Below are 144,179 nucleotides of genomic sequence, written 5' to 3'. Positions count from 1 at the left end.
ATAGGAAATGGAATTCAATTCAGAAAATAATTAGACATGATGTACTTGGGGAAGATTTACACGATGAAAAGTAGGACCATGGAAAGTATTGAAGATTATTGTGAAGTGAATTGGTACATAATCCTGAAAGTAGTAGGGCAGATATATGCTTAAGAAGCTAGATGGGATACTTGTTCTTATTTGCAAAGGCAAAGAATTAAAGAGCATGGACGTTACGCTGGAATTTTATGAATTGTTGTTTAAGCTGCACCTGGGGCAGTTGGCAGCACATGATCAGAAAAACGTGAGTGGACGAGAAATGGTGAAGAGGAGATTTGCCAGGACACTGCGTCAACTGGACGTTCTGAGCCATGAGGAAATAGCCAACTACTTATAAACTCTGCCAGAAGCTTCTTTTGGCAGAAGATAAAAAAGTTTTTTATACACGTAACTACAAATTCAATAACAGTTTATTTCTCGCTGTTATATTTTTGAATTGACCTCTAATTCTAAAAATTAATATCACTGTTGTGGTTCTGTTCGCCGAACTGGGAATTTGTGTTGCAGACGTTTCGTCCCCTGTCTAGGTGACATCCTCAGTGCTTGGGAGTCTCCTGTGAAGCGCTTCGATGATGTTTCCTGCAGCATTTGTAGTCATTTGTACCTGCTGCTTCCGGTTGTCAGTTCCAGCTATCAGCTGCAGTGGCCGGAATATTGGGTCCAGGTCGATGTGCTTATTGATTGAATCTGTGGATGAGTGCCATGCCTCTAGGAATTCTCTGGCTATCCTCTGTTTGGCTTGTCCTATAATAGTAGTGTTGTTCCAGTCGAACTCATGTTGCTTGTCATCTGGATGTGTCGTCATGTTTCGTGGCTAGTTGGTGTTCATGGATGCGGACCATCAGCTGTCTTCCTCTTTGTCCTATGTAATGTTTTGTGCAGTCCTTGCATGGGATTTTGTACACTACATTGGTTTTGCTCATCGGGTCCTTCGTCCTGGTGAGTTGTTGTCTGAGAGTGGCTGTTGGTTTGTGTGCTGTTATGAGACCTAGTGGTCGCAGTAGTCTGGCTGGCTGTTCAGAAATGTTTTTGATGTATGGTAGTGTGGCTAGTCCTTTGGGTTGTGGCATGTCCGAGAGGCATGGTGCTCATCCACAGATTTAATCAATAAGCACATCGACCTGGACCTAATATACCGGCCACTGCAGCGGACAGCTGGAACTGAGAACCGGAAGAAGCAAGTACAAATTGCTATAAATGCCGGAGGAAACGTCACAAAAGCGCTTCACACGAGGGTCCCAAGCACTGAGGTTGTCACCTAGAAAGGGGACAAAACGTCTGCAACACAAATTCCCAGCTCGGCGAACAGAACCACAACAACTAGCAGCCGAGCTACAAATCTTCTACAAAACTTTGAATTAATATCGTTGTTGCTCTCTGTCCATCTTCTCTGCAGTCGTAACGTTGTAAGGTTTGCTCTGTTCTGTTACGCTAATGCACTATGTATGGTATGATCTGCCACGCAAAACAAAAATTTTGCAGTTTACCTAAGTACTTGTGACAATAATAAGTCAAATCAATATCGGATTGAAGCAATGAAGCAACAGTGGGGATTTTTAAGCGTTTTATAAGATTCTCAGATTCATTGATGGGATGCATTAAAGACATTTCATCTCCATCAGTACATATATCAATTTCCAGGGGCACAGATTTATATTAAATGGGAGGAGGCTAAGACAATAGTTTAGGAGAATGCATGCCATTCAGGGGGTTGTTGAAATATGGAACCTACTGCCTAATGATGTGTTTGATAATCTAGCGCTTTTAATCCAAAGTGGAAAATAGATTTATTGCACAAAGAACATAGATCCGTATAGCACAGTACAGGCCTTTCAGTCCTCGATGTTGTGCCGACTTTTTATGCTCCTCTAAGATCAAAGTAACTTGCATACCCTTCATGTTACTATTATCCATTTGCCAATCCAAAAGTTGCTTAAATGTATGTGACGCTGCTACCACTGCAGGCAATGCATTCCAAGTAACCACCCCTCTCTGTGTTAAGAACCAGGCTTTGACATCTCCCTACAACCTTTCTCCAGTCAGCAAAAATTATGCACTCCGTGATAGTCATTTCCACCTTCGAAAAAAGTCTCTTGCTAGCCACTCTATCTATGACTCTCTTCATCTTGTACAGACCTATAAAATCAATTCTCATTATTCTTCGCTCCAACGAGAGAAGCCCTAACTCCCTGAAACTTTCATAATAGGATATGCCCTCCAGTCCAGGTAGCATTCTGGTAATTCTCCTCTGCACCCTCTCTAAAGCTTCCACATTCTTCCTATAGCGAGGCGACCAGAACTGAATGCAATATTTCAAGTGGGTTCTAACAAGCGGTCTTCAGAGCTGCAGCGCAACATTGCGTATCTGAAACTGAATGTACCTGCATATGAAAGCCAGCACATCATACGTCTTCTTTACAAATCTCTCAACTTGTTTGACAACTTTTAGGGATGCATGGACGTGGACTCCAAGATCACTCTATTCTTGCACACTGTCAAAAATTCGGCCTTTAATGCTGTCATCTGCATTTAGATTTGACCTTACAAAGTGAATTATTTCACACTTATCTAGGTTGAACTGCATCTGCGAATTATCAGCCCTGCTCTCCATTCTTTAAATATCGCATTGCAACTTACAGTAGCCCTCCACACTATCCACAACTCCAAGAAGCTTCGTGTCACAGGCAAATTTGCTAAGCCACTCTTCCACTTCCACATCATTGTCATTCACGCAGTGCCACCACCGGTCACTGAGCTTCAGTCTGAATACTTTCCATCTACTATTACACTCTTTCATTCAATGACCTAGGAAATTCTGTGTCCATATAGCCAGATTTCCCTGTATCCCATCCCTCCCCCCCCCCCCCCCCCCCCCACTTACTTTCTGAACTTCCTTGGTAATATCAATATACATAATATGCACTGCTCGAACTTCATTAATGTGTTTGTCATATCCTCAAAAAATTCAATAAACCTTGTGAGGCATGACCAGCCCCTCACGAAGTCATGCTGACTAACTCTATTCAAGCCTATCTTTCCTAAATAATAAGAAATCCAGTTTCTCATATTCCTCTGCAATAATATGTCCATCATTGAGGTAACATTGTCTGTTCTGTAATGAGTAGTATTAAACCTACTTCCTTTTATGTTCAAGGCAATAACACTTGACATCCTCCAATTATCTGGTACTACTCCAGTGGACAGTGAAGATGCAAAGACCATCGCCAAAGGAGCAGCAATGTCTTCCCTCGCTTCCCGTAGTAAAGTTGGATATATACCATTTGGACCAGGGGAATTATCTAACCACATGCTGCCAAACTTTCCAGCATATTCCCGTTCTTAACATCAACCTGTTCAAGCATAACAGCCTGTTTCACGCTATCGTCACAAACGTCAATGTCCTCCCCACTGGTGAATACTGAAGGAAAGCATTCATTAAGGAAATCGCTGAACTTATTCGACTCCAGGCAGCAATTCCCTCCACTATCCCTGATCGGCACTGTCCTCACTCGGCCATCTTCCTTTTCTTCACAAACTTTTTTCATTATCCTTCTTGCTTTCGTAAGTCCATTCTTCAGTGCTTTCGTGGTTACCTTTTATCCTTCTAGAGCCGTGTCAGATCCTTGCTTCCTCAGCCTTATGTTATCTTCCTTCTTCTAATTGATGAGATGTTCCACATCTCTATCATCCATGATTCTTTCACCCGATCATTCCTTCCTTGTCTCATTGGGACAAATCTATGCAAACACACAGCAAGTTCTCCAAGAACACCCTTCACATTTATGTCGTAAATTTCTCTGAGAATACAAGCTGCCAATTTGTGCTCGAATGTTCCTGCCGAATAGAATCATAGTTTCCCCGCCTGAAATGATTTTTTTCCCATACTGTCTGGTCATATCCCTTTCCATAACTATAGTAATGTTCAGAGAGTTGTGATCACTTTCGCCAAAATGCTCTCCCACCGAGAGGTATGAAACCTGACCTGGTTCATTACAAAGCACGAAATCCAATATGCACCTCGCCCCCCTTCCCCAGTCGACCTTTCTACATACACCTGACAAAATATAATCCATGTTATGGAAGTTGGAGTTGCCCTTGACAAAAGCCCCTTTACTTCTGCACCTTTGCACAACTTGCTCCTCCGTGACACTGTTGCTGTTGGGGGCTGTATGTAAAACACCCAGTAACGTGATTGCTCCTTTCATGTATCTGACTCAAACTCATACTGACTCAGTAGACAAACTATTCGCGATGACCTCCCTTTCTGCAGCACTGACACTATCACTGCATGTCAATGCCACTCCCCCACCTGTGGAGAAAAATCAGAGTGAATGTTTCAGGTCCAGTTACCCTCACCAGCAGAAACCAACAATTTCAGATTTTGTTTCGTATTGCCAGCATCTCCAATTCTTCAACCTTTTTGAATCTCTCCCACTGTTCCTGGTCTGACGGGGGTGGGGGTGGTTGGTGATTTCTGATTACATAAAGCAGTCGTTGCACTGCCAATCTGAGTGATTGCAAGTGCCGATGTCATAGTTTGACTGCTCTGACTGCCTGAAAGAATTTGAGCGAAAGCGTGTTGTGACGTGATTATCGGATTGGTTAACATAGCTATCCGTCATGCTTGGTTTGATTTGTTGCTACAGGTATCAGTAACGAGTCACCCCTCCCTAGAAGGTTGTGCCGTCGTGCAGACGAAAGGCAGAGCTTTCTCAATGGTTCAGCTAGCCATTGCATGTCGGCAAATCTCACTGATAGTCTACCACGGTCCTCTGGGTGAGTGAAAAATGAAAAACAACCTGCAGAAGTGACAAACTTCACTTAATTTGGAGAATTGTGAAGTGATGTTTTTGGGAAGGGAACAGGCAATCATAGTTATAAATCACAAACAAAAACAGAAATTGCTGTTAAAGCTCAGAAGTTCTGGCACCACCTGTGGAGAGAAATCAGTGCTATCCTTTCGGGTCGAAAGACCATTCCTCTGAACTCGAAATTAACAACTCATCTGAGAAAAGTCAAAGTGACAAGTTGTCTCGAAAGTAAAGGCTGAGGCAGAAGACAATGGGTGAAAGAAGTTTTGTGTTTGGAAATTTGTTTCCAAAGCGTCTTCTCAGAGGTTGGTAGTGGTTCCTGTTTTTCCTGTTATAACAACAGACGCAATTAACACATGACATAAAAATTAGCCAGATCTCTGATAGCGAGGATCAATTTCAATCTTGGGCGCCATTCTGTGGAGAATTTGAACACTTTTCTCGTGTCTGGGTTGGTTTTGCCCAGTTGCTGCGGTTTTCTGCTACAGTTCAAAGTTGTGCATGCTAGATTGATTGGCCATGCTAGATAATCTTGGGAATTACAGGCAAAGTAGATTAGTCATGGTAAATGCAAGGTTATGTGGATTGGGTGAGTCGGTGGTCGGATGGTCGGTGTTGTTCAGTAGGTAGAATGGCATAGTTCCACACTAAAATAATTCGATGATTCTGTGCAATGGTCACTGATACAGAGAAGAGGCAAATACAACTCTGTCTGGAGCTGTTTGAAGTCATGTGTTTGGGAAGAGAAAAAAAAACAACACGTATTGTGGCTATGCAAGAATGGAGAAGCACAAATGTTGGGCAGTGCGTAATTATTTTGGGCAGACAGAGTGCAAAATAGAAATAGACAGAAATAAGAGGTAACGTCAAGTACACGGATTACAAGACAGATATATAGGATATGCTTGCACAGTGTTAGAGGAAGAGGAACGAAAGATAAAGACAGAAAGAAACACAGTGAGAGGTGGCTGGGGGCACAAAAGGAGAGAAAGCTGCTTGACTGCTCTGTGAGGCCACTTTCCGAACTTTGTCATAAACTCTAGGAAGACATTGCAGATTCAACAGGTCTGCTTCTTGCTTTGTCTTCTCTGGCTTTGTCTTTTCTGTTGCCTAGGTCATGCTCAGCTGTCGGTGACATTTCATTTGTTTTTTGAGACATTGTAGCGATTGATAGAACTGACTGCCTTGCTCTTTCAGAGGGCAGTTAAGCATCTACCAACTTGCGTTGAGACTGGATTCAAATGTAGGCAGACCCGGTGAGCATGGCAGATTTCCTTCTCGGAAGGACATCTCTGAGCCATTTGGATATTTCTGGCAACCAACAATAGTTTCACAGTGATCAGTGTATTCTTAATTCCAAGAATTTCTGTGTGAAAGATTCTGCAATCTGCCATGGTGGGATTCGCATCTGAGCATTACTTGAGTTCCTGGATTAATCTGCAAATTAATCCAGACCAAATCAGCCCTTTAACCCGTCATTCACACCTCTTTGACTTCTGACACCAGCTAAACACCTCCTCATCTGTTTGACCCTCTCCAGCCCAGACACCCGTCCCCCCCACCTCTTTGATTGCTCACCCACCAGTTATACCTTTCCATATCGCTGTAACTTTCCACAGCTCCGAGACCCCTATCACCTCTATAACATCAGCTACGCCCCTCCACATCTCTGTAACCCTCTCTAGCCCCAACACCTCTCCACTACCAACACTATGACCTCCAACACTAGCTGTATCTCTGCATATCTCTGTAATGTTCACCAGGGCCTAAACCCCGCCCCGCAGTGCCATGGCCTCTGACACCAGTTTAACCCCTCAATATCTCTGTAACCCGCTCAAGACTTTACACACTGTCCCCTCGCACATCGATTGCCTCTAACACCAGCCACACCTCTGCATATCTCGGTAACCCTCGACAGATCCTCTTTCCCTCCCTCTCAACTCTATGATCCCTGACACCAGCTGCACCCCTCCATATCTCTTCAACCATGCCCATTCCCCACCCCACCATTCCTGCCTCTATGATCTCTAATACAAGCTATACCTCTCCATATATCTGTAACCTTCTCCAGATACTACACCGCTACCCCCTCACTTCTACAACGTCTTAGACCGTCTGCACCCCCAGTATCGTTAAAACAACTCTCCAGCCACTACACCCACCTCCACCAACTTTTATGACATCTCAAACCAGTTGCACATCTTCATATCTCTATAGATCTCTCCTGCTTTCTCCCCTACCCTCCTAACTCTTTCATCTCTGATAACAGCTACACCCCATCGATACCTCTGCAACCTTCTCCAGGCTCTACACCACTCTCATCCCACCTTATGAACTCTGACACGAGCTACACAGCTCTATATCTGTATAACCTTCACCAGCCTCTCCCACTCTCGCTTCCTACCTCCATGACCTCTGACCCCAGCTACACCACTCCATCTCGCTGTAACCTTGTCCAGTGCCTACACCCCCTCCCCTCCCACCACTATGACCTACGTGCCCTCTCACACCAGCTACACCCATCAAAACCTCTGCACCCCTGTCCAGCCCCGATACCTCTGACCTCCTACATCTTTGATCTCCAAAACCAGCTACACCCCTGCATATGTCTGCAACTTTCTCCAACCCTTTCATCACTCCACTACTCCCCCTTGACCTCTCAGACCAGCTACACCCCTCCATATCTTGGTAACCATCTCCAGCCGCTACACACCTCCCTATCTCTGCAGCCCCCAATTACTTCAGCTCTCTACGTCTGTACAGTCCTCCAGCATCTACATGCTTCCTTATATTTGTAACAACTCCAGCGTAACATGCATCCTTGTCTCTGCCAACTCCTTCAGCACTTACTTGCCTCCATCTGTCTGTAACGTTCTCCAATGCTTATAACTTGCCTCCTCTCTCTAAACTCGACCTACCCGGACACGTTTCCCTTTCTTGAAACTCACTAACCCTTACACACATCCCTATCGCTGTAAAATCTTAACACCTTCATTTATCTATGACTTCATCTACATCAGAGGAGAGGAGGTTGAGAGTGTTGAGAACAACAAGTTCCTCAGACCAACGATAACCAACATCCTGTCCTGGACGGCTCTTGTTGATACAATGGTTAAGAAGGCACATCAACACCACTTCTTCCTCAGGGTGCTTAGGAAGTTCGCCATGTCCATAAGAATCTCCAAATCATTTGTAGATCCACCATGGAAAGCATAGTATCATGGCGCATAATGGCTTCAGCTGGCAATTGTTCAGCCAAGGACTGTCAGATACTACAGAAGGTTGTGTGCAGATCCGAGCTCATCACGAAAGTCACGGTTTCATCCATGGACTCCATTTACACAGCTCATTACTACTTGAAAGACTGCCAACAAAATCATGTTTCCCCCAACCTCGGTAATATTCTCCAGCAACATCTTCTGTCAACCAGAAGATACGGAAGCATGATCAGGTACCATCAGTTTCAAGAGCGGCTTCTTCTCTCCCATTATTAGAATATTGGATGGACTCCCTAACTTCAAATTGTGCTCAGCTTGTTTAAATTGATTTTGCTTCATGCGTCGCTTATGCAATGAAAACATTGTGCCTCACTTTATCGAAGCACTCTATGATGTGTATGCACGCTTATTATGATCCAACAAATGCTGCTCGCAAACAAAGCACTGTACGTAGGTATACCTGACTACAGTAAATCAAATTAAATCAGTCAGGCCCAAGGCGCCACCTGATCTCTGTAACACTTGCGAGCACAAACACCCAGCTGATCTCTGTTAACTCCGAGATCACCTGCATCCTTCCCTATTTCCGTAACTTCTTCCAGCATTTACATCTCTCTCTATCTCTGGAAACCACATACGCCCTGACATTTTTCCTTATCTCAATCATGATCTCCAGCAGCTACACTCCTCCATATATAGGGAACTGACTCCACAATCTACGTCATTCTCTATCTCAGTGATATACTCTAACCCAACAAAGCTTCGTTTTTTTCATCATCTGCTCAAGTCCATTCACCACTTCTGTTACATCCTCTGTAAGGTCCTCCAACCCAAGAGCCTCCCTTATTGTATAATTCCATGCAGCAGTAATGTCCATCTATGGAACTTGCGCCAACACCGACAAACGTCGAAATCTCTGAAAACTCCTCCAGCTGTCACACATCTCCCTATCGCTGTCATCTCCTTCAGATACTCGGGCCCTCTCTATCTCTGCAAACTCCTCTCATCCTTGCCACTCCTGTCATCGCTAGAACCTCATACAGTCCCTATTCCCTTGAATATTACTGTTATCTGCTCCAATCCCCGTAAATCTACCTCTGACTGCATCATCGTCCAGCGTGTGTAACGTTAGTTATCGTTGTATCCTCTTCCAGCAACGACATACCTTCCTGTTAAATGCATAATCGTAGGCTGATCAATACGACAGGCGATGGCTAGGTCCATGTGCCTGTTCTGGTGGTTGCAAACGCGCTTATGGAGAAAAGATTTAAACTTTAATGTCCGGATGTTCCCCCCCACCCCCATCTCGCCAACTCCCACCCCTACCCCCCCCCCGCCCCCCCCCCCCTCCACTCCACACACACACCTTTGGCTATGTTATCTGTAATGTTGCTTTTTTAAAATTCTGCTTTTGTAACCAAGTTTGTACCTGCGAATGGGGACATTGTCCACTGTTTACTGTTCTCACATGTTCATATTCATCAAGATACGTGACAATACAGCCTAATTCTGGTTCTAATTCTAGCATCAAATCTCCAGAGAGCCAAATGTGTTAACATGATTTGTAGTCTTTAAACAAGTATTATTAGTTTGTTTTATATGCTTCACTTTGAAAGAAAGTGTTGACGATATCATTACGTAATTCACTAAGAAAGTGACATTTTGAAGTACGGGCAGTGAACCTATCTCCAAAGTACGAGCGATGGGAACTCTTCTCAGACATATTGACTTGAATCAGCTATTGACTAAAGTTTCGTTTCCTATCTCCTTCATAAAACTGTAGAATTCCTACAGTGTAGAAGCAGGCCTTTTATTCCCCAAGACGTACACACCAACCGTCTGAAGGGTAACACTACCAGACCCATTCCCTGACATTTACCCCTGACTATAGCACTTCACCTGTACATATTTGGATTGTGGGAGGAAACCGGTGCACCTGAAATAAACACGTACAGGCACGGGGAGAACGTGAAAACTTCACACTGACAGTCACGCGATGGTGAAATCGATACTGAGGCCCTGACATGTGAGGCAGCAGTGCTTACCACTAAGCCATCATATCCTTGGACTAACAGTAATCGTTCAATGTTGGCTTGAATATAAAACCCCTCATTGGAAAATTTACTCTTCTCTCCCGATACTTGTGTCACCCAACATAGATAACAATACTTTTCTAATCCAACTGCAGCGTAAATGCTGATTACAGAACTTCATCATGACAATAACAATACGCAATTTGACATGGACACTATGTTTTATTACTCTCGAGCACAAACACTGACCAATCTTGGATCATGAGAACGATATTTTCATCTGAGACACAAGGACTGCGCAAACATCAGAAGATTATTTTGGATTATAAGGAGCTATTTCTGCGATTAGAAGCAGGAATTTTCTGTTACATGTACTAACCACTTTCAGACAGTCATGACTGAAATGCTTCAAAGTGTCAAAAACTTTCAAAAAAAAATTCAGTCAGCAGAGATCTTTGCTCAATGTATTTCATCATAGTCAAAATGACATTGAACTGAGTTCAGCAATTGACATGCCATTTCTCCTTCGCACTATCTCTCGTACACTCTCACGCATATTCTCTTATTCAGTCTTCACCCGAAAAGAATCTGCCAAATGTTTACATATCCAACGATTTTACTTGTACATTAATTTGAATTTTCTGGTAGTCATAATTATGGCTATCAAAATGATTTGTTCAGACATGTTTCATCAGTTAATTCAGCGGGATTGTTTTTTTTTTAATGTATGGACCAAAATTTATTTTCCTTCAGTATTTTATTTTAGCTGCTTTCCTGTGCCACTACAGTCGCGACAGTGTCGGAAAAAATAATCGAAGGTGTGAAGGGGACAGGAGGGAGGGAATGTCCAGGATTTTGACAATGGGACACCGAAGGAATAGTCTTAGATACGGAGGGCTGTTCCGTAAGACAGTGAGATAACTGGCAGCGATATTGAACAGAGGATTACCTCACCTCTCTGTGCCTCACAGCAGCTATCCAACCAGCTGTGCTAACTGAACTCCTGCAGCTTTGCGAGCTGGACGGCTGTTTTTGCGATGTAGAGTGGGACCAACAGTGTGGGTCACTTCCCACACTGGCTGATATCACCATGAAGTTCCAAAATACCCACCATCACCACTCACCTGGGACATGGTAACCCTCAGGTTGAACTCACAACCAGTCGTTTAACATTAATAAGAGAGCTGCTTTATTGTCCATTGGGGTGACGACAATTTTTTTGAATGAAGATACATTAAAGTCAGGATTGTGAGTGGCTTAGTAGGAAACATGCAGCTAGAGGTGTTCCCATGCATCTACTGCCTTTGTCTTTGGAAATGTGTCAGTCGCTATTTGGAAGATGCTGCTGAAGGAACATCAGCGAATCTTTGCAATGTGTATTGTCAATCATGCATAATGCTTCCACTGAAGATTCGGTGGTGGATGTAATGCATGTATGTAGATATTTTACCAAATATGGCACCAATCAAATTGATGTGTGCCTTGCACAGTAGATGGTGGCGAGGCTTTCGGAGTTATGTGATGCATAAGCCATGGCAGTGTTCTTTCCCTCTGACCTGCTCTTGGAGCCACAGTATTCAATCTGTGAGTCAAGTTCATTTTCTGCTCAATAGTAACTCCAGGTTGTTGATCACAATGGTTCACAATCAGCAAAGCCTCTGAATGTCAAGAGATGGAACTTTAATGATCTCGTATTCGAGGTGGTAATTGTTTGCCATTTGTGTGGTACGCATTTTAATTGGCACTGATCAGCTTGGCCTTAGATGTTTCTGAGATTTTGCATCATTGCGGCATGGAGTGCTGCAGTATCCAGGAATACTGCTGAGGATTGTGCAATTATTCGCAAACAGTCTAACTTATGGCACTTTTAATTGACAAGAGGTAAGTTGTACAGTTACAAAAGACAGTTAGGTCAAGAACACAATCCTGAGGAACTCATGCAGTGTGGGCCTTGAGCTTATATGACTAACCTCCGAAAACAACATCAATTTCTGTGAGCATGGAGACACGTGGAGCCCAGTTTGACTGAGGACAGCAGTTTTCTTTCCCTAAAGGACATTTATGAATTCGATGGGTTGTTCCTTCAATTGACCATAGCTTTATGTCAATATTAAAAGTCATAAAATGAATGGATTTAAAGCTGGCTTCCTGCCTGAATTTGAGACCAACTTGAAAGTTTTGTGCCAATTACTCAATAAACATATAAGTTTTATTAATATTTAGCGAATTATTAACTTGCTTCTATTTGATCCCGAGAAAATGTGAATGCAGTCAAAATAAGACCAGGTAATGGCATTACCATTGACTGCGAACAATTAAGAGAAAATCAAAATGGCTTAGTGTATTTGCTCAGTAAGGAAGAAGCAACTGTTGATGATCAGAGAATTGTTTCCCCATGCAAAGGAAAGCGTTAAGTAGTAAAAGAAGAAAGTAAAAATATATTTCATGTGGGGTGTGTGTGTGCGTGTGTGTGTATGTTTGCGAGAGAGAGAGAGAGAGGGAGAGAGAGAGTGTGTTTAAAACACCTAAATTATTCTTCTGAATTATGACTGCTATATGCAGTGGTTTAGTGGTTAGCACTTCTGCTTCATAGCACCAGGGACTAGGTTTATTTCCACCCTCTGCGACTGTTTGTGTGGATTTCGCATGTTCCCCCAGTCTCTGTCTGGAATTTGGATGATCCAGTTTCCTCCCAGAGTCCAGGGAAGTGCAGATTGAATGGACGACCCGTTCTATACTGCCCATAGTGTCCAGTGATGTGCAGGATAACTGGATGAGACAAGGGAAATGAGACGTTACAACGATAGGGTAAAAGGTGGGTCAAGTGTGATGCTGTACAGTGAGTCGGTGTGGAATCGTTTTACAAATGACCTACTTCCACAGTGTACAATCCTCTTGTTCTAAAATCGGCTTTTACTTATCTGAAAGGACTTTGCAATGTGTTTATTCAAAAAAATAGAATTCGGAATTCAAGGTTCTTGGAACACATTTTGTCCTCCATTTTTATGGTTGGGAAACCAAATGGGAAGTGAAAGAGTTAAGAAAAACGAAATTCACTCAATTTCTCACCATATATATGATGCGAGCAGATATTGCAGGTTTCGGAGATATTAATTTGTGTAAAAATTCTGGTATGCGGAGGATATATAACCAAGGGAACAATGGAAAAAATTACAGGGATTCTGACTGAAACATTCAATTCCTCCTCAGCCACGGTGGGGTGGGGACGCGGGGGTGGGGGGGGGGGGTGCCAGAGGACTGGAGGACTGCTGGTGTGTTTCCATTTTTCATGAAGGGAGGTGGAGATCAAACAGGAATAACAGGCTACTGAGTTTCACATCAGTGTTCAGGACACGATTGGAGAATAAAAAAACCAAAAGATAGAATTCATCTGCATTTAGTGCGGAAACTTTTCAGCATGGATAGTCAGGACGGTTTCATCAGAGGGGCTCATGCCTCATAAATCTGGTGAAGCTTTTCGATGAGGTGGCCAGATCTATCGATAAGGGTAGGGCAGTTGAAGTATTTCATAGGAATTGAGCAAAGCCTTTGACAAGTTCGCACATGGGGGACTGAGAATGTGTGTGTGTTTTTTACGCATTGGGTGTGGCTGGGGAATGGGGAGATGCAGTTGATGAGATTGGAAATTTGAAATAGAATATTTGATGATACTAGCATTGTCTGGGTCGTTGTCAGAGAGGTATATATTCTTAGGTGACAGATAGAAATAGATAGGTTGGTCACATGGGCAGATGAGTGGTTGATGTAATGTAATCCTTCTGAAATGGTAGATGATGCACTTTAAAAGAAACAGTCATCAGAAAAGGGTTACTCAATGAATAGTCCGACATTAGGAAGATCAGAGGATCCGAAAGGACTTGAGGTGCTGTTGACAGATCCCTGCAGGTGGAATGACAGGAAACTTGGGTAGTTTAGAATGCGTATAGGACACTCGCCTTTTTCAGTCGATGCATAGATTATAAGGAGAAAGTGAGGACTGCAGAAGCGGGAGATCAGAGTCAAACAGTGTGGCGCAGGGAGAGCACAGCAGATCAGACGGTATCTGAAGACTTGGAAAGTCGAGTTCTCGGGCATAATGCCTTCGTCAGGAGGATTATAAAAAGAGAGGGCATGTTGAAGCTGTACAGAACATTGTTTATTCCACAGTTGGAGTATTGTGTGCAGTTCTGGAGATTGCACCATAGGAAGGGTGTGATTGCACTGGAAGAAGTGCAAAGGAGATTCACCAGAATGGTGCTCAGTTTGCAACAATTTCGCTGTGCAGAGGGAGGGTGGATAATTTCGGAGTGACTTATCTAGAGCAGGTGTATAACTTATAAGGGGCATGGTCAGTGTGAATACAAAGCAGCTGTTTCTCTCAGTCCAAGTGTCAGGAACAAGGTTGCATCATTCTAAGCTAAAGGCAGGAGGTTTAGAGTGGACATGAGGGAAATTCGTTTCGTCCAGAGGATGGTATTTATCTGAAATGCACTGTCTGGGATGCGTTTGAGATGGGAAAACATACACTTTTAAAATTACTTGGATGAACGTTTGAAATGTCATAACATGCAAGTCAATAGGCCAAGTGGTGTAAAGTGGGATTAATGTAGATTTATATTCATTTTGGTGGAATGAACACGACGGGTCGAAGGGTCACTTGCATTATCTATCATTCTGTCATTCTGGATTCAGAAGTCAAAGATCTAAATCTTTTCTGTTTAGATTTTGCATTTGTTTTGCGAACTATATCACTTAGGACACTTTCCAGCATTTGTGGTTTCTATCAGCTTCAGGTTCTGATTGAGAGTCCTCATTCACAGATAGAATTTCACAAATTTGTTGTAAAATTGGATTAACAAGGAAAATAGAGATACAACAATATGCAGTAGAACTGCTCCTAAAAAGGTCCACCGCGCAAACTATTGAATGACTATAAAACCTGATCAAAATGAATGCAGTCACTGAAAAAAATATCGAAAAATATTTTGGTATTGATGGGACGAACTATATTTGATTTTGTACAAGCATTAAAGTTTGAAGGAGATTTACAATTAATATTAGAGATCTAACAGGATCAGATTAATCTCGTCTTTGAGGTATTTCAATTACAGGCTTAAATCTCAATGACATCACAAATTTAAAATAAACCTTCTGTCATAAGCTGCTTGTTAAAAATGTTGCAAAAAGATTCAATGTTTCCCAGTGGAGCACCACATGATATAAAATAATATCTTTTGAACTGTGTCAGCGCCAGGTAATTCTCCAATTCAGACAGACTGTCAACAGCAGGATATCAGAGCCTATTTCACAAACAGCAAAATGTATGTTCCAAGGATAATGATCGAAACACTATACTATACCATCTTTGACATTTTTGGCATTCCTGGTAAGTCTTGAAACAGTTCAGTTTTACAAGTCTCTGCATTAAATCATACTTACTTCCACTCAATGATTAATAGTAATTTCCTTTCCATTTAGCATGGCAAATACCGATGGCAGATGACAATGTCCCCACTTACTGATTTTAATGTGAATAGTTTATTGATTCGGAGGATCCTCATGAATGTGCATCATTGCCTGTTTCTCTATGCCGCGCAGAATGGGTTGGCACTGAGGCCACACTGATGGAGTTTGAATGAGCACTGGCCCTGGCTGGTTGAGAGAATGTTGAGGAAGACCGATCTCTCTCCGTGGTAGCTCAAACCCTACTATCAGTCAGATGGTTTTTGTAACGACCAACATCTTAGTAACCTCTGAGTAAGGTGTTTCGAATTCCTTGATGCAAAGGTATTTTGTTGGTGGATCTCTCTCAGGTATCTTGTTCCAAATGGGAGACCAGATACCAGGTGGGCAATGTTTGGTTTGAGTAGGTCATTCCGGAGTGATAAGTGAGTGTCAGCACAGATGGCTTTGAACATCTTGTGTGTTTTCGTCAGTGGGTGTGTGGGGCCATGATAGATGTGAGGACAGATTGCTGGGAGGGAGTTTTAGCACAGGGTTCCAAATATGATGTGTATTTCTGGATTGTTTGTTTTCACAATAGACATGTGAGTAGTGCCATTTGTAAAAGGGTGCACAGTACTTTAGGGCGGAGTCGAATATGAAAAATAATGTGATCTTGAATTTTGTGGCAGCAGCAATCCAACAGTGGTGAAACAGGTTTTTCAAACAAGATATTTCCCGATTTTCCCTTTGTTGTGTTATATGTCGATGTTCCCCAAATGATACTGGTCGATATGAATGGTATATTAGGGCATTAGATTGGGATTGTTCCTTCGTATTTGGATCTGAATTTACGTTTATATTTATTGTTACTTTTATTATTGTCGCTGTTATTTTTCCGGTTCTGACATTTTGGAGAGGAACATCCTGGATATAATTTAGGCCAATTCACTACTAAACCGTCGTGTTATACGTTGGACTGCAGGTCTCTGTGTATTTTGAGAAATTCCTGTTATTCAACCCCATCCAGAGGACTCAGAACTTTGGAGATTGTGTGGTAGAACAGATTTTCCCCAAAGGAAGAGAAGTCGGTTTGGGGTGACTGAAGTACAATTTAAGATATTTCAGATTATTTTACTGCTCCAAGCTTCCAATAAGGCTCAAGAATATCTGGCAAAACGGAGTAAAATGTAGCCCTGCTGCGAGTACTGATGTTCAGAATTGAGGGGATTGGTGAGTTGGACAACTTATCAGGGTCACCAACAGATTTCTAATCCATCAGAAGCGCACTGATAAAGTAATTTGTCGACCCAGCTTTGAATGACGCTCTTTGCCACATGATGTGGGGTATCAATGCAGTTTTCATGCGGCGTGTCTGTCCAAGCAGTGATTTTGATTAACACCACACAGACAAATTTATATAAAGATATAAATGCCAACTGGTATAATTGCTTTGCTATATCGATTTCGTCCAAGATCTTCTTGGCCCATTTGAGCCAATCTTCTTCTTAATAACGTCACATGTTCCTTGTTTTCTGAATGATCGGAAAGCAGAATTGAGTGGGAATGACTACTCACCTGTGTTTACTATGTGGGAACTTGTTTATGACTAAACCTGTGCTTGGTGAAGATGACCATTCTGGGCATTGACCCCACGCAGGGGAGTTAGAACATAGAACATAGAACAATACAGCACAGAACAGGCCCTTCGGCCCACGATGTTGTGCCGAACTTCTAACCTAGATTAAGCACCCATCCATGTACCTATCCAAATGCCGCTTAAAGGTCGCCAATGATTCTGACTCTACCACTCCCATGGGCAGCGCATTCCATGCCCCCACCACTCTCTGGGTAAAGAACCCACCCCTGACATCTCCCCTGTACCTTCCACACTTCACCTTAAATTTATGTCACCTTGTAACACTGTTGTACCCGGGGAAAAAGTTTCTGACTATGTACTCTATCTATTCCTCTGATCATCTTATAAACCTCTATCAAGTCACCCCTCATCCTTCGCCGTTCCAAGGAGAAAAGGCCGAGAACTCTCAACCTATCCTCGTACGACCTACTCTCCATTCCAGGCAACATCCTGGTAAATCTTCTCTGCACCCTCTCCAAAGCTTCCACATCTTTCCTAAAGTGAGGCGACCAGAACTGCACACAGTACTCCAACTGTGGCCTAACCAAAGTCCTGTACAGCTGCAACATCACTTCACGACTCTTGAATTCAATCCCTCTGCTAATGAACGATAATACTCCATCGGCCTTCTTACAAACTCTATCCACCTGAGTGGCAACCTTCAAAGATCTATGTACATAGACCCCAAGATCCCTCTGCTCCTCCACCTGACTAAGAGCCCTACCATTAACCCTGTATTCCGCATTCTTATTTGTTCTTCCAATATGGACAACCTCACACTTGGCAGGGTTGAACTCCATCTGCCACTCCTCAGCCCAGCTCTGCATCATATCTAAGTCCCTCTGCAGCCGACAACAGCCCTCCTCACTGTCCACAACTCCACCTATCTTCGTATCATCTGCAAATTTACTGACCCACCCTTCGACTCCCTCATCTAAGTCATTAATAAAATTTACAAACAGCAGAGGACCCAGAACCGATCCCTGCGGAACTCCACTTGTAACTGGGCTCCAGGCTGAATATTTACCATCTACCACCACTCTGTCTTCGACCGGTTAGCCAGTTTTCTATCCAATTGGCCAAATTTCCCTCTATCCCATGCCTCCTGACTTTCCGCATAAGCCTACCATGGGGAACCTTATCAAATGCCTTACTAAAATCCATGTACACTACATCCACTGCTCTACCCTCATCCACATGCTTGGTCACCTCCTCGAAGAATTCAATAAGACTTGTAAGGCAAGACCTACCCTTCACAAATCCGTGCTGGCTGTCCCTAATCAAGCAGTGTCTTTCCAGATATTCGTAAATCCTATCCCTCAGTACCCTTTCCATTACTTTGCCTACCACTAACTGGCCTGTAATTCCCGGGGTTATCCCTATTCCCTTTTTTGACCAGGGGCACAACATTCGCTACTCTCCAGTCCCCTGGTACCACCCCCGTTGCCAGTGAAGACGAGAAGATCATTGCCAACGGTACTGCAATTTCCTCTCTTGCTTCCCACATAATCCTAGGATATATCCCGTCAGGCCCGGGGGACTTGTCTATCCTCAAGTTGTTCAAAATGTCCAACACATCTTCCTTCCTAACAGGTATCTCTTCTAGCTTATCAGTCCGTTTCACACTCTCCTCTTCAACAATACGGTCCCTCTCGTTCGTAAATACTGAAGAGAAGTACTTGTTCAAGACCTCTCCTATCTCTTCCGACTCAATATACAGTCTCCCACTACTGTCCTTGATCGGACCTACCCTTGTTCTCGTCATTCTCAGGTTTCTCACATACACATAGAATGCCTTGGGGTTATCCTTGATCCTATCCGCCAAGGATTTTTCATGCCCTCTCTTAGCTCTCCTCATCCCTTTCTTCAGGTCCCTTCTGGCTATCCTGTATCCCTCCACTGCTCTGTCTGAACCCCGTTTCCTCAACCTTATGTAAGCCTCCTTCTTCCTCTTTACTAGACATTCAACCTCCCTCGTCAACCAAGGCTCCCTCACACGACCATTTCTTTCTGCCTGATCGGTACATACATATCAAGGACACGTCGTATCTGATCCTTGAAAAAGTTCCACATTTCCACCACATCCTTCCCTGACAGCCTATGCTCCCAACGTATGCTCCTCAAATCCTGTCTTACAACATCGTAATTTCCCTTCCCCCAATTGTAAAATCTTCCTTGTTGTGCGCACCTATCTCTCTCCATAACCAAGGTGAAAGTCACAGAATTGTGGTCACCATCACCAAAATGTTCACACACTAACAAGCCCACCACTTGTCCCGGTTCATTACCGAGTACCAAATCCAATATGGCCTCCCCTCTGGTTGGACACTCTACATACTGCGTTAGAAAAGCTTCCTGGACACACTGCACAAACACCGCCCCATCCAATCTACTTGATCTAAAGAGCTTCCAATCAATATTTGGGAAGTTGAAGTCGCCCATGACTACGACCCTGTGGCTTCTGCACCTTTCCAAAATCTGTTTCCCAATCTGTTTCTCCACATCTCTGCTGCTATTGGGGGGCCTATAATAAACACTCAACAAGGTGACTGCACCTTTCCTATTTCTGACTTCAGTCCATACTACCTCCAGAGGCAGATCCCCCTCAAACTTCCTTTCTGCAGCCGTTATACCATTTCTAATTAGCAATGCCACCCCCCCTTCTTTTTTACCACCCTCCCTAATCTTACTGAAACGTCTGTAACCAGGAACCTCCAACAGCCATTCCTGTCCCTCATCTATACATGTTTCCGTGATGGCCACAACATCGTAGTCCCAGGTCCCGATCCATGCCTTAAGTTCACCCACCTTATTTCTGATACTCCTTACGTTGAAGTATACGCACTTGAGCCCATCTCTGTGTCTGCAAGTAGTCCCTGTCAATGCTACCTTCTCCACAGCCTCCCTACAGTCTTGGGCATCCTGACACACAGCTAGCTTACTTGCTGGACTACAAGTCCGGGTCCCATCCCCCTGCCAAATTAGTTTAAACCCCCCCGAAGAGTGCTAGCAAACCTACCCCCCAGGATATTGGTGCCCTTCTGGTTCAGGTGCAACCCGTCCTGTTTATACAGGTCCCACCTTCCCCAGAATGCAGTCCAATTGTCCAAATATCTGAAGCCGTCCCTCCTTCACCATCCTTGCAGCCACATGTTCAACTGCACTCTCTCCCTATTCTTTGCCTCTCTGTCACGTGGCACCGGCAACAACCCAGAGATGACGACTCTGTCTGTCCTAGCTTTTAGCTTCCAGCCTAACTCCTTGAGCTCTTGAATGACCTCCCCACCCCTCTTCCTACCTATGTCGTTGGTGCCAATGTGTACCACGACTTCTGGCTGCACACCCTCCCCCTTAAGGATTCTGAAGACACGGTCCGAGACGTCTCGGACCCTAGCACCCGGGAGGCAACAAACCATCCGAGAGTCTCGCCCATGTCCACAGAACCGCCTGTCCGTCCCTCTAAGTAGAGAGTCCCCTATAACTAGCGCTCTCCCCCTTTCCCTTCTGAGTCTCAGAGCCACAGACCCCTTCACTGCAGCTACACACCCACTCAAATACTAATCACTTACCTTCCCTCCCAGCTATGCGCTCCAACCTCACTTCCGCTGCCCGCTACAGGTAAGTAATTTTGAAACAAACTGTCTTACCTTAGCTGTAGTCTCCCGGGTTCGCTTTTCCTCGGCCGCTGCTCCCACTCAAGTGACTGTTGGTGATTAAAGGGTGAGTATTTATACTCACCATTCTCCTTCCCGGCTGCCCCTCTGTTTGCCGTCACTTCCTCTGCTGCTCCCGCTCTTTTTGTGAAGAGAGAAAAAAAAACACCGCTGCCCGCTACAGGTAAGTAATTTTGAAACAAACTGTCTTACCTTAGCTGTAGTCTACCGGGTTCGCTTTTCCTCGGCCGCTGCTCCCACTCAAGTTCAAAATGTTCAGCTCCTTCTGCTTCGATGAAATGTTTCATATTTTTCGAATCACTGTTTAAAGTGAGGTGATTTATTGAAGATCACATTTAGGTGCTAAGCTATCCCAAGATGTTTTGAGGCAATTGAGGGGTAGAGGCTATCTTGATGATGAGAGTGAAGTAAGAATTAAGGGATGGCTTGGCTCCAGTGGCCTCATGGAACTAGGAGGATATTTCATATTCCAATTGCACTGAGTGTGGGTAACTGCTCAAATAGAAACTTATGACGCAGAATTCTTGCGTTTCTGTGGAGACCTGTACATGCAGCATTTTCGTAAGTGTGGAGCACTGAGAGGAGACTACCTGCGACTCCAATTGTACGTTTTGCTAAAAGTATCTTTTACTGTAGATCTATATTGCATGTGGGTCAATAAATTGACACCCAATTCCAGTGACAGAGTGATTCAGTGAGCATCTTCAAATACAATTTTACCGAAAGTGGTTTCCTAACCAATGAGGGACAAACGACCGGAGTGTGAAAGCGTAACTGGGAGCATCACTCAAAGGAAAATTATGCTGAGTGGGAATTATTAACTGGAGGGAAATAAATTACCCCAGCGTTCTTCAGCATGCAGAAGTATCTCTGACTGCGAATGTAGCTGTTTGTGGGGAAAAGAATGATTTATAATGTCTGACTGCAAAGGTTATTATGACCATAAGAATATGAAATAGCGAGTGCTTCGTTTGGATGACCGTCCTCATTTCTGTACTGTCCAGTGACGAAGTTCTCAATGCAGTTTGTAAATATCCAATGGTTTGCTACTCGGAAAATATTCGCAACTGGTTGATTATGTTTGATGCTAAGTTTACAAAGTGAAAGGTCCCATTGAAGATAAACAGATTCAATATCTTCTGAGAGCAATAACGGTAATTCCACAAAATACCATGAAGACATATCATATTGATTCAAGCAATGTTTTTGATGCTGATTAATCTTCTAGCAACGTTAGGACAAGTTGTGAAACAATGGCTACACTAATGTCTTATCTGAACATTAATAAGTATGTATATAGAGTTGGAAATGTTGTCACGGCTTGCCATCTCTATCTGGTTAGAATAAGATAATCAATTGTTAAATCTGCAATTCATAATCTGCCCTACAGTAAATTGTTCAGAGATCGCTGCCCTGCACTTTGTAATGTGTGGCTTCATTCGGAGGAAGAGCTCTCGATGAGAACTGTGCATCAATCAGTTTTAAGGCAACATATAAAAATAAAAATAGGAATAGCAATAGGAAAAATAAGTCTATTTCAACAAATAACTAAATTCAGTAATTACATCACAAAACGCTGCGTATTCTTTACCCATCTACCATTTTATAATTTATTCATGGAAATTGGCATTTCTGGCTGTCTGCTGGCTTTTGTTCCTTATACGTAACAGGGCTGGAGGAAACGGTGGGGAGTTGCCTTCTTGAACGGCTGGATTCAGAAGTTGTTTTGTATGGAATTTCTGCTGTGTATCTAGTCTATGGTACGTACTGCTATTACTGGAGGTGTAGACAGGGAATTTGTTGTTGTGATGCTGAGCAAGCTGCACTACAAGTTTATTCTCCCTAAATATTGAGCTAACATATGCTCCATGTGGTTACTTTTTTCCTGTTTGGCAATTTTATTTTAGTTCAGATTGTTTACTTTCTTGCAGGCTTTTCTTTTAAAAATAAACACAAAGCTGTGGATAACCTCAGCTGGATAGAGAGAACAGATGAAGGAAAACAGCAGGAGTCATTCCTTGCCCATTAGAAATGGAGTACTGTGTTTCTACTCCTTTTTATCCTTTCAGTCATTTCCTCACGTGGACTTCTCGTTCCATTATTTGCTGCATCTAATTTTGTTGCTCAATTACTTGCATTTATTCATAAATTGATTTATTTTTATAACTGGATATTTAGCAGCATATTTTATCTGGTCTCTGAACTTTTTCTGTGTCACCACATAAATAAATGCATTTGTGCAGCAGCTTAAGATCCGCAGCATAAATACAATTAGTTCAAACAGATGATAAACAGCATAATCAAATGAATAACCAGTAGTAAAATAATATAAAATACAGCCCAACTAGAGGCGTATGAAGCTGGCAGATATGGCAAAGAGTAAAATCACAGACTTCTTTCTGCTCTCTACCTCTGGATCGTTCTCCATTTTTCTCTGATTCCCCAATCCCTCACGCACCTTAATAGCCTGGAAGATGTATCTGGCAGTCAGAACATTGAGAAAGAAAATAAAAATGAATGGGAACAGTGGTGTTAAAAATTGTTCAAAATATCTGAAACTTATCCACCGATGGTCGTAATAATAACTGGACCAGACATGACAGTACCATTGAATGTTGTTGATAATCGTTCCAGGTTTAAATCGAAAGTATGTCGGTATGTTCTTTAATGAAAAGAAAATACAGATGATTGCGACAAACCTCATTGCAGTTTTCTTTGTGCAAAACGTAGTTTTCATCTGATGAAAACAAATGGCAACAAATCGATCGAAAGAAAAGGAAACAGTGACCCAGACATAACAGTCAATGGTCAGGTGGCAGAGGACATTGATAAATCTGCAAGCCGGAGTGATGCTCAGGAAAGACCATGGATAATAAAATTGTTGAAATCTGATAAGTACGACATAAAAAACAATGAAAAGTAGATCAGACATTGCCATGGCCACCAGGTAGATAGTGCTGCATGTGGAAAGACCACATTTGCCCAAGCTAAAATTGAAATCGCCACGAGACTAACTGTAAGAGAAAGGACAAGAAGAGATTTCAAGTTGCTGATGGAGCATTATTCATGCAGACTGTACGTAATGACACAAAGATAATTGTTGTACTCTGTAATATAAAGTTTAAAGGATCTGAACCATATAACAGAAAACACATTCTAAATGGATCTTTTGAACTTGTAAAAGACATAGGGAAGAACATGATCAGCGGATTGCTCATGAAAACACGATCATGTATTCTTTTTTTGTTGTCGGCAGTAGTTGATTTCATGTGCTTCATAGACTAAACAGACTGGCTAAGGTTTCCGATATGAACACAACATCCACCACAAAGACACTTTTGATCTGTTAAGCAAAGAATACGAGACACCCTACATACATATGGGATTGCAAAATTTCTGCATTTAGTTTTGAAGCCAACGCTTCTCACTTACCAGAACCTTTTTTCCGCTAATGAAGTCAGCTGTTACCAGGGGACACAGCTTTAAATTAAGGGGTGGTAGGTATAAAACAGATGTTAGGGGTAGATTTTTTACTCAGCTGGTTGTGAGTTCATGGAATGCCCTGCCAGTAGCAGTGGTGGACTCTCCCTCTTTATGGTCATTTAAGCGGGCATTGGACAAGCATATGGAGGTTATTGGGCTAGTGTAGGTTAGGTAGGCTTTGGTCGGTGCAACATCGAGGGCCGAAGGGCCTGTACTGCACTGTATTTTTCTATGTTCTATGTTCTAATAAATGATATTTTATCTTATTCTATATTGGCACAGACCTCTTCCTCACCTAATGCTGCATGCATGGTGCTAACCATTGTGCAATCACAAGAAAATATATTTTATTTGGAAATGATGGTGGAGGGAAAGGAATTTCTGAGGCAGATACATATTTTGGGGCGTAGTATATGACCCTGAATAGTTGTTGCAGCGACGTTCGACAGTTGAGATGATTGCGTTCCAACAGCCAAAACCATTTTCACCTGTGGTCAGGATGAAACCAGGTAGAATGAGATTACCAGAATGTAATCTCATTGAGTTTTTTTTTGAGGGCTGCTTTATTGTGAATCACTATTTGTGATTTGTATGTGAAAGAATTGAATCTTTTTACAGGAATTAAAATTTAACTGTAAAAATAGGCACAATTGATTGATAAACAGACAGCCAATCCTACTGAAAATGCAAGGCAAACAGTCCGAAGTGTGGCGCACGACAGATTTAACATATGAATATTGGGAATGTCAGATTTCATCGTACAAAATACAACAAGCAAGTGACAGTGTTTGAGCCCCAGAAAGTCAGAACGTTTGTCATTATGACGCTAAAAGAAGAGAATTGTTTATAAATCAGGAAATTGGATTTGTAAGCTGTGAAGTGGCATGGTGTATGGCAGATGGGTATAGAATACACAACGCTTTGTGATGTAATTACGTAAATGATGTTTCCACTAATGATGGAGACTGTAACTGAGGTTCATTAATGTGGAATGCTCTTTCAGGGTTAGAACACTTCTTAAAAGGAAAGGCTTAATTCGATGTGATGCACTTAAAGTCATTTATTAGATATAGCTGTAATATTGCAGCTACTGACTTTAGTTATTTGTTGAAACAGACGTTTTTTTCATATTTCTATTCGGATTTTTATTTCTATATGTTACCTTAAAACCAATCGATGAACAGTTCTTATTGAGAGCTCTTTCTCCTAATGAAGCGACACATCACAAAGTGCAGGGCAGTGATCTCTGAACAATTAACTGTGGGCAGATTATGAATTGCAGATTTAACAGTTGTTAATCTTATTCTAACCAGATACAGATGGCATGTCGTGACAAAATTTCCAACTCTATATCCATGCTTATTAATGCTCAGATAAATCATTAGAGTAGCCATGGATCACAACTTGTCCTAACCTTGCTAGAAGATTAATCAGCATCAAAAACATTGCTTGAATCAACATGGTATGTCTTCATGGCATTTTGTTGAATGACTCTTATTGCTCTCGGAAAATATTGCATCTGTTTATCTTCAATGGGACATTTCACTCTGTAAACTTAGCATCAAACATACTCAACTATTTGCGATTATTTTCCTAGCAGCAAACCATTGTATATTTACAAACTGTATTGAGAACTTCATCACTCGACAGTACAGAAATGAGGAAGGTCATCCAAACGAAGCACTCACTCTTTCATGTTCATATGGTCATAATTAACTTTGCAGTCAGATATTATAAATCATTCTGTTCCCCACAAACAGCAAAATTCGCCGTCAGAGATACTTCTGCATGCTGATGAACGCTGGGGTAAGTTATTCCGCTCCAGTTAATAATTCCCACTCAGCATAATATTCCTTTCAGTGATGCTCCCGGTTACACTTTCACACTCCCGTCATTTGTTCCTCTTTGGCTAGGAAATCACTTTCAGTAAGATTCTATTTGAAGATGCTCACTGCATCACTCTGTCACTGGACTTGGGTGCCAATTTTTTGACCCACATGCAATATAGACCTACAGTAAAAGATACTCTTCGCAAAACTTACAATTGGAGTCACAGATCGTCTCCTCTCTGTGCTCCACACTTACGACAATGCTACATTTACAGGTCTCCACAAAAAAGTAAGAATACTGTGTCATTAGTTTCTATTTCAGCAGATAACCACACTCAGTGCAATTCGACAATGGAATATGCTCCTAGTACCATGTGGCCACTGGAGCCAGAGGATCTGGGCTGAAGTTCGTGGTCCTTGTTCAGTACAATTACACAATCAGAAAGCACTTCAAACAGAGTCATTCCTGGAGATTTAGATCAAGTGAACACAACATTCCAGTCGATCGCAGGAATTTATAGAGTGCCTGAAAGCTGCAGACAAAAGGTTTTCTTTATTTCTGTTGAGACATTATACGACAGAGATCGTTTGGAAATATTAACCGCAAACATCAATATCACACATGAGGAACTCCTACTGCCCCAGTCCAGTGCCCATTATGTGAAGGGATAAATATAACCATTACGCATGTCGATGGATCAGCATTCAGACAGCACTCCATATCAGAGTGTAAGATGCTCTAGGGAAGGAAAGACCAAACTTCAAGACACGATTATACTCCAAGAGCCCATCGCATAATGCTTTTTCCCCGGAACTCTCAGTCTACTGTGTTGTACTAACCTCTGGCATTATGATATTAATCTGTGTTGTCTGAAACTTACAGAGGCTTATTGCATAAGAAACAAAACTTATTTGACTAACAAGTCTCCATTTTCCTTCAAGTGAACCATTTTGGAATGGAAGAAGACAGGCCATTATTGCATCAAATTGCCTGATCCACTCCCGTGAGGTAACAAACGCTGTGCCAGATATATCCCAGCAAGCAGTGTAGATGTGGCAACCCTGACAATTGGACAAAACAGCAGGTCCCTGTATTCTTACTTCACTCTCACCATCAAGATAATCTCTACCCCTCAATTGCCTCAAAATATTCTGGGATAGCTCAGCACCTAAATGTGATCTTCAATAAATCACCTCACTTTCAACAGGTATTCGAAAAATATGAAACATTTCATCGAAGCAGTAGGAGCTGAACATGCTGAACTGCCCTGCGTGGGGTCAATGCCCAGAATGGTCATCAACAACCAGCACAGATTTAGTCATAAACAAGTTCCCATATAGTAAACACAGCTGAGTAGTCATTCCTACTCACCTCTGCTTTCCAATCATTCAGAGAACAAGGAACATGTTACGTTATTAAGAAGTAGATTGGCTCAAATCGGCCAATGAAATCTTGAACTACATCGATATAGCGTCGATATAGCAAGGCAATTATAACTGTTGGCATTTATATCTCTATATAAATTTGTCTGTGAGGTGTTAATCAAAATAATGCTTGGACACATACGTCGCATGAAAATCGCATTGATGCCTCATAACATGTGGCAAAGAGCGTCATTGAAAGCTGGGTCGACAAATGGTACATATTATTTTAGCAGTGCGCTGATGATGGATTCGAAATCAATTGGTGACCCTGATACGTTGTCCAACTCAGCAATACCCTCAATTCTAAACATTAGCACACGCAGCAGGGCTAAATTCAACTCCGTTTTGCCAGAAATTCTTGAGCCTCATTGGAACCTTGGAGCAGTAAAATAATATGAAATATCTAAATTGTACTCCAGTCACCCCAAACCGACTTCTCTTCCATCAGGGAAAATCTGTTGTACCACACAATCTCCAATGTTCTGAGTCCTCTGGATGGGGTACAATAACAGGAATTTCTCAAAATTGACGGGGACCTGCAGTCCAACGTATAACACGACGGTTTCACAGTGAATTGATCTAAATTATATCCAGGACGTTCGTCTCCAAAATGTCAGAACCAGAAAAATAACAGCGACGGTAATAAAAATGACAATAAATATAAACGTAAATTCAGATCCAATTACGGAGTAACAATCCCAAACAAATGCCCTTATATACCATTCAGAAAGACCAGTATCGTTTGGGGAACATTAAAATATAACACAACAAAGGGAAAGTCGGGAAATATCTTGTTTGACAAACTTGTTTCACCACTCTTGGATTGCTGCTGCCACAAAATTTAATATCACATTATTTTTCATATTCGACTCTGTCCTACAGTACTGTGCATCTTTTTACAAATGTCACTAATCACATGTCTTTTGTGGAAACAAAAAATCCAGAAATACACATAATATTTTGAACCCTGTCCTCAAATCCCCTCCCAGAAATCTGTCCACACATATATCGTGGCCCCACACACCCACTGATTGACGAAAACACACAAGATGTTCAAAGCCATCTGTGCTGACACTCACTTATCACTCCGTAATGACCAACTCAAACCAAACATTGCCCACATGGTATCTGCTCTCCCATTTGGAACAAGATACCTGAGAGAGATCCACCAACAAAATACCTTTGCATCAAGGAATTCGAAACAACTGACTCAGAGGTTGCTAAGATGTCGGTCGTTACAAAAACCATCTGACTGATAGTAGGGTTTGAGCTACCACAGAGAGAGAGATCGGTCTTCCTCAACACTCACTCGACCAGCCAGGGCCAGTGCTCATTCAAACTCCATCAGTGTGGCCTCAGTGCCAACCGATTCTGCGCGGTATTGAGAAACAGGCAATGCTGTATATTACAGAGGAGCCTCCTAATCAATAAAATAATCACTTTAAAATCAGTAAGTGGGGACATTGTCATCTGCCATCGGTATTTGCCATGCTAATTGGAAAGGAAACAACTATTAATCATAGAGTGGAAATAGTATGATTTAATGCAGAGATTTGTAAAATTGAATTGTTTCAAGACTTACCAGGAATACCAAAAATGGCAAAGATAGTATAGTATAGTTTTTCGATCATTATCCTTGGAACATACATTTTGCTGTTTGTGAAATAGCCTCTGATGTCCTGTTGCTGACAGTCTGTCTGAATTGGAGAATTACCTGGCGCTGACACAGTTCAAAAGATATTATTTTATATCATGTGGTGCTCCACTGGGAAACATTGAATTGTTATCCAACTTTTTTTAACAAGCAGTTTATAACAGAAGGTTTATTTTAAATATGTGATGTCATTGAGATTTAAGCCTTTAATTGAAATGCCCCAAATACAAGATTAATCTGATCCTGTTAGATCTCAAATATTAATTGTAAGTTTTCTTCAAACTTCAATGCTTGTATAAAATAATATACAGTTCGTCCCATCAATACCAAAATATTTTTCTATATTCTTTTCAGTGACCACATTCATTTTGATCAGGCTTGACAGTCATTCAATACTTTGTGCGGTGGAACTTTTTAAGAGCTGTTCTACTGAATATTATTGTATCCCTATTTTCCTTGTTAATCCAAAACCTGAAGCTGATAGAATCCACAACAGCTGGAAAGTGGACTAAGTGATATAGTTCGCAAAACAAATGCAAAAACGAAACAGAAAATAATTTAGACTGTTGACTTCAGAATCCAGAATGACAGAATGATAGATAATGCAAGTGACCCTTCGACACGTCATGCTCATTCCATCAAAATGAATCTAAATCTACATTAATCCCACTTTCCACCACTTGGCCTATAGACTTGCATGTTATGACATTTCAAACGCTCATCCAAGTAATTTTAAAAGTGTGTAAGTTTTCCCATCTCAAACACCCTCCCAGACAGTGCATTTCAGGTAAGTACCATCCTCTGGACGAAATGAATTTCCCTCATGTCCACTCTAAACCTCCTGCCTTTAGCTTAGAGTTATGCAAACGTCTTCCTGACACTTGGACTGAGAGAAATAACAGCTTTGGATTCACACTGTCCATGCCCCTTATAAGTTAGACACCTGCTCTAGATAAGTCACGCCGAACTTATCCACTCTCCCTCTGCACAGCTAAATTGTTGCAAACTGAGCACCATTCTGGTGAATCTCCTTTGCACTTCTTCCAGTGCAATCACACCCTTCCTATGGTGCAGTGTCCACAACTACACACAATTCTCCAACGGTAATTAAACAAAGTTCTGTACAGCTTCAACATGTCCTCTCCTTTTCTAATCCTCCCATACGTCTGATGAAGGTATTATGCCCGAAAAGTCGACTTTGCAGTTCCTCGGATACCGTCTGATCTGCTGTGCTCTCCCAGCGCCACACTGTTTGACTCTGATCTCCAGCATCTGCAGTCCTCACTTTCTCCTTATAATCGAAGCATCGACTGAAAAAGGCGAGTGTCCTATACGCATTCTAAACTACCCAAGTATCCTGGCATTCCACCTGCAGGGATCTGTCAACAGCACCTCAAGTCCTTTCGGATCCTCTGATTTTCCTAATGTCGGACTATTCATTGAGTACTCCCTTTTCTGGTGACTGTGTTTCTTTTAAAGTGTATCATCTACCATTTCAGAAGGATTACATTACATCAACCACTCATCTGCCCATCTGACCAATCTACCTCTTTGTATCTGTCACCTAAGAATATATACCTCCCTGACAACGACTGAGACAATGCTAGTATCATCAAAAATCGTATTTCTCATTCCCAATCTCGTCAACTGCATCTCCACATTCCCCAGCCACACCCACTCCGTAAAACATACGCACACACACATTGTCAGTCCCCGATGTGCGAATTTGTCAAAGGCTTTGCTCAATTCCTATGAAGTACTTCAACTGCCCTACCTTTATCGACAGATCTGGCCACCTCATCGAAAAGCTTCACCAGATTTATGAGGCATGACCCCCTCTGACGAAACCATCCTGACTATCCATACTGAAAACATTCCACTCTAAATGGAGATTAATTCTATCCTTTGGTTTTTTTCTCCAATCGTGTCCTGAACACTGATGTGAAACTCTGTAGCCTCTCCACCTCCCTTCTTGAAAAATGGAAACACACCAGCTATCCTCCAGTCCTCTGGCAGCCCCCAGCCCAGACCCTCCTCCCCACCCCACCATGGCAGATGAGGAATTGAATGTTTCAGTCAGAGTCCCTGTAATTTTTTTCCGTTGTTCCCTTGATTATATATCCTACACATATCAGAATTTTTACACATTTACGGTCTCCAAAATCTACAATATCTGCTCGCATCATATAAATGGTGAGAGATTGAGCGAGTTTCATTTTTTAACTCTCTCACTTCCCATTCGGATTCCCAACCATACAAAGGGAGGACAAAATGTGTTCCAAGAACCTTGATTTCCGAATTCTATTCTTTTGAATAAACACTTTATGAAGTCCTTTCAGAGTAAGTAAAAGCCGATTTCCGAAAAAGAGAAATGTAAACTGTGGAAGCAGGCCATTTGTATGAACGATTCCACACCGACTCACTGTCCAGCATGAAACATTTTTTTTTAGAAATTTAGATTAGATTAGATTACTTGCAGTGTCGCAGACACGGGGAGAATGTGTTTGACCCACCTTTTGCCCTATCATTGAAACCTCTCATTTCCCTTGTCTGATCCAGCCATCCTACACATTGCTGGACACTATGGGCAGTATAGAACGTCTCGTCATTTCAATCTACACTTCCTTGGACTCTGGGAGAAAACTGGTTCACCCAAAACCCAGACAGGGACTGGGGGAACATGCGGAATCCACACAAACAGTCGCAGACGGTGGAAATAAACCCGGTGACTGGTGCTGTGAGGCAGAAGTACTAACCATTAAGCCACTGCATATAACACTCATAATTCATAAGAATGATTTCGGTGATATACGGACTCTCTCTCTCTCTCTCTCTCTCTCTCACACACACACACACACACACACACACACACACTCACGAATTGTATTTTTGCATTCTTCTTTTACTACTTATCACTTTCCTCTGCATGGGAAAGCAATTCCTCTGAATATCAATAATTGCTTCTTACTCACTGAGCAAATACACGAAGCCATATTGATTTTCTCTTAATTGTTCGCAGTTACTGATAATGTCATTGTCTTGTCTTATTTTGACTGCATTCACATTTTCTCGGGATCAAGTAGAAGCAAGTTAGTAATTCGCTAAATAATAATAAAACTTAAATCTTTATTGAGTTATTGGCACAAAACTTTCAAGTTGGTCTCAAATTCAGGCAGGAAGCCAGCTTTTAATGCGTTCATTTTGTGACTTTTAATATTGACATAAAGCTATGGTTAATTGAAGTATCAACCCATTGAATTCATAAATGTCCTTTAGGAAAAAAAAACTGCTGTCCTCAGTCAAACTAGGCTCCATGTGCCTCCATGCTCACAGAAATTGATGTTGTTTTCGGAGTTTAGTCATATAAGCTCAAGGCCCACACTGCATGAGTTCCTCAGGATTGTGTCCTAGACGTAACTGTGTTTTGTGACTGTAAAACTGACCTCTTGTAAATTAAAAGTGCCATAAGTTCGACTGTTTGCGAATAATTGCACAATCTTCAGCAGTATTCATAGATACTGCAGCACTCCATGCCGCAGTGAACCAAAATCTCAGAAACATTCAAGGCTGTGCTGATCAGTGCCAATTAAAATGCGTACCACACAAATGCCAAACAATTACCACCTCGAATACGAGATCATTCAAGTTCCACCTCTTGACATTCAGAGGCTTTGCTGATTGTGAAACATTGTGATCAACAACCTGGAGTTAATATTTAACAGAAAATGAATTGGACTCACGGAATGAATACTGTGGCTCCAAGAGCAGGTCAGAGGGAAAGAACACTGCCATGGGTAATGCATTACATAACTCCGAAAGCCTCTCTACCGTCTACTGTGCAAGGCACACCTCAATTTTATTGGTGCCATATTTGGTAAAATATCTGCATACATGCATTCCATCCACCACAGATGTTCAGTGAAAGCATTATGCATGATGGAAAATACACATCCTCTGATGTTCCTTCACCAGCATCTTCCAAATTGCGACTGGCACATTTCCAAAGACAAAGGCAGCAGATTAATGGGAACACCTCTAGCTGCATGTTTCCTACCAAACCACTCACCATCCTGAATTCAAAACAATTGCCATTACCCCAATGGACATTAAAACTGCTCTCTTATTAGTGAGAAGCGACTGGTTGTGAGTTTAACCTGAGGGTTAACATGTCCCAGGTGAGTGGTGAGGATGAGAGGACAAAATGTGTTCCAAGAACCTTGATTTCCGAATTCTATTCTTTTGAATAAACACTTTATGAAGTCCTTTCAGAGTAAGTAAAAGCCGATTTCCGAAAAAGAGAAATGTAAACTGTGGAAGCAGGCCATTTGTATGAACGATTCCACACCGACTCACTGTCCAGCATGAATCTTTTTTTTTCGAAATTTAGATTAGATTAGATTACTTGCAGTGTCGCAGACACGGGGAGAATGTGTTTGACCCACCTTTTGCCCTATCATTGAAACCTCTCATTTCCCTTGTCTGATCCAGCTATCCTACACATTGCTGGACACTATGGGCAGTATAGAACGTCTCGTCATTTCAATCTACACTTCCTTGGACTCTGGGAGAAAACTGGTTCACCCAAAACCCAGACAGGGACTGGGGGAACATGCGGAATCCACACAAACAGTCGCAGACGGTGGAAATAAACCCGGTGACTGGTGCTGTGAGGCAGAAGTACTAACCATTAAGCCACTGCATATAACACTCATAATTCATAAGAATGATTTCGGTGATATACGGACTCTCTCTCTCTCACACACACACACACACACACTCACGAATTGTATTTTTGCATTCTTCTTTTACTACTTATCACTTTCCTCTGCATGGGAAAGCAATTCCTCTGAATATCAATAATTGCTTCTTATTCACTGAGCAAATACACGAAGCCATATTGATTTTCTCTTAATTGTTCGCAGTTACTGATAATGTCATTGTCTTGTCTTATTTTGACTGCATTCACATTTTCTCGGGATCAAGTAGAAGCAAGTTAGTAATTCGCTAAATAATAATAAAACTTAAATCTTTATTGAGTTATTGGCACAAAACTTTCAAGTTGGTCTCAAATTCAGGCAGGAAGCCAGCTTTTAATGCGTTCATTTTGTGACTTTTAATATTGACATAAAGCTATGGTTAATTGAAGTATCAACCCATTGAATTCATAAATGTCCTTTAGGAAAAAAAAACTGCTGTCCTTAGTCAAACTAGGCTCCATGTGCCTCCATGCTCACAGAAATTGATGTTGTTTTCGGAGTTTAGTCATATAAGCTCAAGGCCCACACTGCATGAGTTCCTCAGGATTGTGTCCTAGACGTAACTGTGTTTTGTGACTGTAAAACTGACCTCTTGTAAATTAAAAGTGCCATAAGTTCGACTGTTTGCGAATAATTGCACAATCTTCAGCAGTATTCATAGATACTGCAGCACTCCATGCCGCAGTGAACCAAAATCTCAGAAACATTCAAGGCTGTGCTGATCAGTGCCAATTAAAATGCGTACCACACAAATGCCAAACAATTACCACCTCGAATACGAGATCATTCAAGTTCCACCTCTTGACATTCAGAGGCTTTGCTGATTGTGAAACATTGTGATCAACAACCTGGAGTTAATATTTAACAGAAAATGAATTGGACTCACGGAATGAATACTGTGGCTCCAAGAGCAGGTCAGAGGGAAAGAACACTGCCATGGGTAATGCATTACATAACTCCGAAAGCCTCTCTACCGTCTACTGTGCAAGGCACACCTCAATTTTATTGGTGCCATATTTGGTAAAATATCTGCATACATGCATTCCATCCACCACAGATGTTCAGTGAAAGCATTATGCATGATGGAAAATACACATCCTCTGATGTTCCTTCAACAGCATCTTCCAAATTGCGACTGACACATTTCCAAAGTCAAAGGCAGTAGATTAATGGGAACACCTCTAGCTGCATGTTTCCTACCAAACCACTCACCATCCTGAATTTAATGGATCTTCTTTCAAAACAATTGCCATTACCCCAATGGACATTAAAACTGCTCTCTTATTAGTGAGAAGCGACTGGTTGTGAGTTTAACCTGAGGGTTAACATGTCCCAGGTGAGTGGTGAGGATGAGAATTTAGGAACTTCATGGTTGTATCAGCCAGTGTCGGAAGTGACCCACACTGTTGGTGCCACTCGACATCTCGAAAACAGCCATCCATCCAGCAATGCTGCAGGAGTTCAGTTAGCATAGTTGGTTTGACAGCTTCTGTGAGATACCGAGAGGTGAGGTAATCCTCTGTTCAATATCACTGCCAGTTATCTCACTGTCTGACAGAACAGCCCTCCGTATCTAAGACGATTCCTTCGGTGTCACACTGTCAAAATCCTGGACATTCCTTCTCTCCTGTCCCCTTCACACCTTCGACTATTTTATCTCACATTGTCACGACTGTAGTGGCACATGAAAGCAGCTACAACAACATGCTGAAGGGAAAAAAATTTTGGTCCATCCATTAAAAACCAATACCGCTGAATTAATTGATGAAACATGCCTGAACAAACCATTTTGACAGACATGTTTATGACTACCAGAAAATTCAGATAAATGTACAAGTAAAATCGTTGGATATGTAAACATTTGGCAGAATTTTTCAGGTGGGGAGAGAGTAAGGTAATATGCATGAGAGCATAAGAGAGATAGTGCGAGAGAGAAATGACATGTCAATTGCTGAACTCAGTTCAATGTCATTTTTACCATGATGAAATACATTGTGCAAAGATCACTGCTGGCTGAATTTTCTTTGAAAGTTTTCGACACTTTCAAGCATTTTCAGACATGACTGTCTGAAAGTGGTTAGTACATGTCACACGTCAGCATGTTACTGTTTCTAATAGCAGAAATAGCTTCTTATAGTCCTAAATAATCATCTGATGTTTGCGCAGTCCTTGTGTCTCAGATGAAAATATCGTTCACATGATCCAAGATTGGTCAGTGTTTGCGCTCGAGAGTAATAAAACATCGTGTCCATGCCAAATTGCTTATTGTTATTTAAATGATGATATCAGTAATCAGCATTTACGCTGCAGTAGGTTTAGAAAAGTACTGTTATCTCTGTTGGGTGACACAAGTATCAGGAGAGAAGATTAAATTTTCCAGCGAGGAGTTTTACATTCAAACCGAAATTGAACGATTACTGTTAGTGCAAGGATATGATGACTCAGTGGTAAGCACTGCTGTTCGCATGTCAGGGCCTCAGTAGCGATTTCACCATCGCGCAATTGTCTGTGTGGAGTTTTCACATTCTCCCCGTGCCTGTACGTGTTTCTTTCAGGTGCACCGGTTTCCTCCCACAATCCAAAGATGTACAGGTGAGGTACTATAGTCAGGGGTAAATATCGGGGAATGGATCTGGTAGGGTTACCCTTCAGACGGTTGGTGTGTACATCTTGGGGAATAACAGGCCTGTTTCTACACTGTAGGAATTCTCAGGTTTTATGAAGGAGAAACGGAAAGAATTCTTGGTCAATAGTTGATTCAAGTCAGTATGTCTGAGAAGAGTTCCCATCGCTCGTACTTTGGAGATAGGTTCACTGCCCGTACTTCAAAATCTCACTTTCCAATTGTAAGTATTGCCTTACTGAGTTATGTAATGACATTGTCAACACTTTCTTTCAATGTGAAGTATATAAAACAAATTAATAACACTTGTTAAGTGACTACAAACAATGGAACCATTTAGTTTACACAATTGGCTCCCTGGAGATTTGATGTTCGAATTAAAACCTGAATTAGGCTGTATTGTCATGCATCCTGAAGAATAAGAATACATTAGAAAAGTAAACAGTGTACAATGCCCCCATTCTCTGGTATCCAATTGGTTACAAAACCAGAAATTTAAAAATGCAACTTTACAAATAACATAGGCAAAGATGGGGCGGGGAGAGTGGTGGGGATACATCCGGACATTAAAGTTTAAATCTTTTCTCCTTAAGCGTGTTTGCAACCAAAACAGGTACATGGACCCATCCATGGCCTGGAGTATTTGTCAGCCTATGATTCTGCATTTAATAGGAAGGTCGTTGCTGTAAGAGGTTACAACGGTTAGGAACGTTGTGCAGGCTGGAAGATGAGGCAGTGAGAGGTAGATTTACGGGCATTGGAGGAGATAACAGTAATATTGAAGGGTACAGAGACTGCAGGAAGTTCTAGCGATGACCGGAGTGGCAAGGATGAGAGGAGTTTGCAGAGATAGAGAGGGCAGGAGTGTCTGAGGGAGATGACAGCGATAGGCAGATGTGTGACCGCTGGAGGAGTTTTCAGAAATGTCAGCGTTTGTAGGTGTTGCCAGAAGTTCCAAAGATGGACATTGCTGCTGCATGGAATTACAAAATAAGGGAGGCTCTTGTGTTGGAGGACGTGACAGAGAGTGGAAGAGAAGGTGTGTATGGACTTGAGCAGATGATGAAAAAACGAAGCGTTGTGGGGTTGGAGCATGATAGAGATAGAGAATGATGTAGGTTGTGGAGCTGGTTCTCTATATCCGGAGGAATGTTGCTGCTGGAGCTCATTACTGAGATAAGGAAAAATGTCAGGGAAATCGTGGTTCCAGAGATAGAGATAGATGTAAATGCTGGAAGAAGTTACAGAAATAGGGAAGGATGTAGGTGTTCTCAGAGGTCACAGAGATCGTCTGGGTGTCTGTGTTCGTGGTGTTACAGAGATCAGGTGTTGACATGGGCCTGACTGACTTAATTTGAGTTACTGTAGTCAGGTGAACCTAAGTACAGTGAAAAACTTTGTTTGCGAGCAGCATTTGGTGGATCATGTTAATCGAGAATACACTTCATAGGCTTCATCGATAAAGTGAGGCACAATATTTTCATTGCACAAGCGATGCATGTATCAAAATCAATATTAACAAGATGAGCATAATTTGAAGTTAGGGGGTCCATGCAACATTCTAATAAAGGGAGGGAAGAAGCCGCTCTTGAAACTGATGGTGCCTGATCATGCTTCTGTATCTTCTGGTTGACGGAAGATGTTGCAGGAAAATATTACCGAGGTCGGAGGCAGCATGATTTTGTTGGCAGTCTTTCAAATGGTAATGAGCAGTGTAAATGGAGTCCATGGATGAAACCTTGGCTTACGTGATGAGCTCGGTTCTGCATGTATACTTCTGTAGTTTCTGACTGTCCTCGGCTGAACAGATGCCGGCCGAAGCCGTTATGTGCCATGATACTATGCTTTCCATGGTGCATCTGCAAAAGATTTGGAGATTCTTATGTGCATGGCGAACTTCCTAAACTGCCTGAGGAAGATATGGTGTTGATGTGCCTTCTTAACCATTGCATCAACAAGAGCCGTCCAGGACAAGATGTTGGTTATCGTTGGTCTGAGGAACTTGTTGTTCTCCACCCTCTCAAAATCCTCTCATCTGATGTAGATGAAGTCATAGATAAATGAAGGTGTGAAAATGTTACAGCGATAGGGATGTGTGTAAGGGTTAGTGAGGTTCAAGAAAGGGTATGTGTCCGGGCTGGTTGAGTTCAGAGAGAGGGGGCAAGTTATAGGCATTGGAGAACGTTACAGACAAACGGAGGCAAGTAAGTGCTGAAGGAGGTGGCAGAGACAAGGATGCATGTTAGGCTGGAGGTTGTTACAAAAATAACGAAGCATATAGATGCTGGAGGATTGTACAGACGTAGAGAGCTGGAGTAATTGGGGGGTTGCAGAGATAGGGAGGTGTGTAGGGACTGGAGATTGTTACCGAGATATGGAGGGGTGTAGCTGGTGTCAAAGGTCATGGGATAGTAGTGGAGTGATGAAAGGGCTGGAGAAATTTACAGACTTATGCAGGAGTGTAGCTGTTGTTGGAGGTCAAAGACGTGAGAGGTCAGAGGTATTGGAGCTGGACAGGGGTGCAGAGTATGTAGGGGTGTAGCTGGTGTGAGAGGGCACGAAGATAGGAGCAGAGGTGTGTAGGGTCTGGAGAAGGTTATAGAGAAAAGGAGAGGTGTTGTTGGTGTTCAATATCAGAGACGTGGGAGGGCAGAGGTGTAAGGACTGGAGAGGGTTGCAGAGGTATGGAGGGATGTAGCTGGTGCCAGAGGTCATACAGGGTGGAGGGGAGGCGTGTACGGTTGGAGAGTGTTACAAAGACATGGAGAAGTGCACCTGGTGTTCCACATCATATTTGTGGGAGCTGAGGGTTGTGGGGTCTGGAGAGTGTTAACGGGATATGGATGGCTGTAGTTGGTGTCAGAGGTCATGGCGATAGGAGAGGAGGGATTTAGGGGCGAGAAGATCTTACAAATATATGGAGAAGTGTACCTGGTGTCGAAGGTCGGGAAGTGGGAGGGGGAGTGGTGTCGGGGATGGAGAACTTTACAGGGATATGAGCGGAGTGCAGATAGTGTCCGAGGTCGTGTTTGTGGAAGGGGAGGGGTGGGACGGATGGAGATGGTTACAGAGATATAGAAGCGTGTAGTTGATGTCAGATGTTACACGTTTCGGAGAGTAGGGGTTTAGGGGCATGAGAGGGTTAGAGTGATATGAAGAGGTGTAGCTGGTGTCAGAGGTCATAGAGGTGAGGGAGTAGGGTTGTAGGAGCTAGAGAAGGTTATAGAGATATGGAGAGGTACAACTGGTGCCAGAGATCATAGAGGTGGGAGGGAAGATATGGAGGTAAAAGGCTGCAGAGATATGGAGAGCTGTAGCTAGTGTCAGAGGTCATAGTGGTGGGAGAGGAGGGGTGTAGGGGCTGGAGAAGGTGATAGCTATATGGAGTGGTGTAGCTGGGGTCAGAGGTCATGGGGGTAGGAAGCGAGAGTGGGAGAGGCTGGTGAAAGTTATACAGATATGGAGGTGTGTAGCTGGTGTCAGAGGTCATAAGGTGGGAGGGGAGTGGTGTAGGGGCTGTAAAGTTTGCAGAGATATCCATGGGGTGTAGCTGGTGTCAGAGATCAAGGAGTTAGGAGGGTTGGGAAAAAGCATGAGAGAGCTATAGAGATGTGCAGCTGGTGTGAGATGTCATAAAAATTTGTGGAGTTGGGTGTAGTGGCTGGAGAGTGTTTCAGCGAGATGGGGGTAAAGACGGTTTAAGACGTCATAGAAGAGATGGGGTGGGGGTGTAGGAGCTGGAGAAGGTTACAGAGATATGGAGAGGTATAGCTTGTGTTAGAGATCATAGAGGCAGGAGTGGTGGGTGGGGGGATGGAGACGGTTGAACACATATGGAGGGGTGCAGATGGTGTCAGAGATCATAGAGGTGAGACGGAGCGCAAGAGGATCTGTCGAGGGTTACAGAGATGTGAAGAAGTGTGGCTGGTGTTAGAGGTCATAGAAGTGTGAGGGGACAGGGTGTAGGGTCTTCAACGGGTTGCAGAGATATTGCGGGTTTAACTGGTGTCAGAGGCCATGGAACTGGGGGGCGGGGTTGAGGAGCTGGTGAAGATTACAGAGATATGCAGAGATACAGCTGGTGTTGGCGGTCATAGTGTTGGTAGTGGAGACGTGTTGGGGTTAGAGAGGGTTACAGAGATATGTAGGGGTGTAGCTGAGGTCATAGAGGTGAGAGGGGTCGAGGAGCTGTGGAAGATTACAGAAATATGGAAAGGTATATCTGGTGGGAGGGCAATCAAAGACGTGGGAAGGGACGGGTGTCTGGGTTGGAGAGGGTTAAACAGACAAGGAGGAGGTTAGCTGGTGACAGAAGTCAGAGAGGTGTGAGTGAAGGGTTAGCGGGCAGTTTTGGTCTGGATTAATTTGCAGATTAATCCAGAAACTCAAGTAATGCTCAGATTCGAATCCGACCACCTCACATTGCAGAATCTTTCATACAGAAATTCTTGGAATTAATAATGCACTGATTACTGTGAAACCATTGCCGGATGCCAAAAATATCCAACTGGCTCACAGATGTCCTTCAGAGAAGGAAATCTGCCTTGCTCACCAGGTCTGCCTACATTTGAATCCAGTCTCAACGCAAGTTAGTAGACGCTTAACTGCCCTCTGAAAGAGCAAGGCAGTCAGTTCAATCAATCGCTACAATGTCTCAAAAACAAATGAAATGGTACCAATAGCTGAGCATGACCGAGGCAACAGAAAAGACAAAGCCAGAAAAGACAAAGCAAGAAATACACCTGTTGAACCTGCAATGTCTTCCTAGAGTTAATGACAAAGTTTGGAAAGTGGCCTCACAGAGCAGTCAAGCATCTCTCTCTCCTTACGTGCCCGCACCCTCCTCTAACGGTATTTCTTTCTGTTCTTTCGTTCCTCTTCCTCTAACTCTGTGCAAGCATATCCTATATGTCCGTCTCCTATTCCGTGTACTTGACGTTACCTCTTATTTCTATCTATTTCTATCTATTTTGCACTCTGTCTGCCCAAAATAATTATGCACTGCCCCACATTTTTGCTTCCCCATTCTTGCATAGCTGCAGTACATATTGTTTTGTTTTCTCTTCCCAAACACATCACTTCACACGGCTCCAGACAGAGTTGTATTTGCCTGTTCTCTGTATGAGTGACCATTGCAGAGAATCATCGAATTATTTTAGTGTGGAACATGCCATTCTACCTACCAAACAACACAGACCATCCGACGAGCAACCCACCCAATCTACAAACCTTGCATTTACCATGACTAATCTACCTTGCTTGTAATTCCCGAGACGCTATGGGTTATCTAGCATAGCCAATCCACCGAGCATGCACAACTTTGACCTGTTGCAGAAAACCACAGCAACCCTACAAAACCAACACAGACATGAGAAGAGTGTACAAATTCTCCACAGAATGTCGCCCAAGCTTGAAATTGATCCTCGCTATCAGTGATCTGGCTAATTTTTATGTCATGTGTCAATTGCATCAGTTGTGATAATAGGAAAAACAGGAACCACTACTAACCTCTGAGAAAATGCTTTGGAAACAAACTTCCAAACACAAAACTTCCTTCACCCATTGCCTTCTGCCTCAGCCTTTATTTTCGAGACAACCTGTCATTTTGCCTTTTCTCAAATGAGTTACTAATTTCGAGTTCAGAGGAATGGTCTTTTGACCCGAAAGGATAGCACTGCTTTCTCGCCACAGAGCCGTCAAACTATGAAATCGGCACTTGCAATCAATCAGATTGGCAGTGTAACAGCTGCTTTATCCAATCAGAAATCACTAACTACCCTCGACTCCCGTCGGACCAGGAACAGTGGGAGAGATTCAAAAAAAGTTGAAGAATTGGAGATGCTGGTAATACGAAAGGAAATCTGAAATTGTTGGTTACTGCTGCTGAGGGTCACTGAACCTGAAATGTTAACTCTGATTTTTCTCCACTGATGCTACCGAATCTACTGCGTTTTTACACCACTTTCTGCATTTGTTTGTCACATTGAGAAGCATGTTTCACACATTGACACAGAAACATAAACTGAACAGCTGGGATAGATTCGGAATAACTCGCCCATGCCAGTCATAAATATACAAAGAGGTGGGGGAGTGACATTGCCATGCAGGGATAGTGTCAGAGCTGCAGAAAAGGAGGTCAAGGCGAATAGTTTGTCTACTGAGTCAGTATGAGTTTGAGTCAGATACATGAAAGGAGCAATCACGTTACTGGGTGTTTTCCACACAGCCCCGAACAGCAACAGTGACACGGAGGAGCATGTTTTGTAAAGGTGCAGAAGTAAAGGGGCTATTGTCAAGGGTAACTCCAACTTCCATAACATGGATTATGTTTTGTCAGGTGTGCCCAGGAAGGATTCCAGGCTCAATATAATGATAGGTCGGCTGGGGAAGGCGGGGGGGGAGGTGCATATTGGATGTGGTGCTTTGTAATGAACCAGGTCAGGTGTCATAACTCTCGGTGGGAGAGCATTTTAACGAAAGTTATCATAACTCTCTGAAGATTACGATAGTTATGGAAAGAGATAAGACCAGACGGTATGGGGGAAAAAAAATCATTGTGGGCGAGGGAATTATGATGCTATTAAGCAGGAACATTCGAGCATAAATTGAGAGCTTGTATTCTCAGAGAATGATGCAGATATGATGCAGAGCTGGGCTGAGGAGTGGCAGATGGAGTTCAACCCTGCCAAGTCCATTTTGTCCATTTTGGAAGAACAAATAAGAATGTGGAATACAGGGTTAATGGTAGGGTTCTTGGTCAGGTGGAGGAACAGAGGGATCTTGAGGTCTATGTACATAGATCTTTGAAGGTTGCCACTCAGGTGGATAGAGTTTGTAAGAAGGCCTATGGAGTATTATCGTTCATTAGCAGAGGGATTGAATTCAAGAGTCGTGAAGTGATGTTGCAGCTGTACAGGACTTTGGTTAGGGCACAGTTGGAGTACTGTGTGCAGTTCTGGTCGCCTCACTTTAGGAAAGATGTGGAAGCTTTGGAGAGGGTGCAGAGAAGATTTACCAGGATGTTGCCTGGAATGGAGAGTAGGTCGTACGAGGATAGGTTGAGAGTTCTCGGCCTTTTCTTGTTGGAACGGCGAAGGATGAGGGGTGATTGATAGAGGTTTATAAGATGATCAGAGGAATAGATAGAGTAGACAGTCAGAAACTTTTTCCCGGGGTACAACAGAGTGTTACAAGGGGTCATAAATTTAAGGTGAAGGGTGGAAGGTATAGGGGAGATGTCAGGGGTGGGTTCTTTACCCAGAGAGTGGTGGGGGCATGGAATGCGCTGCCCATGGGAGTGGTAGAGTCAGAATCATTGGCCACCTTTAAGCGGCATTTGGATAGGTACATGGATGGGTGCTTAATCTAGGTTAGAAGTTCGGCACAACATCGTGGGCCGAAGGGCCTGTTCTGTGCTGTATTGTTCTATGTTCTATGTTCTATGTTCTAGAAAGTCACGACATAAATGAGAAGGGTGTTCTTGTCGAACTTGCTGTGTGTTTGCATAGATTTGTCCCAATGAGACAAGGAAGGAATGACCTTGTGAAAGAATCTTGGATGATAGAAATGTGGAACATTTCATCAAGAAGAAGAAGGAACATTGCATAAGGTTGAGGCAGCAAGGATCAGACACGGCTGTAGACGGATAAAGGGTAACCACGAAAGCACTGAAGAATGGACATAGGAAATCAAGAAGGGGGTCATGAAAACGGTTTTTCCATTCGGACTAAGCGAAACCCCAAGGCATTCCACATTTACGTGAGGAAAAGGAAGATGGCCGATTGAGGACAGTGCCGATCAGGGATAGTCGAGGGAATTGGTGCCTGGATTCGGATAAGTTCAGCGATTTTCTTAATGAATGCTTTCCTTCAGTATTAACTGGTGAGGAGGACCTTGACGTTTGTGATGATAGCGAGAAAAAAGGCTGTTATGCTTGAACAGGTTGATGTTAAGAACTGGTTTATGCTGGAAGGTTTGGCAAGCATGTGTTTGGATAATTCCCCTGGTCCAAATTGTATATCCAACTTTACTACGGGAAGCGAGGGAAGACATTGCTGCTCCTTTGGCGATGGTCTTTGCATCTTCACTGTCCACTTGAGTAGTAACCGATTATTAGAGGATGGCAAATGATATTGCCTTGAACATGAAAGGTGTAATGCTAATCATTACAGAACAGACAATTTTACTTAAATGTTGGGCATAGTCTTGGAAAGGAATCTGAGAGGCAGGATTTCTTATTATTTGGGAAAGATTGGCTTGATTAGAGTTAGTCAGCATGGCTTCGTGAGGGGCAGGTCATGCCTCACAAGATTTACTGCATTCTTTGATATATGACAAACACATTAATGAAGGTCGAGAAGTGCACTTATGTAAATGGATATTACCAAGGAAGTTCAGAAAGTAAGGGGGAATTGGATACAGGGAAATCTAGCTATATGGTCACAGAATTTCCTTGGTCATTGAATGAAAGAGAGTGATGGCAGATGGCAAGTATTCAGACTGGAGATCATTGACCAGTGGTGGCTCTACGTGAATGACATGGATGTAGAAGTGGAAGAGTGGCTTAGTACATTTGCCTGTGACAAAAAGGTTTTGGTGTGGAGGGCTACTGTAAGTTGCAATGCGATATTTACAGAATGGAGAGCAAGGCTGAGAATTCGCAGATGCAGTTCAACCTAGATAAGTGTGAAATAATTCACTTTGGAAGGTCGAATCTGAACGCAGATGACAGCATTAAAGGCAGAATTTTTGACAGTGTGCAAGAATACAGTGATCTTGGAGTCCACGTCCATGCATCCGTAAAAGTTGTCAAACAAGTTGAGAGAGTTGTAAAGAAGACGTATGATGTGCTGGCTCTCAAATGCAGATACATTCAGTTTCAGATACGCAAAGTTGTGCCGCATCTCTGTCAACCTCTTGTTAGAACTCACTTGAAATATTGTATTCAGTTTTGGTCGCCTCGTTATAGGAAGAATGTAGAAGTTTTAGAGAGGGTGCAGGGGAGAATTACCAGGATGCTACCTGGACTGGAGGGCAGAACCTTTAATGAAAGGTTCATGGAGTTCGGGCTTTTCAAATTGAAGCGAAGAATAATGAGAGGTGATTTTATAGTTGTGTACAAGGTGATAAGAGTCATAGATAGAGTGGCTAGCAAGAGACTTTTTCCTGAGGTGGAAATGACTATCACGGAGTGCATAATGTTTGCTGATTGGAGGAGTGGTTGCCTGGAATGCATTACCTGCAGTGACAGTAGAGTCACATACTTTGAAGTCATTTAAGCAACTTTTGGATTGGCACAAGGGTGAGAGTAACATGAAGGGTATGCAAGTTACTTTGATCTTAGAGGATCATGAAAAATCAGCACAACATCAATGACTGAAAGGCCTGTACTGTGCTATGTTCTTTGTTCAATAAATCTATTTTCCACTTTGGATTAAAAGCGCTGGATTCTCAAACACATCATTAGGCAGTAGGTTCCATATTTCAACAGCACCCTGAATGGCAAACCTTCTCCTAAATTATTGTCTTAGCCTCGTCCCTTTTAACGTAAATCAATGCCCCGGAAATTGATACATGTACTAATGGAAATGAAACGTCTTTGATGGATCCCATCATTGCTTCTGAGAGTCTTATAAAACTCTAAATATCCCCATTGTTGCTTCTTTCCATCAATCCGATATTAATTTATTTATTTATTATTGTCACATGTACTTAGGTAAACTGCAAAGTTTTGTTTTGCGTGGCAGATCATACCATATATAGTGCATTAGTGTAACAGAACAGAGCGAACCTTTCAACATTACGTCTGCAGACAAGACGGACAGAGAGCAACTGCGATATTAATTCAAAGTTTGGGAGAAGATTTGTAGCTTGGATGCTCGTTGTTGTGGTTCTGTTCGCCGAACTGGGAATTTGTGTTGCAGACATTTCGTCCCCTGTCTAGGTGACATCCTCAGTGCCTGGAAACCTCCGGTGAAGCACTTCTATGATGTTTCCTCCAGCATTTATAGTGATTTATACCTGCTGCTTCCTATTGTCAGTTCCAGTTGTCCCCTGCAGTGGCCGGTATATTGGGTCCAGGTCGATGTGTTTATTGATTGAATTTGTGGATGACTGCCATGCCTCTCGAACATGCCACAACCCAAAGGACTAGCCACACTACCATACATCAAAAACATTTCTAAACTGCCAGCCAGACTACTGCGACCACTAGGACTCATAACAGCACACAAACCAACAGCCACTCTCAGACAACAACTCGCCAGGACGATGGACCCGATACCCAGCATGAGCAAAACCAATGTAGTGTACAAAATCCCATGCAAGGACTGCACAAAACATTACATAGGACAAACAGGAAGACAGCTAATGATCCGCATTCTTGAACACCAATTAGAAACGAAATGACATGACCAGCTATCCTTAGTCGCCACACACTCAGATGACAAGCAACATGAGTTCGACTGGGGCAACACTACTATTATAGGACAAGCCAAACAGAGAATAGCCATGGAATTCCTAGATGCATGGCACTCATCCACAGATTCAATCAATCAGCACATCGACCTCGACCCAATGTACCAGCCACTGCAGCAGACAGCTGGAACTGACAACCGGAAGCAGCAGGTACAATGACTACAAATGCTGCAGGAAACAACATAGAAGCGCTTCACAGCAGGCTCCCGAGCATGAGGATGTCACCTAGACAGGGGACGAAAAGTCTGCAACACAAATTCCCAGCTCAGTGAACAGAACCATAACAGCAATATTAACTTTTAGAATTAGAGGTCAATTGAAAAATGCATTAACAGCGGGAAAGAAACTGTTATTGAATTTGTAGGTACATGCATAAAAAAAGTTTTTATCTTCTGCCCAAAAGAGGTTGCTGGTAGAGTTTATAAGTTGTGGGATATTTCCTCATGGCTCAGAACGTCCATTTGACGCAGTCTCCTGGTAAATCTCCTCTTCACCATTTCATTCCACTCACGTTTTTCCGATCATGTGGTGACAACCGCCCTCGTTGTAGCTTAAACAATAATTTATAAAATTCTAGCTCTTTCATTCTTTGCCTTTGCAAATAAGCACAGATATCCCCTCTAGCTTCTTGAGCATATATCTGCCCTACTCCTTTCAAGATTATGTATCAATTCACTTCACAATAATCTTCACTACTTTCCATGGTCCTACTTTTCATCGTGTAATTCTTCCCCAAGTACATCATGTCTCATTATTTCCTGAACTGAATTCCATTTCATATTGCTCTGCACATCTGACTAATCTATTGACTTTCCCCACCAGTTTACGCTCTCTCCCTTCCTATTGACTATGCGATGAATTTCGTATGATTTGCAAACTTCTTGATTATGTAACAGATGTTCGAGATTTCAGTGGGATGGACAGCATCACAGAAGAGAGACTGAGTGAACGTTTCAAGTCGCGATCACTTTTCATCAGCACTGGAAAGAAGAGTGGAGGGGGCAGCATTTATATGATATTTTGGGGGTGGTTCGTGGGTCCCGCGTGTGCTGGTAGAGAAAATGTGCTGATTGCTCAGATTAAGCGATCAGTATGCGAGAAAGACAGAGCAATGCTATGTTTTACTGTCAGACCTGAAAGGACAGACACTGGGATAAGGGGCAGGGAGAGAGAGCATATCACAAGCAAAATGAAAGTGAAGAAATGGTTTACAATTTGAACACCTTATTACATTCACAAACCTGGAAAGTGCCTCGTCTGAAGATGAGTTTTCTTCCTTCAGTTTATGCTGTGATTCACAGGAGCATTGCAGAATGCCGAGGACAGACACGGGCATACGTGCAGGATCCTGCATAAAAATGATTGTTTATGGGAAGGCTGGAATAATGCTTGTGCATAGATCAGAAGTGTGCAACAAGGCGGTCACCCAATCTGAATTTGGAATCTCCGAGGAGGAGTACGCCACATTGGGTGCAGCGAATACAACACACAAGATTGGAGAAGGTACAGGTGAAATGCTGCTTCATTGGAAAGAGTGTTTAGACATTTGGATTGTGAGCAGGTAAGAGGTGAAGGGGCAGGTGTCATACCTTCTGCAGTTACATCGGATGGTGCCATGGAGAGGTGGATGGATTTAGAGGTTGTGGAATGGTCTTGAGAGTTTCAGAGGGAATGAACCCTTGAGAAATGCAAACCGTGGGAGTGAGGGAAAGCCATGCTTGGTGCTGGCAATCTGCTGGCGTTTTCTGAAATGATCGGGAATGATCTTTTGAATGCAGAAGCCTGTGGGATGAAACGTGAGGGCAAGGGGTACTTGATCACGCTGAACTGAGTGACGGGAAGGGACAAGGGGTTAAATACGAGTGTTAGGTCGAATGCAGGTTAGTCAATCACAGTGGGTTGGAAACCACGGTCATGGAATAAAGTAAGCAATGCCAGCAGCAATGCTAGTGGAAGGAGGCATCATTCAACAGATGCTTTCTGGTTGGAAGGACTGGGAGGATGTGATGGTGTTCTTGCAGGCCAGGGGGAATATGGAGCTCAGGGAATTTAACCGTGAGCATCAGTGGCTATCCTGTAGACAACAGTGGGCACTTTATTCCCCGTCTGCCTCTCTCTCCATTTCAGGTGGACACTAAGGATCTCACAGGCATTGTCCTTCTCACTGCCACCCAAAGAAAGTCTTAATGTTTGTTTTATTGACAGCATGCTCAAGGAACCACTTGAAAAGATACGTCCTTTCATTTTCTGGCAGTGTCTCGACGACACTACATGCTGACCAATTCCTTATCCACTAGTAGTCAGAGACACACAGATACTCACCTCGCTCAGTCCACCTGCCAAATGAGTTGTGGATAACAGAGTCTGTCACTCAAAACCCATCTTCTCCCACATCCCAGTTCATCCACTCTGGTCCTAGCACCCTCTATTGGAACACACCTCCCACAGGTATGAAACACCACAGCAATCAATTTAGTGGGATGAGACTGAGTGTGGGAGAAAGCAGCAAACAAATTTTTTTAGCTCAGGTCTGTACCTGTGCATGCTCCATCCACACTGGAATACACACGGACACAATGCTGCAGTTTCATACCCAGAGAGACCACACATATGGTTACAATACTAATCAACTGAAGTTTTTATTTTGCATAAATGAACACAAGTTTATTCCAAAAATGGACACTAGCTAATTGTATAAATGAACATAAGTTTAGTGCATAAATTAACATGAAGTTTTTAAGTAAGTGAGGACAAGGTTTTTCGACAAATTTAATGAAACTAAAACAAACAAGTTATGTCAGCAAGCTGGATAAGTCTGGAAGTTCTGAGGAATGCTCATTGGCCCTAAAATTTTAATTTTGAATTCTCTTCACAATGTCGCCAGAACTGCTAGTCTATGTCAGCAAGCTTAATGAGTTTGAGATTTATTCAAATGATAAGAAACCATCATAAACCTGAAAATATCATATTTACAGTTTAACATTGAGCAATTATAAGAATGGACACATTTTAAAAAATGCATAGCATGCAAATGTCAGAATTGAAGACAAGATTGTTAAACAAATGAACTTCATTCTTGGGAATAAGTCAAGGGAATGTGACCTTCACTACATCTGTGAGACCAAATGTAAACTAGGGGAACTTTCCACTGGGCAACTCAGTCGGGCCTAGAAGGTAAAAACAATGACTGCAGATGCTGAAAATCAAATACTGGATTAGTGGTGCTGGAAGAGCACAGCAGTTCAGGCAGCATCCAACGAGCAGCGAAATCAACGTTTCGGGCAGAAGGGCCGACCTGACCTCTTGTCACTGCCTACTTCAACTTCCGTTTCCACTCATTCTCCAACATGACCATCATTGGCCTCTTTCTTTGCCAGAGTGAGTCAGACCATAAATTGGAGGAACAACATGTCATCTTCGGGATGACTCAACATTGATATGTTCAATTTCAAATAACCTTCCTTCTCATACCCTGATTCCGTTTCCAGCCCCTCCCGCTCCCTTCCATTCCTGTGACGGACCCTTCCTTCCAGCTGTTGTCTGGATTCATTCTTCCCATTGACTATACAGGCCGCACCCGGTACCTGTGGTTTCTTATCACCACTTCATCACTCCACCCATCTCCGCACAGATAACACTCCCACACCACCTACCATGTAACTCGCCTTGCTTCCACCCCCAGTCCTGAAGAGGGGTTGTACTCAAAACGTTGACTCCTCCACCTCCTGATGCTGCCTGGCTTGCTGTGTTCTTCCAGCAATCACTTTTGTGGGATGAGACTGAGTGTAGGACAAAGCAGCAAGCCAATGTTTTTGCTCAGGTCTGTTCCTGTCCCTGCCCCATCCACACTGGAGTCAGACTTGGAATACATACGGACACAACGCTGCAGTATCATACCCAGAGAGACAAAACACGTGGTTACAATACTAATCAACTGAAGGTTTTTTTGCATAAATGAACACAAGTTTATTCCAAAAATGGACACTAGCTCTTTGTATAAATGAACATAAGTTGAGTACACAAATTACTAAATTGTATTGGTGCATCTGCAGTTTTATTTTGTGTCTGACTATGGCATATTAAACGGTTATTCCACTTTATCAGCTCTCGTTAAAGCTGGGAAGTAGATGTTGACACAAAATGTGTTCAAGTTGTTTACACTCAGCAGTGTCAATTACAGCACACATACCAACAACAGCAATCTCCCTCTGTGGACAACGTGAGTATCACTCTCTCACATACCGGTCATCACACCACCATCCCTCTCTGCTGGCGACTGTTCATCTCCCCCCAAGAAACATGTGATCCGAATATAGTCATGGCAACACGATGCCTGGAAGAATAGCGCCTCATCTTCTACCTAGGACACCTCCAACCACAAGGGATAAATGCAAATTTCTCCAGCTGCCTCATTTCCCCTCCCCCCACCTTATCTCAGTCCCAAACCTAGGACTCAACACCGCCTTCTTGACCTGAAATCTTCTTCCCGACATCTCCGCTCCCACCACCTCTCCAGCCTATCACCCTCACCTTAACCTCCTTCCACCTATCGCATTCCCAACGCCCCTCCCCAAGTCCCTCCTCCCTTGCCTTTATCTTAGCCTGCTTGTCACACCCTCCTCGTTCCTGAAGAAGGGCTTATGCCCGAAACGTCGATTCTCCTGCACCTTGAATGCTGCCTGACCGGCTGTGCTTTTCCAGCAACACATTTTTCAACTCTGATCTCCAGCATATGCAGTCCTCACTTTCTCCTGACCGAAATCTGCCCGGTCTATTGCCCTTCTGTCAAAAAAAAAATAAAGGACAGAGTGTCTGTAAGTCAGGAACAGCTTTTTTGTTGAGGAAAAAGAGACTAGCTTTGTGTCTCCTACCCCCGTAAAAGATGAACTACCAATGCCAAAAGATAGTCGTTTTAAAACCTTCAAACCCATTTCGTCGTCTAAACACACACATACATTGTACTAACTATAAACATGCAAACATGCAAACATGTACATTCATGTTGAAAGTCAAGGCACGGCACACCCACTCTATGACTCATTTGCGTTTCGATAACGCATCAGCGATTACATTTCTGCGACTTGTCACATGAACAATTGTGAAATTGAATGGTTGCAACAACAACAAATTCATCGAATCTTTGTCCTTAAATTTTTTCGAAAATATCAATGAGTTGTGATCAGTTGCATTGTTGATAAAATAAACACTGAAATCTTGTAATGCCAACAACTTACCTTAAAGTCTCTTTTTTCACCGTTGCATGTTTCTGTTGATGAAGTTTCTACTTCCTGGAAAACCAGGCGATGGGTCTTTTTATTCCCTTGTGATCCCCCTACAGGAGCACAGCACCAACACCCACATTACTGTCATCGATAGCCACTTTGAAAGGCTTTGAGTGATCCGGTGTGGCTAATAATTGGGCAGTGGTTAACACAGACGTTTGGCTATCAAATTACTTGTGGCAGTCCGCTGTTCACTGCAAGGTCTTGCCCTTTTAAAAACATTTTGATGAGAGGAATAGCCACACTGTTCAATTTCGGCATAAACTTTCGGTAAAATCCATTCAATCCAGGGAACTGTAGTACCTCTTTTTTGTCGACGGTGTGGGAAATTCCCAAATTACTTTTGTTTTTGTGTGTCGTGCGTCCACTTGTCCATGTCTGGTAACATGGCACAGGAAGATGAATTGAACTTTGTCAAATTCACTTTTAGCTAGGTTTACCTAACCAAGCCTACCTTCCCAAGGCGAATGAAAAAGTCTGACAGATGATATAAATATTCATTCCATGAAGGACTAAAAATCACCACTTCATCAATGTTCACCACACAGTTGGGTAATTTCGCAGTGAGCTTATTACTCACTCTCTGAAATATGGCTGGAGCGTTTTACAAACCAAACCTTGATTTGATATCATCTATTTGGCATTACGAAAGCCAAAACTGCCTTTGTTCTCGCTGAAAGTGGTAGCTGCCAGTAGCCTCTGAGCAATCCAAATTAGAAATGTAAGTTGCTTTACACGTTTCTTTGACATAGTCCTCCAACCATGGAAATGGATATGCATCAGTTTTTGTAACGGTGTTGACTTTGTGATAGTTCACATATTACCGTTGGGTTGCATCTGGCTTTGGCACCATGACTGTGGCTGAACTCGAGTAACTATAACTCACGTCGATTATGACATCCTGGAGCATGCGCTCTATCTCCTTCTGAACCTGTGCTAATTTTAGAGGGATATACCTCTCAGCATGTTGTTTAATTGTAACAGCATCTCCTATAGCTACATCATGTATAAGTAAATTAGTACTTCCCAGTTTATTTCCACATGTCTCCCCATGTGATAGTACTAAGTCTTTGAGGAAATTTTGATTTCCTCATGGAACGCAAGTGAATAATGTATCCCAATTTTTGGTAACGTCCTCATGTCCAATATGATTTGAGGAATGTCAATTCAGAATCCTCTGAACATGTTTCTTCCTTATGTGCTGTAATCAATAACACCTTCCCCTCTTGTTTTCCTTCCCGATCAAAATGTCATTTGTGCAAATTCACATGGCACACCCTGTGAGATTTCTTCCTGTCTGGAGTCCTTATCAAGTAGTTCACCCCCTTCAATTTCTTATCAATTTAATAAGGTGCACAAAATATTGATTTTAAAGCTGACTTGTTACTGGAAATAACACAAATACCTAATCCCCAATTGCAATATCGAGCATTTGTGATTACTCATCATCATCTTGTTTCATTGTTTGCCGTGGTACTTTCTTATGCTGTCTAACCAACTCTCTATTTTATCTTTCTCTTCACATAGTCCAAATGGGTGGTCTCTGAATCCTGATTTATTAATTTCGCCTGAATCAATTTTAATAGTTCAATTCCTGCTCAAACATTAATTCAAATGGACTAAATTTGTTCGATTCCTTCGGTGCATCACTGATCCCAAAAAGTACAAACGGAACTCCGAGGGAAATCTGATGGACAGAGATGTGGGTGTTCAGGTCCATTGTTCCCTGAAGGTGGCAAAGCAGACCAGTAATCAAGAAGGCATAAAATATCCTTTCCTTCATTGGACGGGTATTGAGTAGAAGAGTTGGCATGTCACATTACAGATGCATGACTTTGGTTCCGGCACAGTTGGAATATTGCTTAACTTTCGCTTCACGCATCACCAAAAGGATGCAGATGCTTTGGCAAGGATGCCGAGGAGTTTCACTAATGCGTTATCTAGTATGGAGGGCGCAAGCTATAAAGAAGGTTTGAGTAGATTAGGACTCCTTTCATTGGAAAGACGGAGGTTGTGGCGGGACCTAATTGAGGTCGACCAAACCATGAAAGGCATAGACAGTTTGGATATAAGAGCTTTTCCCCTGAGGGGTGAGTCAATTATTCGTGGTCACGAGATCAAAGTCAGCGTGTAACTGGTAAGTGGAGATATCATTGTAAAGTTCTTTACATAGTGGTTGGTGGGTGCCTGGAGCACGGTGGCAGCGGAAGTGGTCGAGGCAGGCACCTTTGCATCACTTAAGATTTATCTCGACAGATACATGAATGGGCACGGAGCAAAGAATATAGCCCTTGAGAAAATATGTGACAGGTTTAGGTAGAGGTACTGGTTCAGTGCAGACTTGGAGGGGAGAATATTGCAGACTGTTCCTATGCTTAATTTTCCTTTATTCTTTGTTCTTTCACCCCGTAGACTTATATGTCAATGTGCGTGAATGAGAGAGAGGTCAAGTGTTGCATGTGTGTGTGAAAATGCGAGTGCGAGTGAGACAGTGCGTGTTCCCATGTGTGTATGCTTGGTAAAGTGCGTGTGTGTGTGTGCATGTGATGGAGTATATGCCTGTGAGAATGTGTGCACGTGTCAGAGTATGGTGGTTTATGTATGTGTGTGGGAGACAGCGTGTGTAAGAGAGATGATCTGCGTGACTGTGAGCGTATGTATGTGTGTGCTTGTGTGTGTGTGTGTGTGAGAGAGAGAGAGAGAGAGAGAGAGAGAGAGAGAGAAATAATTTAGTTGGTTCACCCAGAATGTGACATGAACCCAAGTTCCCTGTTGAGGCCATCCTCATTGATTTTGAACTTGGCTGCCAGCCTCTGCTCGGTCCCTGTCATTTTTGCATCTTCCGAAGTCCACCCTAGAGGATGTTCCGAACCGCTGAAGTGTTCACTGACGGGGAAGAAACGCTCCGTCACACGTTTGTTTCGTAGTTTCCTGTCATTCATTGTCATAACGTCTGCTTGACCTCGCTACAGAATCCTTGCCAGTTGCGTATCCATTCTTCACAATCTCATACGTTCTTTATTAAGCATGTGCACACACAAACACACACTCTCTCATGTGCACTCGTACTCACGTGCACACACATACGTGCATACACAAACTCTCTGTCTTGCATGCACTTGTACATGCACATTGGAGCATGGGGCGAATTTGTATTTGCAGAATTATATTTGCATACACTTTCTAATTTGCTCAAAAATTCACAAACTGCAGGCAGTCAATGTATGTAATATTTGTGAATTCCACATTGGATGTGGAAACAGTCTGACTCTATGTTGGAATACAAACAGTTCTGAACCTCACATCTTTAATGCATAGTCTGACCTGAGAAATCACCTTTTTTGTGAGTAAAACATTATATTATATCGAGAATGTCACTTAAAAGACTCTCAAATTTACCTGTTAATGAAACAAAACCTCAAACCCATTCTAAAAGATGAAGGACATGACAACAGTTGAGGTTTATTTTAAGTACAATTGCAGTTGTGTGACACTGTAATCCTTCGCAATAACTTCTGCATTTCAAAATCTAGTGCTTCCAAATTACTTGTTGGATTTTAATATGGTATTGTGTGATTTGCAGTTATTATTTCTGACACTTTCACAAAGACCTGGGTGGCGCCAAGCGGGCAAGGTCTAATCGGTGACGTCGTCCCAAGATGCCCGCCCCAGTGTGGCAATGCTGAACAAGGAGGAAGCGAAAGGACAAACGTAATGGGCCAGGGCTGTGAGGCAGGGAATATCCATGCCTCAGGTGGCGATGAGGAGCAATCAGCAGCCTCGATCGGAATGTTCTTTTCCACACAAATAACCAACTTGTCCTCTATTCTCCTTTAATCATCCTTTCAGAATCTTCCCACGAAAATATCAGCATGAATTACTTCAATGTTATAACACAAGGCATGTGCCACTGTTCGGCCCGACAGAAGTATGAAAACATTCAAAATTGTTGATCATATTGTTCAACGACGTGCAGTTTCTGTGGGTTAGCAATGGGAAACGGGGTGTTACAGGGATCATGTGAGAAGGTGTCTGGTCGGATGCTTTTCAAAAGGTTGGTGTGGATTCAATGGACCAAATGTCATCTATCTGCTCTACAACAAGTGTATGATTCACAGTTTGCTGTTTGGCTGCTTTGTGATGCAGAGCGATGTTATCAGTCAGTGCTGATGATCTCGACCAGCTGAGGTCACTCTGCACGCAATGCCCAATCAACCCCAAGTTAAAATCACTACGTTTTGAAATGAGATGGTGACCCTCCAGGGCAATCGCGAATTTGTCAGTGACAGAGTCAGAATAGGTTCACTTTCTTCTCCATGCGTCAGTGATTGAAACACACTGGGGTTTGTCTGTTCTCCCCTGGGTTAGTGACAGACACACCTTGGAGTCCGACTGTTCTTTATTGAGTCATTGACAGAGACACAGCGTTGCCGGTTTGCTCTTGCCTGGGTTAGTGACCGAGATTCAGTATGGTCAGCCTGCTCTCCACACGCTCCCCTCCCTGTGCACAGGAATGCTGATGCCTTTCCTCATGTTTTCGGACATGCTGCCAGGCAGAGTGATGCGCTGGTGTACCATGGACGGTTTCATGGCTTATCAAGTTGAATGCAGGCGAATACAAATCATTGAGTCATTGCTTCTGGGAGACTAACTCTTCTTAAAAGACTCTCTAGGATTTGTTCAGACCCTCCAAAAGACATTGGCTGTGGTCTCCATTTTGCAGATAGGGAGCGGATCAGAGACTGTGCTGTATGTAGCCCTCACATCACACAGTCTGACATTTAAGCAATTCACATGAACTTCAAAAAGGTCAGACTATGTGAAGGCCAGGGGAGAATGCTCGGTCTCTTGCTGAGATATTTGTGTCATAGAGGGACATGGTAACGTTCCGTAGGACTGGAGGATTGCTGATGTTCTGGTATCACTTATAAAAGATGTTAAGGAAATGCCATTTAACTTTACACCCGTGAGACTGACATAAATTGTGGGTAAGTTTTGACAAAAGGAATTATGTAAAAAAGATGCAAGTAATGAGAATTGCGTTTTACATATAGACCTTAAATTGTGGATTGGCCGACAGACGGACTACTGTGGAGGAATTCTATTTTGATCGGAGTTTGAAGAATGAATGGTGGATTTTTTTAGATGAAGTCTTTTTTTCGTTTGTTCAAATTTGTCTGATTTTTTTCACGATTTGTAAGTTTATTTTTATTGAGTTTTCACATTCTTCATGTTACATCTGTTGGAAAGGAATGGAAATTTATTTTCTTAAGAAAGTTGATATTGACAGCTTTTGTTTAGCCTTGTGTCACTGAGGGCATATGAGAGGCAGTGAGTGTTAGCATTGCGTAGTTGAGTGAGTGAACAAGACAACGGTTATGGGCATCAGTTGGCCTTTCAGCCCCTTGAGACTGCTGCACCACACAGTATGTTCATAACTCATCTGATTGCATCTAAATGCAACTGGCTTATTTATTGCTAGTAACCATCGAGTCAGATATCCATCAATGGTCAGTCGAACTCATCCTTGAAGGTCTTCGATGGCTCAGTTGTCACTGCTCCGTGGAATGAGGAGACCACAGATAGCACACCCTGAAGGAGAAAGGGACATCTTACTCAATGCTATATAATTTTATTATCAAAGCACAGCAAACTGATACCGAATCAGATGTTACTGCTCCTCGGATGCAGCTTGAACTGCTGTGCTTTTCCAGCACCATTCTAATCTAGACTCTGGTTTCCAGCATCTGCAGTCATTGTTTTTACCTCGTCTGAGATACAAGGACAACAGTTACGAACAGACATGGATTATTCAGCCCCTCAAATTTGTCCCACATTAACAAAGGCACTCCAATCTAATCTGTGGGCGGCACGGTGGCACAGTGGTTAGCACTGCTGCCTCACAGCGCCTGAGACCCGGGTTCAATTCCCGCCTCAGGCGACTGACTGTGTGGAGTTTGCACGTTCTCCCCGTGTCTGCGTGGGTTTCCTCCGGGTGCTCCGGTTTCCTCCCACAGTCCAAAGATGTGCAGGCCAGGTGAATTGGCCATGCTAAATTGCTCATAGTGTTAGGTAAGGGGTAAATGTAGATGTAGGGGTATGGGTGGGTTGCGCTTCGGCGGGGCGGTGTGGACTTGTTGGGCGGAAGGGCCTGTTTCCACACTGTAAAGTAATCTAATCTAATCTAATCTAATAATTAGCAATGAAATGTCACATTTGATTCTCAGCACAGATTTCAAGATAAATGAACAACATAAGAGCATTAAAAATTTCGAACATTTGGCCTGACAAGTTTGCTGTGCTAATTAATTATGGCTGATGTTTCTCAAAATCAATCTGCTTTCTGCCTGGAACACCTGACCCCCCAGCCAGTCAATAACTTCTCAATGTCTGTCGTAAAAACAACGTTTCCTCTGAGTGTCTGTGCATATGGGTCCATCCACGTGTTTTATGGTTGTGTGTGTGTGTGTGTGTGTGTGTGTGTGTGTGTGTGTGTGTGTGTGTGTGTGTATTTCTCTTTTACCTCTATGCGTCTGTACATGCCTTTGTGTCCCTCTATGTTGATTGATTGATCGATCGATCGATTGATTTTCATGCGTACCTCAGCAAAGTTAAAAGCTGTGATTATGAGCAGTACAGACGAATCATAGGAAGCAAGAATGAACCGAAAGAGAAAGGGAGGACTGCAGATGCTGCAGATCAGAGTCGAGAGTGTGGTTCTGGAAGTGCACAGCAGGGCAGGAACCATTCGAGGAGCAAGAGCATTAACTTTTAAGACATAAGCTCTTCATCAGGAATTGGTTTTTGAGCTGGGGGCTGCAAGAAAAAAGTGAGGAGGTGAGGCTGTGGGAAAAGTAGCTGTGGTTGTGCTCAGTAGATGAATGTGGGGTGGAAGGTGTTTGTTGGAGTTAGGGAGAGCGGATAGATGGGAAAGAGGATGGACCGATCAAGATGGCTGTGCCAAGCTGAGGCTTGGGATTGGGTACATATGGTGGCGATTGGAATGATGAAAATGGTGAACTCCAAGTTGGTCCTGTGTGGTTGCAGAGTTACATTTCAGAATATGATGCGTTATTCCTCCAGGTGTCAGGTGGTAAGTGCTTTGGACTGGAGGAGGCCCAGGACCTGTTTGTGTGGGTGGAGTGGGAGAGGGAGTAGAATTGTTCAGTCATGGGGCGGTGGGGTTGGTTGGTGCAGTTGTCCCAGAGATGTTCTCAGAAATGATCCGCAAGTTGGTGCCCTGCCTCCCTAATTTGGAGGAGATTACATTGGGTACGACAGATAGTGTGCGTGTCATTGGTAGGAGTACAGGTATAATTCTGTTCAATGTGGAAGGATATGCGGGCCCTTGGACGGAAGTTAATGGAGAGGTGTGAGCGCAGGTTTTCCACTTCCAGCGGTGGCAGGTGAAGTTATCGGGAGTGGGGTATAGGGTGGTGGTGCGTATGGATCTTATGAGGGAGTCACGGAGAGAGTGGTCTCTTCGGACCACTGTGAGGGTTGAGGTGATCCGGTTGTACGTGGTGGAAGTATTGGAGGATGACGAAATGTATACAGAGGTTGCTGAGGGCGGATGATGAGGACCAGACGATATGCCCTGGTTGCTTTGGGATTAGTGTGCTTCAAGGGCAGAGGTAAAGGATATGCTCTGGAGGGCATCGGCGATGACATGAGAAGGAAAATTCAGATCTTGCAAGAGGGAAACCTAGGATTTTCTATGTTGCTATTGGTCATCCTGGGAACAGGTGCGGCAGAGGCAGCGGAATTGGGAATGCGGGATGGCAGTTTAACAGACATCGGATGCAAGGAGGTGTAGCTCTGGGAGTCGGAGGGTTTGTTGTCGCTGTCTGCGATTAGTCGGTCGTCGGATATAGAAATGGAGAAATCTCGGAAGGGTGGGGAAGTGACCAAGATGTTCCAGGTGAATTTGAGGTCTACATGAAAGCTGTTCGTGAAGTTGATGAATTGATCAGCCTCCTCGTGGGAGCACGAGTTAGTTCCGATACCTTCATCAATCAAGTGGAATAACAGGTGGGGGCTGTGCCGGTGTATCTGTGATCAATCAAGCGAAGGATATAGCTGAATCCAATGCAGCTGTCCATGGATACTTAATTGTTTTGAAGGAAATCAATGCATTGGAAGGGGAAGTTGTTAAGAGTGAGGATGAGTTCAGCCAGGCAGATGAGTATGTCAGTGAAAGGGCATTGTTTGAGGCAGCGTGGCAGTAAGAAAAGGAGTGTGAGGAGGCATTCATCCTGGCAGATAGATATTTACAGGAATTGGATGTCGATGATGAAGCTCAGGAGTCAGAGACCAGGGAAATCAATTTCTTGGAGGAGGTGAAGAATGTAGCCGGTGTCCCAAAAGTAGGCAGTGAACACCTGGATTAAGGGGGACAGGAAAGTGTCAGGGAATACAGAGGTGAGTTCAGTGGGACAGGAAGTCTGAAACAATGGGTCGATCAGGGAAGTCAGGCTTGTTAACCTTCAGTAGGAGGTTGAATCTAGCAGAGAGGGATGCATGGACGATCAGATTGGACGCTTTTGTTGCGGGATTTCCACAGATAATGAGATTGTGAATGGTCACGGAAATGATGTTTTGGTGATGGTAGGTGAGGTTGAGCTCAACGGGGCAGTGGGAGGATATCTTGGCGCCTGACATCAGTGGTGTAGACGTCACTTAGCCAAACTAACAGTGCGCCCACCTGTGGCTTGGATGGTGAGGTTGGGTTTTGAGAGGAGGGAGGGGATGTCTGCGCTTTGTGAGGGCAGGAGGTTGGTAGTGGTGGACAGGTTGAGGTGGTTAATGTCGCAGTTGCAGTTACAAATGATGAGGTCAAGGGTGAGTAAGAATCCTGTAACAGGGGAGGAGAAAGTGAGGACTGCAGATGCTGGAGATCGGAGCTGAAAATGTGTTGCTGGAAAAGTACATCAGGTCAGGCAACATCCAAGGAGCAGGAGAATCGACGTTTCGGGCTTGAGCCCTTCTTCAGGAATGAGGAAATTATGTCCAGCAGGCTAAGATAAGAGGTAGGCAGGAGGGACTTGGGGAGGGGCGTTTGAAATGTGATAGGTGGAAGGAGGTCAAGGTGAAGGTGATAGGGCGGAGTGGAGGTGGGGGTGGAGAGGTCAGGAAGAAGATTGCAGGTTAGGAAGGCGGTGCTGAGTTCGAGGGATTTGACTGAGACAAGGTGGGGGAGGGGAAATGAGGAAATTGGAGAAATCTGAGTTCATCCCTTGTGATTGGAGAGTTCTTAGGCGGAAGATGAGGCGCTCTTCCTCCAACCATCGTGTTGCTTTGGTCTGGCGATGGAGTAATCCAAAGACCTGCATGTCCTTGGTGGAGTCAGAGGGGGAGTTGAAGTGTTGAGACATGGGGTGGTTGGATTGGTTGGTCCGGGTGTCCCAGAGGTGTTCTCTGAAACGTTCTGTAAGCAGGCAGCCTGTCTCACCAATATAGAGGAGGCCACATCAGGTGCAGCAGATGCAATAAATGATTTGTGTGGAGGTGCAGGCGAATTTGTGGCGGATATGGAAGTATCCCTTGGGGCCTTGGAGGGAAGTAAGGGGGGAGGTGTGGGCGCAAGTTTTGCATTTCTTGCGGTTGCAGGGAAGGTGCCGGGAGTGGAGGTTGGGTTGGTGGGGGGTGTGGACCTGACGAAAGAGTCACGGAGGGAGTGGTCTTTTCGGAACGCTGATAGGGAAGGGGAGGGAAATATGTACTTGGTGGTGGGTTCCGTTTGGAGGTGGCAAAAATAACGACAGATAATACGATGGGAGCCCAGCTTTGTGGTTTGTTTTGGAGTTGAGACAAGGGATCCTTATTGAGTGAGCGGGAGACTTGATTTAAAAAGTGGGCCCTGGGTCGAGGCAGTGGAAGAAATACTCAAAGGTTGTGAGGCATTTCAAACTCATTAATCCGGGAGTAGAGAGGGATGGAGGTGAGACCTTTGCTGACGACTAAACCCCACTTAGGGAGAAGTTGGGGGAACAGGGAATACACAGCAAGGCTCGGAGCAATAACCTTGGGAAGCGCTGGAGCTGTGTGCTGGCAGAGACTGCCTCTTGACTGAATGGAATTATCTGATCAAAAATGGCGTCACCAGCAGAAGAAACACCAACAATGGAGTGGAAAGCTGGGCAAACAGCTCTGCCTGTGATAGCAGAAATGACGTCAAGCGCAGTGGCCATGAAATTGCAGACTGGTTTCGCCTGTGACGCCCCTGACTGAGGAGAGGACGCAGTTGATGGAATCAGCCATTTCCAGGTGACTGATGTCTTGGGAGGGAAGTGGCTGGGGCGGTGGCTAATGTGGAAGCGGAGGTGACGTACAGAGTATGTATCCTCTCTGGGCTGGAGGCATTGAATCCATGAAGTTGTTTTCCTGGCAATCGCTGAGGTGGCTTTCTGGACAGCAATCACAGAAATGATGCGTTCGGCAGTGGCTGAGTTCCGTGGGGCGGCGAGGACGTAAGTAACCTGAAAATTCGCTATGGGATTGTAACAATGAGTGGCCAAGTGGCTTATGCCATCTGAGCAGTTTCAGAGGCCAGGAGGGTTCAGAGGCCAGGGGCCAGGACCCTTGAGTATTGAGGTAAATGAATGCAAGTTTGTTTAATTTATGTTATTTTATGTCCGCCATGATGGACAAAGATCATTTTGTCCTGCGCCTGAATTGTTCAAAGGATATATAACAGCAGAAGTCCCTTGCAGGTCTGGTAGTGTGTGGCCCGAAGGCGTACCAAGGCTGTCTGCATGTACAATAGGATATACCGAGCAAAAGATTTGGATGTAGGCACACAGGTTACATTGCACAGGCTGTACAAGTTAGCTGGAAAGATCAGTATTATTTCAGGCTGGAGAATCCGTTCTGCAGTTAATATAGCCATTGAGAAAAAAGCTGTTCCCGAATCTGCTGTTGCGTGTGTTATGGCTGCTGTATCTCTTCCCGACATAGGATGTTGTAGGACGTAAGTAGTAGAGTGTGATTGGTCTTTAATGATTTTGACGGCCTTCCCGTGGCAGCGAGCTGTGCAAATCGAGTCCATGGGTGGAACGTTGGCGCTCGTGGTGACTCGTGTAATTTCATCTGTCTTTCTGTTACTCAACAACCTATCTATCTCAGTCTTAAATTTATTCAATGTCCTAGCCGTCACACCCTTCTGTGGTAATGAATTCCATAGATTCACCATTCTCTGGCTGAAGAAGTTTATCCTTACCTATGTTCCTGATATCCTCCCGTTACTCTAGAATGGCCTGTCCAGTCTATTTAACGTTCTGTAAGTCTCCATTAGAAGCCCACTCATCCTACTCAACTACATCCAATATAGACCCAAAGTCTTGAAACCTTCCTCACGTGTTAAGATGCTCGTTCCAGTCAACATTCTTATGAATCTCCTCTGAATGCGCTCCAGGGGCAGTGCTCTCTCCCAGAGATATGAGCCGGGAAACAGCGATCAATACTCCAAATATGGTCAGATCGGAGTCTTATGGATCCTCAGAACAACATCCCTGTTTTACTCTATTCCATTCCCCTCAAAATTAATGTCAATGTAATATTTGCTTTTTTAACTTCTGACTCCTAATGCAAGGTTCCCTCGAGAGAATCCTGGAGAAGAACTCAGAAGCCTTTTTTTACTTCAGCCCTCTGAATTTTTCCGTATTTAGAAAAGTCTATGCCTATATTCTTCCTACCGAAGTGAATGACCTCAGAATTTCCAACCTTGAACTTCAATTGCCACATTTTTGTCCAGTCTCCTAATTTTTCCAAATCTTTCTGCAGCGTGCCCGCCTCCCCAGTGCTGCCTGCCCCTCTTAATAAATTTGTGTAGTCTGCAAACCTATCGAGAATGCCTTGAGTTCATTAATGTACAAAATGAAAAGTTGTCGTGTCAACATCCAATTCTGCGGAACACCACTTTTTGCCACACTGAGAAGGACCCGTTCATCCCATTTTCTGCTTTCTGCCAGGCAGCCAAGCTTCTGTACATGCTAGTACTTTGCGTCTGTCACCATGGGCCCTTGTCCAACTCAGAAGTTTCCAGTGTGGAACCTTGTCAAAGGCATTCTTGAGGTCCAGGTAATAACATCTTCGTTTAACATGATAATTATTTCCTCAAAGTATTCAAGTAGATTTGGGCGGCATGACCTCGTGTTGTTGAAACCATGCTGACTTTACCCTACTTAACCATATATGTTACAGTATACAGAAATGTCAGCGTTAACAATGGGTTCCAGGATCTCACACATGACTGAGGTTAAGGTAATCAGTCTGTTATTTTCCCTCCTTTGCCTTACTCCCTTTTAAAAAAGGGGTGCCACCTCAGCTATTTTGCAGTCCTTTGTGACCCTCCCTGACTCTAACAATACCGGAAAGATCCCATTAACGCCTCAACTATGTTTTCAGCTATAACCCTTCGAATGCTGGCGTGCAGTCCATTCGTTCCAGATGATGTATTCACCTGACGGCCATACAGTTTTTGAAACACTTTCTCCTTTGTATTGCCACCATACTCATCTGTGCCCCTCACTCTCATGAATTTTGGGAAATTTCTCATAAATTCCATCGTGAAGACTGATATGCACTGATTACTCAGTTCCTCAGCCACTTTCTTGTTCCAAACTATTATCAATCCAGAGGCATGTTACAGCCGTCTGATCTCCACTTTTGCCTTTTTTCCCCCTTTAAGGAGCAAGTACGGACTGCAGACCTTTTTTCCCTTTTATACAATCTTCTGTCTCATTAGCAGGCTTCCTTTATATTATGGGCTAGCTTAGCCGCATATTTAAACTTTTTTTCTCCTTATTTCTTTTATTTTTTGCAGGCCTCTGTTGGTCTTCGTAAGCTTCCCAATTTGCTGGTTTTCACTGCCCTTCGCCACATGGCAGTCTTTCTCCTGTTCTTAAATGCTCATCCTTATTTCCTTACTCAGCCATGTTTGCTGCATCCTCCCTGAATTCAAACCCATTTATCCCACCAAGGATTTATCTGCTTAATCTCCTTGACCCTGTGTCAAGTATCTCGTGGCACAGGTAGTAATCCAAAGACAGTTACCTTTTTGGTTCTGATTTTTAACTTAGCTCCGACCTGTTCATGCTCTCTTAGCAGAACCTCTGTCAGAGTTTTAGCTCTGTCGTTGGTACCCATGTGTACTACAGCCACTGGATCGTTCACTCCCACTCCAAGTTCCTCTGCAGCCCAGATGAGATATCCCGAATCAAGGCACCAGGCACACAACAAACCTTTCGGGTCGCTCGATCGTAGGCACAGAGAACAGTGTCTCGCCCTCTAACTATAATGTCCCCAATTATAACAACATTTCACTTCTCTTCCCCACTTTCCTGCGCCATGGTGCTGTAGTCATTGGACTCATCATCCCTACAATAGCCTTTCCCGTCTACACAGGGTGCAATGTATTTGAACCTGTTGGACAAGTAACTCTACCTCCTGGACCTCTCTACCTGCCACACTCCACCTGCAACACCTTCCTGACTCTGACCATGGTCCAGGTAGCTCTCCCCCTCCCTGATATGTCACAATGTTTGAAGTTCAGACTCCAACTCATCGACTCTAAGCCGGAGTTCTGCCAGCAACTATTATTTATTACACATATGGTCATTGCTCAACAGAATAGCCGACAGCAGCTCTCACATCATGCTGAAACAACACATCACCTAACCCTCCATCCTTTTTAGATCTGTTTTGAATTTATTCTTATTTTAACTTGCAATTCTTTTGTTTCTCTACTTGTTTTCTGAGTCTGAATGCACGTTTTAATCAATAAATTATCAAGATGCAATTCAGCACAGGTTCAAATTTAGCGGACTCCATATTAGCCAATTAAATCACAGTACTCCTGTGACATCCCTTTTAAGTTTTGTCTCAGTCGAAACCTGTTGCTACCAGAATCTCTTCCATTCCCATCTTACTCTCCGCTCTCTTTTCCTCTCTTCCATTCCTGAAGTGAAATTCAGTACCTCTCTTATCTTCTGATAGCAGCTGACATCATTGCCTGTGCAGAAGAGGTCGGAGACATAGGTGATGGCACCAGCGCATGTGCAGAATGGTGTAGATATTTTGCCATTCACATCGGTGGATTTGCAGAGATCAGTGCAGATATTACACCGTTGACATCAGAACTTGCACAGAACTGTGCGGAGGCTTTGCGTTTGACATTGGCACATTTGCAGGGAATAGTGCAGAGGACTTCACTGTTGATATTGGCGCATTTACTGAAAAGTGCGGAGATGTCACTGTTAGCATCGATGGTTGCACGTATTGCTACGTGCACAGAATTCTGTGGAGACTTTGGCGCATGCACCAAAAGAAGTGCACCAAACATTTGCTACTGGATTCACGCTATTGCACACATGGAGAACTGTCTTCAAAAATACCCTTCCCTAATCTTTCATCGATTTTCAAGCCAAATCGCAGTGCTGAAATATGTTTTATATGAGAATTACTTGTGTGCTCTGTGTATGTGTCAACTTCAGTGCTTCCTTCCATTGTTTTCAACATTGAGGACAAATGACTTAACATGGAGGCATGGTGTGAAGGCCAGTAGATGTCCTCATTAGGCGATTTCCTTGACCATCTTTGACCTGTTACCAGGTGATTTCTTGCTTTCTGGAAGCAGTAGTGGGAATTCCAAGGTCCATCCTGTCCTGACTGTGTACAACGGTGCCACCAACATTTGTGGTCTGTTTCAGAGTCACAGAGATGCACAGCACAGAAATAAGCCCTTTCATCCAACCTGGCCATGCTTACCAGATATCCGAACTTAGTCTAGCCCCATTTTCCCGCACTTGGCCAATATACCTCTCTTCACTTTTCATTCATGTTGTAATTGTGCTCCCTCCACCACTTCCTCTGTCAGCTCATTCAATACATGCATCAATCTGTGCATGAAAATTTTATCCTTTAAGTCCCTTTTAAATCTTTTCCCTCACTTTCAACCAATGTCCTCTCGTTCTGGACTACCCTAGCCCAGGTAAAATCACTTGTCATTTCGGGGACAAGATTAACACAGGGATGGTTACCGTTCTTCATGAAACATTACAAATCAGATCCGATTCTGTGAATACGATGATGTCAAGACTGTTTCCTGACCAGTCACATTTAGGAATAAAAGTAAAAATGGAGCAGGAATAACGGTTTTAAAAAATGAATAAAAGGCACTCTATGTGAATGTGTACTGTCTTCTCAATAAAGCTTCAGGAATTCACTTTGTACATTGTCAGAAATGGATATGATTGAACAGCATTACAATGACATGACGACAGGATGATCTATATTAGAAATTAGATATTCCGGATATTTCATATTCATGAGTGTTATCTAAAAATGAAAAGAAATTGGGAGAGATCTCTGAGTAAGAGATGGGATCTGTGTAACCGTAAAAGAGGACCTGACATCAAATGATCAAGAGATTGTCTTAATCTTGTGGATTTTATTATGAAAACTGCCAAGTGAGTCGAGGTTGTGGAAAAATTTCCACCGTGAGGCAGAGTGAATCTCCACAAACTTACTCAGTGTGACGCAGAAATGAGAAATCGAAACAAATCCATAATTTTACTGTTTGTGATCTCGACCAATTTCATCATATTATGGTGCACGTTAATGATTAACTTTATATGGTACCGGATGTGGTTTATTGGATACCAGTGTGTCTATATACATTACTTGTGCGCGAATTGGGCTACATGCTACAGCTCCTCAGTTGCTGCACAAACACCGCAATTCATGCCATCACCCAGACTAAGTTCAGACAGCAGCTGAAGAATATGCTGAAATATCCCTTTACCCAAATTCATCAGTCAATCAAATTCACTCATTTATCAGTCCATCCGGGATTTTCTCATTTCAGTTCAATATTTGAGCGATGAAGCAACCTGTCGTGATGGGAGCAGACTGAGGGTTACAAGGACACATTGCAATGTTTCTCACAACTCAGAGTACAGTGAGAATAGGCACCATTGTAATGATTGTGTCTGTAACGCCAACTTCTAAAAAAATATAAATATTCATCGAAAAGTGCCGAGCAGCAGAGTGAACTCTATTGTTGTTTGACTTTGTGTTGAAGAAGCTGAATGGAAACAGAGAGTCGGCCCCAAGTCATGGTCCACAGGGAAGGGAGGAGACACGGCCATGAGTTCAGGAGTTGGGGTTAAATCACTCTGTCCTTGCACTCACATCCGGGTCACACCCGCCGACCAAGCCTCAGAAGAATTCATCTCTCTTCCTTGCTCTCTTTCGCTTCATATCTCTTTCACACTCTCACAATTTTCTTCTCTCTCCCCACACACCTATTTTCTCTCTTTTTTCAATGTCTCTCCCTCCCCACTTTCCATCAGTCCCTCTGTTCCCCCTCTAGCACTCTTTACCTACTCATCACACTCTCCATATTTCTCTTTCACTAGTCCTCGCTCGCTTTCAATTTTTGAGGCAACACAATGGTGTGAAGTGTCAGGATGATGCTTGGGGCCATAGTGTCACTGAGAACAATGTCATTTCTTATATAAACTGCAGATGTCGGTCAGCAAGTCATTATTAGGAGAACAACGTGGATGTAACATCACTGCATGCACATTACTGCACTTCAACAAGGTGCATGGCAGATTGTCATGTGACTCGGCCAATGTTGTTGATCTCATATGCTGCAGGCAATGATGCCCCGAGGCGTAGCACATTGGCGAGGCCATGCTGCGGCCAGGGCAGCTGATAAATGGACACAGTCAAAAATCACCAGACAGGAATATTCCCTCCCAAATGGAGAAAACTTCAGCGCTCGTGGATATTCAGTGTCCCATCTTCAGGTTAGCGTTCCCCAATGCAACATTCCAGATGAACAACAACGCAGAATCGCCGAGCAGAAGCTGATAGCCAAGTTCTGTACACAGGAAGAAAGCCTCAACTCTGATCTTGGCTTCATGCCTCACTCCATGTAAAACTGTCATACTATTCTGTAAAATCTCCTTGACTGTCCCGCTTTAACACCATCACTTGATAACTTGTTATAATCTCTCTACCTAAGTTAGATTGTGCAGATTTAAAGTACTTGTTACTTTGGTCAGACGTTCTGTATATGACTGTTATACATATCGTGCCAATCCAGACAATTGGTTTGTATCCAGCATCAATCTATGCTTATTATTGTAATTAACTTCTCTGCCGAAATTAACCAGGTGTTACATCATCCCTTCTCTTTGTACTTAGCTGTTGACACGTTACGCTCACCGTTGGATACTTTTACCACCCAAAGGGAGTACTTGTTCGGCCTGCAGATATTCCACTCACACCAGTAGCATGATATTTTGATCTCTCTGCATATAAATTGTTTGCCTGTGTTGTGCGCTTCTCCATGTTGTGCGCTTGTCATGCAACATGAGTTCGACTGGGACAACACTACTATAGGACAAGCCAAACAGAGAACAGCCAGGGAATTCCTAGAGGCATGTCACTCATCCACAGATTCAATCAATAAACACATCATCCTGGACCCAATATACGGGCCACTGCAGTGGACAGCTGGAACTGACAACCCGAAGCGGGAGGTACAAATCACTATAAATGCCGGTGGACACATCACAGAAGCGCTTCACAGGAGGCTCCCAAGCACTGGGGATTTCACCTAGACAGGGGACGAAAAGTCTGCAACACAAATTCCCAGCTCGGCGAACAGAACCACAACAACGAGCACCCGAGCTACAAATCTTCTCCCAAACGTTGTGTTACATTTTATGCTGAAGGTGGCAATGCATGTCAATAGAGTGGTTCAGAAGACATGCAAAATGCTTTCCTTCATCGTGCAGGATATTGTCTATAAGTTGGAGCATTGTACGTAATCCTTGCCCTCACTGCACCAAAAATATACAAATTAGAAAGGACACATAAGGATTTATCAGGATGGTGGAAAGTATGCAGGATTATATTCATGAGATGTTGGAAAAATTGGAAAAGCTACACCTGAGCCCTGGAAGTTTGGGAAGCGAACTAACAGAGATTTTCTAGATGATGAGAGGTTCAGAATGTCTAAGTAGGAGGAAACTTCCCCCATTCGAGTGAAACAAGATCAGAGATTCCAAATGATCAATTTCCCAGAAACAAATGTAGAAGCTGATTCAAGAATGTTTTAATGATATATGCCTGGGCAAACAGGGAGTGAACGTAATTGGGGAAGAGAGTTTGTGGCAGGGTCTGACTGGGAGGGATGGTGGATTGCAGAGCAGTGCAGAGATGGGCAGGGCGCGGAAACCAATTGGATTTGAAATGACTTTATGTGCAAAGATACTTCCTGAACAGATTATTAAAACTGAGTATGAAATCATTTATGGTTTTGAGAAGTGCAGCTTACTATGCAAAGTGCAGCCCATTATAAACTGCGAAGCAACGGATCAGGACTTGTTTTAAAAAAAGTAGAGGCAATTTAGATGGAAGTAAATTTCGTGAACACGTGCAGCTAAAGAGCATCGACGACAAAGGTCACATGGTTTGGAACGTGCAGCAAATGATTCACTGTGAAGCATTGTCAATGGAACCGAGATTTGTTTCAATTGGAAAGGAAAGTTATACCCTAACAATTAGGAAGCAAATCGTCTCTCAGAGATGCAATTCCATTCTCTTACCAGTGCCGTACAAAATTGACCATCTTTAACATGATTGTGAGTCCATTAACTACTTTTTGATCTCGTCTAAGAAATCCAGCAAGAAAGCTCTGTCGGCTTGCGTTTCCAAATCTCGGTTTTTCTCAGCAGCAAGTGTAAAAAGGGAAAAAGACTGCAGTGCTAGAGTACACACCAGGGTCAGCACCACATACACAAAAATCTGCATCGCCCACAACAGAAGCACTTACCAAAGAGCGAACTTAGATAAGGGAACATAGTGTGGGGTGAAACTTCGGCATTTGTTGCCCCAGAGACTATGGAGCCTGAGTTAGCCCAACACTCTCTGCTTGTATTGCATATTTCCAGCATCCACAGGGTTTTGTTCTTGTGTTTTGTGAAGGTGGTTAACAGGAGCAGGAAACGGGTTCTGACTCGTTCTGTGGTAGACATACTGTAAACTCCTAAATATTAAGACTGAACCGTGTGCAGCAGAGTGGGAAAGAGAGGGAAAGGGGCAACTCTACATTGTGCACAACTTCTCGAAAAGGAAATGAAGGTTTCCATTCCAAGAATTGTCACAAACGCAAGAGATTCTAATGAGCGTTGCAATCAATGGAATATTTCTTAATCATATTTAGGATTGAATCTGAAACTCTCTGCTCAATGTGTGGTAAAGCGGTCAACGATCTGAATATATCAGATGTTTTCAGATGATGAATTGAATCGGCAATGCTGATTCAATGCTGAAAATTTGGACAAGGTAAGCGGTGGGAACTTTGAAAACAATCGGCCAAGGGACAGCTTGCTTTGCTCTTAGGGACAGTTCAGAGCATTGTGCGCGGCTCTGTGGCACAACAAAGAGCGCGGTGGAGTTCTAGACCATTGCTGAAGTGGTAGTCCAATGTTATGAACTCGAATTTCGCTGGAGTTAATTTTTCGTTCTGTTTCCGAGTGGTTGGATGATTGGTTTTACTATTCTAACTTACAACGGAGACATATGAAAGAGTGGAAGTTTGATAAAATTTAATCAGAAGAAATAATCATTGAAAGGCATCAATCCTTTTGGCTCGTGGTGACGATTTGGCGCGTTCACCGACACAGCCTGGCTTCGAATTTCCGTCAGGGGATCAGGAATTATTGTTCCTGATAGTGACAACAGCAGAAACAGAGCAGCTCTGGCAGGAATCATTTCAATGTTTCGGATCAGTTAATCACTGCAAGAACATCAGAGAAAATGCCCCGGCGTCTAAAAGGAAGGGAAGGTGCCTCCACAGTCCCTGTACAGTCGGATTGTTCACCCTTCATTCCCCACCAATTCCTTTTCGCAAAATGTTTCTAAAGGTGCACAAGGCTGGCGACACGGTTTTGTTTTTTGTCTCCTTTCAATTCCTCAGAGACTCAGTCATTGGGTGGTTGGGTTTGGGGTATGGAAAAGTGCCTTTGAGCAGCGGGCGGAAATATTTCAGTCTCCACTCCACTACAGAGCTGTGACATGGCCTCTGATGCTCTCGCTGATGTGAAACAGTGAAATGAATATCATTTCTGCAGAACAAGAATTCAACCTTCATCAATGCTTCATGGCAATGGGAAAGGTTAATTTAAAAGTATAAACTAGTTGTAAACTGTACTTCAGCCAGAGATTTACCAGAAGATCGAACTTGTCAATCGGACGTGTTATCCAATGCACTACCCCATACAGAGTTGAGAAAAGTGAATCAGACTTGTTTGTCAGAGAGAACATTAAGTTGCTAATGATCCAAGTGCAGTAACACAGTCAGTCACTTGTTCTGCCATTGTGTTTGCAAGACTTTTGTTGTGAGCTGCCTAAGTATATCTATATTGGAATCTATTCCACATACCCCAACCCAGAACCAAATTGTCTCTCTTCCGTTGTGTCTGAAGAAGGGGTGACCATAATTCCCGGTTCCTCCCTGTGACAGACGGACGGGACTCAATCTCCCCAGTTCATTCCAGGATGTATCAACGAGAAAGACAGAGGGCGAGAAATGAGATGCTGAAACATTGAAGTGGAAAAGGGCGGCGTGAGGAAGACAAAGGGACAAGTAACCAGGTGGAGAGAGAAAGAAGAGAATTGGAGAGACGCAGACAGCACGGGGAGGAGAAAGACAGGACGTACATGATTTTTGGCCTTCCTTTGTCCGTCATAATTTCTCACTTCCCTTCATCCTACACAGCAATGACCCGTCGGCTGCAAGCTTGCGCGTAATGGTAACATGTTCAACGGCAACTCCAGAAGTTTCATGATCAAATTGTGTCAGATTAATTGTGAATGGCGCCAGTATATCGCTCTTGGCTTTTATCAGGACAGAGCTTCCTCTCTGGGCTGCTAACTGGTCAGCAGCTTTCAGGTACATGTGACGCTATTCTGGAAGGTTTCATTAGAATCAGTGCTGCTGTGATGTGGCAGGTCCAAACACAAACTGTTCGTCATGGCGTTCAGTTGGTGACAGCGCGGTGTTACCAACATTATACTCGTATTGTTCCACTATATCTGTAAACACACAACTTTATGTTTCAATCTATCTGGAGTTTCCAGCTCCGCCTGTTAAAGCAGCTGACAGTGAGTTCGAAAAGAAATGTTTCTAATCAACAACAATTACTTTGGACTCACGAGTGGCATGATCTTTATTCAACAACAGGAAAGGAAACTGCAGTCCCATCACCCCTCTTCATATTAATGACGAGGGTGAATTTATAAACTGCATTGGTAAAATCCATTGGCAGACATCAATTCAGTTCCAATGTTGTTTGATGCTGTCCACTTCCTTTTTGTACACTGAGTTACCGACAAAGTCTCCAGGGATTAAATGTCATGCGGGTTTATTGATAGAACAACAGAACAAAAATCTAAATCAGAAATATGAAAATCACCCAATATTGGAATTCCATAAACAGGTAATCAGATCGAATAAAAGCCTTATAAAAGCATTTGTCGTTGGGACACAGTGAACATCAGATCGGTTCTCCGTTTTGTCTCTGCGCAAACTCTCTCAGCTTTAGTTTCAACATGTCTTCAGTTGTCCCCGAGCATCATTCAACGACAAGAGACTGAAGAAGCCGGTTATGTGAGATTTCGGGGAAAAAATCCCAGAAAACGCAACAGATCCTGCCGCATTTGCAGAGAAGAAAAGCAGAGTTCAGGTGTCAGCTTTAACATATTTTATCAGAGCTGGAAGTGCTGCTAATCTGCTGATCATTTCAGGAATATTCTGTTTACCTTCCTTCAACATCAGAGAAGTGACGTGAAACAGCCTCAAGAACAGCCTGCATGAGGGAATGTGTAATTTGTAGTTACATAGGAAAGTGCAGGTGACTCTCGGACAATTTCTGAGGGATTGACGAGATGAACATAGAACATACAACATAGAAGAATACAGCGCAGTACAGGCCCTTCGGCCCTCGATGTTGCGCCGATCAAAGCCCACCTAATCTACACTAACCCACGATCCTCCATATATCTATCCAATGCCCGCTTAAATACCCATAAAGAGGGAGAGTCCACCACTGCTACTGGCAGGGCATTCCATGAACTTACGACTCGCTGAGTGAAGAACCTACCCCTAACATCAGTCCTATATCTACCCCCCCCCCATTAATTTAAAGCTATGCCCCCTTGTAATAGCTGACTCCATACGTGGAAAAAGGTTCTCACTGTCAACCCTATCTAACCCCCTAATCATCTTGTACACCTCTATCAAGTCACCCCTAAACCTTCTTTTCTCCAATGAAAACAACCCCAAGTGCCTCAGCCTTTCCTCATAGGATCTTCCTACCATACCAGGCAACATCCTGGTAAACTTCCTCTGCACCCGTTCCAGTGCCTCCACATCCTTCCTATACTATGGCGACCAAAACTGCACACAATATTCCACATGCGGCCGCACCAGAGTCTTATACAACTGCAGCATGACCTCAGGACTCCGGAACTCAATTCCTCTACCAATAAAAGCCAGTACGCCATATGCCTTCTTCACTGCACTATTTAGCTGGGTGGCAACTTTCAGAGATCTGTGTACATGGACACCAAGATCCCTCTGCTCTTCCACACTACCAAGTATCCGACCATTAGCCCAGTACCCCATCTTTTTGTTACTCTTACCAAAGTGAATCACCTCACACTTAGCTACATTGAACTCCATTTGCCACCTTTCTGCCCAGCTCTGCAGCTTCTCTATATCCCGCTGTAACCTGCCACATCCTTCCTCACTGTCTACAACTCCACTGACTTTCGTATCATCCGCAAACTTGCTCACCCAACCTTCTAACCCTTCCTCCAGGTCATTTATAAAAATGACAAACAGCAATGGTCCCAAAACAGATCCTTGCAGAACACCGCTAGTGACGGCACTCCAAGATGAACCTTTGCCATCAACTACTACCCTCTGTCTTCTTCCAGAGAGCCAATTCCTAATCCAAACCTCCAACTCACCCTCAATGCCATATCTCTGTATTTTCTGCAGTAGCCTACCATGGGGGACCTTATGAAACGCCTTACTAAAATCCATATATACCACATCTACCGCTTTCCCCTCATCTACCTCCTTAGTCACCTTCTCAAAGAATTCAATAAGGTTTGTGAGGCACGACCTGCCCTTCACAAAACTTTGCTGACTATCCTTGATCACATTATTCTTATCCAGATGTGCATAAATCCTATCCCTTACAATTCTCTCTAAGACTTTGCCCACAACAGAAGTGAGACTCACCGGCCTATAGTTACTAGGATTATCCCTACTCCCCTGCTTGAACAAGGGAACCACGTTTGCTAGCCTCCAGTCCTCTGGCACTACTCCTGTAGACAAAGAGGACACAAAAATCAAGGCCAATAGCTCTGCAATCTCCTCCCTTGCTTCCCAGAGAATCCTAGGATAAATGCCATCAGGCCCAGGGGACTTATCTATTTTCACCCTTGCCAGAATTTCCAACACCTCTTCTCTACATATCTCAAAGCCATCCATTCTACTTATTCGTGCCTCAGTATTCATATCGACAACAATGTCCTGTTCCTGAGTGAATACTGACGAAAAGTATTCATTCAGTGCCTCCCCAATCTCTTCAGCCTCCACACGCAACTTCCCATTACTATCCTTGATTGGGCCTATTCCTACCCTAGTCATTCTTTTATTCCTAACATACCTATAGAAAGCCTTAGGGTTTTCCCTAATCCTACCAACTCAGGACCTTTCATGTCCCCTCCTTGCTGCTCTTAGCTCTCTCTTCAGGTCCTTCCGGGCTACCTTATAACTCTCAATCGCACCTATTGAACCTTCACGCCTCATCTTTACAAAGGCCGCCCTCTTCCATTTAACAAGGGATTCCAATTCCTTATTAAACCACGGCTCCCTCACACGACCCTTTCCTCCCTGCCTGATAGGTACGTACTTATCAAGGACACTCAATAGTTGCTCCTTGAACAAGTTCCACATATCAATTACGCTCTTGCCTTGGAATCTACTTTTCCAATCCACACATCCTAAGTCATGCATCACCGCATCATAATTTCCCTGCCCCCAGCTATAGCTCTTGCCCTGTAGTACACACTTATCCTTCTCCATCACTGGAGTAAAAATCACCGAATTGTGGTCACTGTCCCCAAAGTGCTCACCTACCTCTAGTTCTAATACCTGGCCTGGTTCGTTACCCAGAACCAAATCCAGTCTGGCCTCACCTCTTGTTGGCTTATCTACATATTGTGTCAGGAAACTCTCCTGCACACATTGGACAAACACTGACCCATCTAACGAACTTGAGCTATAGCTTTCCCAATCAATATCAGGAAAGTTAAAGTCCCCCATAACAACCACCCTATTAATGTCACTCTTCTCCTGAATCATCTTCACAATCCTTTCTTCAACGGACTGCAAAGAAGGCGCAGCATCCACTGCAGGATTGACATTGCCACCGTTCTACGTGTTCTGCTAATGTCGCTATTGCTGCGGGCAAATTTATCATTCCCAACAGACGAGAACATCAAATCAAGGAAGAACAGTAGGAGGATGTTCAGCCCATTGCCTCTGTTTAGCCATTCAATGATTTCACTGCTGATCTGTAAAACCTCAATCCACTTCCCTGCTTTTGCGTTATTACTCGAGATAAACTCGAGCCTGATCACAATGTCATATATTACCGGTAAATATCGGAGTTTTAGGTTACTGTATGACGTGTGTGTTCGCAAGCAATTGAATAACATATAATGAGATAAAAGCCGTTTTTGCAATTTAATTCAACGCAGTTTCAGCTTTATAAGAAAAGTCACAATCTAAACTAGTACTTACGTTTCTCTCTGCACAGATGCGCCTTCATGAGTTGAATATATGCAGCATTTTTCTTAATAATTGGAACATTTCACTTAAACAGATCTTCCCTGAATTTACAAATTCTGTTTTGCAGAAAACGATTTTGCTTCAGATTAAAATAGCCAAGAATACTTTCGCCGACCTTGATGTCCCAATGTTCGGGAGTCCTCCATTCCTGTTTTTTTTAGCAGCAGCAGAAACTCGTAGGGATTGACGAAGGGCAGGAGCTTGCACCGGGGGACTGCTGAGAGCAGTGAGTCACTGATTAATGTTTTTAAATTTATAATCCTAGAGCAGCGATTTCTGGGAAAGGAGGGACTTCTTATTTTTATTTCCATCCTGCTGTATTATTCAGTGTTTTCTCAAGCCGAGACCCTACCTTTGTAGGGCCTCCCACCCAACTACCTCCTCTAGCCTTGAAGACCAGGGACATATCAGGTAAGTGTCTCTTTTTTTTCATTTTGTGACTAGGGGAGTAGCAGGGAGAGCAATGTGCGCCCTGCAGGATGATTGAGATCAGGGATGTCAATAGTGCCCCATCCAAGTACAACTGCAGGAATTGCAAAAACTCTTTCTCATCCAAGACCTTGTTTGGGAACTGGAGCGGGAGCTGGATGAACTTCGGATAATTCGGGTGGCTGAGGCTGTGATAGATAGGAGTTACAGGGAAGTAGTTACTCCTCGGCAAGAATAAATTTCGGTGACTGTTCGAAAGGTGAAAAAACAATCAGTGGAGGGATCACCTGTGGTCGTTCCACTGAAAAATATGCATACCGTTTTGGATACTGTTGAGGTGGACGACTTACCAGGGGCAAGCAGCGTGGCCCAAGTCTCTGGCACAGAGCTTGAGGTAAAGGAGGAGCGTGTTAGTCATAGGGGACTCAATAGTCAGAGGCTCAGATAGAAGGTTTGTAGGGAACGAACGAGATTCGCAGTTGCAAAGCGTGATGTCTCGAATCGTAACTTTGGGGTCCTGAAGGGAGATGGTGACCAGCCTCAAGTCATTGCCAATGTTGATACTAACGACATAGGCAGAAAGAGGGATAGGGATGTAAGGCAGGATTTCAGGGAGCTAGGGTGGAAGCTGAGAGCTTGAACAAACGGAGTTATTACTTCTGGATTGTTACCCGTGCCACGTGATATCGAGGTAAGGAATAGGGAGATATCAGCGAAACACTTGGCTGCAAGGATGGTGCAGGAAGGAGGGTTTCAGGTTTTTGGATAATTGGGGCTCATTCTTGGGAAGGTGTGTCTTGTACAAACAGGACGGTCTTCACTTAAGCCAGAGTGGCACCAATATCCTGGGTGGGAAATTTGCTGGTGCTATTCAGGTGGGTTTAACTTAGCTCTGCAGGGGGATGAGAACAGGAGGTGTAGCTACAGTGCACAGGAGGATGAGAGTAGGAAGGACAGGGACAGGATTCCAGGATCACAGGAATACATTGGCAGACAGCGAAGTGGTTTGAAGTGTGTCTATTTCAACGCCAGAACTATCTGAAATAACATATGTGAGCTTGCAGCATGGATAGGTACCCAGTACTTCGAAGTTGTGGCCATTTCAGAGACATGGATAGCGCAGGTTGAGAAATTGATGTTGCAGGTTACAGGGTTTAGATCTTTCATTGAAGCAGGCGAGACAGAAAAAGAGGGGGAGGAGTGACCTTATTATTCAAAGATAGTATAACGGAGACTGAGAGGAATTTATTGAGGACTCGTCGACTGAGGTAGTGTGGGCTGCGCTTACAGACAGGAGAGGAGAGGTCACACTTCTTGAAGTTTTTTATAGACCTCCACAGAGTTCTAGGGAGATGAAACAGAGCATTAGCAACAGTTTCCTGGGTAGGAGTGAAATGAACAGGGTGGTCATTGTGGGGGACTTTAACTGCCCCAACATTCATTGGAAATATTATAGCTCTCGTACGTCAGATGAATCAGTTTTTGTCGAATGTGTACAGGAGGGTTTCCTGACACAGTATGTCTAATGGCTGGCAAGAGTGGAGGCCACACTGGATCTGGTGCTTGGTAATGAACTAGGCCAGGTGTTTGATTTATTTGTCGGGGATGCACTTTGGACAGAGTGACCACAATTCAGTTACGTTTAGTTCAGTGATGCCACAGGTCAAGATTATCGATGGGGTAGGTGCAATTATACTGCGATTCGGCAAGAATTAAGACGCATAGAATGAGGTAGCAAAATGCAGGGGATGCAGACAATCGAAATGTGGAGCTAGTTTAAGGAAGAAATATTGCGTGTCCATGATAGGTATGTCCCTGTCAGGCAGGGAGGATGTGATAAGATAAGCGAACCGTGGTTTACTACAGAAATTGCATCTCTTGTTAAGAAGTAGAAAGTGGCTTATGTGCTGATGAGGTAAGTTGGTACAAATGATGCGATGGATAGTTACAGATCAGCGAGGAAGGGTTTAAAGAGAGAGTCAACAGAGCAAAGAGAGGACACGAGCAGTCTTTAGCAAATAGAATAAAGGACAACCATAAAGCTTTGTGGAGGTATATGAGGAATTCAGGATAATTCGGGTAGTAATAGGACCAGTGAAAGACAAAAGTGGGAAGTTGAGTGTGGACACTGCACAGATCGGAGAGGTGATAAATGAACATTTCTCATCAGTGTTCATTCAGGAAAAGGAGAATATTGTGGAGGAAACGAATGAGGTACGAGTTATTAGACTAAAAAGGTTTGAGGTTAGTGACGCACAGGTGTTATCAATTCTAGAAGGAGTGAAAGTAGACAAGTTCCCTGGACCAGGTTTGATTTATCCGGGAATTCTCTGGGAAGGTACGCAGGAGATAGCAAAACCTTTGGCTTTGATATTTGAGTCATCATTGCCTACGGGTTTACTACCTGAGGACTGGAGGATTGCAAATGTTGTGCCCTTATTAAAGAAGGGTACCAGAGATTACCCACGTAATTATAGACCAGAGAGCCTTCCTTCTGTGTACGAAATGTTTTGGAAAGAAATATATGAGATAAGATTTATAATCATCTAGCAAGCAGCAATATGATTTCAGATACTCAACATGGTTTCGTCAAGGGCACGTTGTGTCACACAAAAGTCATTTTAGTTTTTTGAGAAGGTAACCAAACATGTAGATGACGGTAGCGAAGTTGACGTGGTATACCTGCACTGCATTAGTGGTGCTGGAAGAGCACAACAATTCAGGCAGCATCCAACGAGCAGCGAAATCAACGTTTCGGGAAAAAGCCCTTCGTCAGGAATAAAGGCAGTGAGCCTGAAGCATGGAGAGATAAGCTAGAGGAGGGTGGGGGAGGGGAGAGAGTAGCATAGAGTACAATAGGTGAGTGGGGGAGGAGATGAAGGTGATAGGTCAAGGAGGAGAGGGTGGAGTGGATAGGTGGAAAAGAAGATAGGCAGGTCGGACAACTCAAGGAGACAGTAACTGAGCTGGAAGTTTGAAACTAGGATGAGGTGGGGGAAGGGGAAATGAGGAAGCTGTTGAAGTCCACATTGATGCCCTGGGGTTGAAGTGTTCCGAGGCGGAAGATGAGGCGTTCGTCCTCCAGGCGTCTGGGGGTGAGGGAGCAGCGGTGAAGGAGGCCCAGGACCTCCATGTCCTCGGCAGAGTGGGAGGGGGAGTTGAAATGTAGGGCCACGGGGCGGTTTGGTTGATTGGTGCGGGTGTCTCGGAGATGTTCCCTAAAGCGCTCTGCAAGGAGGCGCCCAGTCTCCCCAATGTAGAGGAGACCACATCGGGAGCAACGGATACAATAAATGATATTGGTGGATGTGCAGGTGAAACTTTGATGGATGTGGAAGGCTCCTTTAGGGCCTTGGATAGAGGTGAGGGAGGAGGTGTGGGCACAGGTTTTACAGTTCCTGCGGTGGCAGGGGAAAGTGCCAGAATGGGAGGGTGGGTCCTAGGGGGGTGTGGCCCTGCCCAGGTAGTCACGCAGGGAATGGTCTTTGCGGATGGCGGAAAGGGGTGGGGAGGGAAATATATCCCAGGTGGTGGGGTCTTTTTGGAGGTGACGGAAATGTCGGTGGATGATTTGGTTGATGTGAAGGTTTGTAGGGTGGAAGGTGAGCACCAGGGGCGTTCAGTCCTTGTTACGATTGGAGGGGTGGGGTCTGAGGGCGGAGGTGCGGGATGTGGACGAGATGCGTTGGAGGGCATCTTTAACAACGTGGGAAGGGAAATTGCGGTCTCTAAAGAAGGAGGCCATCTGGTGTGTCCTATGGTGGAACTGGTCCTCCTGGGAGCAGATACGGCGGAGGCGGAGAAATTGGGAATACGGGATGGCATATTTGCAAGAGATGGGGTGGGAAGAGGTGTAATCCAGGTAGCTATGGGAGTCAGTGGGTTTGTAAAAAATGTCAGTGTCAAGTCGGTCGTCACTAATGGAGATGGACAGGTCCAGGAAGGGAAGCGAGGTGTCAGAGATAGTCCAGGTAAATTTAAGGTCAGGGTGGAATGTGTTGGTGAAGTTTATGAATTGCTCAACCTCCTCGCGGGAGCACGAGGTGGCGCCAATGCAGTCATCAATGCAGCGGAGGAAGAGGTGGGGAGTGGTGCCAGTGTAATTACGGAAGATCAACTGTTCTACATAGCCAACAAAGAGACAGGCATAGCTGGGGCCCATACGTGTGCCCATGGCTACGCCTTTTGTCTGGAGGAAGTGGGAGGATTCAATGGAGAAATTGTGAAGGGTGAGGACCAGTTCGGCCAAACAAATAAGAGTGTCAGTGAGAGTGTCAGTACTGTTGGGGACGTCTGGAGAGGAAAAACGGAGGGCTCGGAGGCCCTGGTCATGGCGAATGGAGGTGTAGAGGGATTGGATATCCATGGTGAAGATAAGGCGTGGGGGGCCGGGGAAACGGAAGTCTTGGAGGAGGTGGAGGGCGTGGGTGGTGTCTCGAACGTATGTGGGGAGTTCCTGGACTGGGGGGATAGGACAGTGTCAAGGTAGGTAGAGATGAGTTCAGTGGGGCAGGAGCATGCTGAGACAATGGGTCGGCCAGGGTGGTCAGGCTTGTGGATCTTGGGAAGGAGGTAGAACCAGCAGTGCGGGGTTCCCGGACAATGAGGTTGGAAGCTGTGGGTGGGAGATCACCTGAGGTGATGAGGTTCTGTATGGTCTGGGAGATGATGGTTTGGTGATGGGGGTTGGGGTCATGGTCGAGGGAGCAGTAGGAAGAGGTGTCCTCGAGTTGGCGTTTGGCTTCAGCGGTGTAGAGGTCCGTGCGCCAGACTACCACTGCGCCCCCTTTATCCGCTGGCTTGATGGTGAGGTTGGGATTGGAGCAGAGGGATTGGAGGGCTGCGCGTTGTGAGGGTGAGAGTTTGGAGTGTGGGAGGGGGGACGACAGGTTGAGGCGGTTAATGTCCCGGCGGCAGTTGGAAATGAAGTGGTCAAGGGCAGGTAGTAGGCCAGCGCGGGGTGTCCAGGTGGATGCAGTGTGTTGGAGGTTGGCGAAGGGGTCCTCGGAAGGAAGGCGGGAGTCCTGATTGTGAAAGTAAGCTCTGAGGCAGAGGCGACGGAAGAATTGTTCGATGTCACGTCGTGTATTAAATTCATTGATGCGTGGACGGAGCGGGATGAACGTGAATCTTTTTCTGAGGACTGATCGTTCGTCCTCAGTGAGTGGGAGGTCTGGAGGGATGGTGAAAACTCGGCAGGGCTTGGAGCTGGGATCTGGTGTGGGTGTGGAGCTGGGAGTGGGGTCGGAGCCAGTACCTGGAGTGGGTGTGATGGTGGGGGGAATGGGGGTGGAGGCATGTGCAGGGGTAATGTTGCCCTCGGGGTTCTGGGGTGTGGGTATAGTGACAGTGGGGTCTGTGGGGGCCGTGTTAACAGAATGCAGGTGAGTGGCGCTGGTGGGGGTGGAAGTGGTGGTGATCATGGCAGTAGGGGTGGCGGGAGTCACTGAGCATGTGGCATCAGCGATGATGTGAGGGCCGGAAGTGGCTGTGGGAGTGGCCATGATGTGGGCGGAAGTGACATTATCACTCAGCGTGGGGGTGGTAGCTGCATCAGCCGCATGGCTAATGGCATTTCCGAGGCCAGGGGAATCTCCTGGAATGTTTGAGGAGTGTTGGTTAAGGAGGTGGGTCGATAAAAGTTTGTTGTACTTACAATTTTTGATGTTAGAGATGGAATTGAAATACTCCTCTCTACAGTCAACCCTGCCTCAGCTGAGGGCCACACTCTCTCAGAATTGCAAAGGACCCACTCTGCACTACATCCTCAGGAGAATTCACACATCCACACTGCATCCACCTGGACACCCCGCGCCTCAACCTGTCGTCCCCCCTCCCACACTCCAACCTCTCACCCTCACAACGCACAGCCCTCCAATCCCTCTGCTCCAATCCCAACCTCACCATCAAGCCAGCGGATAAAGGGGGCGCAGTGGTAGTCTGGCGCACGGACCTCTACACCGCTGAAGCCAAACGCCAACTCGAGGACACCTCTTCCTACTGCTCCCTCGACCATGACCCCAACCCCCATCACCAAACCATCATCTCCCAGACCATACAGAACCTCATCACCTCAGGTGATCTCCCACCCACAGCTTCCAACCTCATAGTCCGGGAACCCCGCACTGCCCGGTTCTACCTCCTTCCCAAGATCCACAAGCCTGACCACCCTGGCCGACCCATTGTCTCAGCATGCTCCTGCCCCACTGAACTCATCTCTACCTACCTTGACACTGTCCTATCCCCCCAGTCCAGGAACTCCCCACATACGTTCGAGACACCACCCACGCCCTCCACCTCCTCCAAGACTTCCGTTTCCCTGGCCCCCAGCGCCTCATCTTCACCATGGATATCCAATCCCTCTACACCTCCATTCGCCATGACCAGGGCCTCCGAGCCCTCCGTTTTTTCCTCTCCAGACGTCCCCAACAGTACCCTTCCACTGACACTCTCATTCGTTTGGCCGAACTGGTCCTCACCCTTAACAATTTCTCCATTGAATCCTCCCACTTCCTCCAGACCAAAGGCGTAGCCATGGGCACACGTATGGGCCCCAGCTATGCCTGTCTCTTTGTTGGCTATGTAGAACAGTTGATCTTCCATAATTTCGCTGGCACCACTCCCCACCTCTTCCTCCGCTGCATTGATGACTGCATTGGCGCCACCTCATGCTCCCGCGAGGAGGTTGAGCAATTCATAAACTTCACCAACACATTCCACCCTGACCTTAAATTTACCTGGACTATCTCTGACACCTCGCTTCCCTTCCTGGACCTGTCCATCTCCATTAGTGACGACCGACTTGACACTGACATTTTTTACAAACCCACTGACTCCCATAGCTACCTGGATTACACCTCTTCCCACCCCATCTCTTGCAAAAATGCCATCCTGTATTCCCAATTTCTCCGCCTCCGCCGTATCTGCTCCCAGGAAGGACCAGTTCCACCATAGGACACACCAGATGGCCTCCTTCTTTAGAGACCGCAATTTTCCTTCCCACGTTGTTAAAGATGCCCTCCAACGCATCTCGTCCACATCCCGCACCTCCGCCCTCAAACCCCACCCCTCCAATCGTAACAAGGACTGAACGCCCCTGGTGCTCACCTTCCACCCTACAAACCTTCGCATCAACCAAATCATCCACCGACATTTCCGTCACCTCCAAAAAGATCCCACCACCAGGTATATATTTCCCTCACCTCCCCTTTCCGCCTTCCGCAAAGACCATTCCCTCCGTGACTATTTGGGCAGGGCCACACCCCCCTAGGACCCACCCTCCCATTCTGGCACTTTCCCCTGCCACCGCAGTAACTGTAAAACCTGTGCCCACACCTCCTCCCTCACCTCTATCCAAGGCCCTAAAGGAGCCTTCCACATCCATCAAAGTTTCACCTGCACATCCACCAATATCATTTATTGTATCCGTTGCTCCCGATGTGGTCTCCTCTACATTGGGGAGACTGGGCGCCTCCTAGCAGAGCGCTTTAGGGAACATCTCCGAGACACCCGCACCAATCAACCAAACCGCCCCGTGGCCCTACATTTCAACTCCCCCTCCCACTCTGCCGAGGACATGGAGGTCCTGGGCCTCCTTCACCGCTGCTCCCTCACCCCCAGACGCCTGGAGGACGAACGCCTCATCTTCCGCCTCGGAACACTTCAACCCCAGGGCATCAATGTGGACTTCAACAGCTTCCTCATTTCCCCTTTCCCCCACCTCATCCTAGTTTCAAACTTCCAGCTCAGTTACTGTCTCCTTGAGTTGTCCGACCTGCCTATCTTCTTTTCCACCTATCCACTCCACCCTCTCCTCCTGACCTATCACCTTCATCTCCTCCCCCACTCACCCATTGTACTCTATGCTACTCTCTCCCCACCCCCATCCTCCTCTAGCTTATCTCTCCATGCTTCAGGCTCACTGCCTTTTTTCCTGATGAAGGGCTTTTGCCCGAAACGTTGATTTCGCTGCTCGTTGGATGCTGCCTGAACTGCTGTGCTCTTCCCCCACCACTAATCCAGTATTTGGTTTTCAGCATCTGCTGTCATTGTTTTTACCTTGTGGTATACCTGCATTTCAGTCAAACCTTTGATAATGTCCACATGGTAGGCTGATGGGGAAAATGCAGAGGCATGGAATTGAGGGGATTCAGCAGTTTTGATTAGAAACTGACTTTCTGGAAGAAGACGAGTTGATGGAAAATATTTAGTCTGGTGTCCAGTTACTCATGGTGTTCCACATGAATCAGTGTTGGGACCACTGCTGTTTGTCATTTGTATAAGTGACTGAGACACAGGCATAGGGTGATCGATTAGTAAATTTGCAGTTGACTCTAAAGTCTGTGGAGTAGTGGACAGTTTGGAAGAATGTTACAGGTTGCAAGTGGATTTGGATAAACTGCAGAATTGGGCTGAGAGGTGGCAAATGGAGTTCAATGCAGCTAAATGTGAGGTGATGCACTTTGGGAAGATAAACAGGATGGCCTAGTACTTGCTCAATGGAAAGATTCTTGGAGGTGTGGATATGCAGAGGGATCTTGGAGACCATGTGCATAGATCCCTAAAAGTTGCACCCAGGTGGATAGTGCTGTTAAGAAGGCATACGGTGTGTTAGGTTTCATTGGTAGTGGGATTGAGTTCCAGAACCGCAATATCATGCTGCAATTATACAAAACGCTAGTGAGGCCACATGAGGAATATTGTGTACATTCTGGTTGCCTCATTACAGAAAGGATGTGGAAGCATTGGAAAAGGTGCAGAGGAGATTTACTGGAATGTTGCCTCTTCTGGAGGGAACGTCTTACGAGGAAAGGCTGAGGGACTTGGATCTTTTCTCATTGGAAAGAAGAAGGCTAAGTTGGGATTTGTAAAACATAGAATGTTACAGCGCAGTACAGGTCCATCGGCTCTCGACGTTGCGCCGACCTGTCATACCAATCTGAAGCCCATCTAACCTACAATATTCCATGCTTGTCCAATGACGACTTAAGTGTACTTAAAGTCGGCGAATCTACTACCATTGCAGGCAAAACATTCCATGCCCTTACTACTCTGAGTAAAGAAACTACCTCTGAAATCTGTCCTGTATCTATCACCCCACAATTTAAAGCTATGCCCCGTCGTGCTTGTCGTCACTATACTTGGAAACAGGCTTTACATGTCCACCCTATCTAACCCTCTAATTATCTTATACGTCTCTATTAAGTCAGCTTTCAACCTTCTTCTCTCTAACGAAAACAGCCTGAAGTCACGCAGCCTTTCTTCGTAAGACATGCCCTGCATTAAAGATTTGATAGATATATACAAGATGATCAGAGGATTAGATAGGATAAACAGAGAAAGACTTTTTCCTAGGATGATAACGTCAGCTTGTACGAGAGGACATAAGTACACATTGAGGGCTGATAGATTTAAGATTGATGTTAGAGGTAAGTTCTTTATGCAGAGAGTGTTAAGAGCGTGGAATTGCCTACCTGCTGAGGTATTCAACTCAGCCACATGAGGGAGATTAAAACAAATCTTAGATAAGTACCTAAATGATTTTGGGATAGTGTTGAGGTTTATGAGCTGAGAATAGTTTACAGGTCAGCACAACATCGAGGGCCAAAGGGCTTGTTCGGTGCTGTATTGTTCTATGTTCTATGTTCCCTGCTGCATGTGAACTGAAGCAGCTGCAGCTGAGGTTGGAGCTCACAGCCCGATATCCCAGTGCTCCCTGCTGCTCTATGGCAATAGAATTTGCTCCAGTGCGGTTGGAGCTCGCAACCTGATGTCCAAATTATCCCTGCTTCATGTGAATCGAATCTGCTCCAGGTGAATTTGGAGATTGGAGCCTGATGTCCCAATGCTCCCTGCTCCATGTCAATCGAAGCTGCTAAAGTTGAGGTTACAACCCCCGCCTACGAATTTCAAACACCTCGATACCGTTTGAGGACAACGATTGCATCATTGGCGCACAGAGTCGTGGCACGCTCGTTTCCATCTTGTTGGATCTTAGTGGCTGCGCCACTCAGTTTCTCTGATTCTGGGCCTGGCAACTGGGATTATATGTGATCGTCTGCAGCAGTGGATACTGACTTAAGTGGGGAACTGGTGAATCAACCGATGTTAAACTGCATTGTCCTAAAAAAATTTCAATAATAACCTGCACTATCCTAAAAGCATTTTGATGTCTTGTAGAAATCTATCGATCACAGTCTTCACCATATTCAATTATTGAATCTTCATAGACTCTCAGGAATTGAATTTACAGATTTAACCCATTCTGAGTTCCCACATCTCAGTCCACTGTTTGACAAATGTTCCTGTTGCACATCTTATGCTGTTTTTGACATATCCGGTGATAGTTAACTTATCATTTTGTTGTAACCCACATCTCCATGTCGCGCTGTAACCGTATAGTGGTAAGTACTCTGCGTTGTGGCCTCAACAACTTCAATGTTAATGGAGTCACGGCAATGGGCATCCTTCCTGTTTTACTTTATGTAATATTTGCTAAACAAACGGAGGAAAGAGGCAATCATTTTGACATGAAACTATTTTCCGAGCTGACGATGTTTTAACCTTCAAACCGCTACTGTCTGCCATCTCTGTGAATCACATATCATGTTTTTAACCCACACGTTCACGGAGACTTTTCTCTCTGCCACAATTACTAAGCGACTTTACGTCCCTCCTGCCAATTCCCTTAGGCACTACACAAACTAACTCTCAGTTTCATTTTGGCGCCGTTCAGTCTCTGCTGCTGGGGTTACCATTGCTGGCCGAAGGTGCCCAAATCTCAATATCAAGACCTTCAAGCACTTGATCCATTTTGATACTGTTATTGTTATATTAATGGTCATATATAGCATTTAATGTTTCCTTGTCCTGATCCTGGCACCACAACAGACGATTGTTGTGGTGCCAGGATCAGGACAAGGAAACAGGGCAGTATTGAGGATAAGAGAATTTGTTGGAAAAGAACAGTTTCGCTGGTTTTCTGCGTCACTAATTTTATTTGTCCAATCGACTCTCGCTCGAGTCTTCACACTGTAGCAGCAATATGATAGCTATGGAAACGTTGCAGCGGTAATTTACCAGGATATTGTCTGGGATGAAGAGTTTGAGGTATGAAGAGACATTGGACAGACTGCGTTTGTTTTGTTTTTAACTTAGAGTCGTGGAGTTTGAGAGGAGTCATGATGAAGATGGAAAAAAACAATTAAGGATATAGATAGGGCGGAATGAAAAAAAATGCCTTTGTAATGGAAAGTTAACACTTATTGAGAAATCAGTGAAAGTATCGTTGAAACAAAGAAGCAAAGATCTAACTATACAAGCATTTACAGGCAGACGTAAAAATGTACCGACATATAGTTTAAGGTCAGTAAACTATTATATCAAGTCAAGGAATGTGAAAAACAACTCCATATGTGTCAAGGAACTCAAATGTTCCAGGATGCTGGCCGAGAGATGGGATAAGGAAAGGCGAAGTATAATATGAAAGGAATATGTGAATACTGTCAGGTGCACCTTACATGCAGCCGATCTTTAATTGATAAATGGGCTCAGTTCAATGTGTTAGCTCATAATATGACCGATAGCATAACCAATTGCACTAACAGCGGTCAGCAGCTCCAGAGACAGAGGATGAAGAGATCAGAATTGGAAAAAGTTAGATTGGAATCTTCCAACAATGGACAGGAGTTTCTCCAATATTGTTTGGACTCTTTCTACTTATTATGACCAATGGCCATTAACATCACAGATCTTAGCTGCAATTTACATGGTTGAATAATTTTGTTATCCTATTCTGGGTGTTATTGGTGTCCCTGCAAAGTCCTCCTTTCCAGTAATGATTTCGATAAACCTTGTTTAACAATTATACACTCTTTTTCATTTACTCTGCATTGCCTGCCGCTGTCTTTGTGTGTGCTGCGAATCGGAATCAAAATAGATTTTTTCTTCCTGCATCAATTAAGTTGTTTACTCAAACTGTCATCTTTGCTTCTGACAATTCCTTTCGTGGGTCTCTACGTTAACCTACATAGTTTCAGCTGTGAACCACGATTCATTGCAACACATCCTTGTTCCCAAAATATTGGCACAATGGTTGTTAATTTCTTCTGTCCTAATTACAAATTCAATTTTCTTCCTCCATCCTATCCCTGTCCAATATCTGGTCCTTAAACAGCGGATTTCCAACAGTGGTGATTCGTTTGGCCATGATCATTTTTCAGACACCAAATGCTGACCCTTCCGATGTTTCGTTATTCTCACCTCCAGAATGAATTTCCCTCACTTGTTCCACCTGCTACATGAACCTTGTGTACAAACAACGGTCTTAATTATGCTAGTAATCTGCTGCTAATATTCCCATCTTGAAACATGCAGACATACATCTGAGTCGAATCTCCATGGCTTTTATCAGAGTTCACACCAAAATCCAATCCTTCCATCACTCCTGTGTCCTGAGATCGATATTGTTACTGCTTCCGGCAATGACTTCATTTCAGTACACTCAAGTATGTCATCACATCTGTCCATGAAACATTCATCCGTCTCTCTTTGTCGATGAAACAAAACCCTGTCAGTTGTTAAACATTTAAATTGATTTCCACTGTGTGTTTTATCTCTCAAAGAATTACACATACACACGCACATACAAACACACACACGCAAGCACACACACACAAACACAGAAACAAACACAGACACCGGCACACACACTTGCCTTACACTGGAGAGATATCTTTGTGCGTAAACCATTTATTGTCACTCACAACATGTGCTGTAAATTTCTCCATGCTAAGTAGTTTACTGTCGTCACTACAGTAGAAAAATATTGACAAATGCATTCTTTGCACCCCATTCTGAATATTAAATTCAGTTTCCCGAGCAATAAAATGGTTTATTCTGCACAGCTCTCCTTGCTGAGGTGTTACCTTTTCCAAGATTAAGGTAGCTGGGCTGACTCAAAGAGGCAGATTTAGAATTTGCTGTAGGCACTTCAACTCATTGTTGTGATTTGAATCTCCAACGTCTCATTCTTTCAGTTATTTAAACTCTCGTGTCTTTCTGCCCTTTCCACGTGTTTATGTTTAATTTATTAACTCGGTCTACTTATTATGTGAAGTCTTCTGTCCCTCTCCATCTTTCCATGACTTCAGCTGTTGGTGAAATTAAAACTGAAAGAGCGACGAATACAGTAAATCAGAGATTAAAAGAGACATATCTGGAGACGTTCAGCAATATCTGCAGTGAGAATCAGAATTAACATTTTCGGGTTGAGGCCTGAGGAATTCTCATTCGACCAGAAAGTTTAACTCTGATATATCTTCAAAGATGTTGCCAGAAACTCTGAGCTTAACCAGCAATTTCTATTTTTTCCTTTGGTTTTTGGCTCCATAGTGTATCCATTGCTGACAGTGTGAAGCTCAGAATCAATGAGATGTTGAGAGTCGGCCTGTTATTTACTTCCTACTGTGCGCCATTTTTGCCAGGGATTTTTAGCATCTTTGATGCATTTCTTTGCAATGTCGTCTGTGCCTATCCACTCAATGCCTGTATTGTCCCTCTGAGCTGATGATTTTTGTTTGCTTAAAACAAGGAAGCTCCTTGACTAATACTTATTAAGATCAAACATGTAACTTGTAGCTTATCGCCTTCTTACCACCTGATGCTGTTGGGAAGTTAAGGGAGGTGCTGGAGATGCTTTGCTGTAGGTTGTGCTGTGAATTGTCTCTGAAATTCAAGGATGATTTGGTGACCCAAATCTGGTTGGAGCATGGGGACTGCACCCACAACTTCTGGGTCTGTGCCATGAATAACAAATGCAGCAGAGGCTTCAGAGAGGGGATGTTCAGGGACCATAGAGTGAGTGTTTGTGAGAAAGGGATCTGCCTAAACCATCCAGATTTTCCAAGAACAGCGACCCAAACTACACTTAAAACAGGAGTAAAGTGTGAGGAGTACCTGATGCAAAAAGAAGCTTGCCACGGAGTGGTACCATCTCCTTCAACACGACCAGCAGCTTCATACCAGGGAGAGGAAACTTCTGCCAGTGGCTGTTCGCGTCACAGTTTCTTTCTGCTTCTGATCCGAACCTTTCCAGGCAGGAGAGGGCTTCATATAACATGAAACACAGAACAAGAAAAGGCAAAGCACAGTGAAGGCCCTTTCGCGCTCAATGTTGCGCAGGCTTTTATACCGTCTAAGATCAAACTAACCTACATGCCGTCAGTTTACAATCATCGATGTACCTTTCCAAGGGTCGCTTAAATGTCCCGACTGTAACTGACTTGACTGCCACTGCTGACAGGACATTCCACGCACCCACCACTTTCTTTGCAAATAATCTAACATTGAAATCTCACGAAACCTTCCTCCAGTCACTCAAAAATTATGCCCCATATTGATAGCAATTTCCGCCATAGGAAAAAGTTTCTGGCTATCCACTCCATTTATCCCTCTCATCATCTTGCACACATCTATCAAGTTACCTCTCATCATTCTTCGCTCCAATGAGAATAGACCGAGCTCCATCAATCTTTCATCACCAGACATTCCCTCGGATCCACGCAGCATTCTAGTGAATCTCCTACGCACCCTTTCTGAATCTTCCACATCCTTCATATAACGAGGTGACAGAATCTAACACAATATTTCAAGTGTCATTCAAACAGGGATTCATAGATCTGGGGCAAACCATCCGGGCTTTTAAACTCAATCCCCGTGCTAATGAACGCCAAACCAACTCATTCGCCTTCTGATCAACCCTATTAATTTTGATGAAAACTTTGAGGAATCCATGGACGGAGAGCACAAGATCCCACCATTCCTCTACGCTGCCTAGAATCATGCCTTTAATCCAATAATCTGCATTCAATTTCCACCTTGCAACATGAATCAGTACACACTTTTCCAAAATGGAATTCCATCTGCCAGATCTCAGCCCAGGTCTTCATTCAGTGAATTTCCCACTGAAACCTACAACAGCCTTCCACACTATCCGCATCTCCACCAACCTTCATAAGTCAGTAAGAGCAGAGGTCCATGAACAGATCTCTGTGGAACGCCACTAGTCACTGGGTTCCAGAATGAATTCTGTCCATCTCCCAACGCGTTCTGTCTTCTATGACTCGTCCAAGTCTTTATTCAAACCGCCAACTTACCCAATAACGCAATCCTCCTAATTTCTTTATGAGACTACCGTGGGGAACCTGAGCAAACGTCTTACTAAAATCCACATACAACCCATCCACTGCTCGACCTTCATCATTGTATTTTTTCACAACGTCAAAGCATTCAATGAGAATTCCGAAACATGACCTGCCCCTCACAAGGTCATGCTAACTATCTTCAATTAAGTAATGCGTTACTAAAAAATCATAAATCCTGCCTTTCAGAATCCTCTCGAATTCTTTGCTGCCCACTGATGTAAGAGTGACTGATCTGCAATTCCCAGCGTTCAGAGAAAATGAGGACTGCACGTGCTGGAGATCAGAGTCCAGTGTGTAGTGTGTAGTGTTGGAAAACCAAGGAATCGACAATTCGGGCATAATCTATTCGTCTGTAATGGGGCGTGTGGGGTAGGGGGCTGAGAGATAAATGGGAGAGATTCGGGGCTGTGGGGAAGGTAGCTGAGGGTTAAGTAGTTGAAGGTGGGGGAGGAGGTGATAGTTCAAAGAGCAGGGTGGAGTGGATAGATAGGAAAGATGATGGACAGAACAACACGGCAGTGCAGAGTTAGACTCTTGGGACTGCGATAAAGTGGGTGCGGGAAATGAGGAAAGAACATAGAACATAGAACAATACAGCACAGAACAGGCCCTTCGGCCCACGATGTTGTGCCGAACTTCTAACCTAGATTAAGCACCCAACCATGTACCTATCCAAATGCCGCTTAAAGGTCGGCAATGATTCTGACTCTACCACTCCCACGGGCAGCGCATTCCATGCCCCCACTACTCTCTGGGTAAAGAACCCACCCCTGACATCTCCCCTATACCTTCCACCCTTCACCTTAAATTTATGTCCCCTTGTAACACTCTGTTGTATCCGGGGAAAAAGTTTCTGACTGTCTACTCTATCTATTCCTCTGATCATCTTATAAACCTCTATCAAGTCACCCCTCATCCTTCGCCGTTCCAACGAGAAAAGGCCGAGAACTCTCAACCTATCCTCATACGACCTATTCTCCATTCCAGGCAACATCCTGCTAAATCTTCTCTGCACCCTCTCCAAAGCTTCCACATCTTTCCTAAAGTGAGGCGACCAGAACTGCACACAGTACTCCAACTGTGACCTAACCAAAGTCCTGTACAGCTGCAACATTACTTCACGACTCTTGAATTCAATCCCTCTGCTAATGAACGATAATACTCCATAGGCCTTCTTACAAACTCTATCCACCTGAGTGGCAACCTTCAAAGATCTATGTACATAGACTCCAAGATCCCTCTGTTCCTCCACCTGACTAAGAACCCTACCATTAACCCTGTATTCTGCATTCTTATTTGTTCTTCCAAAATGGACAACCTCACACTTGGGTGGGTTGAACTCCATCTGCCACTCATCAGCCCAGCTCTGCATCATATTTAAGTGCCTCTGCAGCCGACAACAGCCCTCCTCACTGTCCACAACTCCACCTATCTTCGTATCATCTGCAAATTTACTGACCCACCCTTCGACTCCCTCATCTAAGTCATTTATAAAAATTACAAGTGGTGTAATCCAAATTAAACCTGTGTAGTTGCAGTGTCCACAGGTAGATGTTAAGGCATTCTTCTTCCAGACATCGGACAGTTCGGGTTTTGCGATGGACAAAGCCCAGGACCCGCATGTCCTAAGTGGAGTGGGAAGAGGTGTTCAAGTTTTCAGCCACCGACGGTGGGGTTTGTTCATGCGGGTAGAGTGCAACTCTCACTCCATTAATGATAAATTGAGACCATTCACATTGCATGTGAATACCCAAAGTCTTGACAGCAGCCATATTGCTTTCTTTCAGATTGCGTTCAGTTGGCCATTCTCGCTGTCTTTGTGCCTCTGTGTAGAAAGAAAGCATGGCATCTAGAATAAAGGCCATCCGCTTGATAAACGGCACAACACACCCTCTCGCTCACCACTCACCACTGCCAAACAACCATATCAGCATATCCGGCGTGTCCTAAGGGCATTGGGACCACTCGGTTCATAAGGGAACAAACTGTCAGGCAGTTTGAGTTACATTTCTGATATCTGAGTGAGTCGAAGTGCGCACTCAGTGCCATACAGTCTCACATTCTTCCTGCAAAGCATTTACAACTTCTATATCAAATTGTATTCCATCTGCCAAACTATTACCCATTAACATTACCAATTTATATCTATTAGCAAACTCCACGTTCTCTGATCAATTTAATTGCCTGATTATTTTCGTGTCACCTCCAGACTTTATTGTAGGACATCTGTTGTACTCCTTCATTGACATAGAATGCAAGTAATTGAGGACACAGCACTGGTACTGTGTCACTCCGCCTGGTACATTCTGTCAAACTGATCAAGGTTGTTTTATACAGATTGGCTGCTTTCTGCTCAATAAATGTCCTCCCCCATCTCTTTCCAGCACATGCGAAGATCGAAATATAAATAATCATAAGAGCAACTCTCGCCAATTCACCCCCACGAGCCTGCTCCGCCATTTAATGCAATCATGAATGAATGTCATCTCAGCAGCAGTTCTCCTTCACTGCCCATTTCCATAATTCCTCATTTTCTCAATATTCCCTGCATCTACAGCACTCTGGAACGGTGCATTCCACAGTTTCACAACTTCTGGACAGGAATAAGTTCTTTTCTCCCTGCTTTAAATCTGCACCAGCATTTTCAAAAACTATGATGTCTTGTTCTAGGTTGCCTTACATGAGGAGATATCCACTTCACATCTACATTGTTGATCAACTTTAGCAACATACATACTTGAGTGCGATCTGTTCTTGATCTTCTGAATTCCAGAGAGTCCAGAACTGAACTGCTTAGTTTCATGAAAAAGACAACTCCTCATCTTTGGAATCAATCGCGTGAACCTTTTCTTAACTTATTCCAATAAAATTGCATCTTTCCTCAAGTAAGGGCACGAATTGTCGATGCAACACTTCAGTTCTGCTCTCACTAATGCCTTGCATATTCGCAACAACATTTCACTACTTTTGAAATAGACACCCTCAGATAAAAAAATCTTTCTCATTGCCAGCTGCACGCGAGTTTTCGGTGACATGTACAAGGACACTCAGATCGATCTGCACCTGAGCACTTTGAGTTTTGTCTCTATTTAGAGAATAATTTGACTTTCTATTCCTCTGACAAAAATGGATAACCTTATGCTTATCCACATTACTTTTCATCTGTTAAATGTTAATCCATTCTTCTAATTTATCCATATTCAATTGTAAATTGATTATATACTCATTACGACAGAAGTTCTCACTATGGCACATCACATGTTGCCAAACACATAACGGCATGACTATTCCATGCGTCTGCATTTAGCTAATTCGCCAATCATTTTGCAAAGCTAGTACATAACTCCTAACCCGACGTGTTATTTTCTTACAAATTAACCTTTTGGGCTGGATCCAGTGACTTCTGGAAGTCCAATTAATTTTACATCTCCAGGATTCCCAATATCTATCTTGCTTTTCACATCTTTAAAGCTTGGAGCAAAAAATTTAAAAAAAAATTCATAAAAGGATTACTAAAAATTTAAATCTAAATCTAAATGCAATTTTGCAACTACAGATCCACCCCAGAAAATTATATAGGGACGTGTACAGGAGAGACTATGTGGGTGTGAGTCCATGAGAAAATATCTGTGTGAAATCGTGAACAAGTATGTGTGTGAGTGAGATGGTGTATATGTCTGTGAGACCGTGCTTTGGTGAGTGCGGGGGAATGATAGAAGGGGGTGCATATGTGCGTACATGACAGACAGCTTGTGTATGAGAGAGGGTTTGTGTGAGTGTGTGCGTATTTAGGGGTGTGTGTATGCGTGTGTGCGTGAGAGTGTAGAGTGCAGTGGAGTTACCTGTAGTGTGACATGAGTGCAAATTCAGGGTTGAGGCCATCCCCATCAGTATCAAACTTGACTATCAGCCTCTTCTCATCCACTTTGCGTTGTTTATTGTCCAGAATTCCGTCTTGGAGCATGGTGTTCCGATGGTCCGGCGCCGAATGTCTCGGACCACTGAAGTGCTCTCTGACTGAAAGGGAACACTCCTGTCTCGTGATCTTTGTGCGGTGTTCATTCATTCACTGTCATGGAGTCTGCTCATTCTCACTAATGCACCAAGTATCAGGGAATCCCTGCCTGCAGTTTATAAGACAGACAACAGTGGCCAAATCACATGAGTGCCTGCGGCGTACATGGTGGCAGGTGTCCCCACGTTATCCATGTCAACACTCTGACATGTCTTGCAGGGGTGCCCTGGCAGGTTTGTCTGGTGTCGTGTTGGATGTTATTCTGGAAGATGTGCCGTGGTCTGGTTGATGTTTAGTGGTTGCTTAATGGCAAGAAGTAAAGTTGTGGCGAAGCTTTGGAGAGGTGCTCATTCTCGTCGATAATGTTTTGCAGGCCGCAAAGAACATGGTGTAGTGTTTAGGATCCTGGGACGTCACGTAAAATGAAGAAGACCCAATCGGTTACTTGCCATGTCTGTCTCCTGAGGAGGACATTTCACTTCCTAGCTGTGGCACATAGGAACTGGCAGTGGCAAAGTTAAGCATTGTACCCTATTCTTTTTAGAGCATTCTCACAAGGATACCCTCATAAGAGTAGGGTACGATGCTCAACTCATCGACCATTAGTTCTGACGTGCCACAGCAAGAAACAACAATGCCCTTCTTAGGAGACAGACACAGGCTACAATGGATAGGGTACCCTTCATTGTACAGTACGTCCTAGGAGTCAAAGGAGTACACAATTTTCTTCACAGCCTTCAACAAGTTATCAATAATGATGAGCACCTCGCCAAATCCTTCTCCACTCCTCCATCTCATGCCGTTGAACAATCATCAAACCTTAAAACAGACCGTTATGCGCAGCACATTGCCCAACCATCAGGACAACATCGATTTCAACACCGAAAAACCCTATTACAGCATCCTCTGCAAGACATGTCAGAGTGTCGACACGGATACCACCTTGTAGCCAGCAGGTACTCGTGACTTGGCTAACGTTTTCTAACTCGTACGTTGCAGGCAGGGATGCAATGAGGCTGGGAACATTGGCAAGACATGCAGACGTTACGACAACGCATGAGTGGACATCAAGCAATGATTACCAGACAGGAGTGTTCCCTCCCTGTCGGAAAAAAATTCAGTGGTCCAGAACATTCAGCCTCGGACATTAGGGTGACCATCCTCCAAGGCGGACTTCAGGACAAGCAACAACACAAAGAGGCTGAGAACAGGTTGATGGCCAAGTTTGATACTGATGACGATGGCCTCAACCCGGACCTTGGGTAACCGAGTTCGAGATTCCACCAATAGTGCAAAATATCGTATCAAATCATAATTGTCAAGCCCCCCCCCGTATGTAGTAAATTTCCATAATATCACCATTCATTTCAATTACAACAAATGAACGCCTTACCATTTTTACTTTCTTGATAAGTTTCCACTTATATACCAGGAATCAATCGAATGAATAAACCCAGTTACTTGCTGCATCTGCATGCTAACTTTATGATTTCTTTTCGACAGGACACAATTAGTGAAGATAGGCAACTGCAGCTCCTCCATGATAAGGATGAAAAGTGGAGCCCAAGTATTTCTGTCCTCCCCCTGTGCTCGCTGTTTATGCACAACTGGGTTGCCAAATTCCATAGAATAGTCACCTTCAAGTTATTTGACGACATAACTACAGAAACTATGGGGGTGTCTGGAGAACGTATGCAGGGGAAAAAGTCCCAGAAGACGAAACATTTGTGTGTTCTCCAAGGGTAAATCCCTGTGTGACACTGATTCCATTGGGCTGTAGCCTGGGGACCGATCCCTCATAAAACGTAATTGTCCCAGACACTTCAGGAAAGCATTGGATTGGGACAGAACCAGGCTCATTCATGCTCACTGTACAAATGAACAGGCATTGGACCTAATTTCACTTGAACACCCGTGTGCTGTATTACCCGTGAACGATGAGGAAAAATGAATCTTACGGAGTAGGCAGGCAGCATGATCATGGAGAGATGGAGGTGTCCTTTACACCCCTACCTTCCAGGAAGTGGCACCACTACTTGGGGTTGAAGGGACCAGAGAAATCTGGAAATAACGACATATCACTCGGGGTGGGGGACATGAACCCACCTCTGTCTTCGACCGCAAATGGACCAGGCAAATGAAGAGGCTGAGGTTGGTTGGACAACTGACGTCTTCCAAATGCTACCAACTGGAAGGCCTTGAGGTGCAGCCAACACTGAGTGGCTACTGCCATGGGCATCTTTATACCGAGGGCTCCCTGGATGACAGCCATGAAGTGGCAGGCTTCGTTGAACCCTATCCCAAGCCTTGGCCGGGCACCTCTGCGCTTGTGATCTTTTATCAGATACAGAGAGTGACATAGGACCGGGAGTGGTGCAGCTTCCCAAACAGCTGCCGCCCATGGGGCCAACGATTTAGTCAACTTTTTCGTTGAATCTGTTCACATCAAAGAATTGTGTTTAAATAGGGCTTCGAGAGAAGTGCCTGCTCGCGTTAATCCCCTCGTGGAGCTCCAGAGCTTTTTAAAAACCATCTTGGTTGTGGAGGCAGAGTCTGGTCTGCTCTGCAGCGGTGGCATTCTCCACAGTTTTCTAGTCATGTCTGCACTACAGCTATTGGCGGCCCATATGAATGGACATAACTGCACAGTTGAAATGCCTTGCAGCATCCTCAGGGTATGGACGGAAAAGGAACATCTTCTGTCTGCTTTGCATCTTGAGTCTCTTGCTTTAACTGGTGGTCGTGAAAAATATTGCTACCTTCAAGACAACCTATATTCATTGTTAACGACAGCATGAAGGCCGAGTGCAAATTTCATATTCTCTTGCTCCTCAGAGAATGGTGAGCCTCCTGCAAAAACCCATACTGATTCAGGAGACGAAAAAACGTTGCTCCTGGAGTGCCATAGAGTCATAGAGTCATAGAGATGTACAGCATGGAAACAGACCCGTCGGTCCAACCTTTCCATGCCGACCAGATATCCCAACCCAATCTTGTACCACCTGCCAGCACCCGGCCCATATCCCTCCAAACACTTCCTATTCATATACCCATTCAAATGCCCCTTAAATGTAGCAATTGTACAAGCCTCCACCACATCCTATGGCAGATCATTCCATACATGTACCACCGTCTGCGTGAAATCGTTCCCCTTAGGTCTCTTTTATATCATTCTACTCTCACCCTAAACCTATGCGCTCTAGCAAGTATCATCATGAAGCACCTGACTTCATGTCCTGCAAGATGGCTACCTTTTTGGCCGCATTATTTCAGCCAAAGACGTAAGGTTAAAGGAATATGTGCCATGCCATCTGCTTCAACTCTCAGTTCGCATCGTTGTTTTGGGACCTAACTTTCTGAAGCTTGTGCTGGCGTGCATCGTCGAGGAAGTCTCTACTTTTCTTATCTTCATCAGTGATCTTTCTCGGGGAAAATTTCATTTGCCTCCTCAAGTAGCGAACCCATGGCAGTACCCGAGCATCAAAGGAAAGTTGAGGGATTTGTTTATGATCTTTCACTTGGGAAATATCTGATGAAATCCCCAACCCTATTACATTGCCTTCATCTTTGTGAGATAAAAAGAAATAGCGGATGTTGGAATGTGAAATGGACGGCAGGAGACTGGAAGAACAAGATAGACCTGGAGGAGGGTGACACGCAAAACATCGACTTCTCCACTGCATGATGCTGCCTGGCTTGCTGTGTTCTTCCAGCTTTCTGCCTGTATCTTTCTACGTTGTGAGTCCTGGTATCCGAGTGACAAAAAAAAATGACTGCTTTTGCATTTCCCGTGTTCCAAAGTTTTAATGTAGCAATTGCTGTTCTCTGAACACAATCTGATCTGGCCAGACCTTGTTCCATTCAGGGCGAGGTTGGCATACTGAAAATTTAACAAGCTGCAGTTGGAGAACCAGTGGTTCCAGCATTTGTTCAATCAATTCTGGGCTAGCTGGAGAAGGAAGCAGGAGGGCTTTCTACCCCGCTCCTCCCCCCAAAGCTATGGTGATGTGATAGCAAGGCTCACGTCAGTTTCTTGTGTTATGAGTACACGTCGGACTCGATAAATGCGTGGAAATCCAGGATCGAACAGTTGGAAAAGCGGGTGTTCCATCTGGAGTCACTTCTCGTTGGCCTGATGTGGACCTGGCCTTCGGGGGGAAATATGAAGAGATGTGAAGAAGACCACTTCATGACATCCATATCGTATTGGGTCGCAGATGTGTGAGTTTGGGATTCAGATCCCTCCAGACCTTCTCCTCGCTGGAAAGAAAAGGAACAAGGCCAAAGCATGTTGTGTTCCTTGTAAATGTCAGATCGCTCATTGTAGATCAAGAGGGTATCAGGGCTCAGGTGAGGGTTCGATATACAGCTCTATTGTCGCCATATCCATCGAGCTAGGAGGATCGCAGCGTTCTATTTGAGGACCTGCCACAGAGCAAACTCAATGGCGCTGAGATGCTCGATGCACCTCTGAGCTTGCTGTTGTTGACAGGCGCCGTCAACCATCTTTCCACGGGCACGTCCACGGGGCTGTAGCGGCTAATCGTGAAGTCCCTCAGGCTATTATGGAAACCCATGTGGGTGACAATGCGCGGGTCCTAGAGGAATGTATCACGACTGGTGAAATGTCCCTTTCTTGTCTCAGGGCCATTATCATTCCGTTTCTTTTTTGGGGATCTCCAAATATTAAAGAATTGGCCTTTCATCTCCCTCCTCAGTACGCACTAGAATATATTTGCTAGGGAACTTCCGTTTCTTCTTGGCACCATGCTGGACACATGACACATGACCGGGAATTACAGGCCAGTTAGTCTTACTTCTGTGGTAGGCAAAGTAATGGAAAGGGTACTGAGGGATAGGATTTACGAGTATCTGGAAAGACACTGCTTGATTAGGGACAGCCAGCACGGATTTGTGAAGGGTAGGTCTTGCCTTACAAGTCTTATTGAATTCTTCGAGGAGGTGACCAAGCATGTGGATGAGGGTAGAGCAGTGGATGTAGTGTACATGGATTTTAGTAAGGCATTTGATAAGGTTCCCCATGGTAGGCTTATGCGGAAAGTCAGGAGGCATGGGATAGAGGGAAATTTGGCCAATTGGATAGAAAACTGGCTAACCGGTCGAAGTCAGAGAGTGGTGGTAGATGGTAAATATTCAGCATGGAGTCCAGTTACAAGTGGAGTTCCGCAGGGATCAGTTCTGGGTCCTCTGCTGTTTGTAATTTTTATTAATGACTTAGAGGAGGGAGTCGAAGGGTGGGTCAGTAAATTTGCAGATGATACAAAGATAGGTGGAGTTGTGGACAGTGAGGAGGGCTGTTGTCGGCTGCAGAGGGACTTAGATATGATGCAGAGCTGGGCTGAGGAGTGGCAGATGGAGTTCAACCCAGCCAAGTGTGAGGTTGTCCATTTTGGAAGAACAAATAAGAATGCGGAATACAGGGTTAATGGTAGGGTTCTTGGTCAGGTGGAGGAACAGAGGGATCTTGGGGTCTATGTACATAGATCTTTGAAGGTTGCCACTCAGGTGGATAGAGTTTGTAAGAAGGCCTATGGAGTATTATCGTTCATTACCAGAGGGATTGAATTCACGAGTCGTGAGGTGATGTTGCAGCTGTACAGGACTTTGGTTAGGCCACATTTGGAGTACTGTGTGCAGTTCTGGTCGCCTCACTTTAGGAAAGATGTGGAAGCTTTGGAGAGGGTGCAGAGAAGATTTACCAGGATGTTGCCTGGAATGGAGAGTAGGTCGTACGAGGATAGGTTGAGAGTTCTCGGCCTTTTCTCCTTGGAACGGCGAAGGATGAGGGGTGACTTGATAGAGGTTTATAAGATGATCAGAGGAATAGATAGAGTAGACAGTCAGAAACTTTTTCCCCGGGTACAACAGAGTGTTACAAGGGGACATAAATTTAAGGTGAAGGGTGGAAGGTATAGGGGAGATGTCAGGGGTGGGTTCTTTACCCAGAGAGTGTGGGGGCATGGAATGCGCTGCCCGAGGGAGTGGTAGAGTCAGATTCATTGGCGACCTTTAAGTGGCATTTGGATAAGTACATGGATGGGTGCTTAATCTAGGATAGAAGTGCGGCACAACATCGTGGGCCGAAGGGCCTGTTCTGTGCTGTATTGTTCAATGTTCTATGTTCTATGACCTACTCAGACCAGTCCTACACAGTCCTGAGCCGCAGTAGCCAAAACCACATCCACCTGGTCAGGTACATGATTCTTTGTTCATAGAGAGCTGGCTTATAGATCTCCTTTCTTTGTCTTGGTTAGGAAAAGGAACAGAGTGCATCCCGAGTATCTGCTCAGAACTGTGCGAATATTTAGGTTTCGGACACACTTTCTCACTTGGATCCAACATCTTCACTTCTGTGCCAAGTGAAGGCTAGCAGGTCACTGATTATGCCCTAACTCATCAAGAGAGGAGTGCATCAGGATATCCCGGTGACCAGTTGTTTTATTCTCTCTGCCTTCAGCCATTCCCGCACCACCTGCATAATGGTTGAGAGATTTGGTTATGCGTGGTCTTGGATAGACTAATGATATGATCTTGATATTCACAGATCTAGCTAACGCTTGGGAGATACGCTCGTGCTGCGGTCTACTCTGAGGCATCCTTCAGAAATGTAAACTGGAGCAAATGTTCGTGACGTCTGAAAAGTCGATGGCAGATGGGCCATGACAGCAGCTGCTCTGGTGCTTCATTTAAAGTCCACTTTAAATTCCATTTTTGCCTTGCTGCTGAAACTAGTAAAAAAAAAATTGGCACAATATGGAGGCCAAGGTGACCACTCACCCAGCACGAAATTTTGGATTTTATCTTAATGATTGCACGTGCTTGTAATAAGACAACTGTTAGCCAGGATGATGTGGTACGGGATGGTCACTTTGGTGCGTCCGCCGGCTTTGTCACCACCATCCAGCTGACTTTTTTTAGTTGTTTTTTTTTCTAGGACAAGTTGGTACACTGGTTCGCTGTTAGGGTTCAGAGTCTTCAACTTGAGTAGGGTGGTCAGGATTTGGTGTCCTTTCACACCCAGGCAATGGCTTTCTACCCTCAGATCCTGTAGCAGTACCTTTATTTCAAGACTCCTCCGAGGTGGTGAACTCGTGTATTGCATTTGTTCCGTTAGGTGTGTGGCCTCATCTCCCTCACACAGCTCCCTTCTTGGCCTGGTCTCAGCCTGGGCTCAACTTCCAGGAATTGTCAGTCTTTTACTTGGACATGGTCATAGTTTTGCACATGTTCAATTCACTGCAGAGCTCTCCCCCTATCAGAGTGGATTCTCTCTTGAGGAAAATCCTGCTCATGACTTGGTTGCTTCTTGAGTGCAGTTTCCATTCGTAGATGGAAGAGAGAGATCGGAATGCAGGTTTGGCAAGAGTCTGGGAGGTGCTGGATGGCAGAGGACCCGGTTGGATAATGCCATTAGAGTTGACAGTGACGGCATGGGTCAATCTATATTTCATTACCCGAGCCATCTAGAGCCTGTAGTATGAGGTACTCGACCCTCGGCCCTGGGACCTTGCGTATACTCAGGGTGGGTCATAAGTGTGGTGTCTTCAGCACGAACTGAACACCGCTGTACAGGGCGGTACGGTGGCACATTGGTCAGCACTGCTGCCTCACAGCACCCGAGACCTAGGTTCAATTCCCACCTCAGGTGACTGCCTGTGGAGTTTGCATGTTCTCTCCGTGTCTGCGTGGGTTTTTTTCTGGGTGCTATGGTTTCCTCTCACAGTCCAAAAATATGCAGGGTAATGAACTGACCATACTAAATTGCCGTGTTCGGTGCAGGGGTAAATGTAGGGGAATGGATCTGATGGGTTGGGCTTCGGCGGATCGGTATGGGTTTGTTAGCCGAAGTGCCTGCTTTCACACTCTAAGAAATCTAATCTCATCTTCACTTTAGCCCTGTGCTGCGGACTCTCCCCTGTGTTAGGGTGCTCCACAATCAGAGCCGTATCAGACATATCCTCGCAGTGTCCTTTCACATGGAATGAAAGTGCACACTGTCTGCTTCAGCGACGTCATTCACCACCCGGACTCGCCTTTCCCTCCAACGACAGAGATGCCCAGTGGAGGGTTCATGATGAAGAGCCCTCCACACTTACATCCTTCATCTCAGAGGGACAGTACTGCAAGACGTAGTTCCACACAATTGGCAACTGAGCAAGTTTGCAAGGTGCCAGACCACAGGGCATGTTCTACGTTCTTTAGCAGTCCCGTTTTAGCTTTTTGAAGGGGCTGTTGTTAAAACTTTGGTTGTATTTCTGCTCTACACTTTTAGTCTTTGGATTCGAGCTGCAGAGAGAGCCTTGTCATGGCTCCGCTGCAAGGGCCAACCAACATGGTCGGTAACAAATCCAGACAGCTGGCTGAGGAGGACCTAGTTGTTCCTGACTGCCTGCCCCTCTTTCATAGACATGTACGTGCTTAGGTACTCCTGCAGCAGGGGCACGTGGTACTCACTGGCACAGACAAAAACTTTCAACACCTCTGGGCACAGTGAAATGCATTTTCAGCCTAAATATGGATATTCGGTATGGGTTGTTTACCTCCGTAGCATAATTTACGGTTTTGATTTTTGACTTGCTTGAATTTAACGTTTAGTTGTTGTGGTTCTGTTCACCGCGCTGGGAATTTGTCTTGCAAACGTTTCGACCCCTGTATAGGTGACATCCTCATGGCTTGGAAGCCTCCTGTGAAGCGGTTCTGTGCTGTTTCCTCAGGCATTTATAGTGGCCTGTCTCTGCCGCTTCCGTTTGTCAGTTCCAGCTGTCCGCTGTAGTGGCCAGGTCGATGTGTTTGTTGATAGAGTCTTGGATGAGTGCCATGCCTCGAGGAATTCCCTGGCTGTTCTCTGTTTAGCTTGCCCTATAATGGTAGTGTTTTCCCAGTCGAACTCATGTTGCTTGTCATACCACAGTCGGATATGAAGACATCGAGGGTGTGTAAGAGGCCAGCATGGGATGTCCAGATGGATGGGTTGTGTTGGAGGCGGGAGAAGGGGTGGTCAGATGTCGGCGAGAATCCTGGTTGAAGAAGTAGGCGCGGAGGTGAAGGCGTCAGAAGTATTGTTCGATGTCTCATCGCGTTTTGAACTCATTGATCCGGGAGTGTGGGGGGATGAAAGTGAGGCCTCTGCTGAGGAGTGATCTTTACTCCTCAGAGATGGGGAGGTCTGGAGTGATGGTGAAAATATGGCAGATCTGGGAGTTATGACCAGGTGTGGGGATGCAGCTGGGAGTGAGGGCAGAGTTAGGCGTAGGTGCGGGGTTAGGCGTTGGGGTGGAGTTGGTGTTGGGGCAATGTTGGGCATGGGGGTGAAGGTCGGCGTGGGGGTGGATGTCGGCGTGGGGGCAGCGGTCAGTGTGGGACCGGGGTGTGGCATGGGGGCTGAGATCGGCGTGGGGCCGGTGATCAGCGTAGGTGCAGAGACGCATGTGGCGTTTTCGTTGTGTGACGTCAGTGGGGGCGGAAGTGGATGCGGCGACCTCAACTCCAGGGGTGGAAGTGGCTGCGGCGATGGCAGAAGCGGGGTTGTTCCTGCTGGCTGTGGACGCTGCAGAGGCCGCGAGTCTGGCGGTGATGGTCTTCCTGGCAATCGTGGTGGCGGTTATCTGGGCGGCGATCACAGGGGCTGCATGGTCGATGGGCGTGGAAGTGATGTTGTGTATTGCGGCAGTGGTTGCTGCAGCGGCCGCGTGGGTAATGGCGGCCGACTGCTTCCAGAGGCCGATAGAAGATACTGGAATGGTTGAGGAATCCGGAGTGTGGGGATAATTACATGAAAGTTTTTGGTGCTTAGTGTCTTTAATTTCTGATATGGCTAGGAAGAACTGTTTGTTTAGTGTATGGATTTTTCTGTGGATGAAAAACAGTAGAGGTCCTTTGCTTTTCTGTGTTGTCCTGAACTGGGGTAGGGATGACTGGTGGGAATGTAGGTAGCGGCGCATGGCTGCAAGCGTGGAGTGGAGGATCCGGAGGGAGGTCTGTTGCTGGAGGCGTTGGATTTATTGTAGTTACTGGTTGTTCTGGTTGGGTCCAAATTTTGATGGTCTGAATGTAGTCCGGAGTCCATGCGGGGTCAGTCGGTTCTGTGGACAGGTAAAAACAATGACTGCAGATGCTGAAAACCAAATACCGGATTAGTGGTGCTGGAAGAGCACAGCAGTTCAGGCAGCATCCAACGAGCAGCGAAATCGACGTTTCGGGCAAAAGCCCTTCATCAGGAACCTGTGGACAGGTGCTGAGGAAAGAGATTTAACTGGGTAGCGATTCTGTTTGAGAACGTGACTGAAGAGCTTCAGGGCAGAGGAGATGCCCTGGGGGGTGCAGTGAGAGAGCGACTCTCTCACATACTTGTAGAGGGAGGAAGAGAGTTTCTTCAAGGAAGGCATCCTTGCAAGACGATTCTCAGTAGGTTAAAATCTACGAGAAGAAAGTGAGGACTGCAGATGCTGGAGATCAGAGCTGAATAATGTGTTGCTGGAAAAGCGCAGTAGATCAGTCAGCATCCAAGGAGCAGGAGAATCGACGTTTCGGGCATAAGCCCTTCTTCAGGAATGCGAAGGGTGTGCCAAGAAGGCTAAGATAAAAGTTAGGGAGGAGGGACTTGGGGAGGGGCGTTGGGAATGCGATAAGTGGAAGAAGGTTGCAGGTCATGTCTTCAGGGAAGACATCCTTGCAAGAGGATTGGCAGGATTCTTCTTCCCGACCTCTCCGCCCCCACTCCTCTCCAGCCTATCACCCTCATCTTAACCTCCTCCCACCTATCGCATTCCCAACGCCCCTCCCCTAAGTTCGTCCTTCCTACCTTTTAGCTTAGCCTGCTTGGCACAGCCTCCTCATTCCTGAAGAAGCGCTTATGCCCGAAACATCGATTCTCTTGCTCCTTGGATGCTGCCTGACCTGCTGCGCTTTTCCAGCAACACATTTTTCAGCTCTGATCTCCAGCATCTGCAGTCCTCACCTTCTCCTCTTTATTTTTGATTATCAAAGTCAAGGCAGCTTTAACTTCTGTTTCGACTGTGTAATGTGAGGTTTGATTTATCTTTCACATGATGATTTTATCATTTCCAGAATATCTGTTGGGGGCAAAAAGAGTTCGCGACTGTGTAGGGAACAGAAAAGGCCATTCATCCGTGAGTCAGTCCCATATTATGGAAGCAGACAGAGTCTATTCAACAACTCGAACCTGTTATGGAGGAGTATGTGGAGACCATTCAGCCCTCAAAATGCTACATTGCTGTCAGAAGTTGTCGATATCCCAAAGCCTCTCACACACCTATAACAGGAGAAAAAACAGATCTTGAACGTCCGAGTCGCGAGTAGCGGCATGGCATGCAAGGCATCGAGATGAAAATGTTAAAATATTAGGTGGACATTTAGATTGAAGTCCTGGAAATCATGAGTCCACTGAATCATTGATGTCTCTGACAGAACAATCGGAGCAGCTTGTGCCCGTTACACAGGAAATGAACGGGGACACAGATATTTTTGAAAGTGAGAAAGAGAAATAATCAGCCTCATAAAAGAATGAAATCAATGATTTGAAGCAAATTGCTATAATCCATTGGCAAGCAACTAATAAGTGAACATTTGCATAGCTGAACCGAGATGGCACGGTTTTGATTAAATTACTTAAAGTGTGGAAACAGGGCCATTGGCCCAACAACACATCACTGACCCACCAAAGCCCCAAACACTATGAGCAATTTATCATGGAAAGTTTACCTCACCTGCACATCTTTGGATTGTGGGAGGAAATCTGAGCACCTGGAAGAAACCCAGACAGACACGGGGAGAAAGTGTAAACTCGACACAGACAGTCGGCTGAGGTGAGAATAAAACCCCGGTTCCAGGTGCTATGAGGTTGTCGTGCTAACCACTGAGCCACCATTGACTCAGACAGCATTGTGCAGGTCCCACTTGAAGAACGTTACAGACTTAACACTGGGACAGAGTTAAGTTCACACTTTTAATATGTTATCAGAGCTAAGGTGACACCGATGGTTAGATATACTGAAGCCACCTTGCTGATGTAACCTGAGCCTAAACCAACATACGTCTTCCTAAAGCATGCAAGACTTAATCTATGTTTGTTTAATGTATCCTTCCAACTCCCTGGAACTGTCACCCTTTTGCAATAAATACTGTGCCTTCTGGTACTGCTCCTCAACCACCCAATGAAGAGGCAGCACTTCGAAAGATATTGGTTCCAAAGAAACTTGCTGGATTATAACCTTGTGGTATGTGATTTTTATCATTATCCGAGGAATATTTGAAGAGATGCATCTCTGTACTTCTTTGTAACCATCTGCAATTTTGTTTCACTTCAGGACATTAGAATTTATGATTACATATCAGATGCTTTCTCCCAAATTGCCCGTAACGATGCAGTTAATTGTTTCAATCATGTTACATTCAATATTATTTTTCAAGAAACAGCATGATTCCATTTGCATTCCTAATCGTTTGCTAAACCCGTAGACAAACATACTGAAATTCCTGTTTTGAGGTTCAGCAAAAAAAAACACTGCATTAATACATTCTGTAATTTGCGCCCATTTAAATACTTTACTGCTGCGATGCCCCCTTGCCAAAACAGACAATGTCCCGTAATCAGCGTAATACCATATCGACTGAACGTTTGCTCACTCACTTCCCTTCTCTGCATCGCATTGCAGATTTTCTACCACTACTTGACATCTTATTGAATGACTATGTTGGTTTCTGAGCCAATTTAGCTCCAATAAATTCGCGAAATCATTGATCAAAGATTGTAAGTCTTTGATGACGTGACACTGATTTCTGAAGCAGTCCTCTAATTCCAGCTTTCAATTTAAAAAAAAATGCTGTCTGTTTCCTAATAGCTATCCAGGAATCTTTTGTTCTGTGTTATTATCTGGCAATGCTGCATGATCTAGATGTCAATTGTGTAATATACCCAAAGAGCTGAATGAATCTATTCTCATCCGAGCAGGACGGCAGATGCTGGAGATCAGAATCCGAGTGTGGTATTGGAAAAACACAGCAGATCAGGCAGCATCAGATGAGCAAGAGAATCGACATTTCGGTCGTAAGCCCTGCATCAATGTGCCTACTCTTCCGATGCTGACTGTTCTGCTGTGTTTTTCCAGCTTCACACTTTCGCATCCATTCTGTTCCTGTATCACTTCTTCGAGGAATCGAATAGTCTTCTCTCTCAATGTAATGTCCCTGACTCGCTGAATGGGGTCTTCTTGAGCATCTGGAAGCCTTGTAGAATTGAGTGAATTCTGAGCTTACTGTTGCCACACATAAGAACACAGCGGATGTTATCCATTTGGCCACCGTGTCCGAGTGCCCCGTGGGCGAGATCATGGTTTATCTGATTCTGCTGAACACTCCTTCCCTGTCTGATCCCAATAAATATTGACTCTCCTGTCCAGCAAAGATCAATCCAGCTCAGCCTTGAACATCTTCAATAACCCTCTCTTCATTGTTCTTCAGGATGTGAACAACACAGATAGCAGAACCCTGAAGAGAGAGAAAAAAAACATCCTTATCACAATCTTCAACCAGAGATCTATTACTCTGATAGCATGTTCTCTGGTTCCAAGTGACGTCCCCTTTGTGACACAAAGGCACAACAATAAGGAACATCTGTTGACGATTTGCTCCATCATATCAATCGCACATAACGGTTCGCTCTATATGGAATCATAATTCTTTGAATGTCCGCCCTGATGACTGCCGACAGAAGACATTTCCAGATACCTCCTTATCACAGTTGGAAATAGGAGAGCATACAATTTTAGAAGGTGCCTGTTATACAGTATCTCGACACACTCACATGGGGGAAAGTGCCTCAGAATCCATTCTGTCAATTCCTTCCTTTTTCGGTTATGTTTCAATAGGAACAGCTTTTACTTAGGTTAGCACCAATGGGTATTCGCCCAAATTGTTCAATGTTTCCTCAGTGGTTAAAACATTCGTTCCATGAATCAGTTGAATGAACTTTCTCTGAACTGTTTCTATGGAAGTCAATTCTTTATTTGCATTTGAGAGATTATAGAATCTAGAAAAAGCTCATTGTTGCATCATGTTTGCTTCAAAATAGCCATTCCTGAAAGTGGGTTCATCCCAACTTCGTGCATTTGCACCGTATCTTCCTTTGTTCTGATATTTGACGCACTCATTCAAATCAGCACAACATTTTGGGCTGAAAGACCTGTATTGCATTCCAACCTTCGATGTTCGTGGTTTCTTCTTCAAAATTGTGAGGATTCCAACCTCCATTATTTGCCGCACAGTGCATTCCAGATTTCCAACAAACACTTATTGAAAAATATTTTTCCCCAAATCTCGTATGAACCACCTGCCCTTTAATCGAAATCGCTCCCGTAATTGACCCGTCAACCGAGTTGCACAGCTGCTCTTTATTCACACCTTACAATCAGAAACGTTTCAATCATATTGGGAAACAGATTTTGGAAAGGTGCAGAAGCCACATGGTCGTAGTCATGGGCGACTTCAACATCCCAAATATTGATTGGAAGCTCTTTAGATCAAGCAGATTGGATGGGGCGGTGTTTGTGCAGTGTGTCCAGGAAGCTTTTCTAACGCAGTATGTAGATTGTCCAACCAGAGGGGAGGCTATATTGGATTTTGTACTCGGTAACGAACCGGGACAAGTGGTGGGCTTGTTAGTGGGTGAACATTTTGGTGATGGTGACCACAATTCTGTGACTTTCACCTTGTTTATGGAGAGAGATAGGTGCGCACAAAAAGGTAGATTTTACAATTGGGGGAAGGGAAATTACGATGCTGTAAGACAGGATTTGAGGAGCATACGTTGGGAGCATAGGCTGTCAGGGAAGGATGTGGTGGAAATGTGGAACTTTTTCAAGGAGCAGATACGACGTGTCCTTGATATGTATGTACCTATAAGGCAGGAAAGAAATGGTCGTGTGAGTGAGCCTTGGTTGACGAGGGAGGTTGAATGTCTAGTAAAGAGGAAGAAGGAACGAAGAGAGTAGCGAATGTTGTGCCCCTGTTCAAAAAAGGGAATAGGGATAACCCCGGGAATTACAGGCCAGTTAGTCTTACTTCTGTGGTAGGCAAAGTAATGGAAAGGGTACTGAGGGATAGGATTTACGAGTATCTGGAACGGCACTGCTTGATTAGGGACAGCCAGCACGGATTTGTGAAGGGTAGGTCTTGCCTTACAAGTCTTATTGAATTCTTCGAGGAGGTGACCAAGCATGTGGATGAGGGTAGAGCAGTGGATGTAGTGTACATGGATTTTAGTAAGGCATTTGATAAGGTTCCCCATGGTAGGCTTATGCGGAAAGTCAGGAGGCATGGGATAGAGGGAAATTTGGCCAATTGGATAGAAAACTGGCTAACCGGTCGAAGTCAGAGAGTGGTGGTAGATGGTAAATATTCAGCATGGAGTCCAGTTACAAGTGGAGTTCCGCAGGGATCAGTTCTGGGCCCTCTGCTGTTTGTAATTTTTATTAATGACTTAGATGAGGGAGTCGAAGGGTGGGTCAGTAAATTTGCAGATGATACAAAGATAGGTGGAGTTGTGGACAGTGAGGAGGGCTGTTGTCGGCTGCAGAGGGACTTAGATATGATGCAGAGCTGGGCTGAGGAGTGGCAGATGGAGTTCAACCCTGCCAAGTGTGAAGTTGTCCATTTTGGAAGAACAAATAAGAATGCGGAATACAGGGTTAATGGTAGGGTTCTTGGTCAGGTGGAGGAACAGAGGGATCTTGGGGTCTATGTACATAGATCTTTGAAGGTTGCCACTCAGGTGGATAGAGTTTGTAAGAAGGCCTATGGAGTATTATCGTTCATTAGCAGAGGGATTGAATTCAAGAGTCGTGAGGTGATGTTGCAGCTGTACAGGACTTTGGTTAGGCCACATTTGGAGTACTGTGTGCAGTTCTGGTCGCCTCACTTTAGGAAAGATGTGGAAGCTTTGGAGAGGGTGCAGAGAAGATTTACCAGGATGTTGCCTGGAATGGAGAGTAGGTCATACGAGGATAGGTTGAGAGTTCTCGGCCTTTTCTCGTTGGAACGGCGAAGGATGAGGGGTGACTTGATAGAGGTTTATAAGATGATCAGAGGAATAGATAGAGTAGACAGTCAGAAACTTTTTCCCCGGGTACAACAGAGTGTTACAAGGGGACATAAATTTAAGGTGAAGGGTGGAAGGTATAGGGGAGATGTCAGGGGTGGGTTCTTCACCCAGAGAGTGGTGGGGGCATGGAATGCGCTGCCCGTGGGAGTGGTAGAGTCAGATTCATTGGCGACCTTTAAGCGGCATTTGGATAGGTACATGGATGGGTGCTTAATCTAGGATAGAAGTTCGGCACAACATCGTGGGCCGAAGGGCCTGTTCTGTGCTGTATTGTTCTATGTTCTATGTTCTATGTTCTAAGGAGGCTTACATAAGGTTGAGGAAACAGGATTCAGACAGAGCAGTGGAGGGATACAGGATAGCCAGAAGGGACTTGAAGAAAGGGATTAGGAGAGCTAAGAGAGGGCATGAAAAATCCTTGGCGGATAGGATCAAGGATAACCCCAAGGCATTTTATGCGTATGTGAGAAGCCTGAGAATGACGAGAACGAGGGTAGGTCCGATCAAGGACAGTAGTGGGAGACTGTGTATTGATTCGGAAGAGATAGGAGAGGTCTTGAACAAGTACTTCTCTTCAGTATTTACGAACGAGAGGGACCGTATTGTTGAAGAGGAGAGTGTGAAACAGACTGTTAAGCCAGAAGAGATACTTGTTAGGAAGGAAGATGTGTTGTACATTTTGAACAACTTGAGGATAGACAAGTCCCCCGGGCCTGACGGGATATATCCTAGGATTATGTGGGAAGCAAGAGAGTCTTCACTGGCAACGGGGGTGGTACCAGGGGACTGGAGAGTAGCGAATGTTGTGCCCCTGTTCAAAAAAGGGAATAGGGATAACCCCGGGAATTACAGGCCAGTTAGTCTTACTTCTGTAGTAGGCAAAGTAATGGAAAGGGTACTGAGGGATAGGATTTATGAGTATATGGAAAGACACTGCTTGATTAGGGACAGCCAGCACGGATTTGTGAAGGGTAGGTCTTGCCTTACAAGTCTTATTGAATTCATCGAGGAGGTGACCAAGCAAGTGGATGAGGGTAGAGCAGTGGATGTAGTGTACATGGATTTTACTAAGGCATTTGATAAGGTTCCCCATGGTAGGCTTATGCGAAAAGTCAGGAGGCATGGGATAGAGGGAAATTGGCCAATTTAATAGAAAACTGGCTAACCGGTCGAAGGCAGAGAGTGGTGGCAGATGGTAAATATTCAGCCTGCAGCCCGGTTACAAGTGGAGTTCCGCAGGGATCAGTTCTGGGTCCTCTGCTGTTTGTAATTTTTATTAATGACTTAGATGAGGGAGTCGAAGGGTGGGTCAGTAAATTTGCAGATGATACAAAGATAGGTGGAGTTGTGGACAGTGAGGAGGGCTGTTGTCGGCTGCAGAGGGACTTAGATATGATGCAGAGCTGGGCTGAGGAGTGGCAGATGGAGATCAACCCAGCCAAGTGTGAGGTTGTCCATTTTGGAAGAACAAATAAGAATGCGGAATACAGGGTTAATGGCAGGGTTCTTAGTCAGGTGGAGGAACAGAGGGATCTTGGAGTCTATGTACATAGATCTTTGAAGGTTGCCACTCAGGTGGATAGAGTTTGTAAGAAGGCCTATGGAGTATTATCGTTCATTAGCAGAGGGATTGAATTCAAGAGTCGTGAAGTGATGTTGCAGCTGTACAGGACTTTGGTTAGGCCACTGTTGGAGTACTGTGTGCAGTTCTGGTCGCCTCACTTTAGGAAAGATGTGGAAGCTTTGGAGAGGGTACAGAGAAGATTTACCAGGATGTTGCCTGGAATGGAGAATAGGTCGTACGTGGATAGGTTGAGAGTTCTCGGCCTTTTCTCGTTGGAACGGTGAAGGATGAGGGATGACTTGATAGAGGCTTATAAGATGATCAGAGGAATAGATAGAGTAGACAGTCAGAAACTTTTTCTCAGGGTGCAACAGAGTGTTACAAGGGGACATAAATTTAAGTTGAAGGGTGGAAGGTATAGGGGAGATGTCAGGGGTGGGTTCTTTACCCAGAGAGTGGTGGGGGCATGGAATGCGCTGCCCGTGGGAGTGGTAGAGTCAGAATCATTGGCGACCTTTATGCGGCATTTGGATAGGTAAATGGATGGGTGCTTAATCCAGGTTAGAAGTTCGGCACAACATCGTGGGCTGAAGGGCCTGTTCTGTGCTGTATTGTTCTATTGTTCTATTGTTCTATTGTTCATATCTTCCGTGTTGTCTCTACTCTAGGGAAAGTAATCTAACTGTATCTCATGTCTCCTTTTGGCTCAAATATTTCATTACATGCTTTATGCTGGTGAACCTCCTACATATGACCTTCACTGCTACCACATCTTTCCTGTAGTGAAGTGACAAGAACTGCACACAGCCCTCAATTTCTGCCCTGAGCAACGACAAGATTACCTATTTAGTCTTATACTCGTTGCCTCGGTTGATGAAAGCAGTCTACCTGCTTAAATATCCTATTTAGGTTCTTTGCCGCCTTCAGAGATCGCTGAATAATCACCCCAAAATCCCCTGTTTTCCTAAGCTACTTAGTGTCACTTCACAAAAACAACTTCGCAAAAAGTCCCCCAGATGGTGTCTCAGTAAAACTGGTAGTTTCAGCCACACATCATTTCTTTCAGCTTGACTCCTTACAGTGATTGCCAAAATAGAAATAATAGCCATGGCGCGCATTTTATGCCTTTATTTAAAGCATCTTCAAATTAATACCGAGCTGATGAGATTTATGTTTCTTTTCTCAGCATGCTGTAATTCTTTGGAACTCTCTCCCTCAGACAGCAGTCGTGGTATTGCCACTGAATATGATTGAATTGCAGAGAATTAGACACTTTGAATGACGCCAGAGTCAAGGTTGATCAGGGACTGAGCAGGAAAGTGGATTGTCGGGGAAATTATGACGATGTTACCAAATGAAAATGTCGATAAACATAACACCCAGGAAGACAACAATAAAAAAAACTGAGAGAAGAAAATTGTAGAAATCAAATTGCTATCAGTGGAAGAATCGTGTCGTTCTATTGTAAAGTGATCATCAGACTTTTCTCTCATTCGTGAAAGATCACTCGTGGTGGTTTTGATGGTTTTGCACCACACCTCTCGTAAGAGTTTGAAAAACCGGCCCATTCATGGTTATCTTTATCAGAATTGGAATTGTACCTCTGCTGCTGTCCTCCCTCTGCATGACAAATCCGCCGTCCAGGCAACTGCGTGGAAGACTATAAAAGTGCGGTCGAAACAGTGAAAGATAAATAACAATAGAAACTTTGACGACAAGAAGAATTCACACGTCAGTTAAAGTTTAAGACAATGGCTGTACTTACAAAAATGAGCAATGTAAGACATTATACTTTAGATTTACACAAGTGTTTCTGTGTTGTTTTTCGTTGAATGAAATGAGATAAGACACCGGAAATGTCCAGAATTGCTAATTGTAATTGGTTATTGATTACCAAAACATAACTGCATATTTTCGAAGGGTACGTTCAAAATGCTCCCATAATGCGAAAAAATATAAAACTAATGTCATATGTTTTGAAGCGTTTGATTACCAACTATGAAAATGGCTTTGCAACATACATTTGATAAAAGAAAACACGTTGTGAAATGTGCCCGAGGCCAAGTCAGTTACAGGAGCACAGGGAGTTACTGACGGAAAGTTCATACAACATGGAGCTCAGGACACAAACACTACCATGATCTTATTGTCGACTTGATCAGCTGAAAGGATTCACGTTGAATGTGAGCATTACATCTGTATGACTGAAAACCAAATGCTGCTTCTGTCCAGGTGTTACTTGCTCAGAGGACTGCCCTTTTTTTCCTGATCCTGAGAATTATCTGAAACAGTATCCAGTATACTTTATAAACAACAATCAGTCCCCCGAATAGAGGGAATTCTAAATCTTCTGTTTATATGTTTTTTTAAAATTTATAATTTATACCTGCACTTTACAGCAATAATGCCTATTTTACAGCAACATTCAACAACTGCCATGCTCTGGAAAATTCGAAATTGACTTGAAAAAAACACTCTGTATCTAGCATCAACCAGCACATTCTATAATTGACATTCTGCGAAGCATTCAAAAAATTGACATTTATTGGGAACAACAGCACATCAGTTAATTGAACCAAAGGTAAGATCCCTCGAGAGTGACTCCTTTTCCAAGCAGAAGGAAACACAATTTCAACGTTCCATCAGGCACTGAAAGGGATAAATGGATTTACCACGTGTTGATGTTTCTTCACAACAGAGGATCGATCGCAATTTTGAGAAAAAGACATAAATTTCCAACTTCCGTTCGCCTTCAAGGAACTTGGGACATAATCCTTCCGGATGGCAAGTTTTCCACGCTCTCTGTTAGGAATTGTAAAGACGTGAACTTTTTCTGATCTCGAGTGATCCAAACTGTGTAGGAATGTTCTACAAATAATCTCTTCATTTGGATGCTTTACGTTCGCAGACGGAGTGTTGTGCTTTGCATCGCATTTTTGTAAGTAATCCGGTCTTACCTTTTTATGAGCTCTTCATCCGGATTCCTGATTAGCTCATAACACATATACGACTGTGTTACTTGCAAAGATTCCTGATTCAGGATTTATTTTTAAGCACTAATACACAAAACATTGAGTCCCCTGCTCCTCGGATGCTGCCTGACCTGCTGTATTTTTCTAGCACCACACTTTCGACTCCGAACTCCAGCATCTGCAGTCTTCACTGATCCCTCCTTAGATTTATTATTTCAACTTCAAGTATTTCAACAAATCTCCGACCAGAGTGACACATTTGAAAAATCTCACGGAGTCCTCAATCAAACTGATAACTTAGCCTGAAGCCTCATGTATAAATTGTTTGTTTTCTTTCCTCACTGTTAACGTCGTGACGATCTTTGTCCTGCTTTATAAAGATTTTGGATTGCCTCCATGTATCAATTGTTACTGGTGTCCATGGTAGCGGCGGATCTACTGGTCATTTTCCTCGACCTGATATTGAGAAACATTCCCATTGTTTTATTAAGAACAATTTCATTTCCTGTAATTCAGATTGTATGTAATATCCGCGCCGACTTGCTTTATGCAGTCACTGACTGTTTTGTCTGTTTCAGCGTCACTTTCACCTTTGATCAATTTGTGTCCATTTGTTGTCAGAAGCTGAAAAGTAAATATTGCAGTGAGAATATGACGGCAATAATTCTGGGAACAGTGAATGTGCTGAGCCATTCAAAGAACATTATCTGGTATTTTATGCTTATAATTGGCTGATGAAATACCCTTGGTTTTGTGATCGACAATCAACGTTCAATTATCTCCGATCTGGCTCACAATCGATTTCCTACACCATAGTCTAACCCCGGCTCTCCCATTCCTGCCGATCCTGCAGCTCAATGTTTTCACTGTCAGCCACATTTTAATGACCATCAGAGCTCGCAGGAAACTTAGGGCACTAATCGGTAAGGGGGTTTCAGTGTGACACAGAAATGAGTAATCGAATTTTTAAAAACCCACAATTTTACTGTTTGTGATCACTGTTAATTTCATCCTGTTTTCGTCAATGTTCATGGTGCATTCCATGTGGAATCGGATGCATTGGATTGGTATAGGTCTGTGGATCTACCTGACAGTGTGCAGAATTTGGGCTTCATGCTGCAGCTCCTCAGTTGCTGCTCAAACACCACGACTTATGCAGTCACTCTTACTGTGTTCAGACAGCAGTTGAAGCAAGTGCTGAAATGTTTCTTCACACAAATTTGGCAGTCAATCAAACTTACCTGGTAATCAACTATTCCACTTTTTAAAAAATATTTCAATTCATTATTCATTTTTCTTTGTCATCGATAAAGCACGCTGTTGATATGATAATAGACTGAGGTCAGTTCAGTTTTATCCAACCTTATCCCACATGGAGTGACAGGGACACATTTCAATGCTTCTTTCAAGTCAGGAGACAGTGAGAAAAGGCATTATTTCATTTTCTGTATCGAGAGCTTCAATTTTGGAAACATTTATAAATTACCTTAATCACTAATAAACGGCTGGGTGAACTGTATTTAGTTTGGTTTTTTTTCTTGGAAATGCTCAGCTGCAGAGCGAGAGTCTTAGCCAACATCTTGTTTCAAGGAAGGGGACAGGAGCAGAGCCAAGCTCAGGAGTTGGAGTAAATCACTCTGCCCCTGCTTTTTTCCCCTCTGGTTCACCAAATTCGGGCTGGCGTCAGCAGAATTTGTCTTTCACATTCTCCTTCAACCTCCACATAAGGCTCTCCGACTGCCCCTAATATGTTCAACATCATTCACAACTTTACCCATGCTGAAACAGGCTATTCAACAGAAAATGAGCATTAAACTGGAACAGAATGAGGCCATCCAACCATTCAAGACCATTACTGAACAACAGGAGCAGATGTTTAAATCTCTTTTGCCTATTTTCTTTGGAAGTTGAACGGAACATGCATCCTTTTGAAGCTACAACATAGAAATTGGGGAGGACAGGTGAATAAGCTGAAAATACTGATAAATTATGCATTATTTAGTTTTCATCTGTTTTACAGAAATTAATGACTGAAGTGATACATAGGGCAGTGCTCTGTGCTCATGTATTTGCAATCTATATCAACAGATTCGACAACTGGAGCATGTGTATTCTCAATGAATTTGTTGTTGACGCAAAGATAGTTCGGAAACTAAGTTCTTAATAGAAGTTAGAGAATGTGCAAATGAATTAGAAATGACAATCTGACAGATGAAATACAATGTGGGTAACTGTGAACATATGAATATTTCAGGAGGAATGAAAGGCTGTGCATTACATGAATGGAAAATGTTTACAGGAATTCATGATACAGCGTGTACTCGACGGTTCACTCTTACTGGGTCCTTAATCAAAAGTATCCATTCATCTCACTGATGGTCACATTTTCGCAGGCTTCAAAATACCGAAATTAAGACATTTTGTGTGCATCTTCAAACCCAGACAAGAATTTCCAAACTGATGTGTGCACGGGATATTAGCAGAAAATGAGAAGCTGGAGATCAGAGATGAGAGTGTAATTTTGGAAAAGCACAGCAGGTTGGGCAGCATCCGAGAAGCAGGAGGATCTCCTCGGCTGCTGCAAAGTCTCACTCTTACTCCCTCCTCCCTGCCCCACTATCTCACTCACTCTCACTTCCCTGACACACTCTCCCACTCTCTTTTTCCTCACCAGTCACATATGCTCTCTCGTTTCTGCCTCTGCCACACAATCACTCCTCGCTTACCGCAACCTCGGAAGATCTCTCGCTCCCCACAAGTCTATCTATCTCCACTCCCCTGCCACACAAATTCTCTCTGCCTTTTTCCTCCCTGCTACACTCACTCACTGAAAACACTTTTCTCTCTCTCTGCTCCCCTCCGCTCTCACTGTCTCTCACTTCTTCTTCACCACTACACTCTCTGTCTCTGTTCGCCTGCCACACGCTCTCTCTCTCAGCTCTCCTGCTTCCCCTGGTCTCTCGCTCTCCTCCCCACCACCCGGTATCGCCTCCAGTTCCACGTTCACTCGCACTCTACTCTCCTGCCACCCCTGTCTTTCTCCTCCCATGCCACGCTGTCTGTCTTTCTTTCCATGCCACACGCTGTCTCTCTCCCACTCTCTCCTGCCAGGCCACTCTCACTGTCTCTCTGTTTCTCCTCCCCGCCTCTCTCTCCCTCCTTCCATCCCACACATTCATTCACTCTCATTCTCCATCTTTCTGTCCCTCCTCCCCTGCCACACATGCTCTCTCTCTCCCTCTCTCTTTCCTGCCCTACACAAGCAATCGCGTTCTCTCACTCCCTCCCCACCACCACACTCTCTCACATTCGACTCCACTGCAACATCCATGTTGTCTCCCTCTTCTCCACTGCCTCTCATCGCCACACCCATTCTTTCTATATCTTCCTCTCCTCCCCTACTTCTCTCTCATACTCTGCCACACATTTACTCTCTCTCCTTCCCTGTCACTCACAACCTCTCCCCTCCCCTGCAACGCATTCACTCTACTCCCCTGCTACCATCTGTCTCTACTCCCCTGACGAATGCACACTCTCCACCTCTCTCTCCTCTCCTGCCTTTCTCTCTCTGCTTCACTGTCACGGTCTCATTCATTATCACTCTCTGTGTCCCTCTCTATCCTCCCCTGCCACAAACACTCGCACACTGTCTCTCTTCCCCGCCCTTGTCACGCGCTGTCTCTCCTCACTTGCCTCACTCTTTCATCTGCTGTCACAACCTATCACTCTCCGTCCTCCACTGCCACTTTGTCTCTCTCTCCCTTTCTTCCCTTTAACACACACACACACATTCTTCTGCCCTAGCACACCCACACACCGTGTCTCTATCCTTTCCGTGCCACATTCTCTCACTATTACTCTCACCTCCCCTTCCACTCTCTCTTTCCCACCCTTTCTCTCCACCCCTGCCTCACATAGACTCATTCTCCCCCTCCTCTTCAACATACTCTCTCCCTCTCCTCCCCATCACACTCTTTCACTGTCTGACTCCTCCCATATATGACCATCTCATTCTCTCTCTTTCATCATCCACAGTCTCTCTTTACTCCTGGCAACTTTCTCCCTCCCTCTCTCCACTCCACGCCACTCTCTGTCCTCCTATGCCAGACTATCTCACCCTCTCTCCTTATCTGCCACGCTCCTTCTCTCCTCCCCTGCCACTCTCGCTCACTCTCAGTCTTCTCCCCGCCCCACTCTTTCACTCTCTGTATTTATTTCCCTTTCTCACCTCTACTGTCATTTACACTCTCTCTCCCCTGGCCAGTAAAACACTCTGTCTCCCTCTCCTGCCCTGTCATGCTGAGTCTGTCTTTCCTACCCTGCCACACTCTATGTCTCTCTTTCTCTCTCTAACCATGTCACACACTCTCACAATCTCTCTCACTCCTCGCCTGCTACTCACTCTCTCTCCTCCCTTGTCACGCTGTCTCACTCCCTCTCACTCTCCTTCCTGACGACTCTCTGTCACTCTCTCTCTCCTCTCCGGCACACATTTTCTCTCGATTCTTCCCCACAAGAACATCACACACTGTCTCTCTTCGACACCTCTCACTTCCCCTACCGCGCACACGACCAGTGTTTCTCCTCCTCTACTATAATAACTCACATAAATGCTTCTTTCTCTGCTCCCCGCAGCAGTCTAAATCGTTCTCCATCGTTCTCCTTCTCTGTCACTCTCTCTCCCTTCAAATCTCTCTCGTCTATTACCACACACGTTCTCTGTCTCTCTCATCCCCTGCTACACTCGCTTTTATTCTCCCTCTCTCGCTCTTCTCCCCAGTTACTGTCTCTCTAGTCGCATTGCCACACGGGCTCTCTCTCTCCACCCCGTCACACACTCCCACTACCACTCGGTCTCCTCCCCGCCACACACGCTCTCACTTTCTCCTCCAATGCAACTTTTGTGCACTCTCTCCTCCCCTGCCTCTATCATTCATCCACTGCAATGGTCTCACTCACCTCCCCTGCACAGCCTTACATCCTCTGCCTGTCTATCTCCCCTGCCCTGCCACACAGCCTATCTTTCATTCTTCACCTGCCACACACACACTCTCTCTCCCATCCCCTGACATATTCTATCGATTTCTCGTTCACTTTCCTGCAACAGTCTCTTGCGAACCCTCTCTCCTCCACTGCCTCTCTCTCCCCCCTTGCCTGTCACCAACTCTCTCTAACTCTCGCTGTCTCTCTCATCTCCGGCACACTCTCTCACTCTCTATCTCTCCTCCGCTGCTGCACACTCTCCATAACTCTCTCTCTCTCTCTCTCTTCCCTTTCCTGCCACAGTCTGTCACTGGAAAGGCGCAACAGCTCAGTCTGCATCCAAGGAGCAGTAGAAGTGACGTTTCGGGCATAAGCCCTTCTTCAGGAATGAGGAAGGTGTGCCAAGCAGGCTAAGATAAAAGGTATGGAGGAGGGACTTGGGGGAGGGTCGTTGGGAATGCGATAGGTGGAAGCATGTTAAGGTGAGGCAGATAGGCCGGAGAGGGGGTGGGGGCGGAGAGGTCGGGAAGAAGATTGCAGGGCAAGAATGTGGTGCTGAGTCTGAGGTTTCGGACTGAGTTAAGGTGAGGGGAGGTTAAATGAGAAAGTTGGAGAAATCTGCATTCGTCCCTTGTGGTTGGAGGGTTCCGAGGCAGAAGATGAGACGCTCTTCCTCCAGGCATCATGTTGCCATGGTCTGGTGATGGAGGAGGCCAAGGACCTGCATGTCCTTGGCGGAGTGCGAGGGGGTGTTAAAGTGTTCCACCACAGGGCGGTTGGGTTGGTTGGTGCGGGTGTCCCAGAGGTGTTCTCTGAAACGTTCCACAATAAGGCGGCCTGTATCCCCAATGTAGAGGACGCCACATCGGGTGCAGCGGACGCAGTAAATGATGTGTGTGGAGGTGCAGGTGAATTTGTGACTGATATGGAAGGATCCCTTGGGGCATTGGAGGGAAGTGATGGGGAGAAGTGGGCACATGTTTTGCATTTCTTGTGGTTGCAGGGGTAAGTGCCGGGAGTGGAGTTTGGGATGGTGGGGGTATGGACCTGACGAGGGTGTCGTGGAAGGAGAGGTCTTTCCGAAACGGTGATGGGGAGGAGAGGGAAATATATCTTTGGTGGTGGGTCTGTTTGGAGGTGGCAGAAATGATAAAAGATGATACAATGTATCTGGAGGTTGGTGGGGTGGTAGTTGAGGACGAGTGGGGTTCTGTCCTGGTGGTGATTGGAGGGGCGCGGTTCAAGGGCGGAAGAGCGGGAAGTAGAGGTGATGCGGTAGAGAGCATCATCAACCATGTCTGAGGGGAAATTGCGGTCTTTGAAGAAGGAGGCCTACTGGGTTGTACTGTATGGGAATTGGTCCTCCTGGGAGCAGATGCGGCAGAGGCGAAGGAATTGGGAATATGGGATGGCGTTTTTACAGGGGGCAGAAGTTGTTCGGAGTGTAGACCAGTTCAGTCAGTCGAAGTAGGGTGTCAGTGTAAGGGTACTGGTTGGGTCGGTGGGAAAGGAAGAAGTGGAGGTCTTTGAGGCCTTCGTGAAGACCTTTCCTTTCCATTCCTCCCACTTCCAAAAAACCAAAGGAGTTGCCATGGGCACCCGCATGGTCCCCAGCTATGCTTGTCTCTTCGTCGGATATGTGGAACAGTCCATCTTCCACAGCTACATTGGCACCACCCCCCACCTTTTCCTCCGCTACATCGATAACTGTATCGGCACTAGCTCGTGCTCCGACGAGGAGGTTAAACTGTTCATTCACTTTACTAACACCTTCCACTTCGATCTCAAAATCGCCGCATCTGCTCCCAAAAGGAACAATTCCAATATTGAACACGCTGATGGCCTGCTTCTTTAAAGATCGCAATTTCCCCTCAGACGTGGTTGACGATGCTCTCCGCCGCATCACTTCCACTTCCCGCTCCTCTGACTTTAAAGCCCACCCCTCCAATCGCCACCAGGGCAGACCCCACTGGTCCTCACCTACCACCTCATCAACCTCCAGATGCATGGTATCATCCTTCATCATTTCCACCTCCTCCGAACTGACCCCACCACCAAGAATATGTTTCCCTCCCCTCCCCTATCAGCGTTCCAGAAAGACCAATCCCTCTGCGACTCCCTCCTCAGGTCCACTCCCCCCACCAACCCAGCCTCAACTCCCGGCACCTTCCCCTGCAACCACAAGAAATGCAAAACTTGTGCCCACATGTCCCCAATCACTGTCCTCTAAGATCCTTCCAAATCTGTCACAAATTCACCTGCACTGCCACACGTGTCATTTACTGCATCTGCTGCACCCGATGTGGCCTCCTCTACATTGGGGAGACAGGCCGCCTACTTGCGGAACGTTTTGGAGAACACCTCTGGGGCACCCGCACCAAGAAACCCAAATGTCCCGTGGTGGAACACTTTAACTCCCCCTCTCACTCCGCCAAGGACATGCAGGTCCTTGGCCTCCTCCATCGCCAAACCATGGCAACACGACGCCTGGAGGAAGAGTACCTCATCTTCCGTCTAGGAATCCTCCAACCACAAGGGATGAATGCAGATTTCTCCAACTTCCTCATTTCCCTTCACCCCACCTTATATCAGTCCCACGCCTAGGACTCAGCACCGCCTTTTTGACCTGCAATCTCCTTTCCAACCTCTCTGCCCCCACCCCCTTTCCGGCCAGTCACCCTCACCTTATCCTCCTTCCACCTATCGCATTCCCAACGTCCCTCCCCCAAGTCCTTGCTCCATACCTTTTATCTTAGCCTGTTTGGCTTACCTTCTTCATTCCTGAAGAAGGCCTTATGCCCGAAGCATCGAGACTCCTGCTCATTGGATGCTCCCTGACCTGCTGCGCTTTTACAGCAACACATTTTTCAGCTCTGATCTCCAGTATCTGCAGTCCTCATTTTGTCACAGTCTTTCACTCTCTTTTTCTCCTCTCCAGTCTCACTTCCTCTCTCCCGGACCCTGCCACAGACACTTAATCTCGCTCTCTCCTCCCCGGGCTTTTCATCTCCCCGTCCCTGCCCCACTGTCTCTCTAAATCTCTCCTCTCCGCTAAACTCTCTCTCTACTCACTGCAATACAACATCTATCACTCTCTCTTTTCCTCGCCATTCTCTCTCGTCTCATGCCACACCTTCTCGCTCTCTCTCTCACCCCGGGCATTCTCTCACTTTCTTTCTCTCGACACTTCTACCTCCCTGTCTCTCCTCCCCTGCAACGCTACCTCTCTGTATAACTCACTCTCTCTCCTCCGCACCACTCTCTTCCTTTCTCTCCGCCTCTTCCACACCGATGCTCCCTCTCCTCTCCTCTGCAAAATGCTCTCTATCCCTCTCCTGCCCTGACAGACTTTGTCTCTCTTTCCTCCCTGCCACGCTTTCTTGCTTTTCTCTCTCTCCTCCACGCCACATACTCTCACACACACTCTCTCTTTCCTGCCACACACTCTTGCTTTCCTCCCCTGCAACTCTCTCTCTATCTCGCTCTTCCCTTGCCGCACATTACCTTGCACTCTCCTCTATTGCCACATACTCAATCGCCCTAACCTACCTGTCATTCACGGTATCCCTCTGTCCTCCCTTGTGTCTCCCTTTCGTCCCCTCTGAGACTCAATCTAAGTAGTGTTTTACATAACACATACACCAGAAAAATCACTTCACTTACTCTGCAGTCCCAGGTCCACTCCTGCTCTGCGTGCACTCCGTCTCATAATTTTTTTTTTAAATTAGTGACTCATCTCCACGTCAGCTTCCTGAGCGATGCTCCCACTGTTGCTGATACTGAAACAAACATGGATGGTCCTGACTCACAGCTAAGTTTTTCATTAACAAAAAACTTATTTTCCCCTCAGCCAGCTGATCGACTTACCTGTTCTACGTGTTGCTACTCCTGAAGAAAATAAACAGATTGCAGTATAATGAGGTGGATAACGGATTTGAATCGTTCTCTCTGGTGTTCCTCTCAGACATCCCGTTTTCTACGCAACACTTGTTCTCTGTGCGTATCTGCGCTCAACCCTTTTTGCTTTTACCCTCACACCCCGTCTTCAGCTTATCTCCGACTTTCCGTTATCATCAACTCTACCTTTTCCCATCTCTTTCCATTTGCTTTTCTACAATTTTAATTTTGTTAGTTGCTTCTGAAATTAACACAGATTAATATTTGAAACATTTCTTGCTGTGGTGATCTCCACACACCAGCATACAAAGGAATTATATTTTCCTTTGTTTCACTACTGTATTTATGAGGAACTATTTGTGATCATGGCCCTTGTGACACGATCTTACTCTCAAGTAGACAATTTATACTATTGTGTAAAAGGTACGACAGGGTAGAGTGGGCATAAAAGTCAAAGTATTAAAATCCATGCTGACATTTCAATTTGCATCTAAAATTAACTCGATTTCAAGAAGCAATGAATAGTAAACAAAGGGTGTTTATTTTGTGCTTTGACAGGATTATTATTTCGAGTGAGGTTACAGTTGACTTTGTTCCTGTTACATATCCTTGATACACATGAAATGTATGCACATGAATAAGAAATTTTCAGAAGATACTGGAAATCAGCGCGTGTTTGCTATAATGATGGACTAGTTAGGACTTCAGTAATAGAAGCCGGATTGGATCACTTAGGCTACCGACCATGTCCCATCATCTGATATCTTTATGACTAAATTCATTAACTATCCTTTTTAAAGAACAAGTCTGTTCCTGAGCCTTGAATATTTTCAATACCCAAGACTGCTCTGCTATTTTGCTAACCAAACACAATCCTCTAAGATAAGTGTTTCTAATCTCTGTCGTAAAACAAGGCTCAATTTAAAAACAGACCTTCCTTGTTTGAGATTCCCCCAGAAGAGAAAACATCCTGTCTGTGGCTAACCTGTCAAGTTCCATCAAATTTTTAACAATGTTTTTTTTTTGTGAGATGAACATTCATTTACCGAAACGATAATAAAGGAAAATCGAATTTTTCCTCATGTAGTAATCCTTTCATCTTCGGAGACACTTTTGAATTGTTCCCAATGCAAGTCTAGGTCTCTTTAAGGTCGGAGGTAAGAAGTCTTGTTTCGACTATCACGGGACGAATGTGCTGATAATCAATTACAAAACAGCCCCATTAAACGACCACTGATATTAATCGTACAGAATGTGAGAGCCAATTTTTCAGGGGGAGTCAGGCTATTTTTCGGAAGGTTGGGGGGAATATCTGAAGTGGAAACAACATTTAAGACTGTAACACATAGGAGGCGAAATTTGGCCGTTCGTCCCATTGAGAGTGAATAGCCATTCAATTAGTACAGATAATTTTCTCAACTCCATTCTCCTGCGTTCTCCTGCGTTCTCCTCATGAACCTTGGTCACGTTGATACTCAAGAAACTATATTTCTCAGTCTTAAACGTCCTGTTGACGTAGCCTTCAAAGCTGTCAGAATTAGATTACTTACAGTGTGGAAACAGGCCCTTCAGCCCAACAAGTCCACACCGACCCGCCGAAGCGCAACCCACCCATACCCCTACATTTACCCCTTACCTAACACTACAGGCAATTTAGCATGGCCAATTCACCTGACCTGCACATCTTTGGACTGTGGGAGGAAACCGGAGCACCCGGAGGAAACCCACGCAGATACGGGGAGAACGTGCAAACTCCACACAGTCTGTCGCCTGAGGCAGGAATTGAACCCGGGTCTCTGGCGCTGTGAGGCAGCGGTGCTAACCACTGTGCCACCGTGCCGCCCATAAAGCCTTCTGTGGTAATGAAATCCATACATTCACTACTCTCTGACTGAAGACATTTCTCCTTAGCTCCTTTCCAAAACGTCTTCCCTTTACTCAAATGCTATGCCCTCGCGTTGTTGTCGCTCCTACCTTTGGAAACATTTTTCCAAACATCTGTACAGGCCATTCGGTATTCGATATGTTTCAGTTAGGTCACCCGAACCTCATGCTTCCAAGCTTCAAGAAATTTAAACCCGGAGGCCTCAAGTGAACATCTAAAGTGAAATCAACAAGGAAAGCCATGGACAAGAACAATCTTCACAGGGGAAGAAATGTCCTGAGGCTTGAGGCCTTGTCAACAGGCTGCACCACATGAGGGCTCATGTGAGTTGTGTGTTTATGTATCCCAAAGTTTAATCTCCTCTTTGGGATCCTTTGTTTCGGGGCCTTTTCTTAACAGAATCCTGATTGATTATGGCCAATTCATTTTAATAAGGGTTTTGACACCTGTCAAAGTGGGAATGGGATTTGACACAGCTATATCAATCTCCAGTGACTGTCTCACACACAGGACTTCCAGAGGAGGACAGTTTAACCTTTATAAGGAAATCTCTCAAGATTTGTTGTAGTGTCAGATGACTTATGAGATGTGTGTCGGCCAGGATAATTGACATGATGATTGGTTAAGTTAAGCAAAGTTTGCCAATTGCAATTTGATGAGTGTCTGAAGGGAATCTCTCTCTCTCTCTCTCTCTCACTCTCTCTCTCTCTCTCTCTCTCTCTCTCTCTCACTCTCTCTCTCTCTCTCTCTCTCTCTCTCTCTCTCTCTCTCTCTCTGTCTTTCTCTTTCTCTGCCACCTCTTTTGAACCATCCCCAGCTTTATTTTATTGGTTTTTGAAATAATAAATTGGTTTTCAAATTTTACTGACAGGCTCTGACATATTTCCAATGACAGAGTATGTTGTGAAATAGAGAAGAATTTGTTGGGCTGGACACTCGTAAAAGCTGACCATGAAAGCTACCAGTTTAAAACAACATGGAAATTGGCTCACAAACGTCATTCAAGGAGGGATCTTGTCACTTGGTCTGGTCGGAGAGACTCTGGTGTCCATGGGACGATGGGATTTGAGTGTTCAGGGACAGCAGCGAGATCTCGGAGGTGAAGTTCGTGAATGAGAGGGTTATTAAAAAACCAACAGTAAACCATAACCTGAATCAAATATCCCAAAACTGGTAACATGCATCAAAACGATCATCACCACCTGGAAGTTCGTTCTAAGTTATACAGTGCCCTGACATCCAATGCTGGAAGAACAGAAACCTTCTCCAATTTATTATCAAGATATAGAGCATAGTTAACGCAACAGAGATGTTATGAATCACATCTCTTCATTATAGGATGGTAAAGGTTTTGAAGTATGTTCCAAAAGTGGCAGTGGATGCTCATTTTTTATGTATTATTTTTAAATCTCAGCTATGCAAACTTTTTTCAGCAAAGGTTTTCATGGGTATTGCCAATGGTCGGTACATGGAGTTAGGCTTTTGTAACATCGAGATAAAATATTCCAACACACTCTCAATTGCAGCGTCTCTATAATCTTGAGCTCACTCAACACTCTGCTGCACATCTGCTCACGCTCACGGAGTCTTGTTTTCCACAACCTGAGTTGACGGACCTCAGGAACATGCTCATTGATAAAATAAGTAGTATTTAAACACGAATTGTTTGACCTTGTTTGCAAATCCCTTCATGATACCGGTCAGTCCCATTTGGGTAATCACTTCCAGCTGCATAAACTCTTCAGTGTCATCAATTAATCTCCCGACCAAAGGCAGACGTACTTCCACGCAATTTTTAAAAAATTATTAATTAAACTGGGATGTCTGGTCAGGTGACTTGTTAAAACTGCATTATATGGGGACTGTTGGAACCCATTGTCGTTGATTGAGATTCCATCCACAGCAAGTGTTCATTGCCTAAGGAACTCTGTCTCAGATTAATGAGCTGGTGTCTGAGCTCCGAACACTGCCACACATCAGCAGGGAAGAAGGTTACCTGGACGCTCTTTTTCAGGAAGCAGTCAGATCTCTTACATTAACTAAAGCAAATTCAGTCAGTGGTCAGACACAGAATGGTGCGATAGTGAGTGATGTAGTTCGAAGGAATTGGGGATAGTGCTGAAGGAGCCTCAGTCCTTCAGGTTGTTGAACATGTTTGAGATTCTTCCTCAATGAAAGATGAATGAACCGATCACAGCATTGTAATGGAGGCAGGAATTCAAGAGGGGAAGAAATGCACGTAAAATTAGTAATAGTGTAGTCAGGGAATTAGAGACTCTTCACTGTTGCCAGAATCGAGTGTGCCGAAGGCTATGTTTCTTGTCCGGGTAAATGATGTTCATCTGGGCTGTAGAGGAACTTGGAGTGGTAGAGAAACGGTCCAGTTGTAGATATCGGTAGAAAGAGGAAAGCGGTTCTGCTGAAGGAATTTAGCTTGGTGCTTAATTAGAAAACAGGACCAAAAACTTGATCATCTCTCGAATTCTGTCTGATCCATAAACAGATTGGCACAAGGTCTGCACAACTAACCAGGAAAACGTTTGCCTGAAATACAAGTGTGGGAGAAATGGGCTCTATTTCACTTGCTGTTGTGATCAGAGCATAGGAAGGATGGAGTTGTTCCGACTGGATAAACTCCATCTGAATGATACTGCGACAATTGTCCTGGTGAATCTGAGAACCACGGTCTATAGCTCGTAGTTTTAATAACGGAATGGTTTCAGTTGCATAGACAATTCTTGTCTGGGTAAATGATATTCATCTGGGCTGTAGAGGAACTTGGAGTTGTAGAGAAACGGTTCAGTTGTAGATATAGATAGAAAGAGGAAAGAGGTTCTGCTGAAGGAATTTAGCTTGGTGCTTAATTAGAAAACAGGACCAAAAACGTGATCATCTCTAGAATTCTATCTGATCCATAAACAGATTGGCACAAGGTCAGCACAACTAACCAGGTAAACGTTTGCCTGAAAGACAAGTGTGGGAGAAATGGGTTCTATTTCATTTGCTGTTGTCAACAATGCCCTCAATTCCTTTGTACAGATCGTTAATGCATAGCGTAAATAGTTGTGGTCACTGCACTGACCCCTGTGGAAGTCCACACGTCACTGGCTACCATCCTGTCAAAGACGCCTTTATCCTGACGCTGTGCTGTCTGCCCAGTGGCTAATCCTCTACCGTGGCACTCTCAGCTTGCTCTTATCTTATTTAGCAGCCTACTGTACAGTACCTTATTGCAGTTCATCTGGCAATTCGAATATATCACATCCACTAGCTCTCCTTTATATAACTTATTTGTTACCTCATCAAAGAAATCTAACAGATTTGTCAGGCAACACCTCCCCTTGACGAAGCCGTGCTCTATCTTTCCTACTCTACCGTGCATTTCGAAGTATTCGGCGATCTCATACATCACAATGGTTTCAAGGCACTTAGCCACAACCGAGGTCTGGCTAATCGGTCTTTAGTTTTCTGTCTTTTGCCTTATTCCCGTTTTATACAAGAGTATCACATCAGACATTTTCCAGTGATTTCTAAGGATCATCATGAATGTCTCTAAAATTTCTTCAGGTATCACCTTCGGAAGTCTCCGGTTTAAACCATCTGGTCCAGATGATACATACGCATTGAACTCACAAGCTTCTTTGCCTTATTTGATTTTATCCTATCCTGTTTATAATTGCCTCCAAACTGTCTTTGATTTTCTTTGAGGAAGAATCTCAAACATGTTCAACAACCTGAAGGGCTGAGGCTCCTTCAGAACTATACCCTGATTCCTCCGAACTGCCTCACTCATAATCGCACCCTTCTGTGTCTGACCACTGACTGAATTTGCTTTAATTAATGACTACTTCCTGAAAAAGAGCGTCCAGGTACCTTCTTCCCTGCCTGATGCGTGGCAGTGTTCAGAGCTCAGATCCCAGCTCATCAATCTGAGTCAGAGTTCCTCAAGCAATCAACACTTGCTGTGTATGGAGTCGCTATCAACGACAATGGCATCCAACAGTTCCCATATCATGCAGTTTTAAAAAGTCACCGGACCAGACATCCCAGTTTAATTACTAATTTTTTTAAAAAATTGTTGTGGTAGTACATCCACCTTTGGTCGGGAGATTAATTAACGACACTGAAGAGTTTGGAACTGGGCGAGGGCAGATATTTTGAAGTTTATGCAGGTGGAAGTGATTACACAAATGCGACTGACCGCTCTCATGAAAGGATTTACAAACAAGGTCAAACAATTCGATTTTAAATGTTACTCATTTTCTCAATGAGCATGTTCCTGAGGTCAGTCATCTCAGGTTGTTGAAAAAAAGACTCCGTGAGAGTGAGCAGACGTGCAGTAGTGTTGAATGAGCTCAAGATTACAGAGAGTTTGAAATTGAAATTGAAAAAATGTCAGAGTCTGTCAGTAAAATTTCAAAAACAGTTAATTATTTCAAAAACTAATAAAATAAAGCTGGGGATGGTTCAGAAGAGGGGGCAGAGAAAGAGAAAGAGAGAGAGACACACACAAAGAGTGAGGGGGGCAGAGAGAGAGAGAGAGAGATCATCTCCAGACACTCATCAAACACCTGTAGGCAAAATGTGTTTCACTTATCCAATCACAATATCAATCATCCTGGCCGATACACATCTCATAAGTCATCTGACACTACAACAAATCTTGAGAGATTTCCTTATAAAAGTTAAAATGTCCTCCTCTGGGAGTCCTGTGTGCGAGACAATCACTGGAGATTGATGTAGCTGTGTCAAATCCCATTCCCACTTTGACAGGTGTCAAAACCCTTATTAAAATGAATTGGCCATAATCAATCAGGATTCTGTTAAGAAAAGGCCCCGAAACAAAGGATCCTACAGAAGAGATTAAACTTTGGGACACATAAACACACAACTCACATGTGCCCTCACGTGGCGCAGCCTGTTGACAAGGCCTCAAGCCTCAGGACATTTCTTCCCCTGTGAAGATTGTTCTTGTCCACGGCTTTCCTTGTTCATTTCATTTTAGATGTTCATTGGAGGCCTCCGGGTTTAAACTTCTTGAAGCTTGGAAGCATGAGGTTCGGGTGACCTAATTGAAACATATCGAATACCGAATGGCCTGTACAGATGTTTGGAAAAATGTGTCCAAAGGTTGGAGCGACAACAACGCGAGGGCATAGCATTTGAGTAAAGGGAAGACGTTTTGGAAAGGAGCTAAGGAGAAATATCTTCATTCAGAGAGTAGTGAATGTATGGATTTCATTACCACAGAAGGTTGTGAAGGCTACGTCAATCAGTACGTTTAAGACTGAGAAATATAGTTTCTTGAGTATCAATGTGACCAAGGTTCATGAGGAGAACGCAGGAGAATGGAGTTGAGAAAATTATCTGTACTAATTGAATGGCTATTCACTCTCGATGGGACGAATGGCCAAATTTTGACTCCTATGTGTTACAGTCTTAAATGCTGTTTCCACTTCAGATATTCCCCCCAACCTTCCGAAAAATAGCCTGACTCCCCCTGAAAAATTGGCTCTCACATTCTGCACGATTAATATCAGTGGTCGTTTAATGGGGCTGTTTTGTAATTAATTATCAGCATATTCATCCTGTAACAGTCGAAACAAGACTTCTTACCTCCGACCTAAAAGAGACCTAGACTTGCATTGGGAACAATTCAAAAGTGGCTCCGAAGGATGTAAGGGTTACTATATGAGGAAAAATTCGATTTTCCTTAATTGTCGATTCGGAAAATGAATGCACATCTCATAAAGAAAATTGTCAAAAATTTGATGGAACTTGACAGGTTAGCCACAAACAGTATGTTTGCTCTTGTGGGAGAATCTCAAACAAGGAAAGTCTGTTTTCAAATTGAGCCTTGTTTTACCACAGAGATTAGAAACACTTATCTTAAAGGATTGTGTTTTGTCAGCAAATTAGCAAAGCAGTCTTGGGTATTGAAAATATTCAAGGCTCAGGAACAGACTTTTTCTTTAAAAAGGATAATTAATGAATTTAATAAAAAAGATATCAGATGTGGATCATGGTCAGTAGCCCGAGTGATCCAATCCGGCCTCTATTATGCATGTCATGACCAATCCATCTTATAGCAAACACGCGCTGATTTCCAGTATCTTCTGAAAATTTCTTATTCATGTCCTTACATTTCATCTGTATCAAGGATATGTTACAGGAACAAAGTCAAGTGTAACCTCTCTCGAAATAATAATTCTGTCAAAGCACAAAATAAACATCCTTTGTTTACCATTCATTGCGTCTTGACATCGAGTCAATTTTAGATGCAAATTGAAATGTCTGCGTGGATCTTAATACTTTGACTTTTATGCCCACTCTACCCTGTCGGACTTTATACACAATAGTATCAATCGTCTACTTGAGAGTAAGATCGTGTCACAAGGGCCATGATCACAATTATTTCCTCAGAAATAAAAGAGTGAAACAAAAAGAAATATCATTCCATTGTATGCTGGTGTGTGGAGATCACCACAGCAAGAAATGTTTCAAATATTAATCTGTGTAAATTTCTACAAAATTAAAATTGTAGTAAAGCAAATGGAAAGAGATGGGAAAAGGCAGAGTTGATGATAGCGGAAAGTGGGAGATAAGCTGAATACGGGGTGTGAGGGTAAAAGCAAAAAGGGTTGAGCACAGGTACACACAGAGAACAAGTGTGTAGAAAACATGATGTCTGAGAGGAACACCAGCGAGAACGATTCAAATCCGTTATCCACCTCATTATACCGCAGTCTGTTCATTTTATTCGGAAGCAGCAACACGTAGAGCAGGTAAGTCGATCAGCTGGCTGAGGGGAAAATAAGTTTTTTGTTAATGAAAAATTTTAGCTTGTGCGTCAGGACCATCCATGTTTGTTTCAGTATCAGCAAGAGCGGGAGCATCGATCAGGAAGCTGACGTGGAGATGAGTCACTAATTTTCAAAAAAACAGTTATCTCGGTGCAGGCAGAGCAGGAGTGGAGTCGGGACTGCAGAGTAAGTGAAGTGATTTTTATGGTGCTTGTGTTACGTAAAACACTACTTATATTGAGTCTCAGACGGGAAGAAAGGGAGACGCAAGGGAGGAGAGAGAGAAACCGTGAATGACAGGGGAGGAGAGGGCGATTGAGTGTGTGGCAATAGAGGAGAGTGTAAGATAATGTGCAGCAAGTGAAGAGCGAGATAGAGAGAGAGTTGCAGGGGAGGAAAGAAAGAGTGTGTGGCAGGGAAGAAAGAGAGAGTGTGTGAGTATGTGCCAGGGTGGAGAGAGAGGAAAGCAAGAAAGCATGGCAGGGAGGAAAGAGAGACAAAGTGTGTCAGGGCAGGAGAGGGATAGATAGCATTTTGCAGAGGAGAGGAGAGGGAGCATCGGTGTGGAAGAGGCGGAGAGAAAGGGAGAGAAAGAGAGAGAGTGGTGCAGAGGAGAGAGAGAGAGTTAGACAGCGAGATAGCGTTGCAGGGGAGGAGAGATAGGGAGGTTGAAGAGTCGAGAGAAAGAAACTGAGAGAATGCCCGGGGTGAGAGAGAGAGTGAGAAGGTGTGGCATTCGACGAGAGAGAATGGCGAGGAAAAGAGAGAGTGATAGATGGTGTATTGCAGTGAGTAGAGAGAGAGTTTAGCGGAGAGGCGAGATTTAGAGAGACAGTGGGGCAGGGATGGGGAGATGGAAAGCCCGTGAGGAGAGAGCGAGATTAAGAGTCTGTTGCAGGGTACGGGAGAGAGGAAGTGTGGCTGGGGAGGAGAACAAGAGAGTGAAAGACTGTGACAAAATGAGGACTGCAGATACTGGAGATCAGAGCTGAAAAATGTGTTGCTGTAAAAGCGCAGCAGGTCAGGGAGCATCCAATGAGCAGCAGTCTCGATGTTTCGGGTATAAGCCCTTCTTCAGGAATGAGGAAGGTGCGCCAAGCAGGCTAAGATAAAAGGTAGGGTGTAGGGACGTTGGGAATGCGATAGGTGGAAGGAGGATAAAGTGAGGGTGACAGGCCGAGAGTGGGTGGGGGCGGAAAGGTCAGAAAGGAGATTGCAGGTTAAAATGTCGGTGCAGATTCCGACGGTTGGGACTGAGATAAGGTGGGGTCAAGGGAAATGAGGAAGTTGGAGAAATCTGCATTCATCCCTTGTGGTTGGAGGGTTCCTAGGCAAAAGATGAGGCGCTCTTCCACCAGGCGTCGTGTTGCTATGATTTGGCAATGGCTGAAGCCAATGACCTTGGTGGAGTGAGAGGGGGAGTTAAAGTATTCCACCACGGTGCAGTTAGGTTGGTTGGTGCGGGTGTCCTAGAGGTGTTCTCTGAAACGTTCCGCAAGTAGGTGGCCTGTCTCCCCAATGTAGAGGAGGCCAAATCGGTTGCAGCAGATGCAGTAAATGATGCGTGTGGAGGTGCAGGTGAATTGGTGACGGATATGGAAGGATCTTGGAGGGCAGTGACGGGGATGTTTGGGTGCAAGTTTTGTATTTCTTGTGGTTGCAGGGGAAGTTACCGGGAGTGGAGGTTGGGTTGGTGGGGGGTGTGGACCTGACGAAGGAGTCACAGAGGTATTGGTCTTTCCGGAACGCTGATAGGGGAGGGGAGGGAAACATATCCTTGGTGGTGGGGTCAGTTCGGAGGAGGTGGAAATAATGAAGGATGATATCATGTATCTGGACGATGGTAATGTGGTCGGTGAGGACCAGTGGGGTCTGTCCTGGTGGCGATTGGAGTGGCGGGCTTTAAAGTCAGAGGACCGGGAAGTGGAGGTGATGCGGTGGAGAGCATCGTCAACCACGTCTGAGGGGAAATTGTGATCTGTTGAAGAAGCAGGCCATCAGCATTGTTCGACACTGGATTTGGTCCTGCGGCTTGGACAATATCTTGTGCATGTGAATAATGTGAAGGTGACGTTTGATCTCACAAACTCAGCATTGCACACAACAATATATGTGTGTCTTACAATATTAATTGATCCTTTACTGAGTTACTTTAGCACACGTTAAGAGCCAAAAAAAGACAACAGTCACTTCTGTGATTAGGATTTGAAGCCAGGATCTTGCAGCCAACCGATTCAACCGTGACAGAAATAGCTCCTACTTTTCCTGCAGCGTAAATTGGATTGTCCAGCATCATGTGCTGACTTGGACCCAGCATCCTTTTAGAATATGGTATTCTCTGTGACGTAAAAACGCCATAAATGACACAAATGGCATATAACGGGATATAATGACGTCAGGAATGACGCAAATGAGATTTACTATGATATGAAACCATTGGAAAGAAACCAGCCGGGGTTTACTAGCATGATGGAAAAATTCGAAAAGCAATTACATTAGATTTTCTACAGTGAGGAAGCAGGCCCTTCAGCCCAACCAGTCCACAGCGAACCTTTGAAGAGCAACCGACCCAGACCCATTTCCTTCTCTCTCATGAAACTACACTATGGACAATTTAGCATGGCCAATTCACCTAACCTGGATATCTTTGGACTTTGGGAAGAAATCGTAGTAAACGCATGCAGACTCAGGGAGAATGTACAAATTCCACGCAGACAGTCACCCGAGATTGGAATCAAACCTGGGATCCTGGTGATATGAGACAACAGTGCTTACCACTGAGCTACCGTTCTACGCCAAATGTGGGGACAAAACAGGAAACCCAGGGTTGTGCCCAAATGGATGGCTTCCCGATGATGTGAGTTTGTTAATTGTAAATAAGAGGGAAATTATCTCACTTATGGACGTTTATTATTTGAGGTTGGGGCATTAAAACTTTCGGATAATGATAAGGACTCGTTTGTAGCAGTGTTCCTTGTTTCATGCAGTTATGATGAAATCAGAAATGACATTTCAGGAAATGCATTTCACAAGCTCATACCAAGATGTTCGAAAAGACGCATGCAGACACACAAGGTGTGAAATTAACAGGGCCAGGGAGTTTGTGCTGCTGGGGTGAGTTGGTCTTAGGGGCACATTCTCTTATTCGTTAACTGAAGTTGGAAAGGACATGTGTAACACTTGCAACTGAATAAGACTAAGTACAAATAGAGCTGGTTGGTTTGAAAGGTGTACCATTTTATGTGAACTATTATAAATTGTAAAATAACTGACCTGATTGTTTTAGCTATGCATTGATGGGGTGTCGGTCAGCTCAGTCCATTGCATAACTGGTCACCTATATAGAGTGAGACAAAAAGCGAGGAATTAATTCTCACACTGCCTCAGATTACAGTAATGATCATAATCTCACTCGTTCACCTATTCCCTATTACAATGGAGACATTAGGACCGCTTTAAAGGGAAGTTACACCAAAGTGAGCAGTAATTGACAGGTCGATGTAACACACTAGTATTTTTGCCATCTGTTGCCTTGAACATTTCATCACAATCACCAAAAGTGGGAATGAGTCCATTTCATGTTCACTGATCTCCGCCCAATACATTTCATGACAAGTCTCACTCATATTCCTGTTTGAACCTTCTGTTCTTCACATCATCACTTTAAAAGAAAATCATCACGGCGGAATCAGAATTTCTGGCAGCATTTAACCTACCCAATGTGATAAATCTAATTCCTTTCGATGGGTTCAATGATTTATGTGAGTTTGCAGCAAAGAAATAATATGAAACGAATTCCCAGAAACGTATTTCCCAAAATATAACCCAGAGCTGGTTCAGCGACATGGAAAGATTATCGGGTAAAACGTCACCTCTGTTTCTCTACCCACAGACAGGAAGTCAACAGGGGAATATGCGGAGCTTTTTCGATCAAACTTGAGATATTCCCCAGAGACAAAAAAAAATCAGAAACTGGGTTCTAACTAATAATGCTATTTTACTCAATATTGTTCAGTGACTCTGCCACAGCCTCTTCCAATTATCTCTGGTCAATGTCACTAAAAGCTCCTCCACTCTCAAACGCATGTCCTCGAGTTTTACTTGCCTCCATACTGTCATATAAGCCACCGAGCTGGCCAATGCACTAGAAATAGCTTCAAATACTCTTCAATATCGTAAGCTGACCACCGGGCCCTTCCAGTCAGTTGCTCCATGAAGTTTCTGCCATTCTGAGATGAAGCCTCACCCAGAACACCTTTTCTGAGATAGACCAGTGATTATTGGAGCAGCAGACTCAGGAAAGAGATATTGAAAATATTGTGCAAATAGACTTTATTGAAAAATACGTATCCATGACTTCTTGCTATAATTACAGACAATGTCACATCGCCGCTGTCACTGGACTTGTCATTCCATTGCTTTCAACTCCTCACAGAATGCAATTCAGTGACATTTCAACAACTTCCTTGGAAAGTTCATACTGATAACATGACACATACTTAACACATTGTCAACAACGCTTAACATTACGACATCCAAGTGTGTGGTTCTGAAAAAGCACAGCCAGCCAGGCAGCATCCAAAAAGCAGGAACATCGACCTTTCAGGCGTACGTCCTACATCAAGAATTTTCCAGCACCACACACTTCGACTCTGGTCTCCAGGATCTGCAGTTCTCACTTTCTCCTATTACCACATGATTTTCATAAATGCTGAAGATATAAGAATGCTTTGTGAGGATAAGTTGTGTTTCAGTTTGAATTGTAATTTAGCGGACATCCAGAGTAATTTTCAGATTGTCACAAATTCCTGTTCATTACTATGGCCAGAACTCCAACCCAAGAAAGGAGAAGTCTGACCCTGCATCCCGTATATTCACATGGTCGCTTGCTCCTAAGGTGCAGTTCGAATACTGTGTGTTGGAACTTGCAGTCTGACAGCGCGCCTGTGAGAAATCTCCATTATCTCATCTAATTCTGCAACATAAACTGTCTATTGCAGCTGTGAGTGCGTTGGAGTAAATGGGCGAACCTTGATATTCCATGGTGTAAATTCACACAGTCTTCATCAACTTATTGTTTAACCGCCCCCCCCCAACACAAACACACACACGCACCCCCCAGAAACAATACTTACAGAGAAGAACAGGCGGAGGTCATTCAACACACTGACCATGCCCCACTATTCGATATAGTCATAGCTGACTGAACACTTCATTGTCTTTTCCCAGCCCATCTATAAAACTGTCACACATTTAGAAACAGACATTTATCTATTTTATCCTTCAAAATAAAACGAATGTGGCAGTGCAACTGTGGAATGGAGATTTTGTGCTCTAAGCCAGTTGTGTTTCAGCATATTCTTCGCAGAGTTTGCGACTGAGCAGTCAGTTCTTCTCTAATTATGTTTGAAACAATGCAACTCCCTGAAAAATTGATACAAGAAGGTGAGGATCTCCCTCTGATGAACAACAGAGACTGGATCTCCAAATGGCAAGAAAAGACAATTGATCATCAGAGCATTATTGCATCATTCAAATCTGAACTAAAGCTTGACTCTGCTGGAACGCGAACACAGCAAGTTCGAATGACACCCTAAACAAAGATGTGCTGTCCATTGTACCACAGAGCCTCCCTTAATCGTACACCAAGTTGCCCTTACCCCATTGTGCTGAGTCTCCTATCCAGCATCTATTCATTCTTGCCTGACTTTCCAGGACTTGATATGTTCCCATTATGCTCTGTCATTTCTCTTGTTAGGCTACATCCCGCTGAAATAATCTGATGACTCTTAGCTTCAACACGCAGTTAGGAAGTTAATTCCAAACAGCAGCATTCCTTCGGTAAATGCATTATTTCTAAATATCCTGTAAACATCCTCTCTCTTGCTTTTAATCAATATTTATTTATTTTTCTCTTAAGAAGTTATTCCTGTCACACATGTCTATTCTATTCATAATTATGTGCACGTTAGTCACTTCCTCAACCATCCTTTTCTGGTTTTAAATAAACAGCCCCAGCCAAGTTCGTCTATCTTTACTGTGGAAATGGTCCAGCCCAGGAAACCTCCTGGTCAATCTCCTCTGAACACCCTCTCATGAAATCACGCGCTTCCTGCAGTCTGGCAATCAGAACTGGTCAAATTTCATCACATAAAACCAGAAATATATGAACGAAACCAACAGGTCTAGTACATCTGTGTAGAGAAAGGAGAGGTAATGTTCTGAGCCTACCAGTTCCCCTTCAGCACTGATGTGGGTACGATAGGAAAGTGGAAGAAAGCAGACAGGTTGGAAAATGATCGAACTCGATGTTGGTTCCTGAAGGCTGCACGGTCTCTAAGTAGAAAATGAGGTGCTACTCTTCCACTTTGTGCTGTACCTTACAAGAGACTAAAATGGTGGCATGGGAACATGGTAGGATGGGTTGATGTGACAGGAAAGCGGAGCCTGTTGGTTCATGGCGGAAATAACACAGAACGATGAATGCCTTACAAATGTGTACAGAAAGCCACACACCCGAACAAGATCCTGAATTACAACAGCAGACAGCAGAAAACATCCAATACAAAATGCATTTGGACCCTGTTCAAAGGTTCGTAACACACTGCAGCAATACCAACCTGCGAAGTGAAGGCGATCACCTCTGCAGAGTATTCACCAAGAACGGACATCCACATATCTTCATGCGCAGATGCCTAGCAGACAAACAACCAACTAGGACATGCCATGACCTAACTCATTAGCCACGCTACCTTATCGGAACTTATAGCCAGATTTCTCCCATCACTAGTGTTCATGACAACCCATAAATGGACAGCCACGCTCAGACAACAACTCACGGGGTCAAAAGACCTTATACACATCATGTGCAAGACGAAAGTAATTTACAAGATTCCATGCAAAACCTTGCAGGTCAAACAGGCAGACAACTAGCATTCCAAATCTGCCAACACCAACTCGCCACTAAACTGCATGACTAGCTGTTATGAGAAGTCTTACAATCAAATGATAGGGACCACAAATTCGACTGGGACAACGCAACGATCACAGGACAAACTGAACACAGGAGAGCCAGAGAATTTTTGTAAACATGGCACCCATTCAGAGACACCATGAAAGCACGCATTGACCTAGTCCCAATATACCAGCCACTACAACTAACACCCGGAAGCAGCTGGACACTGGATGGAACATCTGGAAATCAGCTTTCAACATCGAGTACCCAAGCAACTAATCTTTACACATCCCTTGAAAGCAAGAGCAATTCCCTATGAAAGTTGACAACATCCTGCTGATTCCTGATGAAGGACTTATATCCGAAACGTCGATTGTCCTGCTCCTCTGATGCTACCTGACCTGCTGTGGTTTTCCTGCGGCATGGATTTCCCTAATACCTCCAAATATCCTGTTATGTCAATCATTCACCTCACAAAAATTGTTTATTATCAATATTGCATGTAGCTGTTGTGACGAAAAAATGTGTCAGCATATAGAACATAGAAAAGTACAGCACAGAGCAGGGCTTTTGGCCCATTTTTTTTATGCCAGGAAGGAATGCGAATGTACAATAAAATAACGTAACCTACGCACCCCTCAATTCACTGCTATCCATGTACATGTCCAGTAGTCGTTTAAATGTCCTTAATGACTCTATTGCCACCACCACCATTGGCAACTCATTCCACTCATTCGCAACTCTCTGCGAGAAGAACTTTTTGTTAACGTCGACTCTGTACCTTTCTCCTAAAATCTTAAATGTACCCCCCATTAATGCTCTGGAGAAATGTCTCTGGCAATTGACTCTATCCAGTGGAAATACATGGTTTTCAGATGAAAACGACAGAATGGTTCCCAGCTGATTGACAGAACTCTTCCACATGTATGTAGTCCAAGCTGCAATAAAGTAATCTTGTGATGATATTATAAGGTCTGAAGACACGATCGATATTTGTATGTAACCACAATGGCAGAAAGAATGGTATTTTCTGATGTCCATTGACTCAAGGTTCATGAGTCCATGACACCAAAATCGGTCAAATAGAGTATTGATTAGATTACTTACAGTGTGGAAAAAGGACCTTTGGCCGAACAAGTCCATACCAACCCACAACTAACGCAGAGTCATTCCCCCCTTCAACTAACACTACAGGCAATTTAGCACGGCTAATTCATCTAACCAGCACATTTTCAGACTGTAGGGGGAAACTGGAGCACCCGGAGAAAACCCGCGCAGATATGGGGAGAAGGTGCAAACTCTATACAAACAGACGCCTGAGGCAGAAATTGAGCCTAGGTCTCTTGGGCGCTATGCAACATCAGTGCTAACCACTGTGCCACCGTGCCAGTTATCGTGAATAATAATGACTCACACTTCTGGAACAGAGCTTCTTCTTTCACGTTTACAGCAGGAATGTTAGGGTTGAGTGATCCTTGCTAAATTGAAAATGACATTGCACAACAGGATATCACAAAGCAAGGGTTGCATGAAGGAATTGCTGTCTCCTTGTTATCACCAACTGGGAATAACATTTCGTCTTTTTGGTTTACAGAACGTGAATGTTCTCTGAATTGGTCTCCCAGTCTATGCTTCGTTTTCCCAGTGTAGTTATTCAACCCTCTCACCCGTCCCAGTGGTTTGAGTCTCACCCGTGCGATTGGAAGTCCAGGGGCAGTTCATTAAAGACCCTGAGGGTCCGGCAGCCCTGCATCGGGACGCACTGGGTTGGCCAACCACTATTGGTTTACATGGGAACACATGTCCACATGAAACAGCGTCGAGACTGTTCAAGACCCATTAAACTGAAATTCCTCAGGTATTTTTGGAAAAAATTCTTCCAGATGTTAGCTAATTATAACTGTGTGCACTGGGTTAAAGTTTGAACATAGATATTTTTGAAATTTTGTGATTCTAATTGAAATCACATTTCGAAAAACAGAATTGGCAGCTCATTTCATACAG

Source organism: Chiloscyllium punctatum, chromosome 49 (genome assembly GCF_047496795.1).
Source record: "Chiloscyllium punctatum isolate Juve2018m chromosome 49, sChiPun1.3, whole genome shotgun sequence".
Lineage (NCBI taxonomy): Eukaryota > Metazoa > Chordata > Chondrichthyes > Orectolobiformes > Hemiscylliidae > Chiloscyllium > Chiloscyllium punctatum.
Note: the sequence above shows the minus strand (reverse complement) of the source record.